Raw genomic sequence first — 116,692 nt, forward strand, 5'->3', positions numbered from 1 at the left:
GCACGGGAGCGCGCAGAGAGGACAATGCGAGAGCGCGTCGTCGCAGGCAGTACTACTACGAGTAGTGTCAAGATCCTGGACCAATACAGAGGAATGGCAAGAGGTACATTTAGCAGAAAATATATAGCTCAGGGACTGTCGCCACGTTCCCCTCTGCACACGTGTTCAGATGTGTTACCCAGAATTGGGTCCGTTGTTTGGCTAGTATGCAATAATTCCCCTGATTACTTAGCTATCTTGCGCAAAGACACTATCATCATCTCACCAGATTCTTGATTAACTGCATTTCCTATTATTTACTCAATGAAAACAATGTGATGCATGGAACATAATACATAGATAAATAAATAGTATATCAAGAAGTGTTACCTTACATCCTTGCCAATTCTAGACAGTGTCAAAACTGTCAATAGTGTACAATATAGCATTGACAGTAGCTAACAGAACCACCTCTTTTCCCCCAATCACTCTCTCAGGTGAAGGACATGTCACTGGAGGCCACAGGATTTCTGTGAAGCCAGCAGGACACAATACATGGAGAGATGACCAACCAATCACTGTTGATGAGGGGAGTGGAACCTCAACCCAGCACGTTATCATGATAGAGGTTAGTGGAATAGTGTTGCATTACAAATTACAGTTACTTTGTAAATCAAATGTGGCCTGTTTATTTCAGAAAGGCTCCCCTCAGCTATTCACTTGCTTACACGTACATCCTCATTTATCTGCCATAGGGGAGCTTGTGAGACATTATTATCCAGTTTACATTTACATTTACATTTTAGTCATTTAGCAGACGCTCTTATCCAGAGCGACTTACAGTTAGTGAATACATATCTTTTTTTTTTTTATACTTGCCCCCCCGTGGGAATCGAACCCACAACCCTGGCGTTGCAAACGCCATGCTCTATCAACTGAGCTACATCCCTGCCGGCCATTCCCTCCCCTACCCTGGACGACGCTGGGCCAATTGTGCGCCGCCCCATGGGTCTCCCGGTCGCGGCCGGCTGCGACAGAGCCTGGATTCGAACCAGGATCTCTAGTGGCACAGTTTGCACTGCGATGCAGTGCCTTAGACCACTGCGCCACTCAGGAGCTACAGACTCAGTTCTACTCATATACCAGTAATAACACCCTCTCTTCTTATAAGTCTGCAGATGCAGAGGCTGCAGGTCCTGGGGTCAAGCTGGAGAGGTCTGAAGCAGAGGTGGACCCACGGCACAGCAGAGACATCCAGACTGGAGTGCCCCTTGTAGCCACAGAGGATTCCACCACTGCCCCAGCGCAGTACAGGACCCGACGCAGGATCACGGAGGTCAGTGGAACGCCGAACGCTGTACTCAAGTCAGAGACAGACACCGAGACTTTAAAGGGGCTGGAGCGACTGGGTTGTCCTCCTTCTCCCCGCTCAGAGTATTTACTTTATGGTAACCCGAGCCCGAGGACGGTTTTATCCCATCAGGACTCAGGTGACGCATTACAGACTGGCAATGATCCGTCCTGTTCATACGCTACAGAGACCGAGATGATACCTGGTGACATATCTGTGGACTTAGATACACAGACTAATCCAATGAGAGGGGACTGGAACCGGTACAGTAGTAGTGTAAACTCTGAAAGGTGCCTAGATAAGAAAGGGGAGGTTGTAGTCTTAGATGAGGTGATTGTGAAAGTGGAGGACGACACTCCTCTGACATGGAATGCAAACGAAACTCACTTAGGAGAAGGACACTCGCAGGGCAACACCAGTGACTTCTTAGAATACAGGGAAAGCTTAGAGACAAATCCAAATGTCGCAACCCACTCCCCTTTACACGCTTTCAGGGATCACGACCCAGTGTCCACGTCAATGGGGCCTTCTGATTCACACGGCCGCATCCTTTTCGATCATCAGGTATTGAACTCAAATGACAGGGCTAGAGCCCAGGCTCAGGGAGGGGGAGCCACATCAGGCAGTAGTAAAGAGAAACGGTTCCTCTGCATGTTCTGTAACAAAGGCTTCAGCTGCCTCCAGAAGGTGGAGAGTCACCAGAGGGTCCACACAGGGGAGAAATCCTTCAGCTGTACCCAGTGTGAGAAGAGGTTCTCCCACCAGCACCACCTGAAGAGGCACCAGAGGGTCCACACAGGGGAGAAACCCTACAGCTGCCCCCAGTGTGAGAAGAGGTTCTCCCGCCAGGACCAGCTGAAGATGCACCTGAAGGTCCACACGGGAGAGAGGCCGTTCTCCTGTACTCACTGCGGGAAGAGGTTCTCAGAGAGGAGCTACCTCAGGACACACCAGCAGAAAAACCATTCCACTCTATAACATAGAAAATAACTATTCCACTCGATAGTTTCTGACGTTTAGATCAAACCCTGCATTAAAGACAAAGATTAATTTTCATTGTTGTCAGCAGAAAATATCCACAGATGCATTTGTAATAACAAGAGTAACAGATTTCAGTGTTGAATATTCCTGGGTAGAATATTGCATCCAGACATTGTGTGATATATAAGGCATATATAAGCCTAAAAAGTCTGTTACATATTGTTTGTACTGTGTAGGCTATATAATGTTCACAAATGCCTATTTCATTACTTCCATTCAACTACATCATTTTTTCCCCAAAACATTTTTAATGAGAAAATAAATGCAGTATCATGTTCATGCTGATTTTTTGAGACGTGTGCATGTGGTTTTCATATGGTGTATTTAAAACGTGTTCGTTTAATAAACACATAATGGGACTTTTCATTAAGACTTTCAATAATCCCCCTTGGATTTCTTCAAATGTTGTATTAAAGTGTGATTAAAATGGATTGAATTGTCATTTTTAGTCAATGATCTACACAACATACTCGAATGTCAAAGTGGCAGAAAAATTCTGACATTTTTTAAAGATAAATGAAAAAAAAAAAACGAATACCTTCATTAGATAAGTATTCATCACCCCTGAGTCAATACATAATCAGAAACACCTTTGTCAGCGATTACAGCTGTGAGTCTTCTTGGGTAAGTCTATAAGAGCTTTGCACACCTGGATTGTGCAATATTTGCCCATTTATTATTTTCAAAGTTCTTCAAGCTCTGTCAAGGTGTTGGGGATCATGGCTAGACAGCCATTTTCAAGTCTTACTATACAGTGGGGGAAAAAAGTATTTAGTCAGCCACCAATTGTGCAAGTTCTCCCACTTAAAAAGATGAGAGGCCTGTAATTTTCATCATAGGTACACGTCAACTATGACAGACAAATTCAGAAAATCACATTGTAGGATTTTTTATGAATTTATTTGCAAATTATGGTGGAAAATAAGTATTTGGTCACCTACAAACAAGCAAGATTTCTGGCTCTCACACACCTGTAACTTCTTCTTTAAGAGGCTCCTCTGTCCTCCACTCGTTACCTGTATTAATGGCACCTGTTTGAACTTGTTATCAGTATAAAATACACCTGTCCACAACCTCAAACAGTCACACTCCAAACTCCACTATGGCCAAGACCAAAGAGCTGTCAAAGGACACCAGAAACAAAATTGTAGACCTGCACCAGGCTGGGAAGACTGAATCTGCAATAGGTAAGCAGCTTGGTTTGAAGAAATCAACTGTGGGAGCAATTATTAGGAAATGGAAGACATACAAGACCACTGATAATCTCCCTCGATCTGGGGCTCCACGCAAGATCTCACCCCGTGGGGTCAAAATGATCACAAGAACGGTGAGCAAAAATTCCAGAACCACACGGGGGGACCTAGTGAATGACCTGCAGAGAGCTGGGACCAAAGTAACAAAGCCTACCATCAGTAACACACTACGCCGCCAGGGACTCAAATCCTGCAGTGCCAGACGTGTCCCCCTGCTTAAGCCTGTACATGTCCAGGCCCGTCTGAAGTTTGCTAGAGTGCATTTGGATGATCCAGAAGAGGATTGGGAGAATGTCATATGGTCAGATGAAACCAAAATATAACTTTTTGGTAAAAACTCAACTCGTTGTGTTTGGAGGACAAAGAATGCTGAGTTGCATCCAAAGAACACCATACCTAATGTGAAGCATGGGGGTGGAAACATCATGCTTTGGGGCTGTTTTTCTGCAAAGGGACCAGGACGACTGATCCGTGTAAAGGAAAGAATGGGCCATGTATCGTGAGATTTTGAGTGAAAATTGATTCCATCAGCAAGGGCATTGAAGATGAAACGTGGCTGGGTCTTTCAGCATGACAATGATCCCAAACACACCGCCCGGGCAACGAAGGAGTGGCTTCATAAGAAGCATTTCAAGGTCCTGGAGTGGCCTAGCCAGTCTCCAGATCTCAACCCCATAGAAAATATTTGGAGGGAGTTGAAAGTCCGTGTTGCCCAGCGACAGCCCCAAAACATCACTGCTCTAGAGGAGATCTGCATGGAGGAATGGGCCAAAATACCAGCAACAGTGTGTGAAAACCTTGTGAAGACTTACAGAAAACGTTTGACCTGTGTCATTGCCAACAAAGGGTATATAACAAAGTATTGAGAAACTTTTGTTATTGACCAAATACTTATTTTCCACCATAATTTGCAAATAAATTCATTAAAAATCCTACAATGTGATTTTCTGGATTTTTTCTCCTCATTTTGTCTGTCATAGTTGACGTGTACCTATGATGAAAATTACAGGCCTCTCTCATCTTTTTAAGTGGGAGAACTTGCACAATTGGTGGCTGACTAAATACTTTTTTTCCCCACTGTATATATATATATATATATATATATATATATATATATATATATATAATATAACAGTTATTCTGCTATTACTGCATCCAAAATACCATAGTCAACTGCAGTTCCTGCACTTTTACTGTAGTTTCAAAACTGCAATCTTTTTTTGTAAGGGAATTAACTTGAGCATGCTTAAATAGATATTCAATGTCTGATTTTTATTGTTACCCATCTACCAATCACTGCCCTTCTTTATGAGGCTTTCAAAAAAGCTCCCTGGTCTTTGTAGTTGAATCTGTGCTTTACTTGACTGAGGGACCTTGCAGATGTTGTATGTATGGGGGACAGCGAAAGGGGTAGTCATTCAAAAATCATGTCAACCCCTATTATTTCACACAGTGAGTCCATGTAACTTAGTATGTGATTTGTTAAATGTCAACTGCCCCTTAGAACCAACATCTCTGGTTTTAAACGGCCTATGTCGCATCAATACAAGTCAAACATTAATTATAGTGTCAAAATTGACTACAAAGTGTAAAGTCAGTCTTGTCCAAAACAGAGTTTTGTTAGTGAGTTCATCACAACTTACTGGAGGGTTGGGTATGGATTACTTACATGCCCACTTTTGCCAATGATGCCCAATTGCCCAAAGACAACACGCCTGTGGTCCGCCCCAGGCATGTTGACATTTGTTGTTAAGTCTGCATATGGGTGCAAGGCACGCACACTTCGCTTTGAAAATAGGAGTGAAAATGGGCTTCCATAAAGTTCAACAATCTTGGGCAGATAGGATATGGTTTTCAAATCAAATCAAATCAAATTGTATTGGTCACATACACATATTTAGCAGATGTTATTGCGGGTGTAGCGAAATGCTTGTGTTCCTAGCTCCAACAGTGCAGTAGTATCTAACAATTCACAACAATACACAAATCTAAAAGTAAAAGAATGGAATTAAGAAATTGGGTAGGCAGTGTGCCCCCGGTGATGCGTTGGGCAGACCGCACCACCCTCTGGAGAGCCCTGCGGTTGCGGGCGGTGCAGTTGCTGTACCAGGCGGTGATACAGCCCGACATGATGCTCTCAATTGTGCATCTGTAAAAGTTTGTGAGGGTCTTAGGGGCCAAGACGAATTTCTTCAGCCTCCTGAGGTTGAAGGGGCGCTGTTGCGCCTTCTTCACCACACTGTCTGTGTGGACCATTTCAGATTGTCAGCCAAGGAATTTGAAGCTTTCTACCTTCTCCACTGCGGTCCCTTTGATGTGGATAGGGGTGTGCTCCCTCTGCTGGTTCCTGAAGTCTACGATCAGCTCCTTAGTTTTGTGCAGTGCGATGGCGATTGCATCGTCTGTGGATCTATTGGGGCGGTAAGCAAATTGAAGTGGGTCTAGGGTGTCAAGTAAGGTAGATCCTTAACTAGCCTTTCAAAGCACTTCATGATGACAGAAGTGCTACGGGGCGATAGTCATTTAGTTCAGTTACCTTTGCTTTCTTGGGTACAGGAACAATGGTGGACATCTTGAAGCAAGTGGGGACAGCAGACTGGGATAGGGAGAGATTGAATATGTCCATAAACACTCCAGCCAGCTGGTCTGCGCATGCTCTGAGGACGCGGCTAAGGATGCTGTCTGGGCCGGCAGCCTTGCGAGTGTTAGTGCGTTTAAATGTCTTACTCACGTCGGCCACAGAGAACGAGAGCCCACAGTCCTTGGGAGTGGGCCGAGTCGGTGGCACTATGTTATCCTCAAAGCGGGCGAAGGGGTTTAGCTTGTCTGTGAGCAAGACGTCGGTGTCCGCAACATGGGTGGTTTTCCCTTTGTAATCCATGATTGTCTGTAGACCCTGCCACATACGTCTCGTGTCTGAGTCTTTGAATTGCGACTCCACTTTGTCTCTGTACTGACCATGGTTAAATGCAGTGGTTCGCGCGTTCAGTTTTGCACGATTGCTGCCATCTATCCACGGTTTCTGGTTTGGGTACGTTTTAATAATCACCATGGGAACAACAGCCCCTATACACTTCCTGATGAACTCAGTCACCGTGTCTGTGTATACGTCAATGTTATTCTCAGAGGCTATCCGGAACATATCCCAGTTCGCGTGATCAAAACAATCTTGAAGCATGGATTCCGATTGGTCAGACCAGCGTTGAATAGACCATAGCACAGGTACTTCCTGTTTGAGTTTCTGCCTATAGGAAGGGAGGAGGAAAATGGAGTCATGATCTGATTTGCCGAAGGGAGGGCGGGGGAGGGCCTTGTAGGCCTCTCGAAAAGGCGAGTAGCAGTGGTCTATTGTTTTTCTTAAGCGAGTGCTACAGTCAATGTTTTGATAGAACTTCGGTAACGTTTTCCTCAAATTTGCTTTGTTAAAATCCCCAGCTACAATAAATGGAGCCTCAGGATATGTGATTTCCAGTTTGCATAAAGTCCAGTGTAGTTCCTTGAGGGCTGTCATGGTATTGGCTTGAGGGGGAATATACACAGCTGTGACTATAACGGAAGAGAATTCTCTTGGGAGGTAATATGGTCGGCAATCGATTGTGAGGTATTCTAGGTCGGGTGAACAAAAGGACTTGAGTTTCTGTATGTTATCACAATCACACCGTGAGTAGTTAATCATGAAACATACACCACCGCCTTTCTTCTTCCCGGAGAGTTCTTTATTCCTGTCTGCGCGATGACCTGAGAACCCAGCTGGCTGTATGGATGGGGACAGTATATCCAGAGAGAGCCATGATTCCGTGAAACAGAGTATGTTACAGTCCCTGATGTCTCTCTGGAAGGAGATCCTCGCCCTGAGTTTGTCTACTTTATTGTCCAGAGACTGAACATTAGCGAGTAATATACTCGGAAGCGGTGGATGGTGTGCACGCCTCCTGAGTCGGACTAGAAGTCCACTCCGAATACCTCTTCTCCGCCGGCGGCATCTTGGAGCAGCCTCTGGTATAAGTTCAATTGCCCTGGGGTTTTTCGAACAAAGGATCCAATTCGGGAAAGTCGTATTCCTGGTAGTAACGCTGTTGAGTTACCGCCGCTCTGATATTCAAAAGTTATTTCTGGCTGTATGTAATCACACAAAAAAACGTTCTGGGCTAATAATTTAAGAAATAACACAAAAAAACGAAATACTGCAATGTTGCTTAGGAGCTAGAAGCAGAGCTGCCATGTCTGTCGGCGCCATCTGGATTTACATCCAACTAGCTTCTACTTGGGCTGTCAACCGTCAAACCTGAGACTGGTGTGTTGTTGGTAAGTAGCTATGTTTTGTTTATAGCTAGCTACATGTCATTATTTGATAGGCTATGCCGCTATGATACTAGGACAGCATCAAGGAAGGTAAGACGACTGACATGCTTGGCAAGGTAGCCCCAGCACCACCAGACAAAATGTTGATAGGTACAGTATCTGTATCAGCTGTGAATAACAAAAGATGAAAGACAAGTGTAATATTTGCAAATTGTTATATTAGCAGAACACTGCTTCTACAGTTTTAAGGATGGTTTGTTAGTGAGGCTTGCGAAGCAAGAGTCCCCACTTTAAATCTTTGACATACACTATATATACAAAAGTATGTCGACACCCCTTCAAATGAATGGATTCTGCTATTTCAGCCACACCTGCTGCTGACAGGTGTATAAAATCGAGCACACAGCCATGCAATCTCCATAGACAAACATTGGCAGTAGAAGGGCCTTACTGAAGAGCTCAGTGACTTTCAATGTGACAGTCATAGGATGCCACCTTTACAACAAGTCAGTTCTTCAAATCTCTGCCCTGCTAGAGCTGCCCCGGGCAACTGTTAATGCAGTTATTGTGAAGTGGAAACTTCTAGGAGCAACAACGGCTCTGCCACGAAGTGGTAGGCCACACAAGCTCACAGAACAGGAGCGCCGAGTGCTGAAGCGCGTAGCAGGTACAAATCATCTGTCCTCGGTTGCAACACTCACTACCGAGTTCCAATCTTCCTCTGGAAGCATATTCAGCACAAGAACTGTTCACCGGGAGCTTCATGAAATGGGTTACTATGGCCGAGCAGCCGCACACAAGCCTAAGATCACCATGTGCAAAGCCAAGTGTCGGCTGGAGTGGTGTAAAGCTCGCCACCATTGGACTCTGGAGCAGTGGAAACGCATTCTCTGGAGTGATGAATCACGATTCAAATCAAATTAAATGCGCCGAATACAACAGGTGTAGACCTTACAGTGAAATGCTTACTTACAAGCCCTTAACCAACAATGCAGTTTTAAGAAAAACAAGTGTTAAGTAAAAAACAGATAAGTAAAAAATAAAATATAAAAATAAATAACAAATAATTAAAGAGCAGCAGTAAAATAAAAGTAGCGAGGCTATATACAGGGGGTACCGGTACATAGTCAATGTGCGGGGGCACAGGTTAGTCGAGGTAATATGTACATGTAGGTAGAGTTAAAGTGACTATGCATAGATAATAAGCAGAGAGTGGCAGGAGTGTAAAAGAGGGGGTGGGGGGTGGACGACGACGAGAATGCAAATAGTCCGGGTAGCCATTTGATTAGCTGTTCAGGAGTCTTATGGCTTGGGGTAGAAGCTGTTAAGAAGCCTTTTGGAGGCTTTCCTCTGACACCGCCTGGTATAGAGGTCCTGGATGGGAGGAAGCTTGGCCCCAGTGATGTACTGGGCCGTACGCACTACCCTCTGTAGTGCCTTGCGGTCGGAGGCCGAGCAGTTGCCATACCAGGCAATGATGCAACCAGTCAGGATGCTCTCGATGGTGCAGCTGTATAACTTTTTGAGGATCTGAGGACCCATGCCAAATCTTTTCAGTCTCCTGAGGGGCAATATAATTTGTTTTGCCCTCTTCATGACTGTCTTGGTGTGTTTGGACCATGATAGTTTGTTGGTGATGTGGACACCAAGGAACTTGAAGCTCTCAATCTGCTCCTCTACAGCCCCGTCGATGAGAATGGGGGCGTGCTCGGTCCTGCTTTTCCTTTAGTCCACAATCATCTCCTTTGTCTTGATCACGTTGAGGGAGAGGTTGTTATCCTGGCACCAAACGGCCAGGTCTCTGACCTCCTCCATATAAGCTGTCTCATCGTTGTCGGTGATGAGGTTTACCACTGTTGTGTCGGCAAACTTAATTATGGTGTTGGAGTTGTGCCTGGCCATGCAGTCATGGGTGAACAGGGAGTACAGGAGGGGACTGAGCATGCACCCTTGAGGGGCCCCTGTGTTGAGGATCAGTGTGGCAGATTTGTTGTTACCTACCCTTACCACCTGGGGGTGGCCCGTCAGGAAGTCCAGGATCTAGTTGCAGAGGGAGGTGTTTAGTCCCAGGGTCCTTAGCTTAGTGATGAGCTTTGAGGGCACTATGGTGTTAAACGCTGAGCTGTAGTCAATGAATAGCATTCTCACATAGGTGTTCCTTTTGTCCAGGTGGCAAAGGGCAGTGTGGAGTGTAATAGAGATTGCATCATCTGTGGATCTGTTGGGGCGGTATGCAAATTGGAGTGGGTCTAGGGTTTCTGGGATAATGGTATTGATGTGAGCCATGACCAGCCTTTCACAGCACTTCATTGCTACAGACGTGAGTGCTACGGGTCAGTAGTCATTTAGGCAGGTTACCTTAGTGTTCTTGGGCACAGGGACTATGCTGGTCTGCTTGAAACACGTTGGTATTACAGACTCAGTCAGGGACAGGTTGAAGATGTCAGTGAAGACACTTGCCAGTTGGTCAGCGCATGCTCGGAGTACACGTCCTGGTAATCCGTCTGGCCCTGCGACCTTGTGAATGTTGACCTGTTTAAAGGTCTTACTCACATCGGCTACGGAGAGCGTGATCACACAGTTGTCCGGAACAGCTGATGCTCTCATGCATGTTTCAGTGTTGCTTGCCTCGAAGCGAGCATAGAAGTAATTTAGCTCGTCTGGTAGGCTTGTGTCACTGGACAGCTTGCGGCTGTGCTTCCCTTTGTAGTCTGTAATAGTTTGCAAGCCCTGCCACAATCGACGAGTGTCGGAGCCGGTGTAGTAAGATTAAATCTTAGTCCTGTATTGACGCTTTGCCTGTTTGATGGTTCGTCTGAGGGCATAGCAGGATTTATTATAAGCTTACGGGTTAGAGTCCCGCTCCTTGAAAGCAGCAGCTCTACCCTTTAGCTCAGTGCGGATGTCGCCTGTAATCCATGGCTTCTGGATGGGGTATGTACGTACAGTCACTGTGGGGATGAAGTCATCGATGCTCTTATTGATGAAGCCAGTGACTGATGTGGTGTACTTCTCAATGCCATCGGAAGAATCCCGGAACATATTACAGTCTGTGCTAGCAAAACAGTCCTGTAGCTTAGCATCTACCATCTATACCTGGGATAGGATAAAGTAATCCTTCTACCCCCCCCCCCCCCTTACCCCACCCAAAAAAAATAAAAAAAATAATCATATTGTAAAGTGGTTATCCCACTGGCTATAAGGTGAATGCACCAATTTGTAAGTCGCTGTGGATAAGAGCGTCTGCTAAATGACGTAAATGTAAAATGTAAATCTACGTCATCTGACTACTTCTTTATTGACAAGTCACTGGTGCGTCCTGCTTTAGTTTTCGCTTGTAAGCAGGAATCAGGAGGATAGAATTATGGTCAGATTTGCCAAATGGAGGGCGAGGGAGAGCTTTGTACACGTCTCTGTGTGTGGAGTAAAGGTGGTCAAGGTGGTCTAGAGTTTTTTTTTTCTCTGATTGCACATTTAACATGCTGGTAGAAATTAGGTCAAATGGATTTAAGTTTCCCTGCATTAAAGTCCCCGGCCACTAGGAGCGCCGCCTCTGGATGAGCGTTTTCCTGTTTGCTTTTGGCCTTATACAGCTCATTGAGTGCGGCCTTAGTGCCAGCATCGGTTTGTGGTGGTAAATAGACAGCTACGAAAAATATAGATAAACTCTCTTGGTAAGTAGTGTGGTCTACAGCTTATCATGAGATACTCTACCTCAGGCGAGCAAAACCTCAAGACTTCCTTAATATTAGATTTTGTGCACCAGCTGTTGTTTACAAATATATACAGACCGCCACCCTTTGTCTTACCGGAGGCGGCTGTTCTATCTTGCCAATGCAGCATAAACCCCGCCAGCTGTATGTTATCCACGTCGTCGTTCAGCCACGACTCGGTGAAACATAAGATATTACAGTTTTTAATGTCTCGTTGGTAGGATATTCGTGATCGTAGCTCATCTATTTTGTTATCCAATGATTGTACGTTGGCTAATAGGACTGATGGTAGAGGCAGATTACCCACTCACCGTCGGATCCTTACAAGGCACCACGACCTACGTCCTCGATATCTCTGTCTCTTTCTCCTGCGAATAACGGGGATTTGGGCTTGGGATTCACTATCTGGCAGTCCGACGGACGAATCTGGGTTTGGCGGATGCCAGGAGAATGCTACCTGTCCCAATTCATAGTGCCAACTGTAAAATTTGGTGGAGGAGGAATAATGGTCTGCGGCTGTTTTTAATGGTTCGGGCTAGGCCCCTTAGTTCAAGTGAAGGGAAATCTTAACGCTACTGCATACAACGACAATCTAGACGATTCTGTGCTTCCAACTTTGTGGCAACAGTTTGGGGAAGGCCCATTCCTGTTTCAGCATGACAATGCCCCTGTGCACAAAGCGAGGTCGATTCAGAAATGGTGTGTCGAGATCGGTGTGGAAGATCTTGACTGGCCTGCACAGAGCCCTGACCTCAACCCCATCGAACACTTTTGGGATGAATTGGAGGCCTAATCGCCCAACATCAGTGCCTGACTTCACTAATGCACTTGTGGCTGAATGGAAGCAAGTCCCCGCAGCAATGTTCCAACATCTAGTGGAAAGCCTTCCCAGAAGAGTGGAGGCTGTTATAGCTGCAAAGGGGGGGACCAACTCCATATTAATGGCCAAGGTTTTGGAATGAGATGTTCGACGAGCAGGTGTCCACATACTTTTGGTAATGTCGTGTTTTTAAATGTGTAATTCGCACTCTGACCTGAGAAAGGCAGCAATACAGCGTCTAGTCTGCTGGAAACGCCCAAGAAGAAGAGTGTAAACGGAAGTAAACAATGACCAAGAACAACTTCCACGTCAGCGTTTTTATTGTTGTTATTTAGCCGTTTATTAACACGTTGGAACTCAAAACATGACTAATTTAACTGCACAGCATCACATACTTACCCAATGTTGTCTTTAATTGGCGTTGGAGACAGGACTTGGTTGATAGACGTTATCTAAGTAACGCTAGCTAGCTAGTTGCTAATGTTAGCTAAAAGTAACAATGGCTAACTGTATGGTTTTTCACACTCAAATAGCCTCCATCGTGGAGGTGCTAGCGAATTCAGCTGTGGCAGATATCTGTAAACTCGTAGACGACGACTATGCAGTGTTTCGTTTGGAAATAACTCAAAGCCAGAAAGAAAACAGGGCATTGCGGAGGAAACTACAGCTAATGGAACTGAAGGTGGCACGGGAGCGCGCAGAGAGGACAATCCGAGAGCGCGCCATCGCCAGTCGTCCCGGTAGTGTCAAGATCCTCGACCGATACAGAGGAATGGCGAGAGGTACATTTTGATGGAGGCTGCGGGGCCTGTCGCCCTGTTCCCCTCTGCGCATTTGTTCAAATGTGTTGTCCAGAATTGGGTCTTGGACAGTTTTTGATAGTGCAATACTTCCCCTTACTACTTACCTATCTTGCACAACTTTTTAATTTTACCTTTGTTATACCAGGCAGGCCAATTAAGAACAAATTATTCTTGCACAAAAAAAGACATCATATTCTAAGTGGATTATTGATTTACTGAATTTTTTACATTTACATTTTAGTCATTTAGCAGACGCTCTTATCCAGAGCGACTTACAGTTAGTGAATACATATATATATTAAAAAAATATATACTGGCCCCCCGTGGGAATCGAACCCACAACCCTGGCGTTGCAAACACCATGCTCTATCAACTGAGCTACATCCCTGCCGGCCATTCCCTCCCCTACCCTGGACGACGCTGGGCCAATTGTGCGCCGCCCATGAGTCTCCCGGTCGCGGCCGGCTGCGACAGAGCCTGGATTCGAACCAGGATCTCTAGTGGCACAGTTAGCACTGAATGTCCTATTATCATACTCAAAATGAATGTGATGCATGGAACATAATCAATCAATCAATAAATAGTATATCAAGAAGTTATGAGAAGTGTTACCTTACATTCTTGCCAATTGTAGACAATGTCAATAGTGTACAATATAGTGTTGAGCATTGACAGTACCTAACTTAACCACCCCTTTCCCCCAATCATTTTCTCAGGTGAAGGACATCTCACTGGAGGCCATAGTAGCTTTGCGAAGCCAGCGGGACACAACGCGTGGAGAGATGACCAACCCATAGTTGTTGATGAGGGGAGTGGAACCTCAACCCAGCATGTTATCATGATAGAGGTTAGTGTCATAGTGTAACATTACAAGTTACAGTACATCAAATTTGGCCCGTTTATTTCAGAAAGGCTCCCCTTCATTTGCTTACATGTTCATCCTAATTTATCTGCCAAATGGGAGCTTGTTAAACCCCCTCTCGTCTATCAGCGTCTCATCAGCAACACTAAAAAAGTACTTTTGGGTCACGGAATTTCACAATTTTTCTAAATAAAAGTTCCCTACGTAATAGTAGAAAAGTGTCAATAACCTGTATTTATTCATGATATGAAAAAGAATTGTCTTAACATTAACAGTGATTCATATTTGTGCATATTTAAATGACATTTGCAATAAATGTGGATTTTAAAACAATGTGTATATATGGTTTAATTTCATGGGGGACTGTGGTCTATATGCCCAGCAACACTTTCTACTCCACCCACTCCATTGGTCCCAATGCATATTGGCTTATAGAGAAATAAACTATTCTATGTGCAGAGGTAAAAGTGGGGTTGGGAGTACTCAGTATGGTCTGTAGCTCAGTTGGTAGAGCATGGCGCTTGCAACGCCAGGGTTGTGGGTTTGTTTCCCACGGGGGGCCAGTATGAAAATGTATGCACTCACTAATTGTAAGTCACTCTGGATAAGAGCGTCTGCTAAATTACTAAAAATGTTGTTTTTTTTTATGTAGAAACCACCTTCAAATGCCCTGGTGCTATCCATGGTTGGGAAGCCAATGCCTATACACACACTAAACTATCAACCCCCCCAAAAAAACACATAAGGCAAACTTTTTAGTCAAAACAAAAAAATCATTTATTTACAATTTGATGTAATGAACATCAACCAGGCTATAGGTACACAGTCACCAATTGTATAAAATGTGTCAGTTAAAATTCATCGTCAAACACACTCTAGGATACATTCATTCATTTCAGTCCCCCATTTCATAAAATGTTTCAGCAAAAAAAAATCATGGTCTAACACACTTTATGATATACAGTGGGGAAACAAAGTATTTAGTCAGCCACCAATTGTGCAAGTTCTCCCACTTAAAAAGATGAGGCCTGTAATTTTCATCATGGGTACACGTCAACTATGACAGACAAAATGAGGAGAAAAAATCCAGAAAATCACATTGTAGGATTTTTTATGAATTTATTAGCAAATTATGGTGGAAAATAAGTATTTGGTCAATAACAAAAGTTTCTCAATACTTTGTTATATACCCTTTGTTGGCAATGACACAGGTCAAACGTTTTCTGTAAGTCTTCACAAGGTTTTCACACACTGTTGCTGGTATTTTGGCCCATTCCTCCATGCAGATCTCCTCTAGAGCAGTGATGTTTTGGGCTGTCGCTGGGCAACACAGACTTTCAACTCCCTCCAAAGATTTTCTATGGGGTTGAGATCTGGAGACTGGCTAGGCCACTCCAGGACCTTGAAATGCTTCTTACGAAGCCACTCCTTCGTTGCCCGGGCGGTGTCTTTGGGATCATTGTCATGCTGAAAGACCCAGCCACGTTTCATCTTCAATGCCCTTGCTGATGGAAGGAGGTTTTCACTTAAAATCTCACGATACATGGCCCCATTCATTCTTTCCTTTACACGGATCAGTCGTCCTGGTCCCTTTGCAGAAAAACAGCCCCAAAGCATGATGTTTCCACCCCCATGCTTCACAGTAGATATGGTGTTCTTTGGATGCAACTCAGCATTCTTTGTCCTCCAAACACGACGAGTTGAGTTTTTACCAAAAAGTTCTATTTTGGTTTCATCTGACCATATGACATTCTCCCAATCCTCTTCTGGATCATCCAAATGCACTCTAGCAAACTTCAGACGGGCCTGGACATGTACTGGCTTAAGCAGGGGGACACGTCTGGCACTGCAGGATTTGAGTCCCTGGCGGCGTAGTGTGTTACTGATGGTAGGCTTTGTTACTTTGGTCCCAACTCTCTGCAGGTCATTCACTAGGTCCCCCCGTGTGGTTCTGGGATTTTTGCTCACCGTTCTTGTGATCTTTTTGACCCCACGGGGTGAGATCTTGCGTGGAGCCCCAGATCGAGGGAGATTATCAGTGGTCTTGTATGTCTTCCATTTCCTAATAATTGCTCCCACAGTTGATTTCTTCAAACCAAGCTGCTTACCTATTGCAGATTCAGTCTTCCCAGCCTGGTGCAGGTCTACAATTTTGTTTCTGGTGTCCTTTGACAGCTCTTTGGTCTTGGCCATAGTGGAGTTTGGAGTGTGACTGTTTGAGGTTGTGGACAGGTGTCTTTTATACTGATAACAAGTTCAAACAGGTGCCATTAATACAGGTAACGAGTGGAGGACAGAGGAGCCTCTTAAAGAAGAAGTTACAGGTCTGTGAGAGCCAGAAATCTTGCTTGTTTGTAGGTGACCAAATACTTATTTTCCACCATAATTTGCAAATAAATTCATTAAAAATCCTACAATGTGATTTTCTGGATTTTTTTTTCTCAATTTGTCTGTCATAGTTGACGTGTACCTATGATGAAAATCTTGCACAATTGGTGGCTGACTAAATACTTTTTTCCCCCACTGTATGCTTTTTTAGAGAATAGTGTAGGTTAACAGGAATAATAAACCAATATCATCGATATTACATTTACATTTTAGTCATTTAGCAGACGCTCTTATCCAGAGCGACTTACAGTTAGTGAATGCATAAATTTTTTATTTTTCATACTGGCCCCCCGTGGGAATGGAACCCACAACTCTGGCGTTGCAAACGCCATGCTCTACCAACTGAGCTACATCCCTGCCGGCCATTCCCTCCCCTACCCTGGACGACGCTGGGCCAATTGTGCGCCGCCCCATGGGTCTCCCGGTCGCGGCCGGCTACGACAGAGCCTGGATTCAAACCAGGATCTCTAGTGGCACAGCTAACACTGCGATGCAGTGCCTTAGACAACTGTGCCACTCAGGATATCAAATGGTATCGATATTATATACAATTATCGATTTTGGTGCCCACCACTATACGATTTCCTCATCTGATAAACCTCTACCACAACTTTCTGTCTCGAAGTGGTAGTATTCATTCCAAATATCTTGGGTGTCTGAGATTTGATTGAGATTTGACTGACACTCTTGGATACATCTTTATCCTCAAAAGTGTGTACATTTTGCATATTAATTTGGCAGTCTGAGGGTCTTCTCTGAGCAGTTGACATTCCCTCATTTAAACTCTCTACATGCAATAGGTTTTGTAGCTGAGTCTCATTCTCTGTTTGTACCATTTTGTTTCATTTCACCTTGTTGTCACTAGCAATAGAATGTATAAATATTACCTCTATTCTTGTCCCACATATTCCTATGATTTTTGACACTACGTTTAGTGACAATGGGTTTTCCAATTGGCTATTGCAAAGTTTTATCAGTATGGTCAGCTCCACAGTTAACTATCACCACAGACAACAGTGTCACTATCAGTACAGTCAACTCCTACTATAGCACTAGGTCCAGCCTTTACCAGTCCCTCCACAGATACAGTGTATATAATTTTTTGGGACAAATAAAAAATTATTTTCTCAAGAAGCCTTTGACTTGCCTCCTGAAGTGCCACCATACACAGCACAGCCATTAGTTAGACAGCACAAACATGTTTACATCAGCAAGAGCAGGACAGGGCTCATGATTGGAATATCCATTGCAGTGTGTAATGCAGTGTAGCCTAGTTTTATTTACACCATCCCAGCAGCGCAAAAACTCGGGTACGAACTTAGACGTATAACTTTTCCCTGTGCTTCTCCGAGCATGCACTTTGTTTACCCTAGTCCTATAGCCTAGTATAGGCTATGGATCTTTTGATTGAGACCACACTAAATATAGGCACACTTGATATTGCACGTCCAGCAGAGAATCAGGGATGAGGGGCAGCACATACATCGGCATGCATACATTTTACTTCGGCACCTAGAATAGTTCTTTCTCTATAAGCCAATATGTAATTCATAGGCCCTGAGTGTATTGCATTGGGACCAATGGAGTGGGTGGAGTAGAAAGTGTTGCTGGGCATATAGACCTAATTCCCTAATGAAATAACACCATATACAGACCCTACTAAGTACTCCACACCCCACTTTTGCATCGGCACAAATAATAGTTTTTCCTGTACATTGCTATATTTGTACTGTGTGGTGTCCAGACACCCCATTTTAAGCTATTTGACCACAGTAAAAGGCCAGCAGCACTCCGTATTATGCAGCGCCCCATGAAATGACACCATACAGTGAGGAGAACAAGTATTTGATACACTGCCGATTTTGCAGGTTTTCCTACTTACAAAGCATGTAGAGGTCTGTAATTTTTATCATAGGTACACTTCAACTGTGAGAGACGGAATCAAAAACAAAAATCCAGAAAATCACATTGTATGATTTTTAAGTAATTAATTTGCATTTTATTGCATGACATAAGTATTTGATACATCAGAAAAGCAGAACTTAATATTTGGTAGAGAAACCTTTGTTTGCAATTACAGAGATCATACATTTCCTGTAGGTCTTGACCAGGTTTGCACACACTGCAGCAGGGATTTTGGCCCACTCCTCCATACAGACCTTCTCCAGATCCTTCAGGTTTCAGGGCTGTCGCTGGGCAATACAGACTTTCAGCTCAGACTTTCCGGTCTGGAGACTGGCTAGGCCACTCCAGGACCTTGAGATGCTTCTTACGGAGCCACTCCTTAGTTGCCCTGGCTGTGTGTTTCGGGTCGTTGTCATGCTGGAAGACCCAGCCACGACCCATCTTCAATGCTCTTACTGAGGAAAGGAGGTTGTTCGCGATACATGGCCCCATCCATCCTCCCCTCATTACGGTGCAGTCGTCCTGTCCCCTTTACAGAAAAGCATCCCCAAAGAATGATGTTTCCACCTCCATGCTTCACGGTTGGGATGGTGTTCTTGGGGTTGTACTCATCCTTCTTCTTCCTCCAAACACGGCGAGTGGGGTTTAGACCAAAAAGCTCTATTTTTGTCTCATCAGACCACATGACCTTCTCCCATTCCTCCTCTGGATCATCCAGATGGTCATTGGCAAACTTCAGACGGGCCTGGACATAACCTGGCTTGAGCAGGGGGACCTTGCGTGCGCTGCAGGATTTTAATCCATGACGGCGTAGTGTGTTACTAATGGTTTTCTTTGAGACTGTGGTCCCAGCTCTCTTCAGGTCATTGACCAGGTCCTGCCGTGTAGTTCTGGGCTGATCCCTCACCTTCCTCATGATCATTGATGCCCCACGAGGTGAGATCTTGCATGGAGCCCCAGACCGAGGGTGATTGACCGTCATCTTGAACTTCTTCCATTTTCTAATAATTGCGCCAACAGTTGTTGCCTTCTCACCAAGCTGCTTGCCTATTGTCCTGTAGCCCATCCCAGCCTTGTGCAGGTCTACAATTTTATCCCTGATGTCCTTACACAGCTCTCTGGTCTTGGCCATTGTGGAGAGGTTGGAGTCTGTTTGATTGAGTGTGTGGACAGGTGTCTTTTATACAGGTAACGAGTTCAAACAGGTGCAGTTAATACAGGTAATGAGTGGAGAACAGGAGGGCTTCTTAAAGAAAAACTAACAGGTCTGTGAGAGCCGGAATTCTTACTGGTTGGTAGGTGATCAAATACTTATGTCATGCAATAAAATGCAAATTAATTACTTAAAAATCATACAATGTGATTTTCTGGATTTTTGTTTTAGATTCCGTCTCTCACAGTTGAAGTGTACCTATGATAAAAATGACAGACCTCTACATGCTTTGTAAGTAGGAAAACCTGCAAAATCGGCAGTGTATCAAATACTTGTTCTCCCCACTGTATATACATTATACAGACCCTACTGAGTATTCCCTACAATACTTTTACTGCGGCACCAGAATAGTTTTTGCTCTGTAAGCCAATATGTATTCCATATACAGTGATTCGCATTGTGGCCAATGGAATGGGTGGAGTAAAATGCCAGCAACACTCCATATTATTCAGAGCCCCATGAAATAACACCATAGATTCTACAGACCCTAATGAGTATTTCCAACCCCACTTTTACATTGACACATAGAATAATTTTTTCTCTCTAAGACAATAATGTAATTTATAGGCATACAGTGTGTTGCATTGGGACCAATGGAATGGGTGGAGTAGAAAGGGCTGCTGGGTATTTAGACCACAGTCATCCAAGAAATAACACCATATATACTGAATATACCAAACATTAGGAACACCTTCCCTTTGGGTGGTGGACCATTCTTGATACACATTGGAAACTGTTGAGCGTGAAAAATCCAGCAACGTTGTAATTCTTGACACAAACCGATGTGCCTGGCACCTACTACCATACCCCATTCAAAGGCACTTAAATATTTTGTGTTGCCCATTCACCTTCTGAATGGCACACATACACAAACCATGTCTCAATTATCTCAAGGCTTAAAAATCCTTCTTTAACCTGTCTCCTCCCCTTCATCTACACTGATTTAAGTGGATTTAACAAGTGATATCAATACGGGATCATAGCTTCCATCTGGATTCACCTGGTCAGTCTGTCATGGAAAGAGCAGGTGTTCTTAATGTTTTGTATACTCAGTGTATAGGGCATATATAAGCCTTAAAAGTCTGTTACATATTGTGTTTGTACTGTGTAGGCTATATGATGTTCACAAATGCCTGTTTCATTACTTCCATTCAACTACTTAATTTTTTCCCCAAGACTTTTAATGAGAACATTTATGCAGTTTATCAATTTCATGCACATTTTTTGTTGAGATGTGTATGTGTGGTTTTCATATGGTGTATTTAAAACTTGTTTATGTTTAATAAACACAAAATGGGACTTTTTATTCAAAGTCTTCCATTGAGACTCTCTTTAGTTTACATCACATCTGATCTCACCCTATTCTGCATGTATCCAACAATGCTTTATAACCAATATAAACTTAAATATAAAAAATATACCTACACATACCCACACACTAACAAACACCTACTGTACATATCAAAATAGTTTAGTCAGGCTTGTCTGATGATGACTTTTGACTTATCATAGCTGACTCATATTTACTCACAACATCATATTTATGTCCACCATGATGGGTTTAACAACAATGAATTATGTAACTACAGTATAGGACTCAAACGTAGTGGGGATGGGTAAACACTCCATGTTGAAAGTGTGTTTATTATCTGTGTGTGTACGTACCTGAGGGAGTGTATGTCTGTGTAATCTGTATCACCTGTCTCTTCCAGGAGGAGGAGGGTCCAGAGGTGCTGCTGGTGAAGGAGGAGGGGTGTGAGGAGGGTCTGGGGAACCCTGAGGGGACCATGGTCATGGAGGACAACCAGACTACACCTCCTGAACCCACAGAGGAACCAGCTGAGCAGCACAGGACCACACACAGTCTCACTGAGGTGAGCCCACTGTGAACTACTGTCTGAATGTTATTAGGTCAGGGCCCGTATCCACAAAGTCTCTCATTGCAGGAGTGCTGATCTAGGATCAGTTTTGCCTTTTAGATCTTAATGAATAAGACTATATAGACAGGTGGGGACCTTATCCTAGATCAGCACTCCTACTCTGAGACTCTTTGTGGATACGGACCCAGGTCTTGATTAATTGTGTCTTAAGTGTGGGACCATGTCTTTGAATGATCAAACCATGACTGTAAGTCGCTTTGGATAAAAGCGTCTGCTAAATGGCATATTATTATTATTATATTAAAGAGTTTCAAGTAATCAAATCAACTAACACGTTTGCTTAGTATCAAATCAACTAACATGTTTGCATAGTACTCATAGCAATCCCTCATTGCCCAATCAGAAGATGCAGGGTGCTCATATCAGATGTCTTGATCCAACATCCTCTCACTCTGTATCTCTTACAGTCAGTAGACATGGAGGATGGGAAGCCTGATCTACTGCTAGTCAAAGAGGAGACAATAGAAGACGGACCAGAGAGCATTGACCTGCTGAGTGGGCTAAAGATGGGGGAGCAAGGTAAGGGAGAAATACATAAAGCCTACATACAGTAATAGATCTTCAATGGGAATAGTGATGCGCCTGGCTATAATCTTTTCGTCATTTTCTTAATTCATATAATGTTTACATACAAAAACACACATTATAATGTATGAACTTGACCAGGTAATTAACAAAAAAAATGTACAGTTTTCTCTGCCATGTTTATAAAGTCTGTTTTCTAACCTCTTTCTGCAGGTGGTTGGCTGGAGAATGATAGAGGAGACTGGGCGGCCATCTTGGATTCCCAGACCCAGACGGGTGCAGCCAAGGGCCTGCGGGACAACATAGTGGAGGTCAGTGGATGGGACAGCGTCCTCAACTCTGGGCTGGGGAACAACACTGTTAACCACAACCAGAAACAGACAGTCGAACACAAAACCACGTCTGAACTTAGTCTCCATGACAACAGACTGGCTGAAACAAGGGCGAGGCGTAGATTTGGTCTGCAGGGACGGGGAGGTGTCCCTATGCGGCTGGAGAGAACAGACACAGACTCAGCTAGCGATGCTCCGTCCTGCTCCTATAGTTGTGATTCAGAGAGACTGATGGCGCCTCAGGTTAACCCCCTAACAGGTGCTGCCTTCAGCCTGCCTTCTATAGGATCTATCAACTGGAACATGGAGCCTGCAACAACACAGACACTCCCTGGCCTTCGTCCTCCTCACACTCTCCTAATGTTAAACCAGACATTAGACAATGCCAGTGCCTCAACACTAAATGGCTACACAAGCCCACTGACAAATGACAGTAGTAGTAATGCTATCAACAGATCCGGTGGCAAAGAGAAGCTCTTCTCGTATTCGTTCTGTGGGAAAGCCTTCAGTTTTCCTAAACAGGTGGAGCTCCACCAGAGGATGCACACGGGGGAGAAATTATTCGGCTGCCACCTGTGCCATGCCAGTTTCTCCCGCTCGTTCAACCTGAAGAGGCACCAGCGGGTCCACACAGGGGAGAAAACCTACAGCTGCCCCCAGTGTGAGAAGAGGTTCTCCCACCAGCACCACCTGAAGAGGCACCAGAGGGTCCACACAGGGGAGAAATCCTACAGCTGCCAGAGTGTGAGAAGAGGTTCTCCCACCAGCACCATCTGAAGATACATCTGAAGGTCCATACAGGAGAGAGACCGTTTGCCTGTACTCACTGCAGGAAGAGGTTCTCAGAGAGGAGCTACCTCAGGATACACCAGCAGAAAATGCACATGGCCCATGTATAGTGACATGTAATGTAGTACTAGTTAGTTTGTTTGTAGTTAATTCTGTTGGTTTTGGATGTAGTAGGGAACAGGATGAGGTGAATTAAGGAAATAATCAGTATGGTGACATACACCCCACTGATCTAATGAGCCTTATTAATACATACCCAAGTCCTTATTCCCAGTCCCCTCCTGACCTCATCACTAACTGCAATGACTGCCTTTCCTCCTCCCTGGACACACTCGCTCCCCTCAAACCCGCTCAGTCTCCTTCACCCAAACTGCTCCCTGGTACACCCCAGAGCTACGCTAGTTAAAAGCCAGTGGACGGCTGCAAGAGGACTGGTCTAGTAGTTCATTCTCAAGCATACACAGATCACCTGTTAAAATATAAGAACGCCCTCTCAGCTGCAAGAACATTTTACTACTCCGACATCATCAACTCTGGTAAAAACAACCCCAAAGTCCTCTTCTCCACAGCGAACCGCCTACTTCAGCCTCCTGACAACTTCCCTGCAGACTCTTTCCCCGAACAGTGCAAAAAGTTCCTCAAAATCAATGACATCCACCAACACCTACTTACAATGCCCAGTACTCCAGTACAATGCCCAGTACAACCTCAGCATCACCATAGATAGTTTCCCGGTCCCTCTGTCAACACAAGTCAAAAGCCTCGGGGTCACCCTGGCCCGAAACCCTCATCCATGCCCTTTTCACTTCATGTTTGGACTATTTCAACACTCTCCCTCCCAAACTCACGAACAGACTTCAATTGGTCCAGAACTCTACTGCCAGAATCCTCACCCGCACCAGATCAACCAAACACATCCCACCAATCCTCATCAATCTACACTGGCTCCCTGTGCAATCCCGTATTAACTTTAAGACACTCCTCCTCACCTACAAAGCCCCCACAACCTGGCACCCACCTACCTCTCTGACCTTCTCCCAGCCTATGCCCCCTCCGCTCCTCCCCTGCTGGTTTCCATGTCAACCCCCATTCACAGGTCAAATGTAAATAGGGGGTGCTTATATTTGTCCTGTTTCACTGCATGTATTAGTGGTTAACCAGTGTGAGTGTTAGATGTGAAATGGAAATGTGTTTTTTTAATATCCCAACGCCCTTCGAGACACCCTCGGAGAGTGGGTTAAGGGCCTTGCTCATCGGCACAGACAGATTTTAACTAGTCAGCTCAGGGATTCGAACCAGCGACATTTTCGATAACTGGCCCAATGCTCTTAACCGCTAGGTTACCTGCCACCTCTCCACCATGGTTGCCTGAACCTTCAGCTGCTCTGCCCCAGGCTCTGGAATGCACTCCCCCCACACATTCAACATGCAGACACAGTCATCTCATTCAAAAACCTCCTAAAAACACACCTCTTCAAGGATGTCTATAACCTGTAGAAATAACACATATGGAATCATGTAGTAATCAAAAAAGTGTTAAACAAATCAACAAAAATATATATATATTTGAGGTTCTTCAAAGTAGCCACCCTTTGCCTTGATGGCAGCTTTGCACACTCTTGGCATTCTCTCAACCAGCATCACCTGGAAAGCTTTTCCAACAGTCTTGTAGGAGTTCCCACATATGCTGAGCACTTGTTGGCTGCTTTTCCTTCACTCTGCGGTCCAACTCATCCCAAACCATCTCAATTGGGTTGAGGTCAGGTGATTGTGGAGGCCAGGTCATCTGATGCAGCACTCCATCACTCTGCTTCTTGGCCAAATAGCGCTTACACAGCCTGGAGCTGTGTTGGGTCATTGTCCTGTTGAAAAACAAATGATAGTCCCACTAAGCGCAAACCAGATGGGATGGCGTATCCCTGCAGAATGCTGTGGTAGCCATGCTGGTTAAGTGTGCCTTGAATTCTAAATAAATCACAGACAGTGTCACCAGCAAAACACCATCACACCTCCTCCTCCATGCTTCACGGTGGGAACCACACATGCGGAGATCATCCGTTTACCTACTCTGCGTCTCACAAAGACACGGCGGTTGGAACCAATAATCTCAAATTTGGACTCATCAGACCAAGGACAGATTTCCACCGGTCTAATGTCCATTGCTCTTGTTTCTTTGGCCCAAGCAAGTCTCTTCTTCTTAGTGGTTTCTTTTAGTAGTGGTTTCTTTGCAGCAATTTGACCACGAAGGCCTGATTCAACAGTTGATGTTGAGATGTGTCTGTGACTTGAACTCTGTGAAACATTTATTTGGGCTGCAATTTCTGAGGCTGGTAACTCTAATGAACTTATCCTCTGCAGCAGAGGTAACTCTGGATCTTCCTTTCCTGTGGTGGTCCTCATGAGAGCCAGTTTCATCATAGCGCTTGATGGTTTTTGCGACTGCACTTGAAGAAACTTCTTGACAAGTTCTTGACATTTTCCGGATTGACTGACCTTCATGTCTTAAAGTAATGATGGACTGTCGTTTCTCTTTGCTTCTTTGATCTGTTCTTGCCATAATATGGACTTGGTCTTTTACCAAAAAGGGCTATCTACTGTATACCAACCCTACCTTGTCACAACACAACTGATTGGCTCAAACGCGTTAAGAAGGAAAGAAATTACACAAATTAACTTTTAAGAAGGCAGACTTGTTAGTTGAAATGCATTCCAGTTGACTACCTCATGAAGCTGGTTGAGAGATTGCCAAGAGTGTGCAAAGCTGTCATCAAGGCAAAGGGTGGCTATTTGAAGAATCTCAAATATAAAATATATTTTGATTTGTTTAACACTTTTTTGGTTACTACATGATTCCATATGAGTTATTTCATAGTTTATGTCTTCACTATTATTCTGCAATGTAGAAAATAGTAAACATAAAGAAAAACCCTGGAATGAGTAGGTGTGTCCAAACTTTTGACTGGAACTGTATGTAAATGTGATATTTCCGTTATTTATTTGCCAAACAAATTACAAACCTGTTTTTGCTTTGTCATTATGGGGTATTGTGTGTAGATTGATGAGGGAAAAAAAACTATTTAATCAATTTTAGAATAAGGCCGTAACATAACAAAATGTGGAAAAAGTCAAGGGGTCTGAATACTTTCCGAATGCACTGTATGTGTCCCCCTAACCCTCACCCGGGGCTGTATCTTATTCCCAACCCTACCCCCTAAACCTTACCCTAAACCGTATCCTCTACCCCTCCCTCCTCTTTTTAGCTGACCTGTTCGTCTGGTCCTTTATTTGAATATTAATTTGATTGATGCACTTGATTTTATGATCTTTTGTACAGCACTTGATTTTATGTAGGCCTACTTTTAATGTAAGATGTCCTTGATTGCCCTGAAAGGCGTCTGCCAAATATAATGTATTATTCTTCTATTATTATGATGATGAGGCAGAGTAGATGATAAGGTGATGGTAAGGTGATGGTTGGTGTGATGGCGTCTGTACAAATGGTTCACTGATGAAGAGTGACAAACTTTGTCCCTTTAGGTTGATACTGGTGTTTTATAATGAGATAATGATAGTGCCTTAATTCATGTTTACTTGACATTAAGTAGTGAAGCTGTGTGTAATGTAATGTTGAACCTTTTCCTAAGTATTCTAAAATTAATTTAATCAAGGCGAGGGTACCAGATTTACAGAGAAGGTAAAGTGTTACCATTATTCTACTTGTCACGTATCGTTTTGTGCAATAAAAGTACTGTACTTCATGTTATGTGAGTGTGTGACCATTTTGTTAAATACAACGTTAACTATGTGTCGACTGCCTTGGTTATTTTTGTATCATTGCAGGGACTGAGTTTCCCTTATCTCTCTCTCTAGTAGTCCGTCGGTTTCGACGATGACGACTCATGGATGTAATTTCAATTTATTGTGTGTTCTTGAGTGGCTCAGGAGTCAGAGTTTTGAAGCGCAGACTCTGAGGCATGAGGGACAGACGTGCTTCTGGTGGTGTTGTGGGCGCGGTTGTGCGAGAATGACGCTTTGCTCTCTGGCTGCAGATAGAGAGTTGTTTCTGTCCCGCTCGTAGTTGTCTACTGCAGTGAGGGTTTTGGAGTGCCAGGTGGATCGGGTAGAGGCGATGTCTGTGAGTTGGCTGGGCTGGATATTGCAGAACTTGGGTTTGTGATTAAGGTGGTCTTTGAAGCGCTTTTTGGGTCGGCCTGTCTTCCAGTGCCCTTGCTGCCCTGTCCATCGGAGCTGTGCCTTAATGATCTTAGCCTCAATGCTGGTGCTGTTAGCTTACTGCAGTACCTCCAGGTTGGAGACCTTGTCTTGCCACTGGATACCAATAATAGATCTCAGAGATCGTGTATGGAATGTCTCCAGCTGTTTGAAGTGGTGACTGTACAGGGTCCAAGTTTCACAGCCATACAACAGAGTTATGATGACTACCGCATTGTAGATTTTCACCTTTGTGGAAAGAGTGATGGTGTTCTGGTTTAGTATCCTGTTCCTCAGTATCCTGTTCCTGCCTTTGTTGAGGTCCTTAGTGGCGTGGTTGAGGATGGCAGTGAAAAGAAGTTGAACAGCATCGGGCTCAAGATACATCCTTGCTTGAAGCCATTGGAGATGGGTAAAGCTTCAGAGATATCACCACCACAGTGGATCTGGCCTTTCATTTTGTCATGGAGTACACGGATGATGTTGACTAGTTTTTGCGGGCAGACAAAAATGAGATGAGGATCTTCCATAACCCCTCTCTGTTCACCATGTCAAAAGCCTTGGGTGAGATCTATGAACATGCAGTAGAGGTTCATGTTTTGCTCAATACATTTTTCTTGTATTTGCTTGATGATAAATTTCATGTCCGTTGTACTGCGACCAGGCCTGAATCCACATTGCGCTTCTGGGAGGTTCTCTTCTGAGAGGTTAGCCTATTGAGGATGACTCGGGATGACTCGATACCATGCGGATAGCTTTTTCAGTTTCCTCGAGTGTAGGTGGTTCGTCCAGGTGATGTTGGATGGCCTTTTGGGGCATCAGGTTTATGGTTGTGGGGTCGACAGTGGATGGTCTGTTCAGGAGATTGCTGAAGTGTTCCACACACCTCTCTGCAATACTTGTTTTGTCTCTGAAGAGGATTTTGCCATCTGCTGATTTCAGAGGTAATGTGCAAGACTTCACCGGTCCGTAGATGGTTTTGAGGCATTCAAATAACTGTTTGGTGCAGTGTGTGTCTGCATACAGTGGCTTGCAAAAGTATTCACCCCCCTTGAAATGTTTCCCATTTTGTTGCCTTACAACCTGTATAAAAATTTATTTTGGGGGGGTTTGTGTCATTCGATTTACACAACATTCCTACCACTTTGAAGATGCAAAATATTTTTTATTGTGAAACAAACAATAAATAAGACAAAAAAACTTGAGCGTGCATAACTATTCACCCCCCCAAAGTCTATACTTTGTAGAGCCGCCTTTTGCAGCAATTTCAGCTGCAAGTCTCTTGGGTTATGTCTCTATAAGCTTGGCACATCTAGCCACTGGGATTTTTGCCCATTTTTCAAGGCAAAACTGCTCCAGCTCCTTCAAGTTGGATGGGTTCCACTGGTGTACAGCAATCTTTAAGTCATACCAAAGATTCTCAATTGGATTGAGGTCTGGGCTTTGACTAGGCCATACATTTAAATGTTTCTCCTAACACCACTCAAATGTTGCTTTAGCAGTATGCTTAGGGTCATTGTCAAGCTGGAAGGGGAACCTCCGTCCCAGTCTCAAATCTCTGAAAGACTGAAACAGGTTTCCCTCAAGAATTTCCCTTATTTAGTGCCATCCATCATTCCTTCAATTCTGACCAGTTTCCCAGTCCGTGCTGATGAAAAACATCCCCACAGCATGATGCTGCCACCACCATGCTTCACTGTGGGGATGGTGTTCTCGGGGTGATGAGAGGTGTTGGGTTTGTACCAGACATAGCATTTTCCTTGATGGCCAAAATGCTAAATTTTAGTCTCATCTGACCAGAGTACCTTCTTCCATATGTTTGGGGAGTCTCCCACATGCCTTTTGGTGAACACCAAACGTGTTTGCTTATTTTTTTCTTTAAGCAATGGCTTTTTTCTGGCCACTCTTCCGTAAAGCCCAGCTCTGTGGAGTGTAAGGCTTAAAGTGGTCCTATGGACAGATACTCCAATCTCCGCTGTGGAGCTTTGCAGCTCCTTCAGGGTTATCTTTGGTCTCTTTGTTGCCTCTCTGATTAATGCCCTCCTTGCCCGGTCTGTGAATTTTGGTGGGTGGGCCTCTCTTGGCAGGTTTGTTGTGGTGCCATATTCTTTCCATTTTTTAATAATGGATTTAATGGTGCTCCGTGGGATGTTCTTGTACATCTCCACAACTTTGTCCCTGACCTGTTTGGAGAGCTCCTTGGTCTTCATGGTGCCTCTTGCTTGGTGGTGCCCCTTGCTTAGTGGTGTTGCAGACTCTGGGGCCTTTCAGAACAGATGTATATATACTGAGATCATGTGACAGATCATGTGACACTTAGATTGCACACAGGTGGACTTTATTTAACTAATTATGTGACTTCTGAAGGTAATTGGTTGCACCAGATCTTATTTAGGGGCTTCATAGCAAAGGGGGTGAATACATATGCACGCACCACTTTTCCGTTATTTATTTTTTAGAATTCTTTGAAACAAGTTATTTTTTTCATTACACTTTTTTCATTACCACACCTATTTTGTGTATGTCCATTATATGAAATCCAAATAAAAATCCATTTAAATTACAGGTTGTAATGCAACAAAATAAGAAAAAACGCCAAGGGGGATGAATACTTTTGCAAGGCACTGTACATTTGTGTGCATTCTGCTAGTCCCTCCCACCAATGATCTTTCATCGATCGGAGCTGTTTCTGCAGTCTTTGCTGCACGTTTTTGAACTTGTCTCTCTAGGAGGCAGATTGGGGGTTGTTTTGGAAAGACAAGAATGCGCGTTATTTTCCTTCAGGAGCATCATGTCGTTGTTGTCATCGAACCAGTCTTGGTGGGTTCTCTTTTTAGTGCCAAGGAGTTTTGTTGCTGATTCCTGTACAGTCTCTTTGAACTTGTCCCATTTTTCCGAAGGCGTATCTGAGGGGATGATACAGTTTGCAAGTTGGGTTTCCAAGCTGCCTTGCAACTGAGCCCTGAGGTGTGCCTCTTGCAGCTTCCCGACATCTGGGGAGGGTGTAGATTGTTTTTGTGCCGCCTTGGGTGGTTTGGCACGATGTGCATACCAAGGATCGCTCTGACCATTCTATGGGTAGCACTCTTCGCCACGCATGGCTCTTGTTATCTTGACATCCATAATGTAGCTCTGTTGCACAATGATATAATCCATCAGGTGCCAGTGCTTGGATCTTGGGTGCATTAATGTAGTTTTGTTCTTGTCTGCTTGCCCAACGATGGTGTTGATAATGGCGAGGCTATGCTCTGAGCATTTGCTCAGGAGTAGGAGCCCATTTCCATTCATGGTTCCCACTCCATCTTTGCTAATCACTCCTTGCCAGTTGGTGCTGTCTTTGCCCACCCTGGCATCGAAGTCTCCAGCAATGATTAGGTTGTCACTCCGGGGAGTTATTGGATGAGTAGATCTGCTCTTGGTAATTTAGGTGCATTGGCACTGATAATTGTGGCAAGCCTGGTCTTGTTGAGAGGAAAAAAATAAAAATAAAAATAAGAATCCTGATTTTCATTAGCCTCTCAATTATGCCAGAGGGTAAGTCTTGCAGGTGCCTGTGAAGGTTGGTTCTTATAGCAAGTCCCACCCCATGTATTCTGTCCTCATCGTTTGGTTTCCCTTTCCAGAAAAACGTTCAGTGATGGTGCCATCGTCAGCTAACTTTGTTTCACTCATAAGATTGACAAAGCAGCTCTATCTGCTCAGTTCCCTGGACAGCAAGGGAGTTATTCTCTCGGGACGTGGGACAGAGTTTTTGTCCATTATTGTTCTAACGTTCCAAGCAGCTATTACGAGCTGCTTTTTGTCTGATTTGCCTGGTTTTCCTTTTTTGTTTATATTGGTTGTGTTTCTACTGTTTGGGGGATGATCTGCCAGCCACGGTAAGATGGCCAGATTCAGTAGATCAGGCAATTTCTAGGGCACCTTTTCTAGCCCCTTCCCTAGGTTAGGTTGAACATTGCTGTCCTAAAAAGGGCTGCTCAGACATCCAGGGTGCTGCCAAACATTTTCTATGTCCTGGTTCCGAAGATGAGCGGCCAATATCCTGGACCTCCTACATGCAGCTTCGTGGCTACGACTGCCAGTGAACATCTCTCCCTGTCCCTTCGCCATTCCCCCACCGCTGTAGGGCTGTAGAGAAGTGGTGTTAGCACGAGATACCTGTGCGTGAGTTGATTATAGTGGGAGAGACGTTGCACTGGGACAGTCCCACTCTCTCAGCGTCCAAAGCTAGGGCCCAGAGGCACGGTACATGTTGCGGCTGGAAGCTTCTTCAGCTGCAGTGGCTGGCCAGGGACATGTGTGTCTTGCCTTTGTGCACTCCACAATGCATTGTTGCTTTTTAACCCATAGGTGGGGTACAGGTTGACGGGCGCCAGGGCGTGCCTCCTCACCGGCGGGCCTGCACAACTTGTTTCTGGGACCCACTACTGCGCTGAGATCCCCTGTAGTTTAGCCTGGGGTCGCTTGATACCCAGTTACCACGTTTTGCCACTGGGAGGCACTAGAGGAGTCTTGGCAGTGGAGAGGCTATGTACTGGCAGGGGGAGACTTACATAAATGGCTCCTCCTTTTGCACCGCAGAGTTGCTTGGGGCTAGCCAGCAGCAGTAGCTGAAAGCAAAAAGTAGCAAGCAAGCCGGCAAGCAGACATGCTGTATCCACTAACTACCACTACACTACGGCACTAGACGCATCACATACACAAAGTATTTGTTATGTGAGTGTATGACCATTTTGTTTAAATTAAATACAAAGTTAACTATGTGTTGACTGACTTGGTTATTTTTGTATCATTGCAGGGACTGAGTTTATATTATACTTAATTCCTGAATCAACACATATGGACATTTTTATAATAAACTCCAATGGCTCCATATTGTTTGGTACTTGAAATCACAGTGTTAGAGATGGGTTTGACTGTGGTTAACATTTAAAATATCATGTCCTGTTTCTGTGTGTACAGTAACGAGTTTGTTATATAAACCTTTATATGCTCTTCTGTACAATTTGTGTTTATAGTCTGCAGTCCATGAGGTCCTGCTGATATCCGGTGTTGCTGGTGGGAGAGACTGGACCTCTGAAGCGGCTGATCACAAAACCTGGCCCCTGATCAGGACCCTGGATCAGGAGCCGTCGCTGTTCCTTTCCGAGTCAGAACCGGGACCGAACCGTGAGGGACAGAGACTCCACCAAAACCACCACACAGAACACAACCAGTGGACAGGTGGAATGAACAACCTCAGTCCTGGTGGTCATCAGAGAGACAGAGGCTCCAGTCTACAGCCCAGACACTTATCTTCACAGTCTCAGTGCAGGGATGGAGCAAGGCCTGTGGTTAATAGAGATATACCCTCCTGTTCCTATGATACAAACACCACAGTATCCATGATGAACAGAGCAGGTCATCCTGGGCTTCAGCCTTCACAGAGAGTGGTGGGAGACCCCCCTGGTGGTAGTCTATCAGGAAGTATGTCTTCTCCTTCAGGGTCTCGTCTAATGCCTGGTGATTGGGTTCATAGAAGGCCTGGGCTTGGACCTGAGTCTAGCCTTCCTCGGTTACCTCAGGGTTACCCCACCAATACAGACAGGGTCAGGATGGGCGTTCACCACGAGAAGTATCTAGCTTATAACACAGCACACAATCCCAACAACACCCAAACAATGGCTAGAGGTCAAGGAGGGAGCTCAAAGACTAACCACCTGAGGGTGGTGGCTCCTGTTTCTACCTCCTCTGGTGTCATTGGGTCACAACATGGGAGACCGAGCATTAGGACGGATGCCGACAAGCCGTACAGCTGCCCCACGTGTGGGAAGTGCTTCACTAGGGCAAACTATTTGAAGGAGCACCAGACCGTTCACACCAAGGAGAGGCCCTTCAAGTGCAAGCTATGTTACAAGAGCTTCCCCTTCCGGAGTAACCTTATCAGACATAGGAGTGTCCACAATGGGGAGAAATCGTAGCAGTGTGGCTTGAGATATACACAGGGGATGTCAGGGGACCATTCTTCAGCTAACATATTATAGTTATCATGTGAAGTGTCTTGGGGTAAGAAGGTAATTAACCACATACCCCTCATTAACCCTTTGTTAACTTATTTAAAACAGTCTTGTGTAAATACCAGTTTTTAGAGAGACAGTAAACCTAGGCTAGAACAAGGACAGTTGAATTTGTACCGTACTGAGGTGATTTAGATGGAATAAAGTCATTCTATTCTCTTCTACTCTATTGTTGCTAACACACTGTTCTTTCTAAACAAGTCTGCTCTGAGCTTGAAAGATACTGATCATAGGAGATTTGACGTGTAATGTAATAAGCAGTACTGTTCTTTATTTTATTATTATTATTTTACCCCCTTTTTCTCCCCAATTTCGATCTTGTCTCATCGCTGCAACTCCCCAACGGGCTCGGGAGGCGAAGGTCGAGTCATGTGTCCTCCAAAACATGACCCGCCAAACCGCGCTTCTTAACACCCGCCCGCTTAACCCGGAAGCCAGCCGCACCAATGTGTCGGAGGAAACACTGTTCACCTGACGACCGAGGTCAGCCTGCAGTCGCCTGGCCCGCCACAAGGAGTCGCTAGAGCGCGATGAGCCAAGTAAAGCCCCCCCGGCCAAACCCTCCCCTAACCCGGGCGACGCTGGGCCAATTGTGCACCGCCCTATGGGACTCCTGATCACGTCCGGTTGTGATACAGCCCGGGATCCAAACAGGTCTGTAGTGACGCCTCTATGCAGTGCCTTAGACCACTGCGCCACTCGGGAAGCCCAGCAGTACTGTATTTCAAAGAACAGCGCGCATACCTTTTTTAACTTAACCACACCCTTTGAGCTTGGACGGCAACCAATAAGATCCTTTCAACTCAGTGTAATCGGAAGTGATGTGTCTTGAGTTGTCATTTGGGCAAAACACCGTTCTCCGCAGTAGTGTAGGTTATCACAGGTATACACATATACCCACTTATTTTTCAGTGTGCATTGCATATACTCGCTTCTTAATCCCCACGATGTGTATCAAAGTAGTGTAGTGGAGGTACAGTGCATTCAGAAAGTATTCAGACCGCTTTATTTTTTCCACATTTTGTTACGTTACAGCCTTATTCTAAAATGGATTAAATACATGTTTTTCCTCATTAATCTACACACCATACCGCATAATGGCAAAGCAAAAACAGATTTTTTGAAATGTTTGCAAATGTATTACAAATAAAAAACAAATACCTTATTTACATAAGTATTCAGACCCTTTTGCTATGAGTCCCGAAATTGAGCTCAGGTGCATCCTGTTAACGTTGATCATACTTGAGATGTTTCTACAACTTTATTGGAGTCCACCTGTGGTAAATTCAATTGATTGGACATAATTTGGAAAGGCACACACCTGTCTATATAAGGTCCCACAGTTGACAGTGCATGTCAGAGCATAAACCAAGCCATGAGGTCAAAAGAATTGTCCGTAGAGCTCCGAGACAGGATTGTGTCGAGGCACAGATCTGGGGAAGGGTGCCAAAAAATGTCTGCAGCATTGAAGCTCCCCAAGAACACAGTGGCCTCCATCATTCTTAAATGGAAGAAGTTTGGAACCACCAAGAGACTTCCTAGAGCTGGCCACCCGGCCAAACTGAGCAATCGGGGGAGAAGGGCCTTGGTCAGGGAGGTTACCAAGAACTCGTTGGTCACTCTGACAGCGCTCCAGAGTTACTCTGTGGCGATGGGAGAACCTTCCAGAAGGACAACCATCTCTGCAGCACTCCACCAATCAGGCCTTTATGGTAGAGTGGCCAGACGGAAACCACTCCTCAGTAAAAGGCACATGACAGCCCGCTTGGAGTTTGCCAAAAGGCATGTAAAGGACTCTCAGACCATGAGAAACAAGATTCTCTGGTCTGATGAAACCAAGATTGAACTCTTTGGCCTGAATGCCAATCGTCACGTCTGGAGGAAATCTTGCACCATCCCTATGGTGAAGCATGGTGGTGGCAGCATCATGCTGTGGGGATGTTTTTCAGTGGCAGGGACTGGGAGACTAGTCAGGATCGAGGGAAATATGAACGGAGCAAAGTACAGAAAGATCCTTGATGAAAACCTGCTCCAGAGCGCTCAGGACCTCAGACTGGGGCGAAGGTTCACCTTCCAACTGGACAACGACCCTAAGCACACAGCCAAGACAATGCAGGAGTGGCTTCGGGACAAGTCTCAATGTCCTTGAGTGGCCCAGCCAGAGCCCGGACTTGAACCCGATCAAACTTCTCTGGAGAGACCTGAAAATAGCTGTGCAGCGACACTCCCCATCCAACCTGACAGATCTTGAGAGGATTTGCAGAGAAGAATGGGAGAAATTCCCCAAATACAGGTGTACAACAATGTTAGGCCTGATCAACGACAACGATGAGACAGCCTATAGGGACGAGGTCAGAGACCTGGTCGTGTGGTGCCAGGATAACAACCTCTCCCTCAACGTGTTCAAGACAAAGGAGATGATTGTGGACTACAGGAAAAGAAGGACCGAGCACGCCCCAATTCTCATCGACTTGGCTGCAGTGGAGCAGGTTGAGAGCTTCAAGTTCCTTTGTGTCCACATCACAAACAAACTATCATGGTCCAAACACACCAAGACAGTCGTGAAGAGGGCACGACAAAGCCTATTCCCCCTCAGGAGACTGAAAAGATTTGGCATGGGTCCTCAGATCCTCAAAAAGTTATACAGCTGCACCATCGAGAGTATCCTGACTTGTTGCATCACTGCCTGGTATGGCAACTGCTCGGCCTCCGACCGCAAGGCACTAGAGGGTAGTGCGTATGGCCCAGTACATCACTGGGGCCAAGCTTCCTGCCGTCCAGGACATCTATACCAGGCGATGTCAGAGGAAGGCCCTAAAAATTGTCAAAGACTCCAGCCACCCTAGTCATAGACTGTTCTCTCTGCTACCGCACGGCAAGCGGTACCGGTGCGCCAAGTCTAGGTCCAAAAGGCTTCTTAACAGCTTCTACCCCCAAGCCATAAGAGTCCTGAACAGCTAATCAAATGGCTACCCGGACTATTTGCATTGAACCCTGAGGATGGATCAACAACATTGTAGTGACTCCACACTAATGACTTAAAGTGAGTGAAAAGAAGAATACAAATATACAGAATATGAATATTCCAAAACATGCATTTTGTATGCAACAAGGCTACAAAAAAACATGGCAAAGGAATAAACTTTTTGGCCTAAATGCAAAGCCTTATGTTTGGGGCAAATCCAACACAACAGATCACTGTGTAACTGCCTCCTTATTTTCAAGCATGGTGGTGGCTGCATCATGGTATGGGTATGCTTGACATCGGCAAAAACTTTGGAGTTTTCAGGATAAAAATAAACTGGATGGAGCTAAGCACAGGCAAAACCCTACTTCAGTCTGTTTTAAACCAGACACTGGGAGAGGAATTCACCTTTCAGTAGGACAATAACCTACAACACAATGCCAAATCTACACTGGAGTTGCTTACCAAGAAGACAGTGAATGATTCTGAGTGGTCAAGTTACAGTTTGGACTTAAAATCGGCTTGAAAATCTATGGCAAGACATAAAAAATTGCTGTCTAGCCATGATCCCCAACATCTTGACAGAACTTGAAGAATTACGAAAAGAATAATGGGCTAATATTGCACAATCCAGGTTTGTAAATCTCTTAGAGAGACTTACACAAGAAGACTCACAGCTGTAATCGCTGCCAAAGGTGTTTCTAACATGTATTGACTTAGGGAGCTGAATAATTATGCAACGACAATATTTTATTTATAGAATTTCTATTAATCCCCCCCCAAAGAATTTGTTGATTGTTGACAAAATTACAATGAAATCAATTTTAATCACAGTTTGTAACACAATAAAATGTGAAGAAATCCTAGGGGTATGAATACTTTTGCAAGGCACTGTATAAGCCTAAAAAGCCTGTTACATATTGTGTTTGTACTGTGTAGGCCAGTGGTTCTCAACTGGTTTTGTCTCGGGACCCAAATTGAACCAGGTTGTCTCAGTCAAGACCATATATTCACATCGCAAAAAATAATTGCCAAAATACAATCTGGAAAACGTTTAAATGCTATATTCATAATAAATGTAGCAATTATATAACAAAGGAACAACATTCCCACCTCGTTCATTGTCAATAATACAAATGTGCCCATAATGTTAATAAAGTCATTGGTTTGAGACCGCAAAATCAACCAAAATAGCGCAGCTAATAGCTCTATATTAAAAATACTGAGATTGAAGAAAAACTATTCAGAGATTAAATTCTTGAAAAATGTACGTTTATTATCATTTCTACACACTTTCTACCTGGTTTAAGTATTTTAAGTTCAGACTGGAGTATTTTTTCATTTATAAAATAATACATTTTTACTCCATCACAGGCGTTGGCTATATGATGCTCTTAAATGCCTATTTCTTTACTTCCATTCAACGACATAATATTTTTTCCAAGACACATTTTATTTAATGTTTTTAGTTTCACCCCTTTTTCTCCCCAATTTTGTGATATCCAATTGGTAGTTACAGTCTTGTCCCATCGCTGCAAGTCCCCTATGGACTCGGGAGAGGGGAAGGTCGAGAGCCATGCGTACTCCGAAACACGACCCTGCCAAGCTGCGCTGCTTCTTGACACACTGCTCGCTTAACCAGGAAGCCAGCCGCACCAATGTGTTGGCGGAAACATTGTCCAGCTGGCGACCGAAGTCAGCTTGCAGGCGCCCGGCCCGCCAGAAGGAGTCTCTAGAGCGCGATGGGACAAGGAAATTCCGGCCGGCCAAACCCTCCCCTAATTGTGCGCCGCCTCATGGGTCTCCCGGTCACGGACGGCTGTGACACAGCCTGGGATCGAAACCGAGTCTGTAGTGATGCCTCAAGCACTGCGATGCAGTGCCTTAGACCGCTGCGCCACTCGGGAGCCTTTGGCTGTACGCACTGCGGGAAGAGGTTCTCAGAAAAAAGTTGCTTCAGGATACACCAGCAGAAAATGCACATGGCCCATGTATAGTGTATAAATATAGTGACATGTAATGTAGTACTAGTTAGTTTGTTTGTAGTTAATTCTGTTGGTTTTGGATGTAGTAGGGAACAGGATGAGGTGAATTAAGGAAATAATCAGTATGGTGACATACACCCCACTGATCTAATGAGCCTTATTAATACATACCCAAGTCCTTATTCCCAGTCCCCTCCTGACCTCATCACTAACTGCAATGACTGCCTTTCCTCCTCCCTGGACACACTCGCTCCCCTCAAACCCGCTCAGTCTCCTTCACCCAAACTGCTCCCTGGTACATTTACATTTTAGTCATTTAGCAGACGCTCTTATCCAGAGCGACTTACATGAGCAATTAGGGTTAAGTGCCTTGCTCAAGGGCACGTAGACAGATTTTTCACCTAGTCGGCTCGGGGATTAGAACCAGCGACCTTTCGGTTACAGGCACAACGCTCTTAACCACTAAGCTACCTGGTACACCCCAGAGCTACGCTAATTAAAAGCCAGTGGACGGCTGCAAGTGGTCTAGTAGTTAATTCTCAAGCATTCACAGATCAGAGTGCGCAGCTCCACACTATGCTGGAAACACTCGGTTTGTTATTTTAACTAAAACATAATCAATCTTTGTTAAACATAAATACCAAACTTGTTTTTGCATGGATTCTCCAACGCGGTTAGCATTTAACAGCTAGGGCCGCTATTTCTTGTCCCTGAATCCCGCTTAACTGACAGGTTAAAGTCTGCTCGAAAGAGCCGCTAACCTAGCTAAGCTGCTAATATTAGCCATCAAGCTAACGAAGTTAGTCCCAAAATGAGTTTTCCAATGGAGCCCTCTTTGTCTGGAGGAGTAAATGAACGGTTCTAGCGCTGTAGAAGCTGTATCTACTACGCTTTGTTTCGGGACAAACTGGATTACTCAGAGTTCCAATGTGGCAATTGTTTGCTTGCCGAGGATTATAGACTTGAGGTGGCTTCCTTGATCACGCAGGTCGCCAGCCTACGTCAGAAACTGGGGAAAACGCAGAGTGGAATGTTTACCCTTTTTTATTTTAAATACAGTGGGGAGAACAAGTATTTGAAACACTGCCGATTTTGCAGGTTTTCCTACTTACAAAGCATGTAGAGGTCTGTAATTTGTATCATAGGTACACTTCAACTGTGAGAGACTGAATCTAAAACAAAAATCCAGAAAATCACATTGTATGATTTTTAAGTAATAATTTGCATTTTATTGCATGACATAAGTATTTGATACATCAGAAAAGCAGAACTTAATATTTGGTACAGAAACCTTTGTTTGCAATTACAGAGATCATATGTTTCCTGTAGGTCTTGACCAGGTTTGCACACACTGCAGCAGGGATTTTGGCCCACTCCTCCATACAGACGTTCTCCAGATCCTTCAGGTTTCGGGGCTGTCGCTGGGCAATACGGACTTTCAGCTCCCTCCAAAGATTTTCTATTGGGTTCAGGTCTGGAGACTGGCTAGGCCACTCCAGGACCTTGAGATGCTTCTTACGGAGCCACTCCGTTGTTGCCCTGGCTGTGTGTTTCGGGCCGTTGTCATGCTGGAAGACCCAGCCACGACCCATCTTCTTACTGAGGGAAGGAGGTTGTTGGCCAAGATCTCGCGATACATGGCCCCATCCATCCTTCACTCAATACGGTGCAGTCTTCCTGTCGCCTTTGCAGAAAAGCATCCCCAAAGAATGATGTTTCCACCTCCATGCTTCACGGTTGGGATGGTGTTCTTGGGGTTGTACTCATCCTTCTTCTTCCTCCAAACACGGCGAGTGCAGTTCAGACCAAAAAGCTATATTTTTGTCTCATCAGACCACATGACCTTCTCCCATTCCTCCTCTGGATCATCCAGATGGTCATTGGCAAACTTCAGACGGGCCTGGACATGCGCTGGCTTGAGCAGGGGGACCTTGCGTGCGCTGCAGGATTTTAATCCATGTCGGCGTAGTGTGTTACTAATGGTTTTCTTTGAGACTGTGGTCCCAGCTCTCTTCAGGTCATTGACCAGGTCCTGCCATGTAGTTCTGGGCTGATCCCTCACCTTCCTCATGATCATTGATGCCCCACGAGGTGAGATCTTGCATGGAGCCCCAGACCGAGGGTGATTGACCGTCATCTTGAACTTCTTCCATTTTCTAATATTTGCGCCAACAGTTGTTGCCTTCTCACCAAGCTGCTTGCCTATTGTCCTGTAGCCCATCCCAGCCTTGTGCAGGTCTACAATTTTATCCCTGATGTCCTTACACAGCTCTCTGGTCTTGGCCATTGTGGAGAGGTTGGAGTCTGTTTGATTGAGTGTGTGGACAGGTGTCTTTTATACAGGTAACGAGTTCAAACAGGTGCAGTTAATACAGGTAATGAGTGGAGAACAGGAGGGCTTCTTAAAGAAAAACTAACAGGTCTGTGAGAGCCGGAATTCTTACTGGTTGGTAGGTGATCAAATATTTATGTCATGCAATAAAATGCAAATGAATTACTTAAAAATCATACAATGTAATTTTCTGGGTTTTTGTTTTAGATTCCGTCTCTCACAGTTGAAGTGTACCTATGATAAGAATTACAGACCTCTACATGCTTTGTAAGTAGGAAAACCTGCAAAATCGGCAGTGTATCAAATACTTGTTCTCCCTACTGTATATATATATTTTTTACCCCCTTTTTCGATCGTCTCATCGCTGCAACTCCCCAATGGGCTCGGGAGGCGAAGGTCGAGTCATGCGTCCTCTGAAACATGACCCGCCAAACCGCGCTTCTTAACACCCCCGCCTGCTTAACCCGGAAGCCAGTCGCACCAATGTGTCAGAGGAAACACCGTTCACCTGACGACCGAGGTCAGCCTGCAGGTGCCCGGCCCGCCACAAGGAGTCCCTAGAGCGTGATGAGCCAAGTAAAGCCCACCCGGCCAAACCCTCCCTAACCCGGACGACGCTGGGCGGATTATGTGCCGCCCTATGGGACCCTATGGGACTTGTGCGCCACTCGGGAGGCCAATGTTGACCTTTTCTACGCTGGTAGCTGGACGGTGTTTGCGCATGTTGGATGCATCTCCGTCTTGTCGTTTGTCGTTATCCGACTGGCCGGTGTTGCCCGGAGTTCGTTCGCCAGGGGAGCCATCTCCTGCCTCTCCTCCCCCATCTGATAGCGGAGTCGAAGGAGCATGGCAATCAACGATGGTCGCATGTCACGAGCCGTGGAAGCCGAAGACAGCGGCCTCCCGCAAAGCAGTCTACACTCCCATTGAGAGGCCTGGAGCGGATACAAACAACGAATAGTTTCGCCGTCCTGGAATATGATCTTCCTGCACCTTCGTCGCTGGGGGTACCTGTGTCTGCGGCCACTGTGCCTACTCCTACTCCTTCCCCTATGATTTCGAAGTCGACGTCGGCAACCTTCCGTCCCTGATCTGGATCGAGCGGGGCTTCTCCATCTGTCGGAGGCCTGCACCATCCTGTGAAGCGTGGGAGTGGGTGGATTTCCTCGTCCTTCTCGCCAACCATGATTTTGGCCAGCTCCATGTGACTGTTCCTGGTGCAAAAACAATGTCCTATCCCGGAGCTCGAGTAAATGACATTACTAAGTTGCTCCCGAATGTACTACGCCAGGACATGGACATTGATTCTATCGTAGTCCATGTGGGTTTTAATGACATTATGAAGGGCAGCTCTGAACAGTTGAAACTGGATTTCAAAGAGCTGATTGACTCTCTGCTAGACACTAATAAAAGACCCATCATATCTGGCCCTGTGCCCTCTCTGAATCGTGGCATTGAACTCTTTATCAGGATTCTTTCTCTTCACAACCGGCTACGTGATTATTGCAGCTCCATGGGTGTAACTTTTGTTGACAATTTCGATACCTTTTGGAAACAAAACACGTTTTATGAGGAAGATGGGATCCACCCAAATCATTTGGGTTCCTGGATCCTTTCACAGCATTATAAAGCTGCGTTGAGACAGACTTTCAGCACAATTATAGGGAAGGACATTCAACAAGCACAGCACTTACACAAATTACTGATGATTGGCTGAGAAAAATTGATGCTAAAAAGATTGTGGGGGCTGTTTTGTTAGACTTCAGTGCGGCTTTTGACATTATCGATCATAGTCTGCTGCTGGAAAAACGTATGTGTTATGGCTTTACACCCCCTGCTATATTGTGGATAAAGAGTTACCTGTCTAACAGAACACGGAGGGTGTTCTTTAATGGAAGCCTCTCCAACATAATCCAGGTAGAATCAGGAATTCCCCAGGGAAGCTGTCTAGGCCCCTTACTTTTTTTTACAATATTTACTAACGACATGCTACTGGCTTTGACTAAAGTGTTGTGACTTGACTTTAACATTAATCTGAAGAGTGTTATTGATCTAATTAACGAACTATTTTTAATTGGTACCCGATTAAATGAATCATGTAACAATTAACTCATTAGGATCTGGGGCAGCACGAGAGCGGTTCTTTAAAGAGTTACCATCTCCCGAATTAAACTCTAAAAGGTCTTTACCTATCACAGCTATAAACAGTCAACTTATTCATCATAACCTCGTATCATATCATCATTCTGAACAGTCGTAAGCCTTACTTATGATTCAGTACTACACAAATTGGTTTAATTATTTATTTACTTGCTAATTAAATGAGAACACAGGATAAACACTCTGCACCGGTTATTGACTGGAGACTTAATATGCTGAAAACAGGTCCCTAGCGGAATGACAACATGGCTGCTTGTTAAAGAAGAGATGGAGAGAGAGAAGGACAGAGATACTTAACCTTAATACATTCAGAAACTACTCTCACCTACAGTGCCCATATACGTTGCACACGAACCGCCGCCCGCTTTGAGTAAGAAATTATTAATGTATTTGCGTGAAATGCCTGGGTTCCCCGGGGGTCTCTCGGTGAACAAGGCAGCCTTGGAAAGGGGGTTGGGCCTTTTCGCGGCACGCTTGTAAGGTTCTGATTGTCCGAAACGGTTCCAACAAGTCTTCTACTGTTGTCCTTATTTGTAGTTGTCCGGTATCTGGTGACTTGTCGTGTAGTCCTGAACGGAACTACAGAGTTTATTTTCCTTCCATTCGCTCTTGAAGAGGCTTCTTTGAAGATAAGCTAGCCAGCCGTATCCATGGTTCCCCAGTGGGGTGATGAGAGTAGCGTAATACGATGGTTTGAGCAGAGTAATAGGATGGTCCTACTTAAATTCACTTTCGAAGATACTTTACGGCTAATCAGCCGTACCAGTGACTGTCCGGGAGGCGAGTTTATTTTCTTCACCTCGTGTTGAGATTCAAAGTTCAAACCATTTTAAACGTGTAGATGCCGCTTCACACTTGTCTGGTCTGATGTGTTAATTCGTAACCCATCATTTATACATTCTGCTCGAAAGGGGCGGTTCCGGCAGGCTGACACACTCCCTGACCTCACTCCTGGGTGGTGACTACTCACTGTGCAAAGTTCATGGAAAACAATCTATTATAGCTTCTCAAATCACATCCCTCTCTTAACAAAAACAGTTTAATCATTTTTCATAATACATGCACAACACATAGTATGGAAACTTCATATATGTAGTGGGTATATTTCCAAGTTACAGTATTTCCTTTATAACATTTTTAATGACATCACAAAATAACAAACAAAATGACCTTAATGTCCTATAGATCGCCTCTAACCATTCCCCACGTTCTACGTTATAAATATTGTTCCAGTAGTCGCTTTTGAACGTGTTAGAGTTTCTGCGGGAAAAAGACTGTTGAAACAAAGAACATTCCTTTAGTGAATCTTGAGAGGGAGAGCCTGCATCTTCTCCCTTGATTTACAACAGGACAGGAGTTGTTAATCATTTGTTATTTCCTTCCCCCTCAATGGGTGAGAGGAGGTCTGATTGAAGTTATTCATTGCAAACCTGATCTGACCTATTTGGATTCTTGTTGGACAGTCATGACAAAAGCCAGTGTTTATGTATGCGGATGACTCAACACTATACACGTCAGCTACTACAGCAAATGAAATGACTGCAACACTTAAGAGCTGCAGTTAGTTTCAGAATGGGTGGCAAGGAATAAGTTAGTCCTAAATATTTCAAAAACTAAAAGCATGGTATTTGGGACAAATCATTCACTAAACCCTAAACCTCAACTAAATCTTGTAATTAATAATGTGGAAATTGAGCAAGTTGAGGTGACTAAACTGCTTGGAGTAACCCTGGATTGTAAACTGTCATGGTCAAAACATATTGATACAGTAGCTAAGATGGGGAGAAGTCTGTCCATAATAAAGTGCTGCTTTACCTTCATAACAGCACTATCAACAAGGCAGGTCCTACAGGCTCTAGTTGTCACACCTGGACTACTGTTCAGTTGTGTGGTCAGGTACCACAAAGAGGGACTTAGGAAAATTGCAATTAGCTCAGAACAGGGCAGCACGGCTGGCCCTTGGATGTACACAGAGAGCAAACAATAAGTTACAATCTATCTGCAATATTAAAGCTGATCTACCCCCTAAAGAAAAAAAAGTAGAAAAAAAACCATTAATAATATGCATGTCAATCTCTCCTGGCTCGAAGTAGAGGAGAGATTGACTTCATCACTACTTGTATTTGTGAGAGGTATTGACATGTTGAAAGCACCGAGCTGTCTGTTTAAAACGACTAGCACATAGCTCAGACACCCATGCATACCCCACAAGACATGCCACCAGAGGTCTCTTCACAGTCCAAGTCAAGAACAGACTATGGGAGGCGCATAGTACTACATAGAGCCATAACTACATGGAACTCTATTCCACATCAGGTAACTGATGCAAGCAGTAGAATCAGATTTAAAAAACAGATAAAAATACACCTTATGGAACAGCAGGGACTGTGAAGCAACCCAAACATAGGCACAGACACATGCATACACACACATGATAACATACGCACTATACACACACGTACACATGGATTTTGTGTTGTAGATATGTGGTTGTGGCGTATGGGCCTTAGGGCACACACTTAGTGTGTTGTGAATTCTGTAATTCTGTTATGGAGTGAATTCTCTCCATTGGGAATCTCTGCCTCTGACCCTATTACGGGGGCGGAGTCACTGGCTTACTGGTGCTTTCCATGCCGTCCCTAGGAGGGGTGCATCACTTGAGTGGGTTGAGTCACTGACGTGATCTTCCTGTCCGGTTTGTCGCCCCCTCTGGCTCGTGCAGTGGAGGAGATCTTAGTGGGCTATACTCTGCCTTGTCTCAGGGTAGTAGGTTGGTGGTCTGTTGATATCCCTCTGGTGGTGTGGGGGCTGTGCTTTGGCAAAGTGGGTGGGGTTATATCCTGCCTGGTTGGCCCTGTCTGGGGGTATCGTCGGACGGGGCCACAGTGTCTCCCGACCCCCCCTGTCTCAGCCTCCAGTATCTATGCTGCAATAGTCTATGTGCTGGGGGGCTAGGGTCAGTCTGTTATATCTGGTGTTATTCTCCTGTCTTATCCGGTGTCCTGTGTGAATTTAAGTATGCTCCCTCTAATTCTCTCTCTCCCTCCTGGAGGACCTGAGCCCTAGGACCATGCCTCAGGACTACCTGGCCTGATGACTCCTTGCTGTCCCCAGTCCACCTGGTCGTGCTGCTGCTCCAGTTTCCACTCTTCTGCCTGCGGCTATGGAACCCTGACCTGTTTTCAACTCTCTCTCTCTACCGCACCTGCTATTTCAACCTCTAAATGCCCGGTGATGAAAAGCCAAGTGACATTTACTCCTGATGTACTGACCTGTTGCAACCTCTACAAACACTGTGATTATTATTTGACCCTGCTGGTCATCTATGAACGTTTGAACATCTTGGAGAAAAATCTGGCCTTAATGGCCATGTACTGTTATAATCTCCACCCGGCACAGCCAGAAGGGGACTGGCCACCCCTCAGAGCCTGGTTCCTCTCTAGGTTTCTTCCTAGGTTTCTGCCTTTCTAGGGAGTTTTTCCTAGCCACCGTGCTTCTGCATTGCTTGCTATTTGGGGTTTTAGGCTGGGTTTCTGTATAGCACTGTGACATCATAAGTACATTTGATTGATTGATTGATTGATTGTAATGTTTTTAAAATGGTATAACTGCCTTAATTTTGGCAGACCCCAGGAAGAGTAGCTGCTGCCTTGGCAGCAGCTAATGGGGATCCATAATTAATACAAATACAAATACCTGTTAAAAACAGAAGAACACCCTCTCAGCTGCAAGAACATCTTACTGCTCCGACATTATCAACTCTGGTAAAAACAACCCACAAGTCCTCTTCTACACAGTGAACCGCCTACTTCAGCCTCCTGACAACTTCCCTGCAGACCCCTCCCCCGAACAGTGCAACAAGTTCCTGAACTTTTTCCTTGCCAAAACCCACTACATCCACCGATATCTACTTACAATGCCCAGTACTCCTGACGACAACATCTCCTTGATGAACACCTCGGAAGGCCCAGCCTACACCACCTGCATCTCTGACCTCACCCTCGCTACTGTGAACTGCATCATCGAGTTTATCCGCAAATCCAAATCATCCACCTGCCAACTTGACCCCCTGCCCACCAACCTTGTCAAAGCCTGCCTGCCTTTCATAGCTCCCCTTACCACTGGCATCGTACCCTCCACTCTCAAGATTGCTGCCGTTTCCCTATCCTGACCTGAACAGCTTCCGTCCCATCTCAAACCTTCCCTTCCAAAATACTGGAGCGGGTTGTGGCCACTCAGCTGCAACACCATCTCAACTCCAATAACCTTCGAACCATTCCAGTCCGGTTTCCGCTCCAAACACAGCACTGAAACAGCCCTGGTCAAAATCACCAACAACCTCCTTTGTGCAGCTGACTCAGGACTGCTATCCATCCTCATCCTCCTCCACCGGAGTGCAGCCTTCGATACTATCTCCCATCCACTCCTCATGGAATGACTGGCTGGTGTTGGTGTCATGGGTGTTGCACTCTCCTAGTTTTCCTCCTAACTCACTGACCGTCAACAGTTTGTGCAACTGAAATATCACAGATCAAGTTCACTTCCACTGCTATGCTGATAACACCCAGCTCTACCTCTCCACCAAACCCACCACTCCCCTCCCTACCACCTCCCTCATCAGCTGCCTTTAAGACATCTGGAGCTGGATGAGCATGAACCCCCTCAAACTTACCAGCAACAAGACAGAGGTCATGCTCATCGGCTACAAATCCACTCTCTCCAAACAGCACAACCTCAGCATAGATGGTTTTCTGGTCCTCTGTCAACACAAATTAAAAGCTTTAGTGTCACCCTGGACAGTTCCCTCTCATTCAACCCCACATAAAAACCATCACCAGGACAGCATTCTTTCTTCACCTCTGCAATATCTCCAGGCTCCGTCCCTCACTGTCGCAATCCAGCACCGAAACACTCATCCATGCCCTCGTCACTACCCGTTTGGACTATTGCAACACTCTCCCTCCCAAACTCACCAACAGACTTCAACTGATCCAGAACTCTGCTGCCAGAATCCTCACCTGCACCAGATCAACCGAACACATCCCACCAATCAACACTGGCTCCCTGTGCAATCCTGTATTAACTTTAAGACACTCCTTCTCACCTTCAAAGCCCTCCACAACCTGGCACCCACCTACCTCTCTGACCTTTTCCCAGCCTATGCCCCCTCCCGCTTCCTCCACTGGTCTCGTCACCCCCCCATTTCGCCTCTCCACCATGGGTGCCCGGGCCTTCAGCTGCTGTGCACCCAGGCTCTAGAATGCACTCCCCCCACACATAGAACATGCAGACACATACAACATTCTCATTCAAAAACATATTTAAAACACATCTCTTTAAGGATGCCTATAACCTATGGTCTATGATTGACTCTGTCTTACCCCCCCCCCCCTTCTGTGCCATCTCAGTATACCTATTGTGGCAGACCAGGGGGTTTGATCTAAACGTTTACACAGATCAGACACAAGTGTGATACCTCAGTTTCAAGGGTGTTTATTTAAAACAAAGTAAAGAAAACAGGTCACCTCCAGGAGACCTCTTCCGGGTTACCGTCTTCTGGGCTCCGGGGAACGCTGTCTCCTCTGGGGTAGAACACCGAGCCCCTCGGTTCTAGCAGACCGTGAGGACATCTATCCGGTAGCAACCTCTCACTACCTCCAACCTCTCTCCTGTTCCGCTCTCCTGGCAGCTTTATGGGCCCCTTACGGCTAGTGAGCAATCAGCCCCTTGATTACGCACCAGCCCCAATTAGTCCTGGCCGGAGGACCCGTCAAGACATGGCACGTCCAGCAGAGGGACCCACCGCCGTGTGATGTAGACTCCGTCTGTCACCAGGCCTCGACGAGTCTCCCCCTGGTGGCTTGTCCGTGGTACGCCACACTGTGTATCCCTATGTGTCTCCCCCCAACCCCCACCCTTACCCTAAACTGGGTCTGTATCCTCTACCCAACCCCTCCCTCCTCTTTTTATCTGACCTGTTTCGTCTGGTCCTTTGATTTAAATTGTACTTTGATTGATGCACTTGATTTTATGTAGGCCTACTTTTAGTGTAAGATGTCCTTGAGTACCCTGAAAGGCGTCCGCCAAATATAATGTATTATTATTATGAGGCAGAGTAGATGATATGGTGATGGTGTCTGTAAAAATACTAAACTGATGAAGAGTGACAAACTTTGTGCCTTTAGGTTGATACTGGTGTTTTATAGGCCAGGTACTCAAGCAAAATACACAACAAAATTTAACATTAACAAACAAAGGGCAAACAATTCACACAATGAAACAATGAATGCGCACAAATTAGTGGGAGACGGAGAGGCGTTCTGGAGAGAGACATGCCTATTGCGTCTTCGCCACAAACCCCTTCCCTTCTTGTGTTGACATTTTAAATTAGGGATGTCATTTATGAAAATACTAAGCTGTAGTGTAGACCACAACTCAATTATCGCATTCTGTCTTCTCTCTACAGTTTTCAGCCATGGAATACCTCATGTGAACATCCTGACGCTGTGTTTTAACGTTTAGAAACCTCAATAATCATCGCTTGTGATATGGCTTTCGAAAAATATGGCCCTTATCTTTCACCAGCAAGAAAGAATCCTTCAAATAAAAAAGATACACTTACTGTAGCAGTTACAGATCCATACAGCTATGGGCGCCTCCATCTGAGGAAACTACACTTCCTGAATTACGTTTACACACAGGTCTTGGGAGCACGCTAGATCGCTAATAAGCACAGATGGCCGCCTCTTGTCTTCCGTAAACAAGCGCTGTAACATGGAGATATGGCCATGTGGGAACACTAACCCTATCAAAAAAGGTGTGTATCAATTTAACCTTTAGTTTTTCATTCTCACTGATATGAAAGATGCTTCCAAAACCGTACCGTGTTTATGTTCAGATTGGGTGTCAGGGATCTTAAAAAACTTCCCCATACAGAAGAAGCCTTAGTCCAATGACTTAGTCTATGTGTAATGTAATGGAACTGAGAGTCATGATCGATGGCAAAATTCCCTGCCAGAAAAGTCACCAAAAAAATATTATTTTGGATCCGATACAGACCAGACCCAATTTGGATCCGGTTCACCCTCATCTCTGACATATTTTGGGTCGATCCACCTCGGATCGGTATTGATATTTTTTTAAATGACTGGGTCCTGTAGGTGTCGGATGGGAATTTCACAGATTCAATTCGGTTCAGATCTCAATTTTGGGATACGAGAAGACCTCAAATCTGTAGGGTTAGATGGTGGTGATTATTTCCCCCCCCCTTACCTTTTCCCATTTTTTTTTGTGACAAAATATGCAATTCACACTCCAACCTGTGGAAGGCAGCAATACCGCAACACAGTGTCTAGTCTGCGGGAAACGCACACGAAGAAGTTAACGGACTTGAACAGTGACCAAGAATAATTAACACGTTAGCCTTTTTATTGTTATTATTTAAACGTATATTAACACCTTGGAACTCAAAATATGACTAATTGAACTGCAAAGCATCACATACTTACCGCATGTAGTGTTTCATTCGCGTTGGAGACAGGACTTGGTTGATAGATGTTATCTAGGAAACGCTGGTTGTCTAGCTGCTAACAATGGCTAACTCTAACTGTATGGTTTTTCACACTCAAATAGCCTCCATCATGGAGGTGCTAGCGAATGCAGCCGTGACAGAGATCTGTAAACTCGTAGACGACGACTATGCATTGTTTCGTTTGGAAATAACTCAAAGCCAGAAAGAAAACAGGACATTGCGGAGGAAACTACTGGAAGTTAAGGTGGCACGGGAGCGCGCAGAGAGGACATTGCGAGAGCGCGTCCTCGCCAGTCGTCCCAGTAGTATCAAGATCCTCGACCGATACAGAGGAATAGCAAGAGGTACATTTTGCAGAAGGCCGAGGCTGCGCGGCCTGTCGCCGTTCATGTACAGTGCAGTGCCTGTCGCCCCGTTCACCTCTGCACGTGTTCAGATGTGTTACACAGAATTGGTTCTTGGTCAGTTTAGATAGCTAATCAGGGGAATTATTGCATACTATCATGTGCAAAGACACAATATCATATTCTAACAACATTCTTCATTTACTGCATTTCCTATTATTTACTCAATGAAAACAATGTGATGCATGGATAATAATACATCAATTAATAATTAGTATATCATGAAGTTATGAGAAGTGTTACCTTACATCCTTGCCAATTCTAGGGTACAATATACCGTTGAGCATTCACAGTGCTTAACCTAACCACCTCTTTTCCCCCAATCACTCTCTCAGGTGAAGGACATCTCACTGGAGGCCACAGGAGCTTTGTGAAGCCAGCGGCACACAATACATGGAGAGAAGACCAACCAATCACTGTTGATGAGGGGAGTGGAACCTCAACCCAGCACGTTATCATGATAGAGGTTAGTGGAATAGTGTTGCATTAAAAATAATTAGGTACTTTGTATATCAAATGTGGCCGTTTATTTCAGAAAGGCTACCCTTAGGTATTCACTTGCTTGCATGTAAATCCTCATTTATCTGCCATAGGGGAGCTTGTGAGACTTCTCTACGACATAGTTATCCAATTCAACTAATGTACCGGTAATAACCCTCTCTCTTCTTGTGTCAGTCTGCAGATGTAGAGGCTGCAGGTCCTGGAAGATCGTCTCTGGTCAAGCAGGAGAGGACTGAAGGAGAGCACCCACGACACAGCAGAGACATCCAGACTGGAGCAGCGGCTGTACTGGTGACCCCTGCAGCTACGGATCACCTATCCACCGCCGTGCCCCAGCCCAGGACGCGATGCAGCATCACGGAGGTCAGTGGAACGCCGAACGCCGCCCTCAAGTCAGAGATGGACACAGAGACTTTAGTATTAAAACAAAGGATTTTACACACAGGATCTGACCACAGGTCAGACCCAGAGAGATTGGGCTGTCCACTTGCTTCCGGCTCAGAGTATTTACTTCACGGTAACCCGAGACCGAGGACGGTTCATTCCCATCGGGACTCAGGTGACACTATAGAGACTGGCAATGATCCGTCTTGTTCTTACACAACAGAGATTGACCCTGACAACATGCCCTTAGGTTTAGAGACACAGACTGATCTGTCTAGAGCGGATTGGAACCAGTACAGTAGTAGTGTATACTCTGAAGGGTGCCTAGATAAGAAAGGGGAGGTTATAGTGGTAGATGAGTTGACTGTGAAAGTGGAGGACGACACTCCTCTGACATGGAATGTAGACGAGACTCACTTAGGAGAAGGACACTCACAAGGCAGAGATTTCTTAGATTACAGGGGAAACTTAAAGACAAATCTAAATGTCGCCACCCATTCCCCTTTACACGCGTTCAGGGATCGCGACTCAGTGTCCACGTCGATGGCACCTTCCGATTCACATGGCAGTGTCTTTTTCGATCAGGTATTGAACTCAAACGACAGGGCTAGAGCCCAGGCTCGAGGAGGAGGAGGAGCAACATCAGGCAATTGTAAAGAGAAACGGTTCCTCTGCATGTTCTGCAACAAAGGCTTCAGCTGCCCCCAGAAGGTGGAGCTCCACCAGAGGGTCCACACAGGGGTGAAACCCTTCAGCTGCCCCCAGTGTCACATGCGCTTCGCCCTGGCTGGCAACCTGAAGAGACACCAGAGGGTCCACACAGGGGAGAAACCCTTCAGCTGCCCCCAGTGTGAGAAGAGGTTCTCCCAGGCTGGTGACCTGAAGAGGCACCAGAGGGTCCACACAGGGGAGAAACCCTTCAGCTGTACCCAGTGTCACATGCGCTTCGCCCTGGCTGGCAACCTGAAAATGCACCTGAAGGTCCACACGGGAGAAAAGCCGTTTGCCTGTACACACTGCGGAAAGAGTTTCTCAGAGAGGAGCTACCTCAGTATACACCTGCAGAAAAACCATTCCACTCTATAACATAGAAAGGAACCATTCCACTCGATAGCTTCTGATGTTTAGATCAAACCCTGCATTAAAGACAAAGATAAACTAATATTGTTGTCAGCGGAAAAGATCCACAGTTTCATTTGGAATAACGACTGTAACAGATTTCAGTGTTGAATATTGCATCCAGGCATTGTGTGATATACACTACGTGAGAATGCTATTCATTGACTACAGCTCAGCGTTCAATACCATAGTGCTCTCTATCACTAAGCTAAGGACCCTGGGACTAAACACCTCCCTCTGCAACTGGATCCTGGACTTCCTGACGGGCCACCCCCAGGTGGTAAGGGTAGGTAACAACACATCTGCCATGCTGATGCTCAACACGGGTGCGTGCTCAGCCCCCTCCTGTACTCCCTGTTCACCCTTGACTGCATGGCCAGGCATGACTCCAACACCATCATTAAGTTTTCCGACAACGCAACAGTGGTAGGCCTGATCACCGACAACGATGAGACAGCCTATAGGGAGGAGGTCAGAGACCTGGCCATGTGGTGCCAGGATAACAACCTCTTCCTCAACGTGATCAAGACAAAGGAGATGATTGTGGACTGCAGGAAAAAAAAGTGGACTGAGCACACCCCCATTCTCATCGATGAGGCTGTAGTGGAACAGGTTGAAAGCTTGAAGTTCCTTGGTGTCTACATCACCAACAAACTATCATGGTCCAAACACACCAAGACAGTCGTGAAGAGGGCACGACAAAGCCTATTCCACCTCAGGAGACTGAAAGTATTTGGCATGGGTCCTCAGATCCTCAAAAAGTTATACAGCTGCACCATCGAGAGCATCCTGACTGGTTGCATTACTGCCTGGTATGGCAACTGCTCGGCCTCCGACCGCAAGGCACTACAGAGGGTAGTGCGTACGGCCCAGTACATCACTGGGGCCAAGCTTCCTGCCATCCAGGACCTCTATACCAGGCGGTGTCAGAGGAAGACCCTATAAATTGTCAAAGACTCCAGCCACCCTAGTCATAGACTGTTCTCTCTGCTGCCACATGGCAAGCGGTACCGGAGCGCCATAGTCTAGATCCAAAAGGCTTCTTAACAGCTTCTACCCCCAAGCCATAAGACTCCTGAACAGCTAATCAAATGGCTACCCAGACTATTTGCATTGTCCACCCCACCCCCTCTTTTACGCTGCTGCTACTCTGTTTATTATCTATGCATAATCACTTTAACTCTACCCACATGTACATATTACCTCAATTACCTCGACTAACCAGTGCCCCGCACATTGACTCTGTACCGGTACCCCCATATGTAGCCTGCCTACTATTATTTTATTTTACTGCTGCTCTTTAATTATTCTTATTTTTTATTTTTTTATTATCTATTTTTTACTTAACACTGTCTTTCTTAAAACTGCATTGTTGGTTAAGGGCTTGTAAGTAAGCATTTCACTGTAAGGTCTACACTTGTTGCATTCAGTGCATGTGGCAAATAAAATTTGATTTGATTTGTATGAAACATTAAGAACACCTTAATATTGAGTTGTACCCCCCCCCCCCCCCTTTTGCCCTCAGCACAGACTCAATTTGTCGGGACATAGACTCTACAAGATATCGATAGCATTCCACAGTGATGCTGGCCTATGTTGACTCCAATGCTTCCCACAGTTGTGTCAAGTTCGCTGGATGTCCTTTGTGGTGGACCATTCTTGATACCCATCAGCATTGCAGTTCTTGACACAAACCGGTGCGCCTGGCACCTACTACCATACCCCGTTTAAAGGCACTTGCATCTTTTGCCTTGCCCCTTCACCCTCTGTATGGCACACATACACAATCCCGGTCTCAATTGCCTTGAGGCTTGAAATACAATGTTGTTGATCCATCCTCAGTTTTCTCATATCACAACCATTAAATCCCAGAGCAGTTTCTTTCCTCTCCGGCAACTGAGTTAGGAAGGACGCCTGTATCTTTGTAGTGACTGGGTGTATTGATGCACCATCCAAATTATAATTAATAACTTCACCGTGCTCAAAAGGATATTCAGCATCTGCTTTTTATTTTTTATTTTATTCTACCAATCGGTGTCCTTCTTTGCAAGGCATTGAAAAACCCTCCCTGGTCTTTGTGGTTGAATCTGTGCTTGAAATTCACTACTCGATTGAGGGACCTTACAGATAATTCTGTGTGGGGTAGTCATTCAAAAATCATGTTAACCACTTAATGAACACAGAATGAGTCCATGCAAGTTATTATGCGATTTGTTAAGCACATTTTCACTCCTGAACTTATTTAGACTTGCCATAACAAAGGGGTTGAATACATATTGACTCAAGACATTTCAGCTATTAATTTAAAGAATGTTCTAACAAATGACATTATGGGGTATTATGTGTAGATCAGTGACACAAATCTCAATTTACTACATTTTAAATTCAGGCTGTAACAACAAAATGTAGCCGAGGAGACAAAAATGTACTTTGCTTGGGAAGTAATCTAATTCTGTCACTATCTATTTGTTAATATTAACTTTCTGTACAACAGAAGATTAGAACAGAACATTTTCTGTGTTGGTAGGCCTACTCTGTTTGGGGTGGAAAGGTATAGGCCTAACTTTTGAAAGTACCATGCTCAGATTCCTAATGACGTCCCAGATTAAATTATTTGCAAACAGGGACAGTTTTGTTGCAAACAAGACACACTGATTTGGCATTGGAAAAATATGATAAGATAAACACATAGGTCTATCTCTCTGTCCATTCTTAGCCTGTAATTTCGGTAATTTGTTTGGTATTAAAAAATATTCTGCTAATATGTAAAAGGACATAGAATTGCATGACATTTAAAACAATTCTTTGAACTGCAAATATGATGATAGATTCATGCAATGCTTTTACTATAAAGGAGATCTTTGCAACCCCTACTCTTGTCCACGGTGGTCTGTGAGCCCACAACCTTCTGGCCCGCAGCCCTTTGCGCCATCACAATTCCTGCGTTGCCGTGTAATGCTTACAGGACGAAAAACAGTTTCTAAAACTGCATATCTAAGGCTCTGGTCTGTCCAAGAAGTGAGGGTAAACGGTAGTCATGGTATGTGCTATCCACTTATTATTTTGGATATAGGGGAGGGTCAACGTTGTTTTCCTCTCCAAGCATTCAGGTAGGGTTTAGGTCAAATATATTTTGCTGAAGGGAGGGCTATACATTTTCATTTCAGAGTAGTCCGATTTTCTCCATGTAACCCTTATTATGAATAACGTTCACTCCCTAAAGTTACTTTGAAAAAGTAGTTCACTACATCCAAACTACTTTGTGATAAATTATCAGATCTAAATCGGAAATGTCAGACTACAAATTGCAAGAACAGATCATTCTGGAGTCAGACGTTAACAGAATGTGTAGTTTAGCCTATGAAACACTCAAAATATGTTTTAAGTGAGAATTAGGCAGGCCTGATGGCGAAAAACAAAAGGAAATGCTTGCCTACTTAACCCATATTTTATTTTTGCAAAAAAAATTTATTAACTACTGAAAACACTACCAAGATTTTAATTTAGTTCAACTACCACCAAGCTACTGCAAAATGTAATTAAATTACTAGTTGAACTACATGTAGTTCACTACTCCCCAACACTGTATATCACATCAAAATAATTGCACAAATGCTAAATATACACTTACTGTATACTGTTTTAACCGGTTTTAACACAGCTGCAGTGACAACACGTTTGTGGCGTCCGTCTTAATTTTACACACAGGTGTTCGGAGAGGCATATACAGTGAGGAGAACAAGTATTTGATACACTGCCGATTTTGCAGGTTTTCCTACTTACAAAGCATGTAGAGGTCTGTAATTTTTATCATAGGTACACTTCAACTGTGAGAGACGGAATCTAAAACAAAAATCCAGAAAATCACATTGTATGATTTTTAAGTAATTAATTTGCATTTTATTGCATGACATAAGTATTTGATCACCTACCAACCAGTAAGAATTCCGGTTCTCACAGACCTGTTAGTTTTTCTTTAAGATAGCCCTCCAGTTCTCCACTCATTACCTGTATTAACTGCACCTGTTTGAACTCGTTACCTGTATAAAAGACACCTGTCCACACACTCAATCAAACAGACTCCAACCTCTCCACAATGGCCAAGACCAGAGAGCTGTGTAAGGACATCAGGGATACAATTGTAGACCTGCACAAGGCTGGGATGGGCTACAGGACAATAGGCAAGCAGCTTGGTGAGAAGGCAACAACTGTTTGGCGCAATTATTAGAAAATGGAAGAAGTTCAAGATGACGGTCAATCACCCTCAGTCTGAGGCTCCATGCAAGATCTCACCTCGTGGGGCATCAATGATCATGAGGAAGGTGAGGGATCAGCCCAGAACTACACGGCAGGACCTGGTCAATGACCTGAAGAGAGCTGGGACCACAGTCTCAAAGAAAACCATTAGTAACACACTACGCCAGGGTTCTTCAATTCCGGTCCTGGAGGGCCGAATCACTTCTGTTTTTTATTTCTACCTGGTAGTTAATTGCACTCACTTGGTGTCCCAGGTCTGAATTAGCCCCTGATTAGAAGGAGAGGATGAAAAACAGAGGTGTTTCGGCCCTCCAGGACCGGAATTGAAGAACCCTGCACTACGCCGTCATGGATTAAAATCCTGCAGCGCACGCAAGGTCCCCCTGCTCAAGCCAGCGCATGTCCAGGCCCGTCTGAAGTTTGCCAATGACCATCTGGATGCTTTGTAAGTAGGAAACACTGCCGATTTTGTAGGTTATCAAATACTTGTTCTCCCCACTGTAGCTAATTAGCACAGGTACGCCTCTGTCTTCCACTCCATCTTCCAGGCGCTGTAATATGGAAACATGGAGGTGTGGGAACCCTAACCCTATAAAGGTGTAGTAATTTAAAATGTGTATTATTATTACTCGCTGACATTAAAGATACGTTCCTTATGTTTCCAAATCCGTATCCGCAAGCGATGAATTTTTACATTCAGAATGAATGAGCATTGGGGGCGCTTAACAAAACTCCCCTTCCCAGAATAAACTATCGCCAATAAGCGCTAAAGATAGTTAAGCCCAAGGGTGAGTTAGTCGACTGGGATCCCCCCAGTGAGTAGGCCTGAAGAGAGAGATCCAGAGAGAATGCATAAGGTAGGATTTCTTGTGTTTATTTCTATGCTTATTAATTGTACTGCACTGATGGAGCGTAGATCCCAGAAAATAGATGTGGGAGTGACAGCAGCAGAGACATTTTTGTGTGTAAGAGATTTGAGTCCAGAGGAGCTACAGGGGGTTTTAAGAGAAGGGGTTCCGTCCTCCAAGGCTCTTGGCCTGGAGTAGGATCTGGTAGGGCTAAAGTATTGGGATAGGGCCGGTGTTTTTGTGGGGGTATAGTGGTGTATATCTGTAGGGTTTGATGCTGGTGCGATTCATTTTTTCCCCTTTCTCCTTTTTTTGTGTTACAATGTGCAATTCACACTCTGGCCTATAAGAGGCAGCAATACACAAGTGTCTAATCCCCCTATACCTGTGTTGTTGGTTGAAATGGGGGAGGTTCCATTGAGGCTGGGAGGAGCTAACCGGGCCATGTGCTACTGCATGACTCAAGTCACCCCACAAGGTGTCTGTTGGGAGAGGCATGGGCATGGGGAGGTGAGGGAACTGGAGTGAGAAGAGGTAGGCCAAGCTATGTGACCCAAGTGCAGGAATGGGGGGAGGAATTAGGAATGGGAGGAGGAATTAGGAATGGGAGGTCTGGAAGTAGGGGCCCCTGTCTGCTGGCCATGTGTTCCTCGGTGGCTGTTGCCAGAGCCTGGTGTTGACATGACCATTCTTGGTGAAATAAGGGCTGAGGACTGCGGAAAGCCTTCTGTGGTGGTTGAGGCGCATATGCAGTGGGTATGGGGTCCATACTTGCGGATCTTCAAGAGACCCAGGCAGTGGGAGAACAGGGTTTGGGATACATGTTCCCCGGTTTCAAATACACCAGGGTAGGCGACTGTCTGATGGAGCTTCAATCTTCTCTGCTGAAATTCTAGCACCAGTGTGGGGATTGGGATGGGTGGAAGAAGTAGGGCCTAAAAGGATAATTGTGTGTCCAGACTGCTACTAGCCTGGTTGTGCTGAGAGAAGGGAAGTCAAAGGTACGCCCAGACCTGATAAGAGCTGTTGCTGGCACTTTATAGGGTGGGGCAGAAAGGGTGTAAAGTAGGTTTTCTGTTGGTCCCAGCCAACGTTCCCTCTAAGCTGCGTGCATGCGCAGCCGTGCACCTCCTTCAGGACTGCTACACAGAAGAAATGCCAGCCCGCGCACAGAGACGCACCGAAATTGAACTTCAGTGCCCCATTAGTTTGCACTGTATATCAACATAATATCAGCCCCTTTTCAATGCAACAAAACAAATCTAACTTTGCAAGATTGAGTCTGATTTTATTGCAGGCAGAGTCGGAGCACATAGGAGTAGAATTATATTGACTGGTAGCCCACAAGCACAGGTATGGACTTTGCATTTGGGGCCCAGGGGCACCAGCCTCCGGGGGGATTGGGGAGAATCAGCTAACTTACTGCAGCTAACTTACTGCATTTCAACGGGCTTTTATACACCCTGCATAATTTTTAAAAGTTTAAAAGTCTCATGATGGAATGTAGGCCTCCTGCATTGAACACCACGTAGGCTAATGTAGGCTATATCATAGAAATCAAAAGCTATTTCCATGTGAAAATGTTATTGCTTCATTGGTTTTGTTATGCGCAAATAGCCACAATAGCCTATTGGATAGTTTAAAACTGTAACTTAAAGCGGGTACAGCATCGATTTTCACTGTAAATGCGCACAGGAAGTTGCACAGAATTCTCACAACATTCAAGTTTAAGCTCACACGACCTGAAATTTGCTCAGTGCCGCCAAAAAATGAAGGGAACAGTGTTGGGGTAGGGGGAAATGAGGCAGATAAGGTAGCGCAGGCAGCTCTGAAGAGGGAGGAGGTAGATGTGTTGGTCCCATTAGGGGGGATGGAATGTAGGAGCATCATAGCCGAGGGGTTGACCCAGGAGTGGTAACGTGAGTGGGAGAGAGGGGAAGGCAGTTTTTCTCCATCTTGAATTCTGTGAGGAATGTCAGTAGGTATCAGGGGAGTGAAAGGAGGGATGGGGTGCTGTTGACAAGGCTGAGGTTGGGTCATTGTGGATTGGGAAGTGGGTTATTGTTAGTGAGGAAACACCCAGATGGGAAGTGTGAGGAATGTGGCGAGGTAGAGACTGAAGTATGTCCTGTTATATTTCTGGTGGTATGCTGATGATAGGAATACATTTTTCTGTGAGCTGACTGAGTTGGGTAACCCCGTTTTCGCTTGTAACAATTTTGAGCTCAAATGATAGGCAAAGCGAAAAAAACAAGGAAGCTGTTATCGTTTCTCTATTCCACCGGCCTGCACCTACTGGTGTGAGGCTATTTTTTAAATGTATAATTCCCACCCCGACCTGAGAAAGGCAGCAATACACAGTACACGGTCTTGTCGACCGGGAACGAACAAGAAGAAGACAGCGTCTAGTCTGCTGGAATATCAAAAGAAAAATAAGTAAACGGAAGTGAATAGTGACCAAGAACAATTTCCACGTTAGCGTTTTTATTATTGTTATTTAGACGTTTATTAAAACCCTGGAACTTAAAATGACTAATTTAACTTACCCCATGTAGTGTCTAATTCGGGTTAAGGACAGTACTTTGTTGATAGATGTTATCTCGGTAACGCTAGCTAACTGCTAACAATGGCTAACTGTATGGTTTTTCACACTCAAATAGCCTCCATCATGGAAGTGCTAGCAAATGCAGCTGTAGCAGAGATATGTAAACTCGTAGATGACGACTATGCAGTGTTTCGTTTGAAAATAACTCAAAGCCAGAAAGAAAACAGGGCATTGCGGAGGAAACTACTGGAACCGAAGGTAGCACGGGAGCGCGCAGAGAGGACAATGCGAGAGCGCGTCCTCGCCAGTCGTCCCAGCAGTGTCAAGATCCTCGACCGATACAGAGGAATGGCAAGAGGTACATTTTGCAGAAGACCTGCGCGGCCTGTGGCCGTTCATGTATAGCGCCTGTCGCCCCGTTCACCCCTGCACGTGTTCAGATGTGTAACCCAGAATTGGGTGTTGTTCAGTTTTTGGAGAATATGCAATAATTCGACTGATTTACTATATTGCGCAAAGACACTAATATTCTAATCAGATTCTTGATTTACTGCATTTCTTATTATTTACTGAATGAAAACAATGTGATGCAATACATAGTATATCAAGAAGTTATGAGAAGTGTTACCTTACATCCTTGCCATTTCTAGACAGTGTCCATAATGTACAATATAGTGACAGTAGCTAACCTAACCACCTCTTTTCCCCCAACCACTCTCAGGTGAAGGACATCTCACTGGAGGACACAGGAGCGTTGTGAAGCCAGCGGGACACAATACATGGAGAGATGACCAACCAATCACTGTTGATGAGGGGAGTGGAACCTCAACCCAGCACGTTCTCATGATAGAGGTTAGTGTAATAGTGCTGCATAAAAAATGAGTTACTTTGTCAATCCACAGTCCTCTGTAGCTCAGCTGGTAGAGCACGTAGTGGGTTCGATCCCCGGGACCACCCATACATAAAAATGTATGCACGCATGACTGTAAGTCGCTTTGGATAAAAGCGTCTGCTAAATGGCATATTATTATTATTATTATTATTATTATTATATTTAATCAAATGTGGCCATTTATTTCAGAAAGGCTACCCTTAGGTATTCACTTGCTTACATGTAAATCCTCATTTATCTGCCATAGGGGAGCTTGTTAGACTTCCCTACGACATTGTTATCCAATTCAACTCATGTACCGTTAATAACCTCCTCGCTTCTTGTGTCAGTCTGCAGATGCAGAGGCTGCAGGTCCTGGAGGATTGTCTCTGGTCAATCTGGAGAGGTCTGAAGGAGAGGAGGACCCACGGCACAGCAGAGACATCCAGACTGGACCGGCTAGTCCACCCCCTGTAGCCACGGAGGACCCCACCACCCCCCCAGCGCAGCCCAGGATCAGACGCAGCATCACGGAGGTCAGTGGAAGGCCAGATGCCGTCCTCAAGTCAGAGACGGACACCAAGACTTTAACAGTAACACAAAGGCATTTACACACAGAGAAACTGGGGCTGGGGAGGCTGGGCTGTCCTCCTGCTCCCACCTCAGAATATTTACTTTACGATAACCCGAGCCCGAGGACGGTTTATTCCCATCGGGACTCAGGTGACGAGACTGGCAATAATCAGTCTTGTTCTTACACTACAGAGATGGACCCTGGCATGCCCTTGGGTTTAGAAACACAAACTGGTCCATCTAGAGGCGACTGGAACCAGTACAGTAGTAGTGTATACTCTGAAGGATGCCTAGATAAGAAAGGGGAGGGTCTGATCGTAGATGAGGTGACTGTGAAAGTGGAGGACGACGCTCCTCCCACATGGAATGCACATAGTCACCTAGGAGATGGACTCTCACAGGGCAGAGATTTCTTAGATTACAGGGAAAGCTTAGAGACAAATCTAAATGTCGCGACCCACTCCCCTTTACCCACGTTCAGGGATCACGACCCAGTGTCCACGTCGATGGGGCCTTCCGATTCACACGGCCGCTTCCTTTTCGATCAGGTATTGAACTCAAACGACAAGGCTAGAGCGCAGGCTCCGGGAGGGGGAACCACATCAGGCAATAATAAAGAGAAACGGTTCCTCTGCATGTTCTGTAACAAAGGCTTCAGTTGCTCCCAGAAGGTGGAGATCCACCAAAGGGTCCACACAGGGGAGAAACCCTTCAGCTGTACCCAGTGTCACATGTGCTTTGCAGAGGCTGGCAACCTGAAGAGGCACCAGAGGGTCCACACAGGGGTGAAACCCTTTAGCTGTACCCAGTGTCACATGCACTTCGCCCAGGCTGGCAGCCTGAAGAGGCACCAGAGGGTCCACACAGGGGAGAAACCCTATAGCTGCCCCCAATGTGAGAAGAGGTTCTCACGCCAGCACCAGCTGAAGATGCACCTGAAGGTCCACACAGGAGAGAGGCCGTTTGCCTGTACGCACTGCAGGAAGAGGTTCTCAGAGAGGAGCTGCCTGAGGATACACCAGCAGAAAAACCATTCCACTGTATAACATAGAAAGTAACCATTCCACTCGATAGCTTCTGACGTTTATATCAAACCCTGGTTTAATGACAAACTGGAATTTTCATTGTTGTCAGCGGAAAAGACCCACAGATGCATTTGGAATAATGAGAGTAACACATTTCATTGTTGAATATTCCTGTGTAGAATATTGCATCCAGACATTGTGTGATATACAGTATAAGGCACATATACAGTGCCTTCAGAAAGTATTCACACCCCTTGGCTTTTTCCACATTTTGTTGTGTTAGAAAATGGGATTATAATTTATTTTATTTTTTATTTTTTTGCTTTTCCATATTTTGTTGTGTTACAAAGTGGGATAAAACATTTTTTGTCAATGATCTACACAAAATACTCTAATGTCAAAGTGGATTTTTTCTTCTTCTAACGTTTGTTTAAAAAAATATCACACTCTCTTTGTTAGATAAGTATTCAACCCCCTGAGTCAATACATGCTAGAATCACCTTTGGCAACGACTATAGCTGTGAGTCTTTATGGGTCTCTAAGAGCTTCCCACACCTGGATTGTGCAACATTTGCCGATTTTATTATTCTCAAAATTCTTCAAGCTCTGTCAAATTGGTTGTTGATCATTGCTAGACAACAATTTTCCAGGTGCTTAACTATTTTTAAAAAATATTTATCCTGATAAACTCCCCAGTCCTTAACGATGACAAGCATACCCATAAGCCTAGGCGGAGAGTTCTGTAAATATTGTACATATTTGTACATAACTGTTTTTTGTTGCATTTTTATATTTATTTTGGTTTTGGGCTGCTCTAGGGTTTGATCAATATATCCTGTGGTCTTGACTCTGAGTTGCAAGATCGGGATAAAGTATTTTGGCTTGATAGCTAGCTAGCCAGCTGGCTGTTTCGATTCAAATAATGTGGTTTTTGTTTAATCTGTTTGGAAGTATTACAACAAGGACCGCAAGCTGTGTCCAGAGGAAGTTCAGGGAATGCTCCTAACCAACCACTGCTTAGATGTGGTGGCTTTTTGTGCGCTTTTCAGCAGCTGTGGCATCACCCAGGTGGGTGCTACATTCCTGGCAACGGAGGACCAGTACCAGAGAAGGGGCTCCAATGGAGTGACTGACCATTCAGAGAAGCAGGTGTGGTGGGCTGTTGAAGAGCTCCGGGCCTGTTTTTTCAGACTGTCTTTGTTTCATCTTGGCTGTCCCATCGATGCCCCCCCTCCACTGCCTTTCCACTGACCCTACAGCCCAAACTGCCTGAGGCTTTCAATCTCGATCATTTAAATGTTTTGTTTGTTTGACTTTTTATACACTTTGAGATTCTTTGAAAAGCACTATACACATTTTTTTTATTCATTATTATCTGTAACCCAAGTATTCCTAGTAGGCTAGGTCTGCTGTGTAGGCCTACATGTTATGTTTGTAAATTGTTTGAGCCATTTATTTAAGAGGACCACAATGGAAATACGTTTTCAAACTTTTTTGTGTCATCTTCGATGATTTTAAATGCGTTATCCACGTGTGGTTGTATTGTGTTTTAAATGATCAAATAAATCTATCTATAACATGATGCAGTCACCACTATGCTTGAAAATATGGAGAGTGGTACTCAGTAATGTGTTGTATTGGATTTGCCCCAAACATAACACTGTATTCAGGACAAAAAGTGAATTGCTTTGCCACATTTTTTGCAGTATTACTTTAGTGCTTTGTTGCAAACAGGATGCATGTTTTTTTTATTCTGTACAGGCAGCCTTCTTTTCACTATGCCAATTAGCTTAGTATTGTGGCATAATTACAATGTTGTTGATCCATCCTAAGTTTTCTCCTATCACAGCCATTAAACTCTGTAACTGTTTTAAAGTCACCATTGGCCTCATGGTGAAATCCCTGAGTGGTTTCCTTCCTCTCCGGCGACTGAGTTAGGAAAGATGCCTGTATCTTTGTAGAGACTGGACGTATTGATACACCATCCAAGGTGTAATGAATAACTTCACTATGCCCAAAGGGATATTCAATGTCTGCTTTTTTAAATTATCATTTTTTTACCCATCTACCAATAGGTGCCCTTCTTTGCGAGGCATTGGAAAACCCCCCTGGTCTTTGTGGTTGAATCTGTGTTTTAAATTCACTGCTCAACTGAGGGACCTTACAATTATCTGTATGTGTGGGGTACAGAAATTAGGTAGTCATTCAAAAATCATGTTAAACACTTAGTGAGTCCATGCAACTTATTATGTGACTTGTTAAGCACATTTTTACTCCTGAACTTATTTTGGCTTGCCATAACAAAGGGGTTGAATACTTATTGACTCTGGACATTTCAGATTCTAATGAATTTGTAATTGTGTGTAGGCCTGTGACAAAAAATCTAAATTTAGTCAGTTTTAAATTCAGGCTGTAACACAACAAAATGTGGAAAAAGTCAAGAGGTGTGAATATTTTCTGAAGGCACTGTAAGCCTAAAAAGTCTACATCTATCTACAGTACCAGTCAAAGGTTTGGACACACCTACTCATTCCAGGGTTTTTCTTTATTTTTACTATTATCTACATTGTAGAATAATAGTGAAGACATCAATACTATGAAATAACACATATGGAATCATGTAGTAACCAAAAAAGTGTTAAACAAATCAAAATATATTTGAGATTCTTCAAAGTAGCCACCCTTTGCCTTGATGACAACTTTGCACACTCTTGGCATTCTCTCAACCAGCTTCATGAGGTAGTCACCTGGAATGCATTTCAATTAACAGGTGTGCCTTGTTAAAAGTTAATTTGTGGAATTTTGAATGTGACATGGTAGGGTTAGAATACAGAATATAGCCCTATTTGATAAAATACCAATATTATGGCAAGAACAGATCAAATAAGCAAAGAGAAACGACAGACCATCATTACTTTAAGACATGAAGGTCAGTCAATCCAGAAAATGTCAAGAACTTGTCAAGAAGTTTCTTCAAGTGCAGTCGCAAAAAACAATTAGCACTATGATGAAACTCGCTCTCATGAGGACTTCCACAGGAAAGGAAGACCCAGAGGTACCTCTGCTGCAGAGGATAAATTCATTAGAATAACTGCACCTCAGATTGCAGCCCAAATAAATGGTTCACAGAGTTCAAGTAACAGACACATCTCAACTACAACTGTTCAGAGGAGACACGGTCAAATTGCTGCAAAGAAACCACTACTAAAGGACACCAATAAGAAGAGACTTGCTTGGGCCAAGAAACACGAGCAATGGACATTAGACCGGTGGAAATCTGTCCTTTGGTCTGATGAGTCCAAATGTGAGATTTTTGGTTCCAACCGCCGTGTCTTTGTGAGACGCAGAGTAGGTGAACGGATGATCTCCGCATGTGTGGTTCCCACCGTGAAGCATGGAGGAGGAGGTGTGATGGTGCTTTGCTGGTGACACTGTCAGTGATTTATTTAGAATTCAAGGCACACTTAACCAGCATGGCTACCACAGCATTCTGCAGCGATACGCCATCCCATCTGGTTTTCACTTAGTGGGACTATCATTTGTTTTTCAACAGGACAATGACCCAAAACACACCTCCAGGCTGTGTAAGGGCTATTTGACCAAGAACGAGAGTGATGGAGTGCTGCATCAGATGACCTTGCCTCCACAATCACCTGACCTCAACCCAATTGAGATGGTTTGGGATGAGTTGGACCGCAGAGTGAAGGAAAAGCAGCCAACAAGTGCTCAGCATATGTGGGAATTCCTTCAAGACTGTTGGAAATGCATTCCAGTTGACTACCTCATGAAGCTGGTTGAGAGAATGCGAAGAGTGTGCAAAGCTGTCATCAATGCAAAGGGTGGCTACTTTGAAAAATCTAAAATATAGATTTTTTTTATCACTTTTTGGGTTACTACATGATTCCATGTGTTATTTCATGGTTTTGATGTCTTCACTATTATTCTACAATGTAGAAAATAGTAAAAATAAAGAAAAACCCTTGAATGAGTAGGTGTGTCTAAAATTTTGACTGGTACTGTATATCTAAAGCAATGTAATCTAATAAAACAAGGAAAAACAAAGAAAGAATACTGGACTTTATTTATTGTCAATCGTTTGTTTTCTCTTTTTTATGTTCAAAGATCAATGCACAACAACAGAGTGCCACAACCGCAATGACTGTTCATTCACAACAATAGTTTTATCCAATACAGAAATAAAAATATATAATAAACTGGGTACCCAATAAAAATAAAATGTGCGTGCACTCAATGATCTTAGTTCAGTTCCTACCACGATGTACCAGTCAATTGTCCCTCTATAGCAGGGATGGGGCAACTCCAGTCCTCGGGGGTCAGAGTGGTGTCACACATTTTCCCCATCCCTAGCAAACACAGCTGATTAAACTAATTGCGTTTTAAACTGAAGATCATGATTAGTTGATTATTGGAGTCAGGTGTGTTAGCTGGGGCTGAGGCAAAGGTTTGACGCCAATCAGGCCACCGAGGACTGGAGTTGCCCATCCCTGCTCTATAGAGATGAGGCGACGATGATGATTGTGGATGCTGTAGATCAGGGGTATTCAACTCTTACCCTACGAGGTACGGAGTCTGCTGGTTTTGTTCTACCTGATAATTAATTGGATCTACCTGGTGTGACACGTCTAAATCTGTCTCTGATTAGAGGGAAACAATAAAAACAAGCAAGTGGAACTGGCTTCGAGGTCTAGAGTTGAGTTTGAAGATGATGAGCCTCTGTAGATGGCGAAGTAGTTTGTAGAAGATGGCAGGTGGCTCTGGTGCTGTCGAATCAAAAGGGGAGTACAAAAACCAGTTTGCACAGAATAGATGTTCAGACTCTAGGGGTTGCCAACAAACTCCCAATCCATAGAATTATTGTAAATAATTTAGGGACTGTCTTGTTTTTGTGAAAACGTTGTCTAAAATTGCATGGGTTACATATACAGTAAGTGTGATGCATGTGACATCATGGGAACTTTGAGAAAAAACACTTTATATCGGAGTTGTCTCTTGACATTCGAGAAGGTCTATTCATGAGGCTAGCATAGCATCTCACTGTCTATTGAATCCAGGCGGTTGACGTCAACACCCCTCATCGAATATTCAAAAAAGTATTCAAATAGCGAGATGTATCCACCATCCAAAGAGAGGAATATATGGCGCCCCTTAGTGGTCATGGTGGAGAGAGAAAAAAACTGCCAGGCAAATCCGTTCCCTCTGGGTTTTTTTATCCATTGCCTATTTTTTTTTTTTTATATATTGCCTCTGATTTTTTTTTTATTAGTTCCTTTTTTTTATTTTTTTATAAGCTACTCCTGACTCCTTGTATTTGTGTAGCCTATATCTAGGCATAAAACATGCATTATTATGTAGGCTACCATGACGGTCCCACTTGGCCCGAAAACATTACAGCCTAAATGTAATTCTATTGTGTTAATTACATGCTTCAAATGGTGATGACCACTGACCATTCAATCGCCTATTTCAAGTTTCAGTGTTTTCATATGCCTCCGAATCATAAGGGCAAATAATAGGTACCGGGCATGTAAAACCCCTCAACTAGGCTAAGTAATTTAAATCGCCTGAAAAGCGAGGAACCTCACTAGCAGTCATAACTGAACGTTCATTCCACTTGGACAACATGAACAGTTGTCTATTTTGCGCGCCTCTCATTCCCGCGACCCAGTATTTTACCCCTTGTGCATAAAGTTAGGGCGATATACGTCCAGTAAAACATGGTGCAGCCACGCGCCTGCATGTGTTTGTTGTTAACAACTGTGCATAACTCATCCGAGGCAGAAACGTATGGAAGCCCATTCCCGCCACCCAAAAAAACAAACATGTATACTGTCTCAAAATGTCAAGATATTAACTCTAAATTTCGAGATAGTATAAGAACATATGATATTTTTCTTCATTTGTAGCGTTGTGTGGCGATTTCCTATTTCCAGAGATCAGCACAGCAGGGTCGCTGACAAACGTGTGGTGAGGTGGCATATGCCCCAACACTTTTGATTCGGTTTGATAAAAAATATTGACAGAAAAGCATTGAAAATAGGGACTAAGTACTGCTGTTAAGACTGATTTGCTTCATGATGTGTCAACTCGTGCACAATTAGTCTGTGTTTCAGTCTGATCAACTGTAGCCTGCTGATAACAACCACAGCTGCAGGTAGCCTAGAGAAGCCTATAGGCTCTGATCCCCTCTGGCCAGGGGAAACGAAGCGGTCATGTATTTATAGCTTAAGCTATGTATTTATAGCCTAAAATAGGCCTATTTATTTGTGTTGAGAAAATATGTTATCAAGTTTGGTTTATATTCCAACTTCGGGTGGCTAGGCTAGCTAGACCTTATTGATACAAAATTATTGACAGGAATTAATCAATCAACACAATAGTGATGACATACTGTGTGAGTAACTTTTTAATTACCGATGCAAAGGCCTACATGATGCAACCCTGCTTAAAGCAAACTCAGCCCTGTTGTCCAATCTCAGATGTCTTTTTTTTAACCATATGACCTGATTAGAAACAATCTGGTCCCATCATAGCCCATATAAAACCGTTTTACAGCTGATTTATTACTACTCTCCAACTAGGGTCCGAAGTTTTACCTGGTTAGGTTAGCCCAGTGGTTCTCAAACCTCTCCTCGGGGACCCCCAGATGTTTCACAATTTTGTTTTAGCACTGAACTACTTCAACTGATTCACCTAATCAAGCGCTTGATGATAAATTGACAAGTTAAATTAGATGCGCTAGCTCTGGGATAGATCAAATACATGAACCGGCAGGTTTGAGAACCTCTGGTTTAGCCAACCAGATAAGGAAAAACTCTGTTGTGCATAATTTCCAAGAGGCTTCGGCGTTAACAGGTGCAATGATACGCTCTCATCGCTGCGCTAGGCAGGTGAACATCTTGTGCGACATAGCCAACAAGGCACAGGTAGATGGTTTAAAGCGGCTCTGGCTCTATGTTCATAACTAAAACTGATAGCTATTTGCTTTGTTCCAATGACAATACGTTTACCTGGAAATTAGCTAATTGCAAGACTAGGAAGCTAATCAACTCCTTCAGAATATAATTATATATCAGCTAAGGTCATGATGAAGCAGAGCCAGACGGAATTCCTGCCTAGGGATGAGAATGCATCATTGCACCATATTTGCACCTTGAGTGGTTTCGCACGCCCGTTATTATTACTTGCCCTTATGATTCGTAGGCATATGAAAACACTGACACAGGAAATAAGCTATTGAATGGTCAATGATCATCACCATTTAAAGCATGTCATTAACTAAATATAATTAAATGAAGGCTGCAATATGTTATCAGCCAAGTGGGACCATCACGGTAGCCTACATAAGGAGTAGGGGGAACCGAACAAAACATCTGAGGGAATTGATTTTTTAAAAATGAGGGAACAGATCAAATAAGAGGAAATTAAACAGCCGGAACAAATTTTAAAAAATGAGAGGGAACTGATAAAAAAGCAGAGATATGGATAAAAAAGCAGATAAGAAGAAAGAAAAAAAGAAGGTGGAACGGGATTAGCCTGGCTGTTTTTTTCTCCTCCACCAAGACCCCTAAGGGTCTCCGTAGGTTTAGGCTGGAGCTTGACAGTCTGCCGTTCCGCTCTGTGGACAACGAATCCCATTGTTAGGGCGGGGATACAAGCATCTCGTCATGATATCCAGTATCTCTGGTACCGTATTTCAAAGAACAGCGCGCATTCCTTTTCATTTAGCCACACCATTTGCGCTATGACGCCAACCAATAACAACCTTTCTCTCCAGTGTAAACGGAAGGAAGCAATGACCAAGAACAATTTCCACGTTAGCGTTTTTATCGTTGTTACTTTGACGTTTATTAACACCAAGTGAATTCAAAATATGTCTAATTTAACTACACAGCATCACATATTTACCCCATGTAGTCTTTAACTCGCGTTGGAGACAGGACTTGGTTGATTGACGTTATCTAGGTAACGCTAGCTAGCTGCTAACTGTAACTAACAATGGCTAACTGTATGGTTTTTCACACTCAAATAGCCTCCATCATGGAGGTACTAGCGAATTCAGCCGTGGCAGAGATCAGTAAACTCGTAGACGACGACTATGCAGTGTTTCGTTTGGAAATAACTCAAAGCCAGAAAGAAAACAGAGCATTGAGGAGGAAACTACAGCTACTCGAACTGAAGGTAGCACGGGACCGCGCGGAGAGGACAATGCGAGAGCGATACAGAGGAATGGCAAGAGGTACATTTTGCAGAAGGCCAAGGCTGCGGGGGCTCTCGTCCCGTTTCGCATGCATTTAGAAGTGTTACATATAATTGGGTCTTGCTCCGTTTTTGATAGTATGCCATACTTCCCCTGATTACTTAGCTATCTTGCACATTTGTTGTATTTTACTTTTATTTTACCAGGCAGGCCAATTAAGAACAAATTATTATTGCATAAAGACACATCATATTCTAACCAGATTCTTGATTTACTGATTTTCCTATTATCATACTTTTATAATAATGTGATGCATGGAACATAATCAGTCAATAAATAGTATAAATCAGTCAATAAATAGTATATCAACAAGTTATGAGAAGTGTTACCTTACATTCTTGCCAATTGTAGACTGTAAATAGTGTACAATATAGCACTGAGCATTGACAGTACATCATTTAACCACTCCTTTCCCCCAATCACTCTCTTAGGTGAAGGACATCTCACTGGAGGCCAGAGGAACGTTGTAAAGCCAGCGGGACACAACGCGTGGAGAGATGACCAACCCATAGCTATAGATGAGGGGAATGGAACCTCAACCCAGCATGTTATCGTGATAGAGGTTAGTGTCATAGTGTAACATAAAAATTACAGTATATCAAATGTGGCCTGTTAATTTCAGAAATGCTCCCCTCAGCTATTCACTAGCTTACATCAATATTTATCTGCCATAGGGGAGTTTGTGAGACTTCCCTACGACATTGTTATCCAATTCCACCATTGTACCGATAATAACCTCCTCTATTATTGTGTCAGTCTGTAGATGCAGAGGCTGCAGGTCCTGGGGTCAAGCAGGAGAGGACTGAAGGAGAGGAGGACCCACGGCACAGCAGAGACATCCAGACTGGAGCAGCGCCTGGAGTGGCGCCCCCTGTAGCCACAAAGGACGTCACCACCACCACCACTGCGCCCCAGGCCAGGTCCCGATGCAGCATCCCGGTCAGTGGAATGCCAAATGCCGCCCTCAAGTCAGAGACGGACACCGATACTTTAACTGTAACACACCGGCTCTTACACACAGGGTCTGACCACAGATCAGACCCAGAGAGACTGGGGCTGGGGAGACTGGGCTGTCCTCCTGCTCCTGGCTCAGATAACTTAACGGTATTTCATCATAGCCAGAGGACGGTTCATTCCCGTGGAGATGGTGACGTGTTAGACACTGGTGTTGATGATCCATCTTGTTCTTACGCTACAGAGATGGACCCTGGCAACATACCCTTAGGTTTAGACACACAGACTGATCTGTCTAAGGGCAACTGGAACCGGTACAGTAGTAGTGTATACTCTGAAGGGTGCCTAGATGAGAAAGGGGAGGTTATAGTGATAGATGAGGTGACTGTGAAAGTGGAAGGCGATGCTCCTCCCACATGGAATGCAGATAGTCACCTAGGAGACAGACACTCACAGGGCAGAGATTTCTTAGATTACAGGGAAAGCTTAGAGACTAATCTAAATGTCACAACCAATTCTCCTTTACACACGTTCAAGGATTGTGACCCAGTGTTCACGTCGATGGGGCTTTCCGATTCACACGGCAGCGTCCATTTCGATCAGGTATTGAACTCAAACAACAGGGATAGACCCCAGGCTCGGGGAGGAGGAGCCACATCAGGCAATAGTAAAGAGAAACGGTTCTTCTGCATGTTCTGTAACAAAGGCTTCAGGTGCCTCCAGAAGGTGGAGATCCACCAGAGGGTCCACACAGGGGAGAATCCCTTCAGTTGTACCCAGTGTGAGAAGAGGTTCTCCCGCCAGGACCACCTGAAGAGGCACCAGATGGTCCACACAGGGGAGAAACCCTTCAGCTGCCCCCAGTGTGAGAAGAGGTTCTCCCGCCAGGACCAGCTGAAGATGCACCTGAAGGTCCACACGGGAGAGAGGCCGTTTGCCTGTACTCACTGCGGGAAGAGGTTCTCAGAGAGGAGCTACCTCAGAATACACCAACAGAAAATGCACACGGCCCATGTATAGTGACATGTAATCAGGATGAAAGTATGGCGGTCCTGACGAAAAAATATATAGTGGGATATGCTGTACCGGTAAAACATGAGCCTATCACAGTAATTAAAACAGAAGTTTAAAAAAACTGTAGGCTATTACAGCTTTATTTTTCATTAGGCAACCGAATGTCAAAGGCATGAAAAATTGGCGAATGGACTTGAAAATGAGTGGTTTAACTTATTCTCCAAAATGCAATGTGGTTAGATGAGAACACTGACATTTTTCCAAGGCAGAGAGGAATTGCTGAAACAGAGGCACGCGTGGACAGCAGTGGATGTATAAATTCTGGCCTAATGAAAGTCCCCAAAATGTAATTACACTTTGTGGTGTTTTGTGTAACCGATGTCTCTTTCCATTCACCATTGTTTGGAGGCTGGAAATACAGTGCCTTCAGAAATGATTCATACCCCTTGACCTATTCCACATTTTGTTGTGTTACAGCCTGAATTCAAAATTGATTAAATATATTTTTTTCTCTCACCCATCTAAACATGTTTTTAGAAATATTAGCACATTTTTTGAAAATGAAATACAGATATCTAATTTACACACACTACCAGTCAAAAGTTTGGACACACCTACTCATTCAAGGGTTTTTCTTTATTTTTACTATTTTATACATTGTAGAATAATAGTGAAGACATCAAAACTAGTCCCGTATAGCTCAGTTGGTAGAGCATGGCGTTTGCAATGCCAGGGTTGTGGGTTCGTTTCCCACGGGGGACCAGTATGAAAAAAAATATGTATGCACTCACTAACTGTAAGTCGCTCTGGATAAGAGCGTCTGCAAAATGACTAAAATGTAAAACTATGAAATAACATACAGTGAGGGGAAAAAGTATTTGATCCCCTGCTGATTTTGTACGTTTGCCCACTGACAGAAATTATCAGTCTATAATTTTAATGGTAGGTTTATTTGAACAGTGAGAGACAGAATAACAACCAAAAAATACAGAAAAACGCATGTCAAAAATGTTATAAATTGATTTGCATTTTAATGAGGGAAATAAGTATTTGACCCCCTCTCAATCAGAAAGATGTCTGGCTCCCAGGTGTCTTTTATACAGGTAACGAGCTGAGATTAGGGGCACACTCTTAAAGGGAGTGCTCCTAATCTCAGCTTGTTACCTGTATAAAAGACACCTGTCCACAGAAGCAATCAATCAATCAGATTCCAAACTCTCCACCATGGCCAAGACCAAAGAGCTCTCCAAGGATGTCAGGGACAAGATTGTAGACCTACACAAGGCTGGAATGGGCTACAAGACCATCGCCAAGCAGCTTGGTGAGAAGGTGACAACAGTTGGTGCGATTATTCGCAAATGGAAGAAACACAAAAGAACTGTCAATCTCCCTCAGCTTGGGGCTCCATGCAAGATCTCACCTCGTGGAGTTGCAATGATCATGAGAACGGTGAGGAATCAGCCCAGAACTACACGGGAGGATCTTGTCAATGATCTCAAGGCAGCTGGGACCATAGTCACCAAGAAAACAATTGGTAACACACTACGCCGTGAAGGACTGAAATTCTGCAGCGCCTGCAAGGTCCCCCTGCTAAGAAAGCACATATACATGCCCTTCTGAAGTTTGCCAATGAACATCTGAATGATTCAGAGGAGAACGGGGTGAAAGTGTTGTGGTCAGATGAGACCAAAATGGAGCTCTTTGGCATCAACTCAACTCGCCGTGTTTGGAGGAAGAGGAATGCTGCCTATGACCCCAAGCACACCATCCCCACCGTCAAACATGGAGGTGGAAACATTATGCTTTGGGGGTGTTTTTCTGCTAAGGGGACAGGACAACTTCACCGCATCAAAGGGACGATGGACGTGGCCATGTACCATCAAATCTTGGGTGAGAACCTCCTTCCCTCAGCCAGGGCATTGAAAATGGGTTGTGGATAGGTATTCCAGCATGACAATGACCCAAAACACACGGCCAAGGCAACAAAGGAGTGGCTCAAGAAGAAGCACATTAAGGTCCTGGAGTCGCCTAGCCAGTCTCCAGACCTTAATCCCATAGAAAATCTGTGGAGGGAGCTGAAGGTTCGAGTTGCCAAACGTCAGCCTCAAAACCTTAATGACTTGGAGAAGATCTGCAAAGAGGAGTGGGACAAAATCCCTTCTGAGATGTGTGCAAACCTGGTGGCCAACTACAAGAAACGTCTGACCTCTGTGATTGCCAACAAGGGTTTTGCCACCAAGTACTAAGTCATGTTTTGCAGAGGGGTCAAATACTTATTTCCCTCATTAAAATGCAAATCAATTTATAACATTTTTGACATGCGTTTTTCTGGATTTTTTGTTGTTATTCTGTCTCTCACTGTTCAAATAAACCTTATTTCTTTGTCAGTGGGCAAACGTACAAAATCAGCAGGGGATCAAATACTTTTTCCCTCACTGTATATGGAATCATGTAGTAACCAAAAAAGTGTTAAACAAATCAAAATATATTTTCTATTTGAGATTCTTAAAATAGCCACCCTTTGCCTTGATGACAGCTTTGCACACTCTTGGCATTCTCTCAACCAGCTTCATGAGGTAGTCACCTGGAATGCATTTCAATTAACAGGTGTGCCTTCTTAAAAGTTAATTTGTGGAATTTCTTTCCTTAATCCGTTTGAGCCAATCAGTTGTGTTATGACAAGGTATACAGAAGATAGCCCTATTTGGTAAAAGACCAAGCCCATATTATGGCAAGAACAGCTCAAATAAGCAAAGAGAAAATACAGTCCATTATTACTTTAAGACATGAAGGTCAGTCAATACGGACAATTTCAAGAACTTTGAAAGTTTCTTCAAGTGCAGTCGCAAAAACCATCAAGCGCTATGATGAAACAGGCTCTCATGAGGACTGACACAGGAAAGGAAGACCCAGAGGATAAGTTCATTACCAGCATCAGAAATTGCAGCCCAAATAAATGCTTAAAAGAGTTCAAGTCACAGACACATCTCAACATCAACTGTTCAGAGGGGACTGTGTAAATCAGGCCTTCATGGTCGAATTGCGGCAAAGAAACCACTACTAAAGGACACCAATAAGAAGAAGAGACCTGCTTGGGCCAAGAAACACGAGCAATGGACATTAGACCGGTGGAAATGTGTCCTTTGGTCTGGAGTCCAAATTGGAGATTTTTGGTTCCAACCGCCGTGTCTTTGTGAGAGTGTGTGGGTGAATGCGGTGTGGGTGAACGGATGATCTCCGCATATGTAGTTCCCACCGTGAAGCATGGAGGAGGTTTTATGGTGTAGGGGTGCTTTGCTGGTGACACTGTCTGTGATTTATTTAGAATTCAAGGCACACTTAACCAGCATGGCTACCACAGCATTATGCAGTGATACGCCATCCCATCTGGTTTGGGCTTAGTGGGACTATCATTTGTTTTTCAACAGAACAATGACCCAACACACCTCCAGGCTGTGTAAGGGCTATTTGACCAAGAAGGAGAGTGATGGAGTGCTGCATCAGATGACCTGGCATCCAGAATCCCCCGACCTCAACCCAATTGAGATGGTTTGGGATGAGTCGGACGGCAGAGTGAAGGAAAAGCAGCCAACTAGTGCTCAGCATATGTGGGAACTCCTTCAAGACTGTTGGAAAAGCATTCCAGGTGAAGCTGTTTGAGAGAATGCCAAGAGTGTGCAAAGCTGTCATCGAGGCAAAGGGTGGCTATTTGAAGAATCTCAAATATAAAATATATTTTGATTTGTTTAACACTTTTTTGGTTACTACATGATTCCATATGTGTTATTTCATAGTTTAGGTCTTCATTATTATTCTACAATGTAGAAAATAGTAAAAATTAAGAAAAACCCTGGAATGAGTAGGTGTGTCCAAACTTTTGACTGGTACTGTATGTATTCACAATTCTGAGTTAATACATGTTAGAATCACCTTTGGCAGTGATTACAGCTGTGAGTCTTTCTGGGTAAGTCTCAAAAGAGCATTGCACACCTGGATTGTACAATATTTTCACATTATTGGTACTCAGTAATGTGTTGTATTGGATTTGCCCCAAACATAACACTTCATATTCAGGGAAAAAAGTTAATTGCTTTACCACATTCTTTGCAGTATTACTTTAGTGCCTTGTTGCAAACAGGATGCATGTTTTGGAATATCGTTATTCTGTAGAGTCTTCCTTATTTTCACTCTGTCAATTAGGTTAGTATTGTGGAGTAACTACAATTTTCTTGAGCCATCCTCAGTTTTCTCCTACCACAGCCATTAAACTCTGTAACTGTTTTAAAGTCACCACTGGCCTCATGGTGAAATCCCTAAGCGGTTTCCTTCCTCTCCGGCAACTAAGTTAGGAAGGACGCCTGTATCTTTGTTGTGACTGGGTGTATTGATACACCATCCAAAGTGTAATTAATAACTTCACCATGCTCAAAGGGATATTCAATGTCTGCTTTAAAAAGTATATATTGAAATACCTATACGTGCCCTTCTTTGCGAGGCATTGGAAAACCTCCCTGGTCTTTGTGGTTGAATCTGTGTTTGAAATTCACTGTTCGACTGCATGTGTAGGGTACAAAAATCATGTTAAACACTATTATTGCTGAACTTATTTAGACTTGCCATATCAAAGGGGTTGAATACTTAATGACTCAAGACATTTCAGCTTTTCATTTTTTATTAATTAGTAAAATATTCTAAAAACATAATTCCACTTTGATATTATGGGGTATTGTGTGTAGGCCAGTGACAAAAATAATCTAAATGTAATGCATTTTAAATTCAGGTTGTAACACAACAAAGGGGTGTGAATACTTTCTGAAATGTAAAAAAATAAAACATTGATTTGGCCAGTATGCTGTACCACAAAATGGAATGTAAATCACAGAAAATATATGTTGTGGTGGCAGCTGCAGAGAAGTATTTAGGTATACAATATTTGACTTCAGAAGAGTTACAGGATGTGTTGAGTGGTGGTGTCTCGTCGTCCCAGGCCGTTGGCATAAGGTCAAAGTAGTGGAATGGGGTAGTGGGTTTTTAATGAGTGTAGGGTTAGTTGGAAGGGTGTTTTTTTTGGTATATATTTATTTTTGGTTTGTTGATTTTATTTTATTTGTATCACAAAGTATAATGGAGTTATATTATAGTCCAGTTGGGGGAGGTAATGCAACATATTGGATGCCAACCGCCGGTAAACTCCAAAGAAGAAGAAGTAGTAAACGGAAGTAAACAGTAGTCAAGAACAAGTTTGCGTTTTTATTGTTGTTATTTATACGTGTATTAACACCATGGAACTCAAAATATGACTCATTTAACTGCACAGCATCACATACTTATCCCATGTAGTCTTTAATTCGCTTTGGAGACGGGACTTGACTGATAAATGCTATCTAGCTAACAATGGCTAACTGTATGGTTTTTCACACTCAAATAGCCTCCATTATGGAGGTGCTAGCGAATGCAGCCGTGGCAGAGATCTGTAAAATCGTGGACGACGACTATGCAGTGTTTCGTTTGGAAATAACTCAAAGCCAGAAAGAAAACAGGGCATTGAGGAGGAAACTACAGCTACTAGAAATGAAGGTGTCACGGGAGCGCACAGAGAGGACAATGCGAGAGCGCGTCCTCGCCAGTCCCAGAAGTGTCAAGATCCTCGACCGATATAGAGCAACGGCAAGAGGTACATTTTGCAGGATAGTCCTGGCAATATGTGGAAATTATGTTCACTTTTTCATAAAAGCATGACACAAGGGTGAGTTCGTAAATTAACACTGGCTATCTACTCCGATGTCAGAGCACTCTCGGAGTGTGCCAGAAAGCGCAGCATAACTGATGATTTTACGAACGCATAACAACCGTTAAATATGACCGGTGTCAAAAAACGTTATTAAATTGTTGCCAGCACAGTTTGTCACCAACGCTCTAGATAACATGAACACAGCCAAACCAGCTCTGCTAAGGCGAGTAAAATGGTCAGTGAGGTGTTCTCTCATGTGTCTGGAAGTAGCTAGCCAACTTTAGCCAGTTAGCTTGACTGCGGTTGTGAGGTCAGAACGCTCGGATGAACCCAACGCCCAGAGCGCACTCTGGCACTCCAGAGTGAATTTACGAACACACCCTTTGTACACTAGTACAGTTTGGGGGCCCTGAACACATATGGAGGCATTGCAAAAAACACATCCTGGCGGCTTTTCCCATTCCGCCATAATGAAATAATGTGTTTTGCGTCATATCTCCAGAATCAAACATGATATAACAGAAAAGGTGATGTATACCCACCCCTATGTTTTGATGGTCAATAACTACAAGGATGCCATACACAACCTCATTTTGCTATTCCACCATAACCGGACAATGTATTTTCCGTAATATCTGCTACACCAAACATGATAACACAGAAAATGGGACTTTTACACCTACATGGCCAAAAGTTTGTGGACACCTCTTCAAATTAGTTTATTTGGCTATTTCAGCCACACCCATTGCTGACAGGTGTATACAATCGAGCACACAGCCATGCAATCTCCATAAGTAAACATTGGCAGTAGAATGGCCCATACTTAAGAGCACAATCATAGGATGCCACCATTCCAACGAGTCAGTTCGTTCAATTTCTGCCCTTCTAGAGCTGCCCCAGTCAACTGTAAGTGCTGTTATTGTGAAGTGGAAACGTCTAGGAGCAACAATGGCTCAGCCACAAAGTGGTAGGCCACACATGCTCACAAATTGGGACCGCTGCAGCGCATAGCACGTAAAAATCGTCTGTCCTTGTTTGCAACACTCACTACCGAGTTCCAAACTGCCTCTGGAAGCAACGTCGGCACAATAACTGTTCGTCGGGAGCTTCATGAAATGGGTTTCCATGGCCAAGCAGCCGCACATAAGCCTAAGATCACCATGCGCAATGCCAAGCGTCGGCTGGAGTGGTGTAAAGCTCGCCACCATTGGACTCTGGAGCGGTTCTCTGAAGTGATGAATCATGCTTCACCATCTGGCAGTCTGACTGACAAATCTGGGTTTGGCAGATGCCAGGAGAACGCTACCTGCCCCAAATGCATAGTGCCAACTGTACATTTTGGTGGAGGAGGAATAATGGTCTGGGGCTGTTTTTCATGGTTCGGGCTAGGCCCCTTAGTTTCAGTGAAGGGAAATCTTAACGCTACAGCATAGTGACATTCTAGATGATTCTGTGCTTTCAACTTTGTGGCAACAGTTTGGGGAAGGCCCATTCCTGTTTCAGCATGACAATGCCCCCGTGCACAAAGCGAGCTTCATACAGAAATGGTTTGTCGAGATTGGTGTGGAAGAACTTGACTGGCCTGCACAGAGCCCTGACCTCAACCCCATTGAAAACTTTTGGGATGAATTGGAATGCCGACTGTGAGCCAGGCAGAAAGGCGTTATCATCAGTGCCCGACCTCACTAATGCTCTTGTGGCTGAATGGAAGCAAATCCCTGCAGCAATGTTCCATCTAGTGGAAAGCCTTCCCAGAAGAGTGGAGGCTGTTATAGCAGCAAAGGGGGGACCAACTCCATATTAATGCCCATGATTTTTGAGATGTTCGACGAGCATGTGTCCACATACTTTTGGCCATGTGTATGTTTTGATGGTCAAGTACATCATAAACAGTTCAGGATAATTATGTAATGGTGGACTGTCATGTGAAGAAATCCAATTAAATCGCCATTTCTCAACATACACCATATAATATTATTTCTGTTGATTTAAAAAAACAGAACTTTTCGAGAAACATAATACTTGAAAGTGAATCCCAGTTTAGAGGCAATGCAGAACCATTTTTTATTCATAGAGTTAGCCCAATATTGGACTAAAGGAGCATAATGTTATCCTTATAGTCCAAGGACCTTATGTTCTGTTTAAAGGCAAATTGGCTCTGAACGGGACAGGGATGTATGTCTGGTCCCCCCACTCCATAGACTTCAAGAAGGCTTTATAGACTTCAAGAAGGCTTTATAGACTTCAAGAAGGCTTTTATAGACTTCAAGAAGGCTTTGGTAGTATGCATGGTGTCACTCTGGAAGATTGAGATTATATGGTATACTTATCAAGATTGTTACAAACTTGGACATTTGGACTACTTCAAGGGTCGTTTCACCAAATGAGTACTTTGTGCGTCCCTTTTGATATTTTAAGTAGAAATTGTGCACCAATATTACATTTAAAAGCCTGTTATATTAAATATAGTTTCCTTTAATATAGACCACATGGAAAATGTAATAAATTAAAATGTTCAATATGAATAAAGACTTCCTAATGTGCCAAAATTCAGCATTTTGACATGTGCATCTTCTGTGACTTAGGAAGATTTTAACCCACTTAACCCCAACATTTCTCCCAAGTTTTCATCATCATTGTAAAGCCCTAGTTGTGTTTCTTTGACAGTCTTTTCTGAATATTATTATTTATTTCATGTGATTAGGGGTTCATCTAATCACATTAAATGTATGTCCCTCATTTTAAGGTCAACCCTGTTAGGTGAACTGAACTCGTTTTAATATAGTGAAACTATTCCTTTAAAAAACAAAAAATTCTAAAGAAACATTGAACATCTAATAAACTAATCATAGTGTAAAAGCTGAGCTGGTTCTACTCTTTATGGCCATTTTCTGGTGTTTTGTGTTGAAAAACTGAGCAGGTCGAGCATAACACGTCAACCTTGTTACCCATAGACAGGCTAGAATTTTTTAACAATTATTATTTTTGTTGTGAAGCTCACATTCAATTGCCCCTCCCTGTTGCACACAACACGCTTCCATTCCCCCTGTCACAAGGGGATTTTATGGCTGATTTAGGATGAAATCGTCAACCCTTTTACTTTATTTGGCACTTAATAGGCAATTGCTCTATACACTACCCCAAATTTGGTGGCACACCCCTCAATTATGGGCAATACCACAGAGTTTTCAAACCCAGAGTTACAAGTGGCCAACACAGGAACACCTCGCAAAGCAGACTCGACAGACCAGACAGGGGTTTGGTGTGTCAATGGGAGAAGTGAACGTTTCTTGCTTAGTTATTACTTTTCTCAAAATCTGAAGGCACGACCTAGATTCCAATGTCTCAAGTAGCTGAACATGTCATTACAACAACCTGTTCTTATTTTTGTCAAAAACAACTTTATATCGAAGGAGTGCCTTTGATTTGACGGTCTGCACGTGCACATTCCGGCGGTACACGACCGTTAGACCCGATTATGTGTTTCTGCGCATGAGTTTAGCTAGCCACGTCATACAAATCCAGAGGTATTGAGTGGACCGTCTTCTCCCAGCTGGAAGATCTCTAGCAGTGTTTTCCATAAGCACATGGAGTAGCCAGCCAAATAGAAAAAGTAGCCAGCCAGTGAAGTAAATAGCCCAAATTATCTTAAATTAATTAAAGGTTACATTTAAAATCAAACAAATTGTGTGATGGGCAGTTTTTCAAATGACAAAATGGGTCTCTAAAATAAACAGAACAGATGCTCAATTAAGTTCTAGCTCGTCAGTAGCTTACGAATCGCATCGTTAAGAGAACCGTTCATATGGCTCCCTAATTTGAATACTGGTAGGCTTTTTGGCGATTATTTGCTGATAAATTATGAAAACGTTCAATGAAGAATCCTCCTCACTACAGGAGCAATCGGAGAGAGAGCCTCACTCTGGTCCAAAATATGCTAAAAGTAAACAGATTGAATTGTTTAACATCACTGTCTGGCAAGTCCTGATGGACTTCATATCGACAATACGAACGAGATCTTTAGTTTACTTGGCCATATGCGATACCATGGACATAACTACGTTGTATGAGTTATGAATGGCAAGGATATGAGATTGACTTTATTCAGTCAGTTCGACACCTTTTATGAACTAATCAAGCTTGCCCTTCGTCAATTAAAGCACAGTAAATACCCTATGCGCCACCACTCCGTGGCTGCAAATGGAACACGCGAAATAAAATAAATGTGCCAGAAAACAATAGGCTAAGTGGATTGACTCATCGTTACCACATATTGGACGAGCAAATTCACTCACAGTGACGAGGAAGGAGCATCATGCTCTCTCCCTCCGTGTAAAGAAATTCGACCACGTCAATATAATAGATCATATTTGATAAGATATTTGAGTGACCGCTCTAACAATGGAAATACATGTCCTCAATGATGGAGGCAAGCGAGGTCAGGTGGGACCATTCTAGCCAATGAGAGGGCAGATACGTGTGCCCAACAGGCATAATCAAGTTGTTTTTCCTCAAAGTTGCCGGAATGCCATGTGCATCCACTTATATCAGTACATTTGTAACAGCCTAAACATAACGAAACTTCTATTCGATCAAATAACCCTAATGTAACTCGACACTCTCATAGTCCTACATACAAAAAAGTGCTCATCTCACGCGGACAGATTTAGGAAGGAGAAAATCCTCTCGCTTCGGCTCTTGCTCTCTGACTGCAACAACAGCGCACACTCAGGTACCGGAAGGCGGGACAGACAGTCATTGCTTACTTTGTGACTGACAGGTGCCTGTCCTATCAATAGAAAACTAAAAGATGCATATCATTTATTCTAGCGGGAGAGAGCTCGACGACTTTATTGTGACTAGCGAATTGAAAGGTAGCCTAGTTAATTTAAGTGAAACAAGTAGCCGGCTGAAAATGAGTAATCGGCTGGATAGCCGAAAGCCGGCGCTAGTGGAAAAAAACTGCTCTAGACCAGTGTTTCCCAACCCTGGTCCTCCAGTACCCCCAACAGTACACATGTTTGTTGTAGCCCTGGACAAACACGCCTCATTCAGCTCATTGAGGGCTTGATCATTAGTTGACAAGTTGAATCAGGTGCGCTTGTCCAGGGTTACAATACAAATGCATACAGTTGGGGGTACTCGAGGATCAGTGTTGGGAAACACTGCTCTAGACAACAACCTCTCATTGTGCATTTGTCCAACTCGTCCTATTTGGAGGTCTGAGCAGAACAGCCTCGAAACAAATGTCCACCTATATTACGACAGCAATGTCAAATATGTTCTGTTGTATGGTTTGGAATGTTCCCGTGTTGTCAAGAAACACTTGAGAAGGATGTAGTCTCTCAGCAGTGGTTGTCTTGAATCTGCTGCATCTTCTGGCTGAATAAAATACACAACAGTACGTTATACAAGTAGGACCGGTTGCCAAAATGTCACACATCAAGAGACGATGACTTGGCCATATTCTCAGAATGCTCAGTTTTGACTCATTATGGATTTATGTCCCAATGAGGATAATGTGGCTTGAGTAAGTAAGCCTATTAGAATGAGATCTTTGTCGGCCCATGTGGACAACTATCTGGCTAGAGTGTCTCGTACACTCTGATCTACTATGAGTCTGTTGGTCATCCATGCCATGAATCTTGCCTAAATGAATAACTGTATAATGGTCACATACTCTACCATACTCGCTTGTCATAATTGACAACTGGTCTGGACTAGATGGTCACATGCATGCCAACCTTCATCCCGGTACAGCTAAAGGAGGTTCCTTCCATATTGTCTGCAGCAGACAACTGTTTGGCTCTGTATGCCACAGAAATAATATTAAATTGTGTATGTTGTCAGAATCTGCGATTTCAGTAGATTTCTTCCCATGGCTTACCACCATTATATAATAAACTGAACTACATTTATTTATGATGTACTGGGTATCATTGTAGTCCTTGATCATCAAAACATAGGTGTAGACATCACCCTTTCTGTGTTATCATGTTTGGTTCAGACGATATAACAAAATACATTATTTGGTTATGGCGGAATAAAAAAACGGCCATTTTTGGGATTGCTCCATATCTGAACATATTCAGGGCCCCAAAGTGTACCAAGTTTCATGCTTTTATGAAAAAGTGAACATATCAGCTAAAGTTTGGCACATAGACTGGACTAGAAGGCCGAGGCTGTGGGGCCTATAGCACCGTTCTCTTCTGCGCATGTGTAACTTTAGATGTGTTAACGATATGGTTAACCAGAAATGGGTCTTGGTCAGTTTTTGGATAGTATGCAATAATTCCCTTTATTACTTAGCTATCTTGCGCGAACACACTATCATATTCTAACCACATTCTTGATTTACTGCATTTCCTATGATTTAGTCAATGAAAACAATGTGATACATGAAACATAATACAATCAATAAATAGTATCAAGAAGTTAGAAGAAGTGTTACCTTACATCCTTGCCAATTCTAGACAGTGTCAATAGTGTATAATATAGTGTTGAGCATTTACAGTAGCTAACCTAACCACCTCTTTTCCTCAAATCACTCTCTCAGGTGAAGGACATCTCACTGGAGGCAACAGGAGCTTTGTGAAGACAGCGGGACACAATACATGGAGAGATGACCAACCAATCATTGTTGATGAGGGGAGTGGAACCTCAACCCAGCACGTTATCGTGATCGATGTTAGTGGAATAGTATTACATCAGAATTACAGTACATCAAATGTGGCCAGTTTATTTCAGAAAGGCTCCCCTCAGCTGTTCACTTGCTTACATGTACATCCTTATTTATCTGCCATAGTGGAGCTTGTGAGACTTCCCTATGACATTGTTATACAATTCAACTGGACACTGGTAATAATAACCTCCTCACTTCTTGTGTCAGTCTGCAGATGCAGAGGTTGTAGGTCCTGGGGTCAAACAGGAGAGGTCTGAAGGAGAGGAGGACCCACAGCACAGCAGAGAAATCCAGACTGGAGAGGCTGGAGCGCCCCCTGAAGCCACGGAGGACCTCACTGCCACCGCGCCCCAGCCCAGGACCACACGCAGCATCATGGAGGTCAGTGGAACGCCGAACGCCGTCCTCAAGTCCGAGACAGACACCAAGACTGTAACTGTAACACACAGGCTCTTACACACAGGATCTGACCACAGATCAGACCCAGAGAGACTGGAGCTGGGGAGACTGGGCTGTCCTCCTGCTACCAGCTCAGAATACTTACCGGTATTTCACCAGAGCCAGAGGATGGTTCATTCCCATGGGGATGGCTATGGTGATGCGTTAGACACTGGCAGTGATGATCCGTCTTGTTCTTACACTACAGAGATGAACCCTGGCAACATGCCCTTGGGTTTAGAGACACAGACTGATCTGTCTAGAGGGGACTGGAACCGGTACAGTAGTAGTGTATACTCTGAAGGGTGCCTAGATAAGAAAGGGGAGGGTATGGTCGTAGATGAGGTGACTGTGAAAGTGGAGCGTGACACTCCTCTGACATGGAATGCAGACGAGACTCACTTAGGAGAAGGACACTCACAGAGCAACACCAGTGACTTCTTAGACTACAGGGAAAACCTCGAGACAAATCTAAATGTTGCTACCCACTTCTCTTTACACGCATTCAGGGATCACGACCCAGTGTCCACGTCAATGGGACCTTCCGATTCAAACGGCCGTGTCCTTTTCGATCAGGGATTGAACTCAAACGACACGGCTAGAGCCCAGGCTCAGGGAGGGGGAGCCACATCAGGCAATAGTAAAGAGAAACGGTTCCTCTGCATGTTCTGTAACAAAGGCTTCAGCTGCTCACAGAATGTGGAGATCCACCAGAGGGTCCACACAGGGGTGAAACCCTTCAGCTGTACCCAGTGTCACATGTGCTTCACCCAGGCTGGCACTCTGAAGAGGCACCAGAGGGTCCACACAGGGGAGAAACCCTTCAGCTGTACCCAGTGTCACATGCGCTTCACCCAGGCTGGTCACCTGAAGAGGCACCAGAGGGTCCACACGGGAGAGAAGCCGTTCGCCTGTACGCATTGCAGGAAGAGGTTCTCAGAGAGGAGATGCCTCCGGATACACCAGCAGAAAAACCATTCCACTCTATAACATAGAACGTAACCATTCCACTCGATAGCCTCTGACGTTTAGATGAAACCCTGCATTAAGGATCGACTCAGTGAGATGACGTAGATGCAAAAAGTAAACAGCAGCAGTGGGTCAATTTCCACAACAACTAAGTGTTGAAGTGCAAGGCCCAGACATTGTAGGATATACAGTGCATTCGGAAAGTATTCAGACCCCTTGACTTTTTCCACATTGTTACGTTATAGCTTTATTCTAAAATTGATTAAATTGTTTTTTCCCCTCAATCTACACACAATACCCCATTATGACGAAACAAAAACAGGTTTGTTTTAATTTTTGCAAATATATTAAAAACAAACTGATATTTTTACATTTACATAAGTATTCAGACCCTTTACTCAGTACTTTGTTGAAGCACCTTTGGCAGCGATTACAGCCTCGAGTCTTCTTGGGTATGACGCTACAAGCTTGGGACACCTGTATTTGGAGAGTTTCTCCCGTTCTTTTCTGCAGATCCTCTCAAGCTCTGTCACGTTTGATGGGGAGCGTCACTGCACAGATATTTTCAGGTCTCTTCAGAGATGTTCGATCGGGTTGAAGTCCGGGCTCTGGCTGGGCCACTCAAGAATATTCAGAGACTTGTCCCGAAGCCACTCCTGCGTTGTCTTGGCTATGTGCTTAGGGTTGTTCTCCTGTTGGAAGGTGAACCTTCGCCCCAGTCTGAGGTCCTGAGCAGATTTTCATCAAGGATCTCTCTGTACTTTGCTCTGTTCGTCTTTCTCTCGATCTTGACTAGTCTCCCAGACCCTGCCGCTGAAAAACATCCCCACAGCATGATGCTGCCACCACCATGCTTCACCGTAGGGATGGTGTCAGGTTTCCTCCAGACGTGATGCTTGGCATTCAAGCCAAAGCATTCACTCTTGGATTCATCAGACCAGAGAATCTTGTTTCTCATGGTCTGAGAGTCCTTTAGGTGCCTTTTGGCAAACTCCATGCGGGCTGTCATGTGCCTTTTTACTGAGGAGTGGCTTCCATCTGGCCACTCTACCATAAAGGCCTGATTGGTGAAGTGCTGCAGAGATGGTTGTCCTTCTGGAAGGTTCTCCCATCTCCACAGAGGAACTCTGGAGCTCTGTCAGAGTGACCATCGGGTTCTTGGTCACCTCCCTGACCAAGGCCCTTCTCCCCCGATTGCTCAGTTTGGCCGGGCGGCCAGCTCTATGAAGACTTTTGGTGGTTCCAAACGTCTTCCATTGAAGAAGGATGGAGTCCACTGTGTTCTTCGGGACCTTCAATGCTGCAGAAATGTTTTGGTACCCTTCCCCAGATCTGTGCCTCGACACAGTCCTGTCTCGGAGCTGTACGGACAATTCCTTCGACCTCATGACTTGGTTTTTGCTCTGACATTTACTGTCAACTGTGGGACCTTATATAGACAGATGTGTGCCTTTCCAAATCATGTCCAATCAATTGAATTTACCACAGGTGGACTCCAATCAAGTTGCAGAAACATCTCAAGGATGATCAATGGAAACAGGATGCACCTGAGCGCAATCAAGTCTCATAGCAAAGGGTCTGAATACTTATGTAAATAAGGTATCTGTTTATTATTTTTAATACATTTGCTAACATTTCTAAAAACCTGTTTTCACTTTGTCATTATGGGGTATTGTGTGTAGATTGAGGGGGAAAAAAACAATTTAATCCATTTTAGAATAAGGCTGTAAAACTTCAAGGGGTCTGAATACTTTCCGAATGCACTGTATAAGCCTAAAAAGTCTATTACATATAGTGTTTGTACTGTGTAGGCCACTGTTTACCAACTCCAGTCCTCAAGTCCCTCAACAGTACACCTTTTCGTTGTAGCCCCCGGACAAGCACACCTCATTCAACTCAATGTCAGTGGGCTTGTGTAGCCATTGATGATTAGTTGCCAAGTTGAATCAGGTGTGCTTGTCTGGGGCTACAATAACAATGTGTACTGTTGGTGGCACTGGAGGACTGGAGTTGGGAAACACTGTGTAGGATATATGATGTTGACAAATGCCTATTTCATTAGTTCCATTCAACTACTTAAATGTTTTTCCCCAAGACACTTTTAATGACAATGAATGCCGTTTATCAACTTCATGCAGATTTGTAGTTGAGACATGTGTATGTGTGGTTTTCATATGGTGTATTTAAAACTTGTTTATGTTCAATAAACACAAAATGGGACTTTTCATTCTAAGACTTTCATTGAGACTCTCTTTAGTCTACATCACATCTGATCTCACTCTATTCTGCATACACCCAACAACACGTTATAACCATTATACACGTACTAAATATACCTACATACCCACACACTAACAAACACCTACTGTACATGTCACAATAGTTTAGTCAGGTTTGTCTGATGACTTTTGACTTATCATAGCTGACTTATTTTACCCACAACATCATATTTATGTCCACCATGATGGGTTTAACAACAATGAAGTCATTCTGTAACTCCAGTATATGATTCAAATGTATTGGGGATGGGTAAACACTCCATGTTTAAAGTGTGTTTATTATCTGTGTGTGTGTGTGTGTGTGTGTACGTACCTGAGGGAGTGTATGTCTGTGTAATCTGTATCACCTGTCTCTTCCAGGAGGAGGAGGAGGGTCCAGAGGTGCTGCTGGTGAAGGAGGAGGGGTGTGAGGAGGGTCTGGGGAACCCTGAGGGGACCATGGTCATGGAGGACAACCAGACTACACCACCTCCTGAACCCACAGAGGAACCAGCTGAGCAGCACAGGACCACACGCAGTCTCACTGAGGTGAGCCCACTGTGAACTACTGTCTGCATAGTATTAGGTCAGGGCCTGTTTCCACAAAGCCTCTCAGAGCAGGAGTGCTGATCTAAGATCATTTTTGCCTTTTATATCATAATGAGTAAGATTATATGGAAAGATCCTAGATCAGCACTCCTACGGGCCCAAGTCTTGATTAATTTTGTCTTTAGTGTAGGGCCATGTCTTTGAATTATCAAACAATTAAAGATGGTTAAGTAATCAAATCAACTAACATGTTTGCATAGTGCTCATAGCAATCCCTCATTGCCCAATCAGAAGATGCTCCATAGCAGGGTGCTCATATCAGATTTCTTGATCCAACATCCTCTCACTCTGTATCTCTTACAGTCAGTAGACATGGAGGATGGGAAGCCTGATCTGCTGCTGGTCAAAGAGGAGACAGTAGAGGACGGACCAGAGAGCATTGATCTGCTGAGTGGACTAAAGATGGGGGAGCAAGGTAAGGGAGAAATACATATAGCCTACATTCAGTAATAGATATTCAATAGGAATAGTGATGCATCTGGCTATAGTTTATTTCATTCATAAAATGAAATCAATAGAAAAACCCACATTGTAATGTATGAACTTGACCAGGTAATTCACTCAAAGAAAACTCAATATGTAATTTTTTTCTGACATGTTTGTAAAGTCTATTTTGTAACCTCTTCTTGCAGGTGGTTGGCTGGTGGCTAACAGAGGAGACTGGGCGGCCATCTTAGATTCCCAGACCCAGACGGGTTTAGCCAAGGGCCCAGGGGACAACATCACCGAGCAGGCCAGGACCAGAGGCGACATAGTGGAGGTCAGTGGATGGAACAGCGTCCTCAACTCTGGGCTGGGGAACAACACTGTTAACCAGAAACAGATAGTCAAACACAAAACAACACCCAAACTTAGTCTCCATGACAACAGACTGGTTGTCGTGTTCGTATTCGGCTGGAGAGAACAGACAGACTCGGCTAGCGATGCTCCGTCCTGCTCCTATAGTTGTGATTCAGAGAGACTGATGGCGCCTCAGGTTAACCCCCTAACAGGTGCTGCCTTCAGCCTGCCTTCTATAGGATCTATCAACTGGAACATGGACCCTGCGACAACACAGACAATCCCTGGCCTTCGTCCTCCTCACAATCTCCTTATGTTAAACCAGACCTCAGACAATGCCAGTGCCTCAACACTAAATGGCTACACAAGCCCACTGACAAATTACAGTAGTAGTTACGCTTTCAGTAGATCCGGTGGCAAAGAGCAGCGCTTCCCATGTTCATTCTGTGGGAAAGCCTTCAGTTTCCCTAAACAGGTGGAGATTCTCCACAGGGTCCACATAGGGGAGAAACCGTTCGGCTGCCACCTGTGCCAGGCCAGTTTCTCCCACTCGTTCAACCTGAAGATGCACCTGAAGGTTCACATGGGAGAGAGGCCGTTTGTCTGTATGCACTGCAGGAAGAGGTTCTCAGAGAGGAGCTACCTCAGGATACACCAGCAGAAAATGCACACGGCCCATGTATAGAGACATGTAGTATTAGCTAGTTTTTTTGTTTAGTTCATTCTGTTGTTTTAGATGAAACTGGATGAGGTGAACTGAGGAAAGAATGAGTATGATGAGGCAGAGTAGATGATATGGTGATGATTGGTGTCTTAAAATGCGTCACTGATGAAGTGTCATGTTTATGTAATGTTGAACCTTTTCCAAAGTATTCTAAAATAAATCTGATCAAAACAAGGGTACCAGATTTTTCTTGTCACATCCTTTTGTGCAATAAATGTGATTGTAATGCCATTTTGTTGAAATTAAATATTACGAAATTGATTGACTTGGTTATTTTTGTATCATTCCAATGGCTCCATATTGTTAGGTATTTGAATCAGTGTTAGAGATGGGCTTGACTGTGATTAACATTTTATAATATCATGTAATCTTTCTGTGTAAAGTGTTTCTTATATAAACCTTTATGCTTTTCTGTACAATCTCTTGTTTGCAGTCTGCAGTCAATGATGACCTTCTGATATCCGGTGTCACTGGTGGGAGAGACTGGACCTCTGAGGTGGCTGGTCACAAACCCTGGCCCCGGATCAGAACCATCGATCAGGAGCCGTCGCTCTTCCTTCCTGAATCGGAACCAGGACCAAACCGCGAGGGACAGACACTCCACCACCACACAGAACATAACCTGTGGACAGGTGGACTGAACAACCTCAGTCCTGGTGGTCATCAGAGAGACAGAGGCTCCAATCAGGGATCCAGTCTGCAGCCCAGACCCTTCTCTTCACAGTCTCAGTGCAGGGATGAAGCAGGGCCTGGGGCTGATAGCGATAGGCCCTCCTGTTCCTATGATACAAACACCACAGTATCCATGATGAACAGAGGAAGTCACCCTGGGCTTCAGCCTTCACAGAGAGTGGTGGGAGACTCCCCTGATGGTAGTCTATCAGGAAGTCTGTCTTCTCCTTCAGGATCTCGTCTAATGCCTGGTGAATGGGTTCATAGAAGGCCTGGGCTTGGACCTGGGTCTAGCCTTCCTCAGTTACCTCATGGTTACCCCACAAATACAGACAGGGTCAGGATGGGCATTCACCACAAGCGCTACCTAGCCTCTAACACAGTACAGAATCCCAACAACAACCAAACAATGGCTAGAGATCAAGGAGGGAGCTCAGAGACTAACCCACCTGCTTCTACCTCATCTGTTGTCATTGGGTCACAATGTGGGAGGCCGAGCGTTACGACGGACGTAGACAAGCCATATGCCTGCCCCACATGTGGGAAGCGCTTTGCTAAGACTAAATATATGAAGCAGCACCAGACCGTTCACACCAAGGAGAGGCCCTTCAAGTGCAAACTATGTTACAAGAGCTTCTCCTTCCTGAGTTACCTCATCAGACATAGGAGTGTCCACAACAGAGAGAAATCGTAGCTATTCATTAGTTGAAATAGTATAGTTATCATGTGAAGTGTACTGGGGTTGGAGTTTTTGGGGGATTACTAGGTTCCTTAGTTGAGCATCTGGGTATGCTCACATGATATAGGCTTGTTGTTTGGTGTGTTGGCATAGCCAAAACACTGACATTGAAGTGTAACACTTTCACCTCTGAATTTGGTTTTCCTTATGTTCTATTCATAACAAATGTGTTTTTATAACACCTTTACCACCTGATTATGCCAAATTATGTGTTATTTGTTAATTTATGTACAAAAAAATAGGTTATCAAATATTTTAATAAATGAGAAATCATGTTGTCCTTTTGATATGTTGACATTTGGGGGCACATCCCAAGGATCCATGATAGCAAGGACCCCAGAGGGCAAGGACCGAGCTTGAAAGGGTTTCCACTAGGTTCCACAGGTAAAGTAAAAAAAATTGCTATATTGTACAAATTCATGAAAACAAAAATGAGCTTTTTGCTAATTGAAGTTTAGGGTTAGGCATAAGGTTAGCATTGGGGTTAAGATACATTGTAGAAATAGGGGTTTAGCCATAATTATAACTGTGGCTGTGGACAACTAGTGACGACCGCTTGAAAGATACTGATCATGAATAGGTTTGATGTGTAGTGTGGGGATTGGGATGGGTGGAAGAAGTAGGGCCTAAAAGGATAATTGTGTGTTCAGACTGCTACTAGCCTGGTGGCGCTGAGAGAAGGGAAGTCAAAGGTACACCCAGACCTGATAAGAGCTGTTGATGGCACTTTATAGGGTGGGGCAGAAAGGGTGTAAAGTAGGTTTTCTGTGGGTCTCAGCTCATGTTGGGGTAGGGGGAAATGAGGCAGCGGATAAGGTAGCGAAAGCAGCTCTGAAGAGGGAGGAGGTTGATGTGGTGGTCCCTTTAGGGAGGATGGAATGTAGGAGCATCATAGCAGAGGGGTTGACCCAGGAGTGGCAACGTGAGTGGGAGAGAGGAGCGGGGAAGGCAGTTTTTCTCCATCTAGAATTCTGTGAGGAAGATATCTGGGGAGTGAAAGGAGGGATGGGGTGCTGTTGACAAGACTGAGGTTGGGTCATTGTGGATTGGGAAGTGGGTTATTGTCAGTGGGGAAACACCCAGATGGGAAGTGTGAGGAATGTGGCGAGGTAGAGCCTGAAGTATGTCCTGTTATATTGCTAGTGGTATGCTGAGGATAGGAATACATTTTTCTGTAGATATTTAAATGTGTAATTTGCACTCTGACCTGAGAAAGGCAGCAATACAACATCTAGTCTGCTGGAAACGCACAAGAAGGTTTGATGTGTAATGTCGCAGTATCATAAATCAAACAACAGCACACATACTTTTTTCATTTAACCACACCCTTTGAGCTATGACGCCAACCAATAAGATCCTTTCTCTTCAGTGTAAACGGAAGTGAGGTTGTGACTTGCAGGTGCAAGATGGCGGAAGCAGAATCAGGTGTGGATCATAAAGATAGATAGATCTTTGTATCTGTGCCATTATAGCGTCTGACAGCGTCATTGAGGCAATATCCATTTGGAAGTAGTCAATCCTGATGACCCGATTAGACATGACTCCAACAGGGTCACCAGGAGGGATCAGCCAATGAAGTTGGAATTCCCACCCAGTTGACAACACTAAAATGGTATGAGCCCTGAATTGCGCTGCCCATGCGAACACAGCCTTTTGGCCACTAGAGGCCTCTATCATTCTCTATGGTGTGGATGTTGGAACTAATGGCAGTGGAATCGAGGAAGATTGGACTATTGTCCAAAAGAATGGAAAACAGAGCAAAGCAGTGTTAGGAAATAAAACATCCAGTTCTGTGTATGTCCCCTCTTGTCTTATAGGAGTACGGTTTGTTGAAGAGGAGCGGATCAAGTTGCCAAATCTGAGGAATCCATTTGAGATATCCAGACTGGTGGAAAGAGTGATGGGTAAAGTGAATTCTGTGAGGATTACGAGAAGTGGACTTGTTCTGATTTCTTGTACTTCTGAGGAACAGAAGGAGTGTGTGTGTCACCCGATTCGTTAAGGTTGCCATGTTGTGCGTGGCTATTCGGAGCAGGGCACACCTCAAGGGGGTAACATCTGGCGTCCACACAAGGCTGCTGAGGGGATAACAGCTCATAATAATGGCTGGAAGGGCGCAAATGGAATGGCAAACACATGGAAACCGTGAGTTTGATGCATTTGATACTATTCCACCCATTCCGCTCCAGCCATTACCACGAGCCAGTCCTCCCCAATTAAGGTGCCACCAACCTCCTGTACTGGCGTCTCCTGGGAAGTCGATGTTGCAGAAATGAAAAGTATTCATGGAGTGATTGATGGATGTCGGATGAATCGTGTGGTGAATGGAGAGAAAGTGAAGTCTGTTCTTTCGGAGTCTATCCATACCCAGGTGCAGTTGGGGTATATTAATTACCATGTAAGAGGGTTTACCCAAAGACCGATGCAGTGTGATCACTGTAGAGGTTTTGGACATGTGGAAAGTGTCTGCAGAAGGGAACATTCGAGATGTCCATGTTGTGGAAGAGATCATCTCATGTGTTGTAAAAGTGAGGAGCATGTGAAGTGTTGCAATTATGGGATCATGAAGCCACGTCTTTAGAATTAAGCATTAAGGACCGAAGAGGTGTGGTATATGGGCAATATACCACGTCTAAGGGCTGTTCTTATGGTTACCAACATAATTAGAGCAGTAAAAATACATGTTTTGTCATACCCGTGGTACACCACAGCTGATATACCATGGCTGTCAGCCAATCAGCATTCAGGGCTGGAACCACCCAGTTTATAATGGAAAGAGGATGAGGTGGCTAAAGTCAAGGCCAATTAGAGCATTTCATATGCAGCGGCTATAAAAAAGGGTTGAGGGATCTAATGGTCCTGAAGAGCCCATGGTGGTGGATAAGCCTTCTCTGCAGGCGGCAGGGGTTGCCAGATATTTTACATGTCAAGAAGGTGGACTTTGTGGCCATTATAGACTTTTAAATTTGAGTCATTTAGCAGACGCTCTTATCCAGAGCGACTTACAGTTAGTGAGTGCATTTCTTTTCATACTGGCCCCCCGTGGGAATCGAACCCACAACCCTGGCGTTGCAAGCGCCATGCTCTACCAACTGAGCTACATGGGGCATGGTGTAGCTATGGTGATTAACGGCACAGCCAAAGTGGAGAGGAAGTCCAGGAAAATAGCCATCATTGTGGATGCGGCAGAGCGGTTCCTGGGACTGGAAGACTTCTCAGCAGAGGAGATGCATGGAGTATTGTCACAAGCCATACCACCCTCTCAGGCCCCAGAGCCTGAGAAGGGAGATATGGAGCTTTAAAGGACGGAAAAAGTGTGAGTTTTGTTTTTGTTAATGTATTATTTTTAGTTAAGTTAGTTTTCCTACATCACATATGGATTTTCATTTTACCTTGTTTTTTCAACCCCGTCCAGTTGGTGGCCGCAATACACCTTATTGGGGTGTGAGGAGCGATGGGGTGAGGTTGTGTTCCTCTAAGCGGGGAGGTAAGCTTGGCTTCTTCTTTATATGTGTCGAGTAAGCTTAAACCATGCATTTAGATTGTAGGTAGTTTATCCAGGTAGTTATTGTAGGTAGTTATTGTAGGTAAGTATTGTAGTGTATTCGGCTGAGCCCGGTGAAGCAAGAGGCTAGCTAGCTAACCCACTACCTGGACCATTAAAGCTAGCTAGCGGGTAGCAACAACGCAGCCACTGCTAGCTGGCCAACTATACCAGCTAGCAGTACTGTAGCAACTAAATACATTTCAACGGAACGATTTGATTAGTGTAAAGTTAGCTAGCTACATAGTTGTCTTGGTATCAAAGACAAAGGTGTAGTATAGAGAAAATATCGAGGTTAGCTAGCCAGCTACATTTTCAAACAGTCAACACCGCAGCCACTGCTAGCTAGCCAACATTACCAGCTAGCAGTACTGTATCATTTTAGTCAATGAGAATTTTGCAACGTAAGCTTCACTTTCTGAACATTCGAGATGTGTAGCCACTTGTGTAGCTAGCATGACTGACTTTGTGCTAGCTAGCCAACGTTTAATTACTTCTGCGTTATGAAAGGAACTAGACACGGACATGATCGATCCATTGGTAGTTTGTTGTAACCAAGTATTGGTGCTAAACCGTGTGTTATTGGATGTTAGCATGCTAGTTAGCTATGGCGTCATTTTCACAGAAGAATACTGTACCAAGTTAGCTAGCTGAATAAACTAAGTTAGTCTATTCCTGGAAACATTGAACTACTGTAGATTACAGCAATTATAATTTCTAAAGTGGAAGTTGGAAGAGTTGTATTTGAGTGTTTCAGTGAAAGGTTAGTGAGGGAGGCCTCACTTCCCCAGATGTTTAGTTAATTTCATTCCGATCTCGTTTGCATTAGTGTAGCCTTTTCTGTAGCCTGTCAACTATGTGTCTGTCTATCCCTGTTCTCTCCTCTCCGCACAGGCCATACAACACCTCACACCGTGTGGCTGCTGCCTCTCTAACCTGGTGGTCCCTGCACGCACGACCCACGTGGAGTTCCAGGTCTCCGGCAGCCTCTGGAACTGCCGTTCTGCGGCCAACAAGGCAGAGTTCATCTCAGCCTATGCTACCCTCCAGTCCCTCGACTTCTTGGCGCTGACGGAAACATGGATTACCACAGAAAACACTGCTACTCCTACTGCTCTCTCCTCGTCTGACCATGTGTTCTCGCATACCCAGAGAGCATCTGGTCAGCGGGGCGGTGGCACAGGAATCCTCATCTCTCCCAAGTGGACATTCTCTCTTTCTCCCCTGACCCATCTGTCTATCTCCTCATTTGAATTCCATGCTGTCACAGTCACTAGCACATTCAAGCTTAACATCCTTATCATTTATCGCGCTCCAGGTTCCCTTGGAGAGTTCATCAATGAGCTTGACGCCTTGATAAGTTCCTTTCCTGAGGATGGCTCACCCCTCACAGTTCTGGGTGACTTTAACCTCTCTACGTCTATCTTTGACTCATTTCTCTCTGCCTCCTTCTTTCCACTCCTCTCCTCTTTTGACCTCACCCTCTCACCGTCTCCCCCTACTCACAAGGCAGGCAATACGCTTGACCTCATTTTTACTAGATGCTGTTCTTCTACTAATCTCACTGCAACCCCCTCCAAGTCTCCGACCACTACTTTGTATCCTTTTCTCTCTCGCTCTCCTCCAACACTACTCACTCTGCCTCTACTCAGATGTAATGCGCTGTCGCGACCTTCACTCTCTCTCTCCCGCTACTCTCTCCTCTTCCATCCTATCATCTCTTCCCTCTGCTCAATCCTTCTCCCTCCAATCTCCTGATTCTGCCTCCTCAACCCTCCTGTCCTCCCTTTCTGCATCTTTTGACTCTCTATGTCCCCTATCCTCCCGGCCGGCTCGGTCCTCTACTCCTGCTCCGTGGCTTGACGACTCATTGCGAGCTCACAGAACAGGGCTCCGGGCAGCCGAGCGGAAATGGAGGAAAACTAGACTCCCTGCCGACCTGTCATCTTTTCACTCCCTCCTCTCTACATTTTCTTCCTCTGTTTCTGCTGCTAAAGCCACTTTCTACCACTCTAAATTTCAAGCCTCTGCCTCTAACCCTTGGAAGCTCTTTGCCACCTTCTCCTCCCTGCTAAATCCTCCTCCTCCTCCCCCTCCCTCTCTGTGGATGACTTCGTCAACCATTTTGAAAAGAAGGTTGACGACATCCGATCCTCATTTATTAAGTCAAATGACACCGCTGGTCCTGCTCACACTGCCCTACCCTATGCTTTGACTTCTTTCTCCCCTCTCTCTCCAGATGAAATCTTGTGACGGCCGGCCGCCCAACAACCTGCCCGCTTGACCCTATCCCCTCCTCTCTTCTCCAGACCATTTCCGGAGAGACCTTCTCCCTTACCTCACCTCGCTCATCAACTCATCCTTGACCACTGGCCATGTCCCTTCCGTCTTCAAGAGAGCGAGAGTTGCACCCCTTCTCAAAAAACCTACACTCGATCCCTCCGATGTCAACAACTACAGACCAGTATCCCTTCTTTCTTTTCTCTCCAAAACTCTTGAGCGTGCCGTCTTTAGCCAACTCTCTTGCTATCTCCCTCAGAATGACCTTCTTGATCCAAACCAGTCAGGTTTCAAGACTGGTCATTCAACTGAGACTGCTCTTCTCTGTGTCAAGGAGGCTCTCCGCACCGCTAAAGTTAACTCTCTCTCCTCTGCTCTCATCCTTCTAGACCTATCTGCTGCCTTTGATACTGTGAACCATCAGATCCTCCTCTCCACCCTCTCCGAGTTGGGCATCTTCGGCGCGGCTCACTCTTGGATTGCGTCCTACCTCACAGGTCGCTCCTACCAGGTGGCGTGGCGAGAATCTGTCTCTGCACCACATGCTCTCACCACTGGTGTCCCCCAGGGCTCAGTTCTAGGCCCTCTCCTATTCTCTCTATACACCAAGTCACTTGGCTCTGTCATATCCTCACATGGTCTCTCCTATCATTGCTACGCAGACGACACACAATTAATCTTCTCCTTTCCCCCTTTTGATAACCAGGTGGCGAATCGCATCTCTGCATGTCTGGCAGACATAGTGTGGATGACGGATCACCACCTCAAGCTGAACCTCAGCAAGACGGAGCTGCTCTTCCTCCCGGGGAAGGACTGCCCGCTCCATGATCTCGCCATCACGGTTAACGGTTGTGTACTCCTCCCAGAGTGCAAAGAGCCTTGGCGTGACCCTGGACAACACCCTGTCGTTCTCCGCTAACATCAAGGCGGTGACCCGATCCTGTAGGTTCATGCTCTACAACATTCGCAGAGTATGATCCTGCCTAAACACACAAGAAGCGGCACAGGTCCTAATCCAGGCACTTGTCATCTCCGGTCTGGATTACTGCAACTCGCTGTTGGCTGGGCTCCCTGCCTGTGCCATTAAACCCCTACAACTCATCCAGAACGCTGCAGCCCGTTTGGTGTTCAACCTTCCCAAGTTCTCTCACGTCACCCCGCTCCTCCGCACACTCCACTGGCTTCCAGTTGAAGCCTGCATCTGCTACAAGACCATGGTGCTTGCCTTCGGAGCTGTGAGGGGAACGGCACCTCCGTACCTTCAGGCTCTGATCAGTCCCTACACCCAAACGAGGGCATTGCGGTCATCCACCTCTGGCCTGCTGGCCCCCCTACCTCTGCGGAAGCACAGTTCCCGCTCAGCCCAGTCAAAACTGTTCGCTGCTCTGGCACCCCAATGGTGGAACAAGCTCCCTCACGACGCCAGGACAGCGGAGTCACTCACCACCTTCTGGAGACACTTGAAACCCCACCTCTTTAAGGAATACCTGGGATAGGATAAAAGTAATCCTTCTACCCTCCCCCTACCCCACTCGTGGTTGTCCCACTCGCTATCATAAGGTGAATGCACCAATTTGTAAGTCGCTCTGGATAAGAGCGTCTGCTAAATGACGAAAATGTAAATGTAAATGTAGTCCGCCATAAAACCCACAGAAGAAGAAGTAGTAAAAGTGAAGACTCGATGGAGGACGATGGCGTAAGCGGATGTTTTGTTTGAAACTGATTGCGTTGGATGAAGTGGCGTCAGTGAGAATAACAAGAAGTGGGCTTATTTTGTTTTTATGTGTCTGCGGAGCAGACAAGCGCGCTTTGCAACTCAAAAAGATATCGGATTGGAATGTGTCGTATGTGGATCTTCGAAGCAGGGTGCCTATCAAGGGCATTATCTCTGGGGTGGCGCTAGAAGTTAATGCAAAATATATAACTGAAGAGGTAGATGGAATGGTTGGTGCATGCCGACTGACCCGCATGGTGGATGGATTGAGGAAGCCCACTCCATCCATTCTATTGTTCTTTGAAGAAGAGTCTCCCTTCTCACATACAGTGGGGAGAACAAGTATTTGATACACTGCCGATTTTGCAGGTTTTCCTACTTACAAAGCATGTAGAGGTCTGTAATTTTTATCATAGGTACACTTCAACTGTGAGAGACGGAATCTAAAACAAAAATCCAGAAAATCACATTGTATGATTTTTAAGTAATTAATTTGCATTTTATTGCATGACATAAGTATTTGATACATCAGAAAAGCAGAACTTAATATTTGGTACAGAAACCTTTGTTTGCAATTACAGAGATCATACGTTTCCTGTAGGTCTTGACCAGGTTTGCACACACTGCAGCAGGGATTTTGGCCCACTTCTCCATACAGACCTTCTCCAGATCCTTCAGGTTTCGGGGCTGTCGCTGGGCAATACGGACTTTCAGCTCCCTCCAAAAATTTTCTATTGGGTTCAGGTCTGGAGACTGGCTAGGCCACTCCAGGACCCTGAGATGCTTCTTACGGAGCCACTCCTTAGTTGCCCTGGCTGTGTATTTTGGGTCGTTGTCATGCTGGAAGACCCAGCCACGACCCATCTTCAATGCTCTTACTGAGGGAAGGAGGTTGTTGGCCAAGATCTTGCGATACATGGCCCCATCCATCCTCCCCTCAATACGGTGCAGTCGTCCTGTCCCCTTTGCAGAAAAGCATCCCCAAAGAATGATGTTTCCACCTCCATGCTTCACGGTTGGGATGGTGTTCTTGGGGTTGTACTCATCCTTCTTCTTCCTCCAAACACGGCGAGTGGAGTTTAGACCAAAAAGCTATATTTTTGTCTCATCAGACCACATGACCTTCTGCCATTCCTCCTCTGGATCATCCAGATGGTCATTGGCAAACTTCAGACGGGCCTGGACATGCGCTGGCTTGAGCAGGGGGACCTTGCGTGCGCTGCAGGATTTTAATCCATGACGGCGTAGTGTGTTACTAATGGTTTTCTTTGAGACTGTGGTCCCAGCTCTCTTCAGGTCATTGACCAGGTCCTGCCGTGTAGTTCTGGGATGATCCCTCACCTTCCTCATGATCATTGATGCCCCACGAGGTGAGATCTTGCATAGAGCCCCAGACTGAGGGTGATTGACCGTCATCTTGAACTTCTTCCATTTTCTAATAATTGCGCCAACAGTTGTTGCCTTCTCACCAAGCTGCTTGCCTATAGCCCTGTAGCCCATCCCAGCCTTGTGCAGGTCTACAATTTTATCCCTGATGTCCTTACACAGCTCTCTGGTCTTGGCCATTGTGGAGAGGTTGGAGTCTGTTTGATTGAGTGTGTGGACAGGTGTCTTTTATACAGGTAACGAGTTCAAACAGGTGCCGGTTAATACAGGTAATGAGTGGAGAACAGGAGGGCTTCTTAAATAAAAACTAACAGGTCTGTGAGAGCCAGAATTCTTACTGGTTGGTAGGTGATCAAATACTTATGTCATGCAATAAAATGCAAATTAATTACTTAAAAATCATACAATGTGATTTTCTGGATTTTTGTTTTAGATTCCGTCTCTCACAGTTGAAGTGTACCTATGATAAAAATGACAGACCTCTACATGCTTTGTAAGTAGGAAAACCTGCAAAATCGGCAGTGTATCAAATACTTGTTCTCCCCACTGTATATTTGGGTTATGTAAGAGCCTTTGTGCCCAAACCAATGCAGTATGATAAATGCTAAATATTTGGACGGAAGTGTATGTAGACGGAGGAGTATCATATGCCAGATGGTTAAGTGGTGGCAAACATGCGCCCGAATTCCTGAAGTGCCCCGTTAGGGTGAAGGAGACAGAGGTGGCAAAAATAAGGGCTGTCCAGTGTGTCTGGAAGAAGGGAGTAACATTGAAGAAACAACGGTAGTTAGATTAGAGACACCAGTGAATGTTCCTCGCCAACAGAGAGATCCCTACATGTTGCATGTTAAAAACGGTGACTTGCAATTGCAATGGTTATAAACTGCACAGCGCAAACAGAAAGAAAGAAAATCTGAGAAAATAGTCATCATTGAGTGCTGCAGAGACATTACAAGGAATCCTGTCGATGAATGTTCCGCCTTCACAGACCCCTGAGCCTGTGTAGGAATGTGATTTGGACTATGATTGAAATAGTGGGATGTTTTTTTATTTTTTATATAACTTTTTGTATGATGTCGGTCTCCCACTTTTCACGCAATTGATATTTTTTCTCGTTCACTACCCGTACAGAAAGTTTGGAAGTCTGACAGCCAAAATGGCGGCGAGAGTGCGGACGAAATGGAGAAAAGGTTGGAGAAGCAACAGCTGTGCTGGAATGCGAACACTAGGGGTGTCAGTTTTGATGATATGGAGCGGGAGGATGAGGGTCAAGGACCGGAATGGTCTGTAGTGGAAAGACATAGGAAGAAGATAGATCATGATACTGAAAGAAGTGGAGCATCTAGTAAAGAAAACATAAAGAGGGCCAAGGTAGGAAGCAAGAGTAATAATGTGTCGGAGTGGAAAGTGGTGATGGTGTTTGATGAGACCACAGGGCCTCATTTACACCCTATCTAACTAACCAATGCTGTAGAGAAAGAGATAGGTGAAGTCAAATTAGCCAGGTTCATTGGAAATGGTCGATTATTAATATTGTGTGGTAGCCAGGCTCAGCAAGGGAAGATTCTGCAAATGGAACAGCTTAATGGGAAGAACACTAAAAGCCATGTCCCTGGTGCTTATGCTAGATGGAGGGGAGTCATCACTGGGGTCCCAATATCTACAGTGGGGAAAAAAAAGTATTTAGTCAGCCACCAATTGTGTAAGTTCTCCCACTTAAAAAGATGAGAGAGGCCTGTAATTTTCATCATAGGTAAACGTCAACTATGACAGACAAATTGAGGAAAAAAAATCCAGAACATCACATTGTAGGATTTTTAATGAATTTATTTGCAAATTATGGTGGAAAATAAGTATTTGGTCACCTACAAACAAGCAAGATTTCTGGCTCTCACAGACCTGTAACTTCTTCTTTAAGAGGCTCCTCTGTCCTCCACTCGTTACCTGTATTAATGGCACCTGTTTGAACTTGTTATCAGTATAAAAGACACCTGTCCACAACCTCAAACAGTCACACTCCAAACTCCACTATGGCCAAGACCAAAGAGCTGTCAAAGGACACCAGAAACAAAATTGTAGACCTGCACCAGGCTGGGAAGACTGAATCTGCAATAGGTAAGCAGCTTGGTTTGAATAAATCAACTGTGGGAGCAATTATTAGGAAATGGAAGACATACAAGACCACTGATAATCTCCCTCGATCTGGGGCTCCACGCAAGATCTCACCCTGTGGGGTCAAAATGATCACAAGAGCGGTGAGCAAAAATCCCAGAACCACACGGGGGGACCTAGTGAATGACCTGCAGAGAGCTGGGACCAAAGTAACAAAGCCTACCATCAGTAACACACTACGCCGCCAGGGACTCAAATCCTGCAGTGCCAGACGTGTCCCCCTGCTTAAGCCAGTACATGTCCAGGCCCGTCTGAAGTTTGCTAGAGTGCATTTGGATGATCCAGAAGAGGATTGGGAGAATGTCATATGGTCAGATGAAACCAAAATAGAACTTTTTGGTAAAAACTCAACTCGTTGTGTTTGGAGGACAAAGAATGCTGAGTTGCATCCAAAGAACACCATACCTACTGTGAAGCATGGGGGTGGAAACATCATGCTTTGAGGCTGTTTTTCTGCAAAGGGACCAGGACGACTGATCCGTGTAAAGGAAAGAATGAATGGGGCCATGTATTGTGAGATTTTGAGTGAAAACCTCCTTCCATCAGCAAGGGCATTGAAGATGAAACGTGGCTGGGTCTTTCACCGCCCGGGCAACGAAGGAGTGGCTTCGTAAGAAGCATTTCAAGGTCCTGGAGTGGCCTAGCCAGTCTCCAGATCTCAACCCCATAGAAAATCTTTGGAGGGAGTTGAAAGTCCGTGTTGCCCAGCGACAGCCCCAAAACATCACTGCTCTAGAGGAGATCTGCATGGAGGAATGGGCCAAAATACCAGCAACAGTGTGTGAAAACCTTGTGAAGACTTACAGAAAACGTTTGACCTGTGACATTGCCAACAAAGGGTATATAACAAAGTATTGAGAAACTTTTGTAATTGACCAAATACTTATTTTCCACCATAATTTGCAAATAAATTCATTAAAAATCCTACAATGTGATTTTCTGGATTATCTGGAAAATTACAGGCTTCTCTCATCTTTTTAAGTGGGAGAACTTGCACAATTGGTGGCTGACTAAATACTTTTTTTCCCCACTGTATGTTCATAGATGATAAAGAAAATGTGAAGGGAGGCAGAGTGATTTGAGGCCAAAAGGTTGATCAGTAGGAAAGAAGGTCAAAGAAATGGAACCCAACAGTGCTGCTGATGTTTGAGAAGGATATGCCTGAAAAAGTACAGATTTTGTCCCATCCCCATTGCAGTGTTTTAAATGCCAAAGAATGGGACATGTAGCTGTTCAGTGTAAAAGAAAGAAAAGAGGTGCCAAGTGTGGAGGGGAACATGATAACGGTGAATGTGGGAGCAATGTGAAGATTTAGTATTGTAATTGTCAGGGGGGAACATAGTGCAGCCTTTGGTGGATGCCAGGTGCAGAGAGAGGCTACATAGGCTCAGAGATATAGAATCAGTCATGATGTATAGTATGCAGAGGATGTAAGACAGATTGGTGGAACTACAGTGAGCAATGATGGAGCTTCCATGGCGGCTCTTGTACTAAGTGGACCTAATGTCGGGGCTGGTGTTTCTGCTGGTCCTGGCATGGTTTCGAGACCTGTTCAGAAATCTTGCGCTCTGAATGTGCTCTGTCAAAGGACATTTTGAAGGTGAATAAAGTTAACTTCATAGCTTTCATTGGTAAGGTTATTAACACGACTTGGGTTGTAGAAAGCAGAAATGCCAGGTTGAAGGTTGTTGTGGATAAGGCAAAATAGTTATTGGGGATAACAGATGTTACTGTTGAAATGGTTGTAGACATGCTGAATAATCCTACGGGTGGATTGTTTCAGCATTATATAGATAAAGCTTAATCGGTTGGGGTGTTTGGGAGAGTTAGTTGGGCATTTTTTCCCCAGTAATTTTGTTTTAGTAGTACAGAATTAGGTAGACCATGATTGATCGCACACTCCAGCACAGTAGGTGGCAGCATGCACATTAAACATTTGTTTGCGGACCGCCAAGATATCGTAGAAGACTAAGACGAACGGAAGTGAACAGTGACCAAGAACAATTTTCACGTTAGCGTATTTATTGTTGATAATTAGATGTGTATTACCACCGTGGAACTCAAAATATTACTTAACCGCACAGCATCACATATTTACCCCATGTAGTTTTTAATTCGCGTTGGCGACAGGACTTAGTTGATAGATGTTATCTAGGTAACGCTAGCTAGCTGCTAACAATGGCTAACTCAAACTGTATGGTTTTTCACACTCAAATAGCCTCCATTATGGAGGTGCTAGCGAATGCAGCCGTAGCCGAGATCTGTAAACTCGTAGACAACGACTATGCAGTGTTTCGTTTGGAAATAACTCAAAGCCAGAAAGAAAACAGGGCATTGCGGAGGAAACTACTGGAACTGAAGGTGGCACGGGAACGCGCAGAGAGGACACCGCGAGAGCGCGTCCTCGCCAGTCGTCCCAGTAGTGTCAAGATCCTCGACCGATACAGAGGAATGGCAAGAGGTACGTTTTGCAGAAGGCCGAGGCTGCGCGGCCTGTTGCCATTCATAAACTTAGCAAAAAAAGAAGCGTCCCTTTTTCAGGACCCTGTCTTTCAAATATAATTGGTAAAAATCCAAATAACTTCACAGATCTTCATTGTAAAGGGTTTAAACACGGTTTCCCATGCTTGTTCAATTAACCATAAACAATTAATGAACATGCACCTGTGGAACGGTCGATAAAACACTAACAGCTTACAGACGGTAGGCTATTAAGGTCACAGTTATGAAAACTTAGGACACTGAAGAGGTCTTTCGATTTGGAGGTGGATGGTCCGTCATGGTCTGGGGTGGTGTGTCACAGCATCATCGGACTGAGCTTGTTGTCATTGCAGGCAATCTCAACGCTGTGCGTTACAGGGAAGACATCCTCCTCCCTCATGTGGTACCCTTCCTGCAGGTTCATCCTGACATGACCCATGTCATCCAGCATGTCATCCAGCATGACAATGCCACCAGCCATACTGCTCGTTCTGTGCGTGATTTCCTACAAGACAGGAATGTCAGTGTTCTGCCATGGCCAGCGAAGAGCCCGGATCTCAATCCCATTGAGCACGTCTGGGACCTGTTGGATCGGAGGGTGAGGGCTAGGGCCATTCCCCCCAGAAATGTCCGGGAACTTGCAGGTGGCTTGGTGGAAGAGTGGGGTAAAATCTCACAGCAAGAACTGGCAAATCTGGTGCAGTCCATGAGGAGGAGATGCACTGCAGTACTTAATGCAGCTGGTGGCCACACCAGATACTGACTGTTACTGTTACTTTTGATTTTGACCCCCCCTTTGTTCAGGGACACATTATTCCATTTCTGTTAGTCACATGTCTGTGGAACTTGTTCAGTTGTTCAGCAGTGCCTTTCGCCCCGTTGCCCTATGCAAATGTTTTCAGATGTGTTACCCAGAATTGGGTCTTGGTCAGTTTTTGGATTGTATGCAATAATTCCCATAATTAAATCAAATGTTATTTGTCACATGCGCCGAATACAACAGGTGGTAGACCTTACAGTGAAATGCTTACAAGCCCTTAACCAACAATGCAGTTTAAAAAAAAAATAAGTGTTAAGTAAACAATAGAAAAATAACAAATAATTAAAGAGCAGCAGTAAAATAACAGTAGCGAGTCTATATACAGGCAGGGGCGGTGTGTTCAATAGGGCGATATGGGCGACGCACTGCCAAACGGGAAAAGGAAGGGATTTTTTTTCTAATCAATTATATCACGGCAACAGTAGTTATCAGTGTTGTAATCTAGACGTCTGATCTGCCACAGTGCCACTAAATGTCCAATCAGGCTAAAGTCGTGCTTCAAATGGCCCCCCCCCTTTTGGGGCGATTTCAGTCAGGTTGAAAATCGCCCAGAAGTCTGTCATAGACTCCCATGTAAAATCTATTTTTTTCAAATATCAGAGCTTTCAATACAATCTCTATGGGTTTCTGAGGGCTTGCACTTACGCGCTTTCGTCATACGTAACATAACCATGAACGTAACTAAGAAAAGAGCGGGTAGCCTCATCAATCAATTCACTACTACTGTGAAAATGGCTAGGCTTCAGTGCAACTCGATTGTGTCTTTGAAAGAAGTTCCTTTTTGTCGGCGAACAAATGAAGATAAATTGGCAACGAAACAATTAGGACCTCCCAGACCAAATTTAATAATTCAACAGGTTTCTACTAAAGGGGGGAAGTCCTACACCCGAGGATTTTCCAAAAATTGGTACGAACGAAAAACCTGGCTAGCAGGCTGCGATGTAGCTAATGCAGTCTTCTGCTACCCCCTGCTTACTCTTTCACCCTGAAGGCGGCACGGCAGACAGCACCGCTTGGACAGCGACTGGTGTGTAACGGACATGCACCATCTTTCAGGAAAGATTAAGAAACATGAGCTGTCAAAGACCCACATGGATAGCTGTTTGAGATTGTCTGCTTTGGGGAGAGTGAACATTCCCACTCAACTGGATGAGGGATACAGGCTAGCTGTCCGCCGCCACAACGATGAGGTTAGTGTTGATAATCACAAGTTTACTGGAGAACTGAAACTGACAAGGCTGACAAGATAGGACCCTTTTGTCCATTGTTATTGGATAGGAACAGAACTTATAACCAGCTCCTGACCTAAATAGATCTTAGCACAACATTTTACTCAACATATCATATTCCATATTCACTATAACAAATATATTTACTACGACATTAGCAAGAACCGCCACATCCTCAGCCGGCTAATCCAGTGTGTGAAGTTTTGCGGAGTGTTTGAGTTAGCTTTGCGAGGCAAAGATGAAACTGAGGGCTCCACCAACCCTGGTAAGCCAACACTTTTGAGATCAGTCAATAAATGCTTCTGGTATTGACTTATATGCTGCCCCTGTCTTCATGTTGTTGCTGGACATATCTTTTTTTAAATGTGTGTAGGTCACCTAAATCATCAGAAAAATTGCCCCCCCTGAGAATTTTTTCAGGAGCCGCCACTGTATACAGGGGATACCGGTACAGAGTCAATGTGCCGGAGCACAGGTTAGTCGAGGTAATTGAGGTAATATGTACATGTGGGTAGAGGTAAAGTGACTATGCATAGATAATAAACAGAGTAGCAGCAGAGTAAAAGAGGGGGTGGGGGGACAATGCAAATAGTCCGGGTAGCAATTTGATTAGCTGTTCAGGAGTCTTATGGCTTGGGGGTAGAAGCTGTTAAGAAGCCTTTTGGACCTAGACTTGGCACTCCGGTACCGCTTGCCTTGCGGTAGCAGAGAGAACAGTCTATGACTAGGGTGGCTGGAGTCTTTGGCAATTACTTAGCTATCTTGTGCAAATACACTATCATATTCCAACCAAATTCTTGATTTACTGAATTTCCTATTATTTACTCAATGAAAACAATGTGATGCATGGAACATAATACATAGATCAATAAATAGTATCAAGAAGTGTTACCTTACATCCTTGCCAATTCTAGACAGTGTCAATAGTGTACAAAACCATTGAGTATTGACAGTAGCTACCAGCGTTTCCCAAACTCAGTCCTCGGGACCCTAAGGGGTGCAATTTTTGGTTTTTACCCTAATACTACACAGCTAATTCAAATGATCAAAGCTTGATGATTAGTTGATTATTTGAATCGGCTGTGTAGTGCTAGGGCAAAAACTAAAACGTGCACCCCTTGGGGTCCCGAGGACCGACTTTGGGAAACCCAGAGTTAACCTAACCACTTATTTTCCCCTAATCACTCTCTCAGGTGAAGGACATCTCACTGGAGGCCACAGGAGCTTTGTGAAGCTAGATGGACACAATACATGGAGAGATGACCAACCAATCACTGTTGATGAGGGGAGTGGAACCTCAACCCAGCATGTTATCGTGATAGAGGTTAGTGTAATAGTGTTACATAAAAATTACAGTTACTTTGTACATTAAATGTGGCCGTTTATTTCAGAAAGGCTGCCCTCAGCTATTCACTTGCTTACATTTACATCCTAATTTATCTGCGATAGGGGAGCTTGGAGACTTCCCTATGACATTGTTATCCAATTCTACTCATGTACCGGTAATATCCTCCTCTCTTCTTGTCAGTCTGCAGATGCAGAGGCTGCAGGTCCTGGGGTCAAGCAGGAGAGATCTGAAGGAGAGGAGGACCCACGGCACAATAGAGACATCCAGACTGGAGAGGCAGTAGAGCCCCCTGTAGCCACAGAGGACCCCACCACTGCCCCAGTGCAAGCCAGGACCCAATGCAGCATCACGGAGGTCAGTGGAACGCAGAACGGCGTCAAGTCAGAGACAGACACCAGGACTTTAACTGTAACACACAGGCTCTTACACACAGGATCTGACCACAGATCAGACCCAGAGAGACTGGGCTGTCCTCCTGCGCCCGGCTCAGAGTATTTACCGGTATTTCACCAAATCCAGAAGACTGTTCATTCCCGTGGAGATGGTGACACTGAAGTTGATGATCCGTCTTGTTCTTACGCTACAGAGATGGACACAGGCAACATGCCCTTGGGTTTAGAGACACAGACTGATCTGTCTAGAGGGGACTGGAACCAGTACAGTAGTAGTGCATACTCTGATGGGTGCCTAGATAAGAAAGGGGAGGTTATAGTGGTAGATGAAGTGATTGTGAAAGTGGAGGGGGATGTTCCTCCCACATGGAATGTAGATAGTCATCTTGGAGATGGACACTCACAGGGCAGAGATTTCTTAGATTACAGGGAAAGTTTAGAGACAAATCCAAATGTCGCCACCCACTCCCCTTTACACACTTTCAGGGATCGCGACCCAGGTTCCACGTTGATGGGGCCTTCCGAATCACACCTTTTCGATCAGGTATTGAACTCAAACAACATGGCTAGAGCCCAGGCTCAGGGAGGGGGAGCCACATCAGGCAATAGTAAAGAGAAACGGTTCCTCTGCATGTTCTGTAACAAAGGCTTCAGCTGCCTCCAGAAGGTGGAGATCCACCAGAGGGTCCACACAGGGGAGAAACCTTTCAGCTGTAACCAGTGTGAGAAGAGGTTCTCCCGCCAAGACCACCTGAAAAGGCACCAGAGGGTCCACACAGGGGAGAAACCCTACAGCTGTACCCAGTGTCACATGCGCTTCGCCCAGGCTGGTCACCTGAAGATGCACCTGAAGGTCCACACGGGAGAACGGCAGTTTGCCTGTATGCACTGCGGGAAGAGGTTCTCAGAGAGGAGCTACCTCAGGATACACCAGCAGAAAAAACATTCCACTCTATGAAATAGAAAATAACCATTCCACTTGATAGCTTCTGACGTTTAGATCAAACCCTGCATTAAAGACAAAGATTAATTTTCATTGCTGTCAGCAGAAAAGATCGACAGATGCATTTGGGATAATGAGAGTAACAGATTTCAGTGTTGAATGTTCCTGGGTAGAATATTGCATCCAGACGTGTGATTATATTAGCCTAAAAAGTATTTCATATTGTTTGTGCTGTGTAGGCTATATGATGTTCACACATTTTCCCAAGACACTTCATTAGAAAATTAAGTTCTTCAAGTTCATGCTGATCTGTAGTTGAGACGTGTATGTGTGGTTTTCATATGGTGTATTTAACACTTGTTTCTGTTTAATAAACACAAAATGGGACTTTTCATTCTAAGACTTTCATTGAGACTCTCTTTAGTATACATCACATCTGATCTCACCAAATATACCTACACACTAAGAAACACCTGTTCATTATTTAATTATTTATGCATAGTCACTTTACCCCTACCTACATGTACATATTACCTCAATTACCTCGGCTAACCTGTACCCCCGCACATTGACTCTGTACCGGTACCCCCCTGTATATAGCCTCTTTATTGTTATTTTATTGTTGCTCTTTTATTTTTTACTTTATTTAGTAAATATTTTTCTTAACGCCATTGTTGGTTAAGGGCTTGTAAGTAAGCATTTCACGGTAAGGTCTACAGCTGTTGTATTCGGTTCATGTGACAAATACAATTCGTTTTTGATACAAGGTGGGGATGGGTAAAGACATTTTTATTTTTACATTGTAGTCATTTGGCAGATGCTCTTATCCAGAGCGATTTACAGTAGTGGGTGCATACATTTTCATACCTTTTTCATACTGGTCCCCCCGTGGGAATCGAACCCACAACCTTGGTGTTGCAAAAGCCATGCTCTACCAACTGAGCCACACGGGACTCCATGTTGAAAGTGTGTTATCTCTGTGCGCATGTGTACGTACCTGAGGGATTGTCTGTGTAATCTGTATCAGCTGTCTCTTCCAGGAGGAGGAGGGTCCAGAGGTGCTGCTGGTGAAGGAGGAGGGGTGTGAGGAGGGTCTGGGGAACCCTGAGGGGACCATGGTCATGGAGGACAACCAGACTACACCTCCTCCTGAACCTACAGAGGAACCAGCTGAGCAGCACAGGACCACACACAGTCTCACTGAGGTGAGCCCACTGTGAACTACTGTCTGTATGGTATTAGGTCAGGGCCCGTATCCACAAAGCCTCTCAGAGTAGGAGTGCTGATCTAGGATCAGTTTAGCCTTTTAGATCATAATGAATGAGACTATGTAGACAGGTGGGGATCTGATCCTCGATCAGAACTTCAACTCTGAGACTCTGTGGATATTGTCTCAGGTCTTCATGAATTGTGTCTTAAGTGTGGGACCATGCCTTTCAATTATCAAACCATTAAAGACTGTCAAGTAATCAAATCAACTAACACGTTTACATAGTATCAAATCAACTAACATGTTTGCATAGTACTCATAGCAATCCCTCATTGCCCAATCAGAAGATGCTCCATAGCAGGGTGCTCATATCAGATTTATTGATCCCCAATATCCTCTCACTCTGTATCTCTTACAGTCAGTAGACATGGAGGATGGGAAGCCTGATCTGCTGCTCGTCAAAGAGGATAAAATAGAAGACGGACCAGAGAGCATTGACCTGCTGAGTGGACTAAAGATGGGGGCGCAAGGTAAGGGAGAAATACATATACAGAACATAATAAATATACTTCAATGGGAATAGTGATGCACCTGGCTATTATTTTCTCTTCATTCATAAAATCAATACAACTTATGTTTACATACTAAAACACACATTATACATTTATGAACTTGACCAGGTCAGTTGACTCAAACTCCATTGGGTCCGTGAGACGACATCACTGAGCAACCAAGGGCCAGAGACATAATGGAGGTCAGTGGATGGGACAGTGTCCTCAACTCTGGGCCGGGGAACAACACTGTTAACCACAACTAGAAACAGACTGTCAAACACAAAACAACAACCAAACTTAGTCTCCATGACAACAGACTGGCTGAGACCAGGTTGAAGTAGATTTGGTCTGCGGGGACAGGGAGGTGTCCATATGCGGCGGGAGAGAACAGACACAGACTCGGCTAGCAATGCTCCGTCCTGCTCCTATAGTTGTGATTCAGAGAGACTGATGGGGCCTCAGGTTAACCCACTAACAGGTGCTGCCTTCAGCCTGCCTTCTATAGGATCTATCAACTGGAACATGGAGCCTGCGACAACACAGACACTCCCTGGCCTTCTCTTCCTCACGCTCTCCTGTTAACCCAGACCTCAGACAATATCAGTGCCTCAACACTAAATGGCAACACAAGCCCATTGACAAATGACAGTAGTAGAGACAGAATCAGTAAAGTTGTCAGCGCCAAAGACAAGCGCTTCCCGTGTTCGTTCTGTGGGAAATCCTTCCGTTTCCCCAAACAGGTTGAGATCCACTAGAAGGTCCACACAGGGGAGAAAACCCTACAACTGCCCCCAGTGTGAGAAGTGGTTCTCCCACCAGCACCAGCTGAAGATGCACCTTAAGGTCCACATGGGAGAGAGGCATTTCGCTGTTAGCCTTTCTCCCATGCAGGAAGAGGTTCTCAGAGAGGAGCTGCCTTAGGATACACCAGCAGAAAATGCACACGGCCCATATATAGAGTATAGTAACATGTAATGTAGTACTAGTTAGTTTGTTTGTAGTTAATTATGTTGGTTTTAGATGTAGTAGGGAACTGGATGAGATGAACTGAGGAAATAATGAGTGTGATGAGGCAGAGTAGATGATATGGTGATGGTTGGCGTGATGGTGTCTGTAAAAATGCTTCACTGATGAAGTGACAACTTTGTCCCTTTAGGTTGATACTGGTGTTTTATAGTGAGATAAGGATAGTGCCTTAATTCATGTTTACTTGACATGAAGTAGTGAAGCTGTGTGTAATGTAATGCTGAACCTTTCCAAAGTATTCTAAAATGTATTTTATCAAAGCGAGGGTACCAGATTTACACAAAACGATGTTACCATAGTGAGAAGTTATTCTACTTGTCACGTATCGTTTTGTGCAGTAAATGTGATTGTAATGCCGTTTTTGTTGAAATTAAGTAAATTGACTCTGTGCTGACAGACTTGGTTAGTTTTGTATCATTGCAGAGACCGAGTGTAAACTCCAATAGCTCCATATTGTTAGGTACTTGAATCACAGTGTTAGAGATGGGCTTGGCTGTGGTTAACATGTAATAATATGCCATGTTTTTGTGTAAAGTAAAGGGTTTCTTATATAAACCGTTATGCTTTTCTGTACAATCTTTGTTTGCCGTCTGCAGTCCATGAAGACCTGCTAATATCCTGTGTTACTGGCGGGAGAGACTGGACCTCTGAGGCGGCTGGTCACAAACCTTGGCCCCGGATCAGGACAATGCATCAGGAGCCCTTCCCGAGTCAGAACCCAACCGTGAGGGACAGACTCCACCACAACCACTACATACAGTGCCTTCAGAAAGTATTCACACCCCTTGACTTTTTTCACATTTTGTTGTGTTACAGCCTGAATTTTTCTGGCCTACACACAATACCCAATAATGTCAAAGTGGAACTATGTTTTTCGAAATGTTTACAAATTGATTAAAAATGAAAAGCTGAAATGTCTTCAGTCAATAAGTATTCAACCCCTTTGTCATGGCAAGCCTAAATAAGTTCAGGAGTAAGAATTTGCTTAAGAAGTCACATAAGTTGAATGGACTCACTCTGTGTGCAATAATAATAAGGGCGGCAGGTAGCTTAGTGGGTAAGAGCGTTGTGCCAGTAACCGAAAGGTCGCTGGTTCTAATCCACGAGCCGACTAGGTGAAAAATCTGTCGATGTGCCCTTAAGCAAGGCACTTAACCCTAATTGCTCATGTAAGTCGCTCTGGATAAGAGCGTCTGCTAAATGACGTAAATGTAAATGTATAATATAGTGTTTAACATGATTTCTGAACGACTACCTCACCTCTGTACCCTACACATACAATTATCTATAAGGTCCCTCAGTCGAGCAATGGATTTCAAACACAGATTCAACTACAAAGACCAGGGAGGTTTTCCAATGCCTTGTAAAGAAGGGCACCTATTGGTAGATAAATAAATACAAATAATAAGTAGACATTGAATATCCCTTTGAGCATGGTGAAGTTATTTAATTACACTTTGGATGGTGTATCAATACACCCAGTCACTACAAAGATACAGGCGTCCTTCCTAACTCAGTTGCCAGAGAGGAAGGAAACCGCTCAGAGATTTCACCATGAGGCCAATGGTGACTTTAAAATAGTGACAGAGGTTAATGGCTGTGATAGGAGAAAACTGAGGATGGATCAGCATCAGCACCATTGTAGTTACTCCACAATACTAACCTAATTGACAGAGTGAAAAGAAGGAAGCCTGTACAGAATAAAAATATTCGAAAACATGCATCCTGTTTGCAACAAGGCACTAAAGTAACTGCAAAAAATGTGGCAAAGCAATTAACTTTTTGTCCTGAATATAAAGTGTTATGTTTGGGGCAAATACAACACATTACTGAGTACCACTCTCCATATTTTCATGCATAGTGGTGGCTGCATGATGTTATGGGTATGCTTGTAATCGTTGAGGACTGGGGAGTTTTTCAGGATAAAAGAGAAACGGAATGGAGTTAAGCACAGGCACAACCTTAGAGGAAAACCTGGTTCAGTCTGCTTTCCACCAGACACTGGGAGATGAATTTACCTTTTAGCAGGACAATAACCTAAAACACAAGGCCAAATCTACACTGGAGTTGCTTACCAAGAAGACAATGAATGTTCCTGAGTGGCCGAGTTACAGTTTTGACTTAGATCTGCTTGAAAATCTATGGCAAGAACTAAAAATGACTGTCTAGCAATGATCAACAACCAATTTTACAGAGCTTGAAGAATGTTGAAATGAATAATGGGCAAATGTTGCACAATCCAGGTGTGGAAAGCCCTTAGAGACTTACACAGAAAGACTCACAGCTGTAATCACTGCCAAAGGTGATTCTAACATGTATTGACTCTGTATTTCATTATTAATACATTCTCAAAAACTTCTAAAAACATGCTTTCACTTTGTCGTTATCGGGTATTGTGTGTCGATGGGTGAGACATTTTTTTTATTTAATCAATTTTAAATTCAGGCTGTAACACAACAAAATGTGGCATAAGTCAAGGGGTATGAATACTTTCTGAAGGCACTGTAGGTAGGAGTTGTCTTTAATCAGATCTTTTTTCATACCTCCCCTCTATCAACTTTCATCTCCCATATCTGTTATGTGTATTATTGTTATGAATCTCCCATGGCTGTAGCAAACATTGCCACTTAATAATTGACGTTGGCTGTATTTATACTGATGTATGTCACTACGTCACTGTGTTTAGTCTACAGTCCTTGACCTCAAGCTGTTTTCAGTAAATGGCCTATAAGCTACCTTCAGGTCGTGTGATGACTATGGT

At 44.3% G+C, this 116,692-nt stretch overlaps 6 protein-coding genes across 8 annotated transcripts in view; all 6 read left to right on the forward strand.

The window, feature by feature from the left end:
* LOC311110394 (uncharacterized protein) overlaps nucleotides 1-2,801 on the forward strand; it is a 3,207-nt gene extending 406 nt beyond the window's left edge. For both annotated transcript variants that reach the window (XM_084188942.1, XM_084188941.1), the window contains 3 exons: nucleotides 1-103; nucleotides 477-607; nucleotides 1,151-2,801. The exon at nucleotides 1-103 is cut by the window's left edge. In XM_084188942.1, the coding sequence (XP_084045068.1) occupies nucleotides 1-103; nucleotides 477-607; nucleotides 1,151-2,308 (1,392 nt within the window). In that variant the 3' untranslated portion in view covers nucleotides 2,309-2,801. The remainder of the gene's footprint in view (nucleotides 104-476; nucleotides 608-1,150) is intronic.
* A 9,924-nt stretch (nucleotides 2,802-12,725) lies between these two features.
* Nucleotides 12,726-63,020, forward strand: LOC311110389 (uncharacterized protein). Of its 2 annotated transcripts, none has more exons than XM_084188936.1 (6): nucleotides 12,726-13,241; nucleotides 13,979-14,109; nucleotides 21,343-21,504; nucleotides 21,978-22,089; nucleotides 22,309-23,048; nucleotides 62,814-63,020. In XM_084188936.1, exons 1-6 carry the CDS (start codon nucleotides 12,959-12,961, stop codon nucleotides 63,003-63,005), a joined length of 1,620 nt encoding a protein of 539 aa, XP_084045062.1. In that variant the 5' UTR covers nucleotides 12,726-12,958; the 3' UTR covers nucleotides 63,006-63,020. The 2 variants fall into 2 exon arrangements, with proteins under 2 accessions (XP_084045062.1, XP_084045061.1); XM_084188935.1 differs by lacking the exon at nucleotides 62,814-63,020 and adding an exon at nucleotides 32,447-34,628 and having other exon boundaries at nucleotides 22,309-22,406.
* LOC311110371 (uncharacterized protein) lies at nucleotides 60,493-62,533 on the forward strand (the record flags this gene model as incomplete). Its single annotated transcript, XM_084188917.1, has 4 exons — nucleotides 60,493-60,873; nucleotides 61,237-61,367; nucleotides 61,737-61,979; nucleotides 62,441-62,533. The coding sequence occupies exons 1-4, from the start codon at nucleotides 60,597-60,599 to the stop codon at nucleotides 62,531-62,533; spliced, it is 744 nt and encodes a 247-aa protein (XP_084045043.1). The 5' UTR covers nucleotides 60,493-60,596.
* Nucleotides 63,021-70,777: 7,757 nt separating the features above from the next.
* LOC311110403 (uncharacterized protein) lies at nucleotides 70,778-73,745 on the forward strand. The gene is made up of 3 exons (XM_084188951.1): nucleotides 70,778-71,241; nucleotides 71,694-71,824; nucleotides 72,019-73,745. Exons 1-3 carry the CDS (start codon nucleotides 71,001-71,003, stop codon nucleotides 73,234-73,236), a joined length of 1,590 nt encoding a protein of 529 aa, XP_084045077.1. The 5' UTR covers nucleotides 70,778-71,000; the 3' UTR covers nucleotides 73,237-73,745.
* A 4,679-nt stretch (nucleotides 73,746-78,424) lies between these two features.
* Nucleotides 78,425-93,110, forward strand: LOC311110382 (uncharacterized protein). Its single transcript, XM_084188929.1, has 7 exons — nucleotides 78,425-78,904; nucleotides 85,518-85,648; nucleotides 85,851-86,024; nucleotides 89,690-89,857; nucleotides 90,221-90,332; nucleotides 90,550-90,677; nucleotides 91,855-93,110. The coding sequence occupies exons 1-7, from the start codon at nucleotides 78,625-78,627 to the stop codon at nucleotides 92,785-92,787; spliced, it is 1,926 nt and encodes a 641-aa protein (XP_084045055.1). The 5' UTR covers nucleotides 78,425-78,624; the 3' UTR covers nucleotides 92,788-93,110.
* A 12,781-nt stretch (nucleotides 93,111-105,891) lies between these two features.
* On the forward strand, nucleotides 105,892-111,539 carry LOC311110395 (uncharacterized protein). Its single transcript, XM_084188943.1, has 3 exons — nucleotides 105,892-106,389; nucleotides 109,652-109,782; nucleotides 109,987-111,539. The coding sequence occupies exons 1-3, from the start codon at nucleotides 106,107-106,109 to the stop codon at nucleotides 111,154-111,156; spliced, it is 1,584 nt and encodes a 527-aa protein (XP_084045069.1). The 5' UTR covers nucleotides 105,892-106,106; the 3' UTR covers nucleotides 111,157-111,539.
* The last annotated feature ends 5,153 nt before the right edge of the window (nucleotides 111,540-116,692 follow it).

This window comes from Coregonus lavaretus (genome assembly GCF_964263955.1).
Source record: "Coregonus lavaretus genome assembly, contig: SUPER_35_unloc_5, whole genome shotgun sequence".
NCBI lineage: Eukaryota > Metazoa > Chordata > Actinopteri > Salmoniformes > Salmonidae > Coregonus > Coregonus lavaretus.

Excerpts from the sequence above, each read along its gene's own strand:
- LOC311110389 (XM_084188935.1), top strand. The coding sequence starts at position 12,959 with ATGGCTAACTGTATGGTTTTTCACACTCAAATAGCCTCCATCGTGGAG. Across the intron at positions 21,505-21,977 it reads CCACACACAGTCTCACTGAG|TCAGTAGACATGGAGGATGG; the intron begins GTGAGCCCACTG and ends TATCTCTTACAG. Across the intron at positions 22,407-32,446 it reads TGCGGGACAACATAGTGGAG|TCTGCAGTCCATGAGGTCCT; the intron begins GTCAGTGGATGG and ends TTGTGTTTATAG.
- LOC311110382 (XM_084188929.1), top strand. The coding sequence starts at position 78,625 with ATGGCTAACTGTATGGTTTTTCACACTCAAATAGCCTCCATTATGGAG. Across the intron at positions 85,649-85,850 it reads AGCACGTTATCGTGATCGAT|TCTGCAGATGCAGAGGTTGT; the intron begins GTTAGTGGAATA and ends TTCTTGTGTCAG. Across the intron at positions 90,333-90,549 it reads ACTAAAGATGGGGGAGCAAG|GTGGTTGGCTGGTGGCTAAC; the intron begins GTAAGGGAGAAA and ends CTCTTCTTGCAG.
- LOC311110403 (XM_084188951.1), top strand. The coding sequence starts at position 71,001 with ATGGCTAACTGTATGGTTTTTCACACTCAAATAGCCTCCATCATGGAG. Across the intron at positions 71,242-71,693 it reads ATACAGAGGAATGGCAAGAG|GTGAAGGACATCTCACTGGA; the intron begins GTACATTTTGCA and ends TCACTCTCTTAG. Across the intron at positions 71,825-72,018 it reads AGCATGTTATCGTGATAGAG|TCTGTAGATGCAGAGGCTGC; the intron begins GTTAGTGTCATA and ends TTATTGTGTCAG.
- LOC311110395 (XM_084188943.1), top strand. The coding sequence starts at position 106,107 with ATGGCTAACTCAAACTGTATGGTTTTTCACACTCAAATAGCCTCCATT. Across the intron at positions 106,390-109,651 it reads ATACAGAGGAATGGCAAGAG|GTGAAGGACATCTCACTGGA; the intron begins GTACGTTTTGCA and ends TCACTCTCTCAG. Across the intron at positions 109,783-109,986 it reads AGCATGTTATCGTGATAGAG|TCTGCAGATGCAGAGGCTGC; the intron begins GTTAGTGTAATA and ends TCTTCTTGTCAG.